Source organism: Heloderma suspectum, chromosome 6 (genome assembly GCF_057233095.1).
Source record: "Heloderma suspectum isolate Gila_16-S chromosome 6, 16-S_ref, whole genome shotgun sequence".
In the NCBI taxonomy this organism is placed as follows: Eukaryota; Metazoa; Chordata; class Lepidosauria; order Squamata; family Helodermatidae; genus Heloderma; species Heloderma suspectum.
Genome location: NC_139463.1, coordinates 104,713,746 through 104,824,565, shown reverse-complemented (window position 1 = coordinate 104,824,565; position 110,820 = coordinate 104,713,746). Strand labels below are relative to the sequence as shown.

Genomic DNA, 110,820 nt, shown 5'->3' with positions numbered 1-110,820 from the left:
GGGCAAGCTCTGCCTGGGTGGCAACAATAGAAGTGTGTTTGAAGACAGACCTGCCTTTTTTTAGTGGGTCAAGGAAAAAGGCCTCTGGGAAGTGCCTGTTGCTTGAGGGACTCCGGAGGTCTGATGTGGGGATCCAGCACTCTGTTGGAATGTTAAAGTGTACCTCCAACTATGTTCAAACTTTATATTTGTAAATAAATAAATATTACAAAATACTGTAAGTCTTCAGTGATTTCCTTCTAATGGAAACCATACTTGGGTTCATCCCTGGAATGTTGCACTGGAGAAGTGCAGAGAGCAGAACAACATTCCTTTAAAATGTTGAAGAAGAAAAAAGGATCTCCCCTGAAAGTTCTCTTTCGAAGAGAACATCAGACGCTGTTAGAAGGCCTGAGAGGGATGAAAGAGGGTGGTGGTGGTGGTGGGGAAGTTGGCAGTTGGAAAACAGTAGGTGAAAGTTGACCTGAGAAACTGCGCTAAATTGTTCTGTGGTGTTGTAAATTTTGTGACAGATTAAACCTCAGACCTGTTTCTGAGGAGGGGGATTGTAGCAGTGAAATGATATGACAGGGAATACTCCTGAGGGAAGCATGAAAAATCATATAAATGGAGAAAAAGGGGAGAGAGCAAAATTACAGAAGACATTTCCGATGAAAACATGTTTAACAAAAGAAGAAAGGGAACAGAATAGGGCACAGGCAGTTAGGAATGGAAGAACATCAATACAGAAGGTTTTTACAGGGTTTAGATAGACCCTTTTTAAAAAGAGGTGGGAAATATTTATCATCAGTCCAGTGCAGCGTAAGAGAAATTGTTTTCATGATCAAAATATTGCAGAATCTGAGAGCAAAGCAGGGACGGGGAGGACACTACTTAGTTCAAGTTAAGACTTCGGGCCTTAACAACAGCTCAATAGATTGCTTATATCCAGGAAGCAGAGAATTATAAATGAAGTGGGGAAATGCCAAAAGCAAAGAAGAAAGGACATCCACGACATGTATGTGTGCAACATATTAACAGCAGAAGAGGGGAATCATTGTAAAACAAATGGGATGTATTAAGAAAATACTAAATATTAAACAAATATCTTTTCGGCATTAGGTCAAGACTTTTCTCTTTTCCCAGGCCTTTGGCAGCATGCGATGGGTTTTAATCGATCCTGGATTCATTTTATGGTTTGGCTGATTGCTCAAAGTTGTGTTTAGATATACGTTATCTCTTTGTATACTGTCTGTTGTATATGTTTTATGTTTTTAAATTTTGCACATTGTATTTTTAATGTTTTTAATCTTTGTAAACCACCCAGAGAGCTTCAGCTATGCAATAGTATAACAATGTAATAAACAAAATAAAAATAAATAAATATTAACTGTTAATACAGCTGGTTAAATTCTAGGGATGTACGAAAATCACACACCTTTTAACGAAATGTGATTCGAGGTGGGGGGGAGGCGCTCCGTCCCTCCCCCCAAAATTCTGGCCGGGGCGGAGGCGCTCCGTCCCTCCCCCCCGAAATTCTGGCCGGGGGGAGGCGCTCTGTCCCTCCCCCCCGAAATTCTGGCCGGGGGGGAGGTGCTCCGTCCCTCCCCCCCCGAATCCTGGCTGTCCAGGTCTGCAAATAGCGCCGGCCGTAGCTGCCGTCGTTTGCGTCCCTGCAGTCAGCCGTGATAGGCTATGTAAATGCGTAGACGCTACGCTATTTGCGTTCCCCTTATTTTCGCCGTCGTCTACGTAAATGTTTACGTAGACTAGACGTGCCAAAATAAGGAACGCAAATGGCGGCGCCCATGGGCGCCGCCATTTGCGTACACACGGTTGTGGTTGTTGTTTTTTACTCAGCCGTGATAGGCTACGTAAATCTTTACGTAGCCTATCACTTTTTTTGTTTTTTTGGTTTTTTTACTGGAAATGGCGGCGGCGGCAGCTGGTTGGAAGACCGGCTGCCGCAGCCGCTGCCACCGGACAGCCGCCGGAGCCACCGCCGGAGCCACCGCCACCAGGAAGATTCGCCCAAGGTAAGTCCCATCCTGGGGGGGGTGGCGGGGGGGTGGCAGACCGTTTTGCCACCGATTTCGGGGGGCCAAATGCGCTGGCATTCGGCCTCCTCGAGATTCGTGGCAAAATTCTCTGACATCCCTATAAATTCTACTGGAAAATCAGCTCTTTAGAGCAGCTACTCTATGTGAATGACCCCAAAGAATTTGTTTTCAGATTGACACAAGCAATCCAGTGAACTTGTGAAGATTCTCTGTGTCTTCCTGTGAATTTTGTATGATTGCCAGTGTCCAGTCAACACGCACTCATCCTAACATATACAACCAATCTCAGCTGGTGCAACAATATCTATATTGGTTCCTTGACTACAAGCCAGACCGAAGCAGTTTTTTAATCTGAAAAGCAACTTTCTGAGCGTAGTGCATTTGCCTATACACAAACATTCATTTTTGGTTCTACATCCTGTGCTTTGCCAAGTCAGCAGAGCCATAAACAGGGTGGGGCCAATGAGCTTGCTGCCCAGGGGTGTTTCTAAGCCTGGATCCAGAGCTCAGCCCCTGAATCTATTTCCTAGAGCCCCAAATGTCCCAATGGTCCCCTTAGTGCAAGTTCAAAGTTTTTTTCTAAGCTTAATTACCGTGTGTGTGCAGGTGATTTTTAGGGGGAGGTTGAAGCCAGCAGGGAAAGGTTAATCCTCCCCTCCTTGCATAGTACAACTGCCCCCCCCAAACCCCTGCCCCCTGGTGTGGAAAGTTTAAAAAAAGAACTTCCATTACTGCTAAAGGAAGAGTGTTTTTCTGCACTGAATTGCCATGTGGGAGGTGATTTTCAGGGAGACTCACAGCTGCAGAGCAAAGTATTTACCCTCTCAAACCTAAAAAAAATCCCCCTATGGGCAATTAAGCTTAGGAAGAAAAACTTCAATTAGCACAAATGGAAGTTGCTTATCTAAGCTCGATTGCATGGGGGGAGAGGAAGGCAGAGAGAGAAGAGGGAACGAACACAAAAGGAAGGGGGAGAGAGAAGTGGGGGAGAAAGAGAAAATGTGTTTATTCTCGTCTTGAAGGGTGAATCTGAGCAAGTCATTCTCCAGGTACCCCAAATATCTTAATTATCCACAGTGTGGGTTAGCCTGTCGTCTGAACCTGGCGAGGTGTACAGTGGAGGCGGCTTCTAAACCACCCCACAACCCCTGCTGCAACCCATGGGTTGTGAAGTGGTTTAGCAGCCACCCCTTCGTGCCACTCCGTTTTCAATGCAGGATCACGATGATCCCTTCGCAGTCACACGAGTGGCATGTGCAGGGCAGGAAAAGAAGCCATGGTGGCTTCCTTTCCCACTGTGATCATCTGAATGCGGCTACTAATTATGGACCTCCACATGTAGAAAGCGAGGACAATGGCAAGGCAGCAGACGGATCTAATAAGCGAATCCCTACTTCCCGTCCTCGCATGCAGAGCTTACACAGAATGCGAATGACTTAAGAGGGCTAGTGTGATGTATCTCCCTTCCCACCATGTGATGATCTCATCAACACCGCTTGTCTTTAACATTTATACAGCACCAGGTACAAACTCTACCTCCCCCTTGAGGTAATATCTTAGAGCGAGTGTGAGTGGAAAGTATACATCAACTTCAACCTTTTATATACTTCTATTTTGATGCTGCCACCACCCTCCTCTTTATGGAGAGAGAAGCTTCAATTCCTTTATGTGTATGGGTGTAGGTTTATAGTACGTGGTTTATTTCTTCTGTAATTTCATTTAAGCTGTTGTTGGTAAAGGATGAGACTGAGAATGGTGTGGTTTGAAAGACCCAGGGAAAAATAAAACTTTATTTACAAGGATTGTGATGTTTCAATACAGCTCAAGTTCCTTACTGTTAAATTGAGGTTTCAGTTTTGTATTATTTCCTTACCTACTCAATCCCTGCTAATTTTAATACTTTAAACTAAAACCAGTATATCTCCCTCCACCTCCCATGGGAATCTAACACCCCCTTCAGGCTAGAGCCCAAATGCCCTGATCCTACCACTCTGTAAGCAAGTCCTTACCGCCTCCCCACAAGAAAACAAAGCAGTTGTTATTTCTTCTCCCTCTCCCAACTGAAAAAGGAACAGCCGATCAGGATATACCATTCAAAACTAAACATTCTAACCCCCTTGCCCCCCCGTCCAACTTAGCATTGCCTTTCAGAGAAATGATATGTCAAAGTTAATCAATCATGCAAAAACATTCAAATACGCAGCTAAACAATAAAATAAAATACCATTTTGTCACATTAATGACTTAACAGGGCTAGTTTCTCACAACCGTCTTAATGAGCACACATAGAGTGTGTACACACATTCAGGCTTTTTTCACACGGAGCTTTTATCCTGCGATTGAGATTGCTTCTTCACGGAAATCTGTGGGCTCTTTACATGACGCCGTGACCCTGCCGTGACCCTCCTGCACTAAATGCCCTTTGTTCCATTTCTAAATAGATTGCAGATAATGAGCTATCAAATTACCCTGGCCCGACCTACATTGCGCCCGCCATCGCAATGAATTCGGTGTCCCATCGGGTTAAATGCTCTCGCATTAAAACGTGATTATTCACACTCACCCATTTTCCCCATTGCAGACAGTGCTTCATCGAATGCGCAAGCTCAGTTCACACTCGAGCGCTGTGCTGTTTTCCTGCTGTTTTCCTGTGCGCGCTTGCCTGATCTCGGATGCTAAGTGGGCTCGGCCACGGTCAGTAGTTGGATGGGACCTGGGAATCAGATTTCCTGAACTGAGCAGGGGGTTGCACTGAGACAAGCGCGTGCACATCCAGCCCTTTTCTTGTTGCTAAGGAAACGGGGGCTGCTGAGTTCAGGAAGCTATGCGATCAGTAGCCGGAATAAGACATGGGGCCGTCGAGAGCTGTGATTGGACAGGAGGGAAATACAAACACCGCTGCATATGGACAGGCGGTGGAGGGGACTACGACTGGATATGGTAGCGAAGGCGGAAAATCAGAGCATATTAAGGGGAAATACCAGGATATTAGGGTGGTGAAAGCGGGAGCACGGAAGTGGGAAATTCCGGTTCCAATGCGAGGCGGCTACTGCGTAGTGTGAAAGGTGGGCGGTGAAACCTCATTGGAAGCGAAAAAAGGCAGTAAGTGTAGATCCAGCCCCTGTTGTGTTCCGCCTCAGTTCCCTCTGTGAAAAGAGTTAAAGCGGCAAGAAGAGGAGTGAGATCAATGAAAGAAAATGGAAGACTCAGATACGGGGAGAAGGAGGGGCAAAGGCGAAGGAGAAAAGGAAGCGGGTGAAAAAAGGGAGTCATCGTGATCCTGCATTGAAAACGGAAGCAGAAAACCCTGTTTTAAGTGCAGGAATTTAGCTTGGTGTAGGGGTGCCCTCAGTGTAACTTGTCAATATGTCTCACAAGTGTGAGACATGGTTGCTGCATGTCCTTTTCCCACCACACAGAAAGTAAGAGCAAGAATTGGGGCCCTTGTGCTGCACATCTGCTTTCAGAAAGGTGGTGTGAGGTCCTGATCCTTCTGCTCTCCCCATCAGTGCATTCCATCCCCACCACTCCCACATTTTCTGAGAATCAAACTGAATGCTACTTTAAAGATGTAGCTAGGCAGTGTTTGTTCGGGTTTTTTTTACTCAAAAGTAAGCTTATGGGACCTCATATGAATCAGGCCTGTAGAATGGTGGGTAGGGGGCTTTAAAACTGGATGCCTTTTTGGTAATAAACATTGGAGTCACGGTAGGCCTGATCCAGATCGGGACTACAGCTGAGGTCAAGGAGGTTTAATATCTTCCACACACCCCTTCCCCCGATGCTTGGATTTCAATCTGTGCAGTAACACACAATCTCCCCTGTACTAGCAGCATTCTAGCTTCAAGGTGAAACTAAGCATGTCTGCCATAGCCAGCAGGTGCCACCACAGGCTTTCGGGGGCAAAGAAACCTTAATAACTTGTGAACTGCTGTTCAGAACGTCACCAAACCACTGAAAGGCACACTTCCTCTACAAGCACGAATAACGCACATCAGCAGCTTTCTCCACAACTTGAAAGAAATTTGTTGTTCAGTCGTGTCCAACTCTTCGTGACCCCATGGAGCATAGCACGCCAGGCCTTCCTGTCCTGCACTCTCTCCCGGAGCGTGCTCAAGTCCATATTCATTGCATCGGTGATGCTATCTAGCCATCTCATCCTCTGCCGTCCCCTTCTCCTTTTGCCCTCAGTCTTTCCCAGCATCAGGGTCTTTTCCAGAGAGTTTTCTCTTCGCATTAGGTGGCCAAAATATTTGAGCTTCAGCTTCACTATCTGTCCTTCCAATGAGCACTCAGGGTTGATTTCCTTTAGGATTGACTGATTGGACCTCCTTGCAGTCCAGGGGACTTGTAAGAGTCTTCTCCAGCACCACAGTTCGAAAGCATCAATTCTTCGGCGCTCAGCCTTCCTTATAGTCCAGCTCTCACAGCCAGATGTTGCTACTGGGAAAACCATAGCTTTGATTAGATGGACCTTTGTTGGCAAGGTGATGTCTCTGCTTCTTACTATGCTGTCTAGGTTTGCCATAGCTTTCCTCCCAAGGAGCAAGCGTCTTTTAATTTCATGGCTACCGTCACCGTCTGCGGTGATCTTGGAGCCCAAGAAAATAAAATCTGTCACTGCTTCCATTTCTTCCCCTTCCATATGCCAGGAAGTGATGGGGCCAGATGCCATGATCTTAGTTTTTTTAATGTTGAGTTTCAAACCAGCTTTTGCACTCTCCTCTTTCACCCTCAACAAGAGGCTCTTTAGATCCTCTTCACTTTCTGCCATTAGGGTGGTATCATCTGCGTATCTGAGGTTGTTGATAATTCTCCCGGCAATCTTAATTCCGATCTGTGATTCATCCAACCCAGCTTTTCTCATGATATACTCTGCATATAAATGAAAGAAATATATATGCCCAATTGCAGCTTGGAGTAGAAAGGACAAATGTGTCAATTTTCAGCACTTTTAGACTTGCTGTACCTATGGCTATTTGTATTGGAACAGTTTGATATTTTGCAAATTGTAGACTCCATCCATTAGATCACGGATACCAAGTTTCAAGTTATTAGCTTAACAACTGCCATTTTTATAAGAAACAGAATTTCGAAGCTTAGAATGGCAGAACCTTTTGTGTGTGACTCTCTTTAACTGAAGGGGCACTCCAGCACCCCTTTAGCACAGATTATTAACTTGGGGAGAGGGCAGATCAAGGCAATCTGTATCTGAAACCATCTCCCATCTTCAGCACATTTGCCAAGGAGCCTTCAAGGAAGTTTTTGGGTTCCATGCCCTTTGCTCTAGTCCGTCAGCCTTTACGGGAATGTTGCAAAGTTCTTATCAGGAGCTGAAAGTTCTCTGTAACGTTAATATTTAACTTGACATAGGATTTACAGCCATTTATCATTTTTATATATGGCTCATACTTCAGGAACTCTGCCCTTTGGAGGTGGAAAAGGGTCTATCTGATGCCATTGGCTGATATAATGCTCCCAGAGCCCGAGCCTTCCTCCAGTCTGTTGCCAGTTCTCTCTCTGTGCCACAGGCCTCCACCCTCTTGGCTTTGGCCTCCAGCCTTCTGCCTTCAGCCAGCCAGCCTCCTAGCCAAGATACTCACTTATCCTTGGGCCTAAGTGACTTACAGGGACAGATGTCTGGTTAATGGAAGCTGAAAGGATGCTCAGTTGATCAACTGGAGAATGCCAGGTAGGATCTACCCCTTAATACCTCAGATATGTATCATATATGTGTACATTACGTTAGCATTCCATTCAGTCTAGGATTGCTGACCATTCATCATCATTGTGGATAGTTCATATTTGGCACTCTGTCCTCATTGCTGGAACACTCAGTATGGGCAGAGTTTGTCCATATGGATGATGTCAGAACTGTGAGGCTGGATCAGTCCTGCCTTCAGTTTCCAAGTGATGTGTTTCTTTTTTAAAGAAGGGGGTCCTGGGGGCAGCAAAAGCAACAGCGCGTGTCTTTTTTAAAGAAGGTCAGTGTGTATTTCTGGGGTGTTGGGAATGCTGCTGTCAGCAGCAAAAAGCAACTATGACATGTCATGGCTATGGTGGGTTGTTTAAACTATGGGTTATTTGTGACCAAGGAAAAGTGTGGGTGCATTGAGGGTACGTTTTAAGCCAGCAAAATTTGGGACATTGCACAGTTCTGTCTTGAAGCTTGCCTTCTTTAAATTTTAGTAATGATTTCTAGTTATGCACATATTTGCATATGTAAATTAGCACATACAAATTTGTGCAGTTTTTTGACCTATGAGCCTGAGCCCTGGACCTTTTAGGTATCTAGAACCACCTCTGCCACACCCAAACGGAAGTTTCACAGCTTCTTAAAACCAGCAACGGGTGTCACCATTTCGCTCCTGTCAATTTCTTCCTGGGGAATGAGAATATCTCTCAACAATTTACAACACCGAGGCAGTTGAGCCTGTGGGGAAAGTGTTATTTGGCCAGCAGGTTTTAGCTTCCTGCATCTATATTAGAAAGCTTAGGTTTCCCTCTTTACCTTGATGAAAATATATTTTTATTGTTCATTATGAACTCTTGATGTCAATGATGCCTTATGATCTTTATCTCAGGATACAGATGCATCAGGACGTCCCCCCCCCTCCCTCCCACCGCCTTTGAGGGCAAGAGGGATAAGCATATCTCTAGGAGAAACCAATTTTATTAGCACTTCAGCTGTCATGGCTTCCTCCAAAGAATCCTGAAAACTGGGTTTCTGCTGGACAGCCTTAGTCTCCCCACAGGACTACCATTCCCAGGATTCCACGGAGAGTGAGAGTCCTCGCTCCGTGTCCCTTTTATTTATACAAGTGAGATGAGCTACCTGAAAGGAGAAAGACACTGGGAGGCTTGAATACACTGCAGTATAAGGAAGCAACACTGAAGAGGGAGCTATACTGTGTGTGTGTGTGTGTGTGTGTGTGTGCGCGTGCGAGAGAGAGAGAGAGAAAGAGAGAGATGGCCATGCCCACTGCTAGTAGGCACCCCCTAGGCTGTTTCCGTCGTGGCAATCTGGCCCTAAAGGCCAAAAAAGGTTTTTGCACCCTTGGTTTAGCCCAGCACCTGTTTCACACATTGGCCAAGCAGACGCTTCCAGGAAGTTCACAAGCAGGGCTTGAGGGCAATAGGCCCAGGCATTGAGTGGCAAAATGCTTCTGAACATGCACATGGGCAGTGTTGATGCAGGCCCATCTGGGCTTGGGCCCCAGTTCTCTTTTCAGCAGTGCCTCAAATCTTTAGAGCTGCCCCAGTTGCCAGATCATCTGTCTTAATACAAACCTGCTTCTTCCCCATGAACAAGTCCAGAGTCCAAAATTGTCCATCAGCCACACTGTCACTCAGCTTTCTCAGAGTGTGCCTGACTCTGCAAAGACCTGCTCAGCCAATTGGGCAATTGTAGGCAGCAAAGCCCTGACAAGAGGAGGAAAAGTCACATTGGCTACTCACATATGAAATAGCGTGCCAGAAGCCTTCCTCATTTGTTGCTCCCTCCAAGCTGGCCCAGGCCCCTTACCTTGGGGAAAACAGAAGTGGGTTTACTTGCAAGAAAGGTTTGAATGAGCAACAACATCTGGGTTCGGGGCAAGGTAATGTATGAGTAATGTATGGCTTGCCCTGGCTTGCCTGAGTGTGTCTGGAGCTCCTTGGCTCTGCAATCATCTTTCCTGAGTGCACCTGCTTTCTGCATGATCTGTGTGGCCAGATTCTGGTGGGTGCATGGTCCTCCTTGGTATGGGGGTGAGAGAAAGGTGAATAGATGTGGAGGAGGACAGGGGCTTCTTGCTCTTTTGTGTTCAACAGCCACAATCCCTTGTGGCACCTTAAAGACACATTTCATTTCATTTATTATATTTCTATACTTTCATTTATTATATTTCTAGACTTTCTAGACCGCCCCATACTGAAGCTCTCTGAGCTGTTCACAAAAATTAAAATCATTAAAATGTATTTTATAAAGTATAAAAACCATTCCCATAAGGACATAAAACTGCATATAAAACAGCTGGTGGGATTGTGGTGGTGGATTTGGATGTCTGAATCTTCTTTGGATCTGGAGTCTGAAGTGGGTTGGACTGGGTCCGAAGCGGGTCAGAGCCAATTCAGAAGCTCAAAATCAGCCACTGAAGTGGGCTGGGGGGGTCAGTGCACAGCCCTAAAATAAAAGTACAGGGCCTCTGATTATCTCAGTTGTATCTAATCACTACTAGTTCAGTGTGAAGCTAGGATCTTACACTTCTATTGGGACATATTTCAATTTAAATTCCTCGTTATGACCTATAAAGCCCTATATGATTGGGTACTGGGCTACCTGAAAGACCTCCTTTTCCCATATGAGCCTGTTCAGGTTTTAAGACCTTTGGGGCAGCCTTGCTCTTACTCCTGCCAGTAGTTGAGGCATGTCTGGTGGAGATACAGGGCTTTCTTGGTGGCTGCTCCCAAACTGTGGAACTCCTAACTGAGTAAGGCTAGGTTGGCTCTCTGTCTGCTATCCTTCTGCTAGCAGGCAATTACATCTTTATTGAGGTAGGCCTTTGGCATGTAAGGTGGTCTGTTGCATAAGGGGAGTTCAAGAGGTGCAGTCTGTTTCTTTGATAGTTTTTTTACGGTGCAATCCTATGGGGATAGTAGGCTGCCTTGGAACTCCAAGGCGACCAATTTTCCAATGCATGGTGGGAGGAGTACAGAATGGATCTTCTCCTCTGTGCTCCAGCTGTCCTGCATTTGTGGCTAGACAGTTGATTTCAACTGTCTAGCCAGGGCACCTCAAAGCAGTAGGTCGGGAGGCCAGATGATGCATAGGAAGCATTGTAACAGCACTCCTGTGGTCTCCTCCCTGCCCTCAGGAATGCCCCCTTTTTGCCTGCTCCATGCTGCTCTTCCAAGCTCAGAGCTGGGGACGAACTGCACTGCCTACAAGGTGGCGGGGGGTAAGGTTTTTGGGAACCGAGCTCAGAGCGCCGGCTTCAAACTCGGTTCCCATAAGCTGAAAAATCCTGTGGCCATCTAGACACTGTCTAGCGGCCATCAGATTGGATCCTTAATTGTGTTCTAATGGATCCATTTTTATGTCATGCTTCAATTAAGATGTTGTTTTAATCCATATTTTATTATTGTTAGCCACCTCGAGAGCCATTTTTGGTAGACTAGTAGGATATAAATAAATAAATAAATAGCCATTTTGTTGCCCATTCACTCTTAGGAGAAATCGTTTTGAGAGCTCTTTCCAGTCAGCTTTTTCACCATCTTAAATAATTTGGTCTCATCCACAAACTCAGCCGCTTCACTGCTCATCCTTGACTCCATATCATCGCCAAACAAATTAAATGACACCAGTCCTTACGATACAGATGTTTCCTGGCCCCTGCTGCCTCCTCCACTCCATTGTCTGTTACCCCTCCCCTCTGTTTCCTGTTCTTTAATCGGCCACTGGTCCATAAAATACCTCTTTCTACTGTTTGTGTGGATGAAGCCTCAGACCATGTAGCGAGCTGTCCCAGGAGTTGTCAGAAGATTAAGACCCCTTTGGGGGTAATACTTTAGGTGGGGTGCCAGATGATGGGATTATTCAGTAATGATGCCTCCTGTTAGAAAGGCAAGTAGCAGAGACAAAGCAAAAGGCAAAACAAAACGAGCATTTACCAGTCCCTCATGCACACAGACTATCTCAGAACAATAAAGAAGGCCACACTTTTCTTCAATAAAAGAAAGGAAAACACTTTTACTCACACATATTCTTGCATATAAAAAGCAGGTACAGCGTAGAGTTTCAGTCCATTTTGTGTTCTATTACAACAGCAGGAGCAAAAGAGCAAATGCATGTGCTCCCAGCAATGGCGGAAGTCGGGGGGGGGGGCGATCACAGGAAAACTCATTGTAGACAATAGAGATGCTAAGGCTAACTAAGGTCAAAATTCCCATGAATTAAGTAACTGCAACACTGCCCCCTTCCAATAACTTGCAGATGAGATTGCGATATTCCCAACACCAGAGAACAGGCCTTCAGAAATATTAGAAGAGTATGCACCTTCTTGGGGGTGCGGGGGGAGAACCTGGCCACAGATAGAAATACAGCTGCTTTACATGAACTTTTCCCCTAGAGCCAGATTGGGACTGTGGCATGTGCGGGAGGAGGCTTTAACTATTTGCTTCCACTGCAGTCCTGATCCATACTGGCTCCTTGCACCTGTTATTTGCAATGGGAAGAAAACATCCATCATTGCCAGTAGGTGATTTCCTCCCATTGAAACATCATGTGCAGGGGAGGGGGGGATTCTGACTGAGGCAGAGGGAAAGGATTAAAGCCCCCACCCCCTATACCAGGGGTAGCAACCTGGTGCCCTCCAGACGTTTTGGACTACAACTCTCAGAAGCCCAGCCATGATGGCCAATGGTCAGGGATTATGGGAACTGTTGCCCAAAACTTTTGGAGGGCTCCAAGTGTCAGGAGCGCCCAAGTGGCCTCTTTCAGTACACTCCAATAGCCAACTCAAGACACAGACAAAAGGATTCTTTTTAAGGCTTTAATCCTTTTACAACTTAATGACTCTTTCAGAAGCTAATCACTAGCGACTCAGCAATGAACAGCAGAGTAGCCTATGCTCCGGGTTAGGTAGTTGGTCCCCGTTTGAAGGAGAATCACTTGAAGACACTGAACTTATGGGCTAGGGAGAGATCCTCCCTCTTTCCCTTGGGTCCACGGGACGCGACTGTTGCTTGTGCGCCAAACGGGCGCTACGCCTCCTTTCCATGCCCTCCATCACTTGTCGCTCCCTGCATCTGCGTCGAACGTCTAGCAAGCCCCCCTCCTGCACTCTCCCACTGCCAGGGTCACTGTCTATCTCAGGAATGCCAGCAGGAGGAATCTCTGCCAGCTGCTGTGCCTGTGAGGGATGAGCAGGCTCCTCTCCCATGGATTGCTGTTCCTCCTCAGAATCAGAACTGCTCTGGGGTTCTATTGGCTCAGTTTCCACCCTGACACCAAGTTCCCTACGCCTGCCCTATGCCATGGTCCTGATCTGGCTCTAAATCTTCTTCACCTATTGGTTCTCTTTATAAAAAGAAAAAAAGAAAACCTCTAATGTCATGTTTTGTTTGGCCCTTAGGTCTGCTCTCTTTCAAATGAACCAATTGTTTGCTTGTCTTCAGCTGTACCACCCCGGAAGCCATGGCTGCTGCGAAGAAACCCTCCGATGTTATGCGGATGGCTAGAGGGAAGTTAGCGGAAACGCTTCTACGAGCCCCAGAAGTGGTCTTGAATGTGTCCAAGTTCCACCAGATCCTCACGCAGGCCGAAGTCTCCTCCCTGTCTCAGATAAAGGACCCACCGCAGCTGGTAGAAAGCCTGATTGACACAGTGCTGGGAAAAGGAGAATCGGTGCACGAGCAATTCCTACAGTGTCTGGAAAACCAAGTCTTCCCGAGCCTGCGGCCCATTGCCGAGTACTTAGAAGGTGGTGGTGAGTGATGCTTTCCGGGGATCGTTGGCCGGGGAGTTTTGTCTGAGGGGAGCGTCGCACAGGGAGCAGCAGCGGCACTGAATTCCCTCCGAGGCTGTTTCTGCACCGGAGCCCTTTAGCGAGGATGGCCCCTGTGAATCACCCCAAAGGAGGGAATGCATCGCCAAAGAGAGGGCAGCAATTGGCATAAAATGTGCATGTGTCAAATTATATGTGTAGATGCAAATGTAGAAATAATTGCTATAATTTAAGCAAAATACAGTCAGTCTCACCATAGCATGGAAAACTGACCAGGGCCCAATCTCCGCAGGTGATTTAGTGTGGAGGGAGGGCACTTCAGGGTCGTTTGCAGCACATCACGTTGAGGCCAATCTGCAGCAACCCTGCAGCTTCCCTTGGGAAAAGGTGTGTTTTGGAAAGTCCTTTCAGTGCGTCTTTCTTCCTTAAAGCGGCTCCCTAGTGGTTCTGCTGCAGTGTGCCCGGTCCCCCCGCATTAAATCCTGGGCATGGTGTTTCTGTGACCTGGCAGTGAGCTGGTCAAGGGGTGAGGCCACCCAGGGCACTTTTGGACCCAAACGTCCTTCCCACGTAGCAGAATGGCCCATTAGTTTCCTTCCTCCGTTCCTAGGCACAAGCCTGTAATGCACTCCTTTCCCAGTCACGCAGTCCCCCGTGTCTCCCCTCCGCAGTCCTTTGCTTTCCCCATTCAGAAGAGTCCCCTGACTGTGTGATTTTCCTGCGTATGTGTGGGGAAGGAGGAGGCTTAGTTTGGGGCCGGGGCAGCCCAGGCAGCCGCCGCCTCTGGCTCCAGAGCTCTTGCAGAGGGAGGCAATTCCAGGCCAGCCCTTTGCCTCCGTGCAGGACCTGGGCGCCTCCTGCCTGCCTGCCCGTCGTCTGTCCCGGGGCTTCAGTATTGCTGCTTCAGTCGGTGGGCGCGAGGGGGGTGCATGGAGAGGGGCGCTTCTGTAATTCAAACTTATTTTCAAATATACAAGTGGGGGAGAGGTGTTGGGTGAACTCGTGGACATTTTTCACCTCTCCCATGAAACTTCCCTGAGCAGGGGAGCATGCAGAGGGGCGGGAGCAAACCTCCCTCGTCGGCTGAGCAGCATCTATGGGGTTGATGATGTTCACGTCTACTAGTGGGACTCCGCCCACCCCACCGCAAAGTCCGGCGGATTAAAGTGCAGTTTGACCTCTGAAATGTGGGCTGTTTGGTACGGTATACTCCGCTTTTCTTGCTTGGTGTGCCCCTGATGGACCAAAGATGATTTCATAAAAACCCAGATAATACCCCAACATGTGTGTTTTAATTCACTCATGGGAGTCTTAGTGAAACAATACAAAAGTTAATAAAGAGGTTTTTCTATGTTTGTACCTGCCAAACTGGTGGGATCCAGATGTTCCCATTATTCTTTCCCTCCTTGATGCAACTGGGGTGTGTGTGTGTGTGAAAAAACTACAGAAAGGCAAGGAAGACTCGAGCTTGGGAATGGCATCCCTTGGGAAGTGCTGTACTTTTAGGCAAACATGTGCTCACACACAAAAAAGACAGAGGGACAATCCCAGGCATAAAGACCTGGGTCCCCAGCCACCAAGTGTAGTTTGACCCTAAGGAGGTTCGCACCAGAATGCTGAATTTAACTTAATTTTTCACACACACACACAAACTTGCATCAATGGAAGCTTTCCTTCCCAATGCAAATAGCAGGTGTGTTTGCCCCTGCCTGGAATCTGGATCAGGGTTGCAATGGGGTCAAAGGGTTAAAGCCCCCCAATTGTTCCACCAGCATCCCAATCTGGATCAGGTGACCTGTGACTGCTGTTTACTTTAAAGATCACACAAATGGCATCACCCCAAGTTTGGCACACACACACACGAAATCCAAATTAAATGGGTTGGTTGCAATCACATTTAAATTGGACCTATGTTGTATGGTGGTTTTTAAACAAAGATGTCTGGGGTGGGAAAAACAAACAGATCAGTAAACAAACTAGGAGAAACACAGTATTTGAAAACTGAGGTCTTGAGGCCAGAATATGGGCTATTTTACATAATTTTCTTCTAGATGTAGCATTTGGACTCCACTGTTGCAAACGACACACAGCCCTCGTTATTATTAGGGTACAACCAAGTTTGTTTAACTAAGGAAACCTGTTTATCTGTGCTCACATTTTAGCAACAGAGTCATCTTCCTCTGCCAAGACTGAGAGCACGACAAACATACCTAGACAACCACCACCTGGAGATCTGTCCCTTTTAGGGGACACAAAAGAGGATCCAGAGGAAGACCTTTCATCAGGAACATCCACCATAGGGTAATTTCTGTGCTTAAATGGGGCTTCTTCCTCAGTTATCTTTCTTGGCGCTATGTTAGAATCATAGAGTTGGAGGGCTCTTGGGGGGCCATCTAGTCTAAGTGCTTTCCTACACAAGACATAGATATCATGCTTGTCATTCCCTACTCACGGTTGTTTATGGGTTCTTTAGACAATATTGTGACCCTGCAGTTTCGCTTCTGTGTCTAAAGAGCACTTTCCGCAAGTTATTTTAGAGCAAGGAAAGTTCCACATTTAATTGTAAAAGTGGAAGAAAATGTTTGTTTTACTTGTGTATTTGCACTATTCTCCTATACCACAGTGCCACCTAGAAGTAATGTAGTGGAAAAGCAGGAAAGGAATGTCTCTTTGTGTAGTGCTTGGATCTCAATTCTGCGATGAAACCGAAAGTAGATACAGCAGATTAACAGCCTCATATAGAAAAGCTCGAAACAAGAAATCCAGTTCCTTGTTGCTTTAAAGGTCTGTCAAGTGTAGAGTTTAGACCGCCTATCCAATAGGGGGCAGTGCAGCAACCCATAGTGACGCAATAAGCACTGGAATGCAGGTTTGTGCAGGGGGACAATAATGGCAGTAAGGCAGAAATTAGAAGGAAAGATGTGCAAGAAAGCATGTTATGTGTATTCCTGAGGTTATTTGATGGAGTGGAATGGCTTTACTATAAGTGTGGGCTTCCAGGTTATCTTTAGTGGACTAGTAATTGTTTCCAACACATGTTTAAGCTTTGGAATGTATTTGAATATACCAGCGGCTATAGACATTCAGATCATGTGACCCCAGGATCCTTTCTGACTCCACGCAGCCTTCTCCAACCTGATGGCCTCCAGATGTTTTGAACTAGAATTCCCATCAGCCCCAGCTAGCATAGCCATTGGTCAGGGATGATGGGACTTTTAGTCCAAAACTTCTGGAAGGCACCATGGTGGGGAAGGCGCCTCTATAGTTGGTTAATAAAAGATGGCTGGTTGCTATAATATTGCAGGATGAATGCCATTATCATTATAGCTGGCCCTGGTGTACCATAGTAGCTAAAATGCAGAGTTGTGAATGAGGAAGTCTCTCCCCAGTTCAAATCTCACCTTTTCATTAATGCACAAGGAGGTTTGGGGCATATACACAGTAGTGATATAATAGTACTGACCTATCTTACAGGGTTGTTGTAAGGATGATTGCGATAATAGCTGCAGAAGGTCTTGGAAACTCAGAAAATGCTATGGAATTGCCGAGTATCCACACTGTACTGCACTTGTGACAGTGACGCCTCGGACACTGCTTGAGCTGGTCTGGCGGCACCAGATGTTCCACTTACTGAGGGAGCAAAGCTGTCAGCCACAAAAAGGTCACAGTCCATAAGAACATAAGAAGAGCCATGCTGGATCAGACTAAAGGCCCATCCAGTCCAGCATTCCGTTCAGACAGTGGCCAACCAGCTGTTGACCAGGAACCCACACAAGGAGGACACGAGTGCGACACCACTCCCCTGCCCGTGTTCCCCAGCAACTGGGGCACACAGGCATCCTGCCTCTGATACTGGAAAGTGGTCGTACTTTATCTGTCCTGAATCTCCACCAATCAGCTTCATGGGATGTCCCCAAGTTCTAGTAACATGAGAGAGGGAGAAAAATGTCTCCCTGTCCACATTCTCCACAGCATACATAATTTTATTTATTTATATATATATATATATATATATATATATATACACATATATATATTTAAAGCACTTATATCCCACCTAACAATACGATAATATTGTTAGGATTTAGGGCGGCGTACAGATAAAATCAATTTAGACAGTATAAAACAATAAATAATTTAAACAGCTAAAAACATATTAAACCATTAAGCAAGCTAATACCAATTTGAAATCTAAAAGAATGAATCAGTTAAAACAGCGTGCTACTTTAGGGAATGCATTTAGCCCTCAAAGATTTTGATTAAAAGCCATGTTTTAATTTGGTGCCGAAATGAAACCAATGTCTGCATCAATCGGGCCTCCAAGGGGAGGGCATTCCACATTCGGGGTGCCACAGCAGAAAAGGCCTTCTCCCACGTCCCACCATACTGTATGTCTTGCACTAGTGGAACACAGAGGAGGGCTCCTCCAACAGATCTCAATCCTTTGGCAGGCATATATAGGGGGAGGCACTCCCTCAAATATCAAGGTCCCAAGCCATTTAGGGCTTTAAATGTCATCACTAGCACCTTGAATTCCGACTGGAGGCCTATCAGCAGCCAGTGCAATTCCTTTAGTTTTGTACATCTCTATCATGTCCCCCCTTACCCTCCTTTTTTCCAAGCTAAATAAGCCCTGGTTTTGTAACCTTCCCTCATAGGAGAGATGATCCAGCCCCTTGTTCATCTTAGTTGCCCTTTTCTGCACTTTTAACAGGTCTACAATATCTTTAAGCATGGTGACCAGAACTGTACACAGTATTCCAGGTGTGGTCACGCCATAGATTTGTATAAAGGCAATATGATACTGGCAGTTTTATTCTCAATTCCTTTTCTAATTATGCCTAATATGAAGTTTATCTTTCTTACAGCAGCTGCACACTGGGCTGACATTTTCATCAAGCTGTCCACCACAACCACAAGATCTCTTTCTTGGTTGGTCACCACTAGCTCAGATCCCATCAGGTTATACTTGAAGGTGGGAGTTTTTGCCCCAACTTGCATCACTTTACAATTGCTCACATTTAATGACATTTGGATGCCCATCCAACCAGTTTGGAGAGATCCCTTCGGAGCTCCTCACAATTCCTTTTTGTTTTAACCAACCCTAAATAATTTGGTGTTATTGACAAGTTTGGCCACTTCACTGCTCACTACTAATTCCAGATAATTTACAAACAAGTTGAAAAGCATTGGTCCCAATACAGATCCCTGTGGGACCCCAGTTCTAGGGATGTACGAAAGTCACTTACCTTTTCGCAGCTTGGACTCGTGGTGGTGGGGAGGCGCTCCGTCGCTCCCCCCGGAATCCTCCCTGGGCCAGCTCTGCTCCGCGTCGGCTCCGCGGAGCCGCCGGTCAGGGCCATCCGCAGCCAGAGTTCCGGCCGTGGACGGGCTGCTGCAGATGCAAATGGCGGCCACCATAGTGGCCGCCATTTGCATCCTGCGAAGCTGCTGTGATAGGCTACGTAAGTATTTACGTAGCCTATCACGGCAAGCCAAAACAAAAAAACAAAAAGAAACAGCGTACGCAAATGGCAGCGGCTACGGCGGCCGTCATTTGCGTTCCCTATTTTTAGCCGTTTTATTACAGCGAATAAAAGGGGAACGCAAATAGCATAGTGGGTGCTATTGGCGTTCCTTTTTTTTCGCTGTAATAGCCTACGTAAATATTTACGTAGGCTAAAACGGAGGGGGGGGGAAGGAACGCAATTGGCGCCCACTACGCTATTTGCGTTCCCTTTTTTTCACCGTAAATATTTACGTAGGCTAAAACGGCTAAAAATAGGGAACGCAAATGGCGGCCACCGTAGCCGTTGCCATTTGCGTATGCTTTTTTTGTTTTTTTTGGCTTGCTGTGATAGGCTACATAAATACTTACATAGCCTATCACGGCTATGATGAAGAAGTGAATGAAGGGCGGCCGCCATTCGCAAGTCAGCGCAGACGGCAGCAGGTAAGTGCTCCGTTTTGCACGCCTTTCGTGGGTTGGGGGGGCAGGGGCTTCGTTCCACCACAGATTTTGGGGGTGCTAGTGCATGCTAGTGGGTCTGAAGGGCAGCATGTAGGGTGGTCTTTTTGTAACTAGTCTAACAGTGCAATCCCATGCGTGCCTACACAGAAACATGTCTCATTGAGTTCAATGGGGCTTACTCTGAGGTAAGTGAGTATCAGATTGCAGCCTCAAGGATTCCGTGTGTGGGTTGTATGTTATGTATGAGTTGCTAAACTCATAAAGTTGAATAAGGCCCATGATTGGACACAGATAGAAGGATATGAAGACACTAACTTTCCCCCCCTCCTATTTATATTTACGAAAACTTCCAAGAAATAAAGTTATAATACACAATCCGTTCACTAGTGAACTTATTCAAATATGGCATGATTATATGAAATTTTTAGCTCCTCCCATGTCCCCACTATGTCCCATTTTGGAACACCCCAACTTTAATTTTCAAGATATATATGCACAATACAAATTATGGAAAGAAATTGGGATTTATAGACTTAGAGATTTATTCATAAGAGGAAAACCAATTTCAAAAATACGATCAAAAGATAAAACTGCCCAAATAAGAATTAGTTAGTTCCAATGAATGCAAATTAATACATTTGCAATGCACTTTTATAAAATGTCAGGTTCTTTAAGAGCACTTGATATTTGAAAACTACTGAAGAGGTTAGTACACAAAAAGGATTCATCTCAGTCATATATATAAGGCTATTGTTGAGGTTGCATAGGGTAATTACATGGGTGTCAAGATGACTTGGGAAACAAATCTAAATATTAGTATATCAGAAGAGTCATGGGCAAGAATATGGTCTTTGCAGCCCTATGTATCAGCCACGTCTAAAGAAATGGTATTAAAAACAGTCCATAGATGGCATTTGTGCCCCACAAAGTTACATAAAATCAATAGTGAGTTATCGGACATGCGTTGGGGAAACTATGGCTCAACAGGATCATTTGAACAGATGTGGATCTTCTATCTGAAGGTCAGACAGTTCTGCCATGAAGTAAGAGAGTGGCTGAGTAATATAACAGGAGAAACACTAATTCTAAATGAAACTTTATTACCAGTCTCTTCTCATTGTTTACTGGGGGGGGGGGGCAGGTGGTGTTATGAAGAATTGTTGGAGAAGCTTGTAGGAGTTTGCAAGAAATGAGATTGCTAGAACATGGAAAAATGCCCAAGGACTTTAATTCCGGGGATACCTTGATAGAATATGGTCGGTTGTGAAATTTAATTTTTGTGAACAGAGAGCTTTGGCTGTTGGGTGGTATAGAAATGAAATAAATATAATAAAATAAAATAAAATAAAACAAGTATGCTGGCAGAGAAATTGACTAGCCATTTTGGTGTGGCTAGAGGAGAAATAAAGCAAGATAATTTTGTAGCAAGTTGGCACCCAATCTTAATGGTTTTCCTAGAACTGAATGTTGAAGATGGACCCCCAACTAATCAATTGGATTTTTGGTGTAGTAGATTCAAATCTGGCATAGAAACGGATCAATTAACAATAGATACAATATTTTAATTGTATTATTTACAGGTGTATTGACAATGTATGTATGTAGCGGTATTTGACATATTGTTATAAGTATTTCTTAGCTTTTGGGATTGAGAGGGAGGGATTGATGTACTTGTTATTGTTGGAAAATGTAAATAAATGTTTTTAAAAAAAAAGAAAAAAGAAAGAAAAAAACAGAAAAAATTACAGACACACCACTATTGGGCAATGAACACACACAACACTTGAATAGGGCAGTGAATTATCTCCTGATGCCAAGTGATCAGAAAAACGGCCTGGCTTCTCTTGTGCCTCTGAACCCTACTTACCTATTTCTGCTCTAACTGGAGTCTTGTCAGATCTTGAGACCTCTCATTCAGTAGGGGGAGTGCAGGAATATTTTCTAAAATTCAATAACCAAAAGACCCTTTCAGTTTAAAATATTGTGTTAAGGGTTTTCCATGTTAAGCTCCAAAATGCTGGAAAATTAGAGCTGTTAAGGGCTGTACCCTTAACATATGTGTTATCTGGGCAATATGCATATGATATGGTATCCTATGCTGGGGTTAGTTTTAGCTTCACCACTACCTTGGACCTGAATGGCTATCAGTGGCAGACTGGTAGGCATAAGTTCCTGATTTGTCTGATCACTGGAATAGACACATGGAGTCTGTGAAACTGAAGCGGTCATATAACGGAAGCTACTATTCCACGTTACAAGCCCCCACTGGCTCATGAAATCTCTAGTCCTCCCATCCAGTAGGGGGAGCTGCAGCAATCTTTTCTAAAATATGGAAGAATGGAACACAGGTTAGCAGCACTGGCACAGTGAAGGAGAGTGAGAGCTTGGTCTTTGACTGGAGTTGGGCTACAGCCAGGAGCAAAGAAGGATGTATAAAGAAGTGGGAGGAATGGGATTGCAGGTTGAAGATAATGATTTTATGGTAAAGGTAAGCTCCTAAACATTTGGATTGTGTATCTTTGAATATGCCACAAATTCATTTGAGTATGTAGCGTTTACACTTGGGCGCAGATAAGTACAGCTGATAATTGCAGGACTTGCATAGAATGTTCCAGTACAGGAGTGTAACAAAAATTCTATTTAAGAAATTCTATTTATTCTATTTAAGGTTTCTAGACAATTGCAAGACCAAGCAGGTTATGTTTATAGAAGCTTATAATTAGAGCTCATCCTTTGTGGGTGGAAGGTGCCAAGTTCAATCCCAGCATCTTTAGTTAAATGATCTTGGGTTGCAGGTATGAAGAAGGCCTCTGCCTTGGTTCTGGAAAATCAGTTATCATTTAGGTTCATCTTGAATACCTTTGAGGCCTGGGATCCACCTTTAGCCTCAACATGAATGATGGGACACACACACACACACACACACACGCATGCACGCATGTATTTCCCTTCTCCTTTCCCCACTTTTTCATTATATTTTTCCAGAAAAGAATGGGGTGGGGTGATGGACATGGCTGGGAGTTGCTCATGTGACTCACATTGGGCTAGGGCTGGATCCAGTTGGGGATGCTGACCCACACATTCAACACCAGTGGAGTAGGCAGTACAGCATTAATGGACTGTTAGCTTGATTCAGGATAGAACGGTTTCTTATATCCTAACTAGCTATTAATTTTCTCCCCCAACTCCCCTAAAAAAATCTGCTACAGGTCATTGGATTCAGTGATGTCTGCTGGTGATATTATATGCAAGCAAAGAAAACGGTTAATTGGAATCCTTGAGAAGGACCTAGAGGATGTCTTAGATGACTTAGTCTCCCAGACTGTCATCACTGAGGAAGAACATGAGGCTTTGGACAAAGCAGAGGAGGATTCCAAGACGAAAAGCCGAAAACTGCTGATCGTGATACAGAAAAAGGGGGAAAGGGCCTGTTGCCAGTTCCTGGAACGGTTAGAAATGGCATGTCCAGGTTCAAGACAAGTTCTGCGATATTCAACACATGGTGAGTCTTGGCATTCTTCCTAAGCCTCAAGGACAGTTAACATAACCCTTATTCTTTCCCACAGTGACCTTACTGATCCTATGGAAGCTTTCAGCCACTTCTGCCTCTGATACTGGAGGTAGCATAGAGCCATCAGGACTAGTAGCCATTGGTAGCCTTCTCCTCCAGGACATACATTTCTCTTACATTGCTTAAATTTTCAGAAAAAAATGAAGGCTCTGAAAACTGTTGAAATTCAATTTTATTTTATTTTTTGCATGCCGGAAGAGCAGTAGATTATATGTGTGCATGTTCATGAGTGTGCACGTGTGCACACACATACTTCCAGGGGATAGTAACCCAAAAAGAGTTAATTATGGCTGTGAAACTGTCCTATTTCACTAGTATTGTGTCCATTTACTATAGGTTGGATCAAGACTAAGCCATCCTGCTAACTTCACATTCAATGCTATGTTAGTAGTTAACTTTATGAAACAATGCACTTTTCATAACATTATGGAACAATGCATTTTTGGAAATGGAAAATGTTCAGTGAAAAAATATAGCAGTGGAAAATTTTCCAGCCCATATCACTGCTTCAACCCTCATCCCCCTCCTTCAGGCCAGAACCACCAGTGGTTCCGGAAAGGATGAATTTCCTTAAGGAAGGAATCAACTGTGTGTGGGTTAGTTTGCATCCCACCATCCCAGGGATGAGGTTCTTCATCCTATTTTACCCAAAACTGTGTTCCCTAAATATCTATTATGGGCACAGTTCTCACTGATAAGCAATAAATCTGAATGTATGGGATAGTTTACACTGGCCGGATCTACCTGGGGGATTTACTCCAGTGCTAGTGTGCCTCACACAGGGGCATGACACATGATGTAACCCCCAATCTGCATCAATCCTAGGTTGTCATGCCGTAAAAACTCCATTTTCACAATGATGTTTTGTGATAGATTTTCCCTTTCACACAGCTGGCCATGCTTCCTGGAGATGATGGGAGTTGTAGTCAAATGAATCCAGAGCATGCCAGGTTGGACAAGGCTGCTCTATATCTATGCCATTCATTGCTGGGAATCACTATCTCTTGAGATAGTTCTCCTGCTCCATCAACCATATCCCAAAGAAAGGTTTCATGAAATGTTTTAGTAAGATAATGATTTAGGCTGCAATCATATAGCCAATTTCCTGGGAGTAACCCCCACTGAACTCAATGGGACTTACTTTTGAGTAGATGTGTATAGGATTATGCTGCTGAGATCCTGTTTTATCTTAATATACCCATGTTATGTAATTAGATTCCTGTGCAGTTCCATCTCTGGACTCATGAGCCTTGTCATAAGATGGCTCCTTCCATAAAATGATTGAAGCCCGATTCCAACTCCTGTAAACAGACCAGTGATGGCTACCAATCATCACGCTGTCGTACAGAGAATTCAGGCATTCTAACCGTGACTGCAATTCAACTTCCACCACATCCCCACATTAACAAATGACTTTCTGAACTTGCATTTGAAGTCGTGCAGATGACTTCTTTCACCACTTCCTTATATTTTCCTCCCTAAAACATTTGCTTCCAGGAGAGAAAAAGAAGAGCCCAAGTGTACTGGAGGAGGCAAAAGAAGATCTTTCTAAAGGTACTTCCTTTCGTAACCACGGGGCCAGAGATTTGGTCGTGTCACTAGTATCTTTAAAATACGACCTTGTTCTCCTTTCCTTGTTGTTTCCCAAGAAGTGGGTTAGGCAGGAAGGGACAATTTGGGCTTCCCTAAGTGGAGGAAGATCCCAAGGGCAGTATGTGCCCAATCTACATGGGTGATTTAGTGCAGAGTGAGAGCATATTGTTCATGAAACATGACGTTAGCACCACCCTGCAGCTTCCCCCTGAAAATGGTGCATTTTCTGAAAGTCGTTTTATTGCATCTTTTTTCCTAAAATGCAGCTCCCACATGGTTCCACTGAAGTGTGCCCCATTCCCCCAAATTAAATCCTGCATGCTGGGCATGCCTAGGAGTCTGGCTGTGACATGGCTGTGACCTGGTTGGGGTCACCACTAGTGCTCCCCTTTCCTTCTCCTGTGTTTATTTCTACTGTGCACTATATCACAGTAGCGCTATTTCTCAACAGTGCTGTTTCACTATGACACTACTCTGTAGTGGTGTGCGTTGGATATAGGGCAGTACTCCGCTGCTGTCTATTTTTACTTTATACTATGCAGCACACAGCTTCATTTGAAGCTTCAAATCTTCACATTTTCGAATCTTCGAAGATCATGCTTGAATTAGAAAAAAAAAACAACATCGCGGAGAAGCCACAATTTTCCAATGATAACGCCTTAATTTAAAAAAAAATCCCAGAGACATCCCAGGTCTCTGGCAGGGAGTCCCACCCATGGCTCCAGTCAACAGGGGGTACAGTGAAAAGGTCTTTGAGTTAAAGAGGTACTTCTTTGAATTCATAAGGGACCATTCAGTTGTGAGGGCTTCCAAGGACATCCCTGAGTTCACTGAGTGGGTGAAGAGTCTGTAGAATGCCGTAAAACATGAGAACTTCATCTTCAGCTTTCGGAACAGCCTCACAGCAGAAGCACATAATCACCTTTCCATGAAATATTCCGAATGGGACTGGGCTTTCCGCCGAGAGATGCATGTCTGGGTATCTGAGCAGGAAGCTGAAATACAAAATGTTTCTCCTGAGAGACTTGATCGCTTGCAAAATGAGCTTCAACAAAAACTATTGGTTGGAGAAGAAACAGTATTGCAGAGTTTGAAGCACTACTTTGAAAGTGGAGCAGCAAATCTGCATCTGGTAGAAAGGTACAGAGAAGTTTTTGTCAGGAGTGCGAACAGCCTTAAGAAAGAACTTGAACATTATTCTTCTACCAAATGTAAGGAAGCCATTCATATTAAAAAGGGTCGGCACAAGATTGATACTCTCTAGGCGGAATATTTGAAAATAATTGGAAGAAAGGTTGATGGGCTTCTTGAAGAATGTAAGAAGAAAGAGTGCAGATTAGAAGATAAAGAATTGAAAAGAGAATTTGAAAGGATGTGAAGAGAAACATTGTCAGAAATATCACTCCATCGCTTAGAAAAACGTGAAATAGATGGAGAGGTGCAGTCATACCTGAGAAAGGATTTGAGCCATCGAGGAAGACGAGTCATCATGGAAGTAGGAGAAAGAAAAGATCCCAAAAGCTACAGGATAAACACCTTCCACATGAAAGATGAGTATATACACCCACCTGTATCACAAAGTCTGATAGAAAGATTCTCTAAAAAGGAATATATGTATAAAGCAGAAGAACTTGTTACATCCTTAACGGACAAATGCATGTTTTACACTCGCCAAAAAGTCAATTCCAAAGGAGATTATGATGAAACCTATTGTGGGGAACTTTTGCGTATGATCAACGAGACACTTCAAGAAGCTGAAAGCCTTCATACAACAGCATGTTTTGAAGTGGAACTAAAGCTTCACATTTTGAGGGAAGCAGCTCACATGTTTCAGCAGATGCACAAAGAATTCATTAAGGAAAATGATCCCCATGTTCGCCTGGAGAAACTGAAACCTCAGTTTTTCTCCACATTCAGAGATCTTTATCAGGAAAAAGATGCCCAGCTAAAGATGGCTAAGGATTTTTGTGATCAGTGTCTCCATCCTGCCCTAGTAGATTATATTTACATGAGACTTGGGATAGAAATAGTGGACGACATTCTCAACAGTGCCCAGTCCAGGACATATGTGAGTCGGAGCTTCTTCCAGTTTACCATCCAGAAGGAGTTGTTGGAAGACTGGAATTTTGATAATTATGTAAAATACATGACAACCTATGAAGAGTTTGTGAAGAGCTGGATCAGGAGACAAATATGTGATCGCTATACAAAAAGTGAGGATCTGAAGAATATGGAGTAAGGCATTATCTCTGCTGTGCTAAAGAAAATTAGAGAAACACTGCAAAACATGAAGCATAAAGATGTTGAAACGATATCTGAACATTTGGACAATTTTTGCAGAGAAATGCAGAAAGAGCTGGTAATTTCTAAAGACAGTTTATTGGGGATACGGTTTAAGAATGCATCCAATCCTAGCCAGTTTTCTACTTTCGTTGAGAACTTCCTTCCACATTTGCATAAGCAAATACTATCTGAGTTTGATGCTCTGGATTTTGAAGTGACAGATGGGAAGAAACACAAGTGCTTCATTGTTCCCTTTGCTCTTCTGATGTGGCTTCCATCCTGCATTTCAAAATTGATGACAACAAACAGGAATGGCATCCGTACAAGGATTACCGTGCCTGCTACCCTGACTGGAGCATCCAGCCTGATCCCAGTATCGATGCTTCTGATTATTGGAATTTTGTTTTTAAAGAGTTCAATCATGATTTTGCCAGACAATATAATGCTAAGCCAGTGATCTGCCAGAAGCCTGGGAAAATATAACTAAAGAAAAGGCATTAGAGTCCCTGAAGGAAACTTATAAAATGAAGTACGTCTGTGTGCCTTGAACAAGGGCAGTAAATGCTTGAAGTTTCAAACGCAGTTAGCATTCATGGAATGCATGCAGTCGTATATGTCTTTTTTAATGAAAACCCCAGTTGTTATCCATGTTTACTTAACATAATATGGTTCCATTTTATGGCAGAGTTGTATGTTGGGTATAACAAGACAATGAAGCCTTTATACAGTGAAAATGATTTGTATTAGATTAGTGGTATAATAATCAATTATAATGTTCACTCCCGGTTGTCTGGAACTATTTAACCCCCTGGCAAATGTGCTCTGAGAAAAAAGTGAATGGGGAAAAAATGAACACCATCCACATTGCTGCCTTGGTAAGGTAGCTGCAGGACCTGGGTGCTTGAAGGGGGGAATATGGACCTTCCTTCTCCAAAGTGAAAATTAAATATTCCAGAACATATATGCCCCTTTCTTGGATAACTCAGGGGGAAAATCTCTTGAAATTGATTCCTTTGAAGGGCCCCTAATCATTCAAAAATGTTGATTTGCATAGAGGTCCATTTGCTCCATCTCAGTCCCTGTCTGGATGTTTCAAATTTTGCTGTGCCTGCAAGCAGCTGAGGTCAGAACCATTTATTGTAACATTTTCAAACACTGAGCAGTATATCCCCTTCCCCATCCACTTCAACTGAATGTGAATCCCTTCTTCTTTTCCTTCTCTTTCTCTCTGTCTCTGCTCTAAAGTTCTTCCTTTTCTCCCTGCATCATATTTCAAGCTGCTGCTTAAAGTTTGGATTTCAAAAGCAGCTTGTGAAAGGTGTACTCAGAATAGGGTTCTTTGCATTGTAGCCCCTTTTTTTCTCCCTTATTTTTTATCACTATCTCGTTTATAAAGAAAAGAATGATTGATGACCAAAGTGGTGTACTGTTGAGTCTTGGGACTTCTGTACATGAGGCTTTTATCCTGTGATCGAGTTTGATTACTCACAGACGTTTGTGGGTCCATTACATGACACCATCAACTTTCAGGGCCTCTCCACAGCTTCATTTGTAACAGGGTAATGAGCTATTTTAAAAGGGTGATTTGAATCTGAATGTGTGATTATGGAGTTGTGCCATGTTGTTGTTGTTCAGTCGTTCAGTCGTGTCCGACTCTTCGTGACCCCATGGACCATAGCACGCCAGGCCTTCCTGTCCTGCACTCTCTCCTGGAGCGTGCTCAAGTCCATATTCATTGCATCCGTGATGCTATCTAGCCATCTCATCCTCTGCCGTCCCCTTCTTCTTTTGCCCTCAGTCTTTCCCAGCATCAGGGTCTTTTCCAGTGACGTTTCTCTTCGCATTAGGTGGCCAAAATATTTGAGCTTCAGCTTCAGTATCTGTCCTTCCAATGAGCACTCAGGGTTGATTTCCTTTAGGATTGACTGATTTGACCTCCTTGCAGTCCAGGGGACTCGTAAGAGTCTTCTCCAGCACCACAGTTCGAAAGCATCAATTCTTCGGCGCTCAGCCTTCCTTATAGTCCAGCTCTCACAGCCATATGTTACTACTGGGAAAACCATAGCTTTGATTAGACGGACCTTTGTTGGCAAGGTGATGTCTCTGCTTCTTACTATGCTGTCTAGGTTTGCCATAGCTTTCCTCCCAAGGAGCAAGCGTCTTTTAATTTCATGGCTACCGTCACCATCTGCGGTGATCTTGGAGCCCAAGAAAATAAAATCTGTCACTGCTTCCATTTCTTCCCCTTCCATATGCCAGGAAGTGATGGGGCCAGATGCCATGATCTTAGTTTTTTTAATGTTGAGTTTCAAACCAGCTTTTGCACTCTCCTCTTTCACCCTCAACAAGAGGCTCTTTAGATCCTCTTCGCTTTCTGCCATTAGGGTGGTATCATCTGCGTATCTGAGGCTGTTGATAATTCTCCCGGCAATCTTAATTCCGACCTGTGATTCATCCAACCTGGCATTTCTCATGATGTACTCTGCATATAAGTTAAATAAGCATGGCGACAATATGCAGCCTTGTCGTACTCCTTTCCCAATTTTGAACCAATCGGTTGTTCCATGTCTGGTTCTTACTGTTGCTTCTTGACCCTCGTACAGGTTTCTCAGGAGACAGGTAAGGTGGTCTGGTACCCCCATCTCTTTCAGAATTTGCCAGAGTTTGTTGCAATCCACACAATCAAAGGCTTTAGTGTAGTCAATGAAGCAGAAGTAGATGTTTCTCTGGAATTCTCTTGCTTTCTCCATGATCCAGTGAAAGTTTTGAGTAGGATTTTGAGCATCAGCTTGCTGGCATGTGAAATGAGTGCAATTGTACGGTAGTTTGAACACTCTTCGGCGTTGCCCTTCTTTGGAATTGGAATGTAAACTGACCTTTTCCAGTCTTGTGGCCACTGTTGAGTGTTCCAAATTTGTTGGCATATTGAGGGCAGCACTTTAACAGCATCGTCTTTTAGGATTTTAAATAGCTCAGCTGGAATACTGTCATCTCCGGTAGCTTTGTTGTTACTAATGCTTCCTAAGGCCCACTTGACTTCACTCTCTAGGATTTCCGGCTCAAGTTCAGTGAGCGCACTATCATGGCTATCAGGGACATTCAGATCTTTCCTGTATAGTTCTTCTGTGTATTCTTGCCACCTCTTCTGAATCTCATCTGCTTCTGTTAGGTCCCTGCCTTCTTTGTCCTTTATCATGCCCGTCTTTGCACAAAACGTTCCCTTGAGATCTCCGATTTTCTTGAAGAGATCTCTAGTCTTTCCCATTCTGTTGTTTTCTTCGATTTCTTTGCATTGTTCATTTAAGAAGGCCTTCTTGTCTCTCCTTGCTATTCTCTGGAACTCTGCATTCAGTTGGATATATCTTCCCCTTTCTCCGTTGCTTTTCACTTCCCTTCTTTCCTCAGCTACTTGTAAAGCCTCATCAGACAGCCACTTTGCTTTCTTGCATTTCTTTTTCTTTGGGATGGATTTAGTTGCTGCCTCCTGAACAATGTTACAGACCTCCGTCCATAGTTCCTCAGACACTCTGTCTTTCAGGTCTAATCCCTGAAATCTATTCATCACCTCCACTGTATATTCATCAGGGATATGATTTAGGTCATACCTGAATGGTTTAGTGGTTTTCCCTACATTCTTCAATTTAAGCTGAAATTTTGCAACAAGAAGCTCATGATCTGAGCCACAGTCAGCTCCAGGTCTTGTTTTTACTGACTGTATAGAGCTTCTCCATCTTTGGCTGCAAAGGACATAATCAATCTGATTTCGATATTGACCATCTGGTGATGTCCATGTGTACAGTCACCTCTTGTGCTGCTGGAAAAGAGTGTTTGCTATGATCAGCATGTTCTCTTGGCAAAACTCTATTAGCCTTTGTCCTGCTTCATTTTGTACACCAAGGCCATGCCTGCCTGTTATCCCGGTGATTTCTTGACTTCCTACTTTAGCATTCCAATCCCCTATGATAAAGAGGACATCTTTTTTTGGTGTTAGTTCTAAAAGGTGTTGTAGGTCTTCATAGAACCGATCAACCTCAGCTTCTTCGGCATCAGTGGTTGGGGCATAGACTTGAATTACTGTGATGTTGAATGGTTTGCCTTGGATTCGTACTGAGATCATTCTATCGTTTTTAAGATTGTACCCTAGTACTGCTTTTCCCACCCTTTTGTTGACTATGAGTGCTGCTCCATTTCTTCTAAGGGATTCTTGCCTACAGTAGTAGATATGATGGTCACCTGAATTAAATTCGCCCATGCCTGTCCATTTTAGTTCGCTGATTCCCAAGATGTCGATGTTCAGTCTTGCCATCTCATGTTTGACCACCTCCAGCTTACCTTGATTCATTGATCTGACATTCCAGGTTCCTAAACAATATTGTTCTTTACAGCATCGGATTTTCTTTTCACCACCAGACACATCCACAGCCGAGTGTCCTTTCGGCTTTGGCCCAGCCGCTTCACTCTTTCTGGCGCTACTTGGAAATACCCTCTGCTCTTCCCCAGTAGTATATTGGACACCTTACGACCTGAGGGGCTCATCTTCCGGCGTCATCTCTTTTAGCCTTGTGATACGTTCCATGGGGTTTTCTTGGCAAGAATACTGGAGTGGGTTGCCATTTCCTTCTCCAGTGGACCACATTTTGTCAGAACTCTCTGCCATGACCTGTCCGTCTTGAGTGGCCCTGCACGGCATAGCTTATGGCTTCACTGAGTTACGCAAGCCCCTTCGCCACAACAAGGCAGTGATCCATGAAGGGGAGTTGTGCCATACCAGTAGCTATACCACAGTGCCATCTCCCAAATGCTTTTCCTGTGTGTGCCCGTCACGTAATCAGATAGCCCTGGCCACTCCCCACATTCCTTGCCACTGCACTGAGGCCCTTCAGCCTTGATTCCTCCCAGGTCAGTGTGCAGCCCAGTGGCACCCGCCTGGAGCGCTAGATCCACTGTGGGCTGCAGCCCAGACAGACGGGCTCTGCTCTGATATGGGGCCAAGTGTTCACATGGTCCCAAACTACAGCTGTGTAGTTTTATGGGAAAGGAAGTGAGAGGTCCAAATTCCCGGAAGTACCTGGAGGGATTTGGAGCTTTTGGGTAGCAACATTTTATGCTCTCTCCTCCCTGGCTTTCCCTCACTAGGGCAGGGGTACAGAAGTGGTTCAAGGCAAGGGCGGAATTGCCCCCCACCAGGACCTCCATGGGCCAGATGATTTAGGCATTGCCACGGCCACCAACGTCATTGTCCCACTCCATTTTCCCTTTCCCCATGCCGAGAGGCACAGAGCATGGAGAAGGGAACTCAGCCAGCTCCGGGGGGAGAGCTCCTCCCAGTGAAGGCCAAGTCGGGCGCCTCCGTGGCCTCTGGCTGTCCCCTCTCTGAAAAGATCCCTCTGCTGGCCCTGACAGGAGCAGCTCCTCCCAGCACTGGCTGAGCTGGGCGCCAGCTTTGCGCACCTCTTCCTGTCCCCATCAGGGGCAGCGAGAGATGGAAGGAGGACTTGGCCAGTGCTGGGAGGAGAGGATGCTCTTCCCAGCACAGGTCAAGTCCCTGGTTTTGTGTGGAATCCCCATGAGGGTGGCACACGCCACGGGAGGCCAAGTGGCCGGGACTGGAAAGAGTCCTTCCGAGCGCCAGCCGAGCCCCCCGCCAATCTCCCATCTGAGACTGAGGATAACAGCAGGGATTCCGGGGGCGGGGGTGTGTGCAGGCCAAGCCCTGTCCTCTGGAGGAATGCAAGGAGGCTCTGTGGGCTGGACTGGGGAGCCCAGTGGACCAGGCTAGGTCCACAGGTCAAGGGTTCTGCACCCCTACAGGAGGGGGACAGAAATATGATACTTGGGGGTCTATAAAATCTTGTGGCTTCAAAGGGTGTATGGGATGTTGCTTGGACAACAGCCTCATGAGAGAAGAATTTCATTGCCTAGGTGCCATGGAAGGAACATCTTTGAATAAAGGAAGCATAAGTTTCTACACCATGGGAATAGATGCTTCTCAGATACCTTCCCTTAAAAACTGTTTCCAGATACTTTTTAAAACCCACCTTCTCTCTACATCTCTGTGACTCATATGCTGCAAAACCCTTAAGTCTATTATAAGTGCAGAGTTCTGCAATCCTGAAACAAACACACACACACACCCCCACACACACCCCGTGGATAAATACACGATATCTTGTCCCAGTGACTCATCACAAAGAGGAAGTTGGGTAGGGCTGCCATGAACTTTAACTGTTTTCTCATGGGAGGCCTATTTCCACATTTGGGTATTTCAGTGATGGGAGTTTACTGGAAGTGTGCATCTGTTTCAGGGTTCACTTCTGCCTGCCTTGCGGTACTACTGTGCCTCTCCTGTTGCAGATTCTGGGTGGGGTGGAGTGGGGTGGGGGTGAGATAACTTCCCTTTGACCCACATTCTCTGGGATCGGGGCATTGGTGCATCCAGATTATTTGGACCAGATCAAATCCTCTGGAAGTGTGAAGAACACTTTTCTTTATGTGTTCAGGTCACCCAAAATCTTTGTTACAATGTTGAGTATCTGGGAAAAAGAGGCTTCCTCCAGCTCTCTCCTTTCCCTACCCCTGCTGCCATGATTTGGCTGAAATAAGCCCTAATTAGAAAGATGTTTTCCCTGCACCTTATATCTATCAATGACTTCATTTAAGAGGCAGGACATTTTTCTTTTCAGAAATGTTGTTTATTAAAAATGTGTTTACTGGAACTCCAGTGATCTCATACCGATGTACACTTCTCACATGCCCAAAGTCTGCTTTCTTAATTTCACTTTTCCCAGTTTGAAGCGCTCCAGAAAAAATAGGAATCATAATTTGGAGAAATGTGGGCCTTGGATTGCAGCAGTTTTTAAAAAAGAAAGCGTTGCCAAAATGATTTTGTTGCAAATCACCAGCCAGTTTTGGAGAACTAATCTTGAGACCTTGGTGGCCCAGCTTTCCCTCAGCTTGAATGGGACTCTCAGTGGTTTATCCCCCAAACCCTTCTTGCCTGTCTCCTTAATAGTACACTTCAAGCCCCAGGCCATGCAGTCGGGGAGTGAAACGGGGTCACTCAAAGACAAGGCAGGGCTTCTGTGTAAGGCAGGGGGGGGGGAATCCCCAGGGATGTAGAATATTATTGTTGTGGGATGTAGAATGATGCGGGTGTGCGGGGAGGCGTTGGACAACAGAGAGTTACGGGAGCCAGAATGACACCACATTGTCCTTAATAATGGCAAAGTCTCCAGGCACACTTTCTATCAGGAATGGCCTAGGGGAGATAGGAGATGGCTTACCCTGATTCTTCTCCTCCAGCCAGAGGGAGGGGGCAAGCTTCATCTGGGTGGCAACAATAGAATTGTGTTGAAAGACAGACCTGCCATTTTTAGTGGATCAAAGAAAGGCTTCTGGGAAGTGCCTTTTGCTTGAGGGACTCTGGAGATCTGATGTGAGGATCTGGCTTTCTGTTGGAATGTTAAAGTGTACCTCCAACTATGTTCAAGCTTTATATTTGTAAATAAAGAAATATTACAAAATCCTTTTAAGTCTTCAATGAGTTGCTTCCAAAGGAAACCAAACTTGGGTTTGTCCCTGGCCTGGAAGGTCTTACTGGAGAAGTGCAGAGAGCAGAACAACATTCCTTTAAAATGTTGAAGAATAAAAAAGGATCTGCCTTGAAAGTTCTCCCTTTTGAAGAGATCATCAGACACTGTTAGAAGGCCTGAGAGTGATGAAAGTGGGTGTTGGTGGTGTTGGTGGTGAAGTTGGCAGTTGGAAGACAGTGACAGTTGACCTCAGAAACTGCGCTAAAGTGTTCTGTGGTGTTGTAGATTTTGTGACAGACCAAACCTCAGACCAGTTTCTGAGGAGGGGGGATGTAGCGGTGAAATGATATGGCAGGCAGTACTCCAGAGGGAAGCATGAAAAATCATATAAATGGAGAAAAAGGGGAGTGAGAAAATTTACAAAAGACATTTCTGATGAAAATATGTTTAAGGAAAGAAGAAAGGGAGTAGAATAAGGCACAGACAGAACTGTAATGATATCAATATAGAGGTTTTTTACAGGGTATAAATATATCCTTTTTAAAAAAAAGGTGGGAAATTTTATTATCAGTCCAGTGTAGCGTAAGTGAAATTGTTTTCATGATCAAAATATTGCGGAATCTGAGAGCAAAGGAAGGGGAAGACAACACATTATTTACTTCAAGTTAATACACCAGGCCTTAATAACAGCCCAATAGATTGCTTATAACCAGGAAGCAGAATTATAAATGAAGTGGGGAAATGCCAAAAGCAAAGAAGAAAGGACATCCATGACATGCACGTGTGCAGATATTAACAGTAGAAGACGGGAAGCACCATAAAACAAATGGGATGTATTAAGGAAAAACTAAACATTAAACAAACAAATAAGGAAAAGAGAAGAACAAAGAAAAAAGAACAGATGTGTATCCATTCAGGTGAAAGAAACAAGAATGTAGAAAACAGCATTGTGATAGTAGTAAGGGAAAGAAAAACCTTCAATCACATTTCAAGTTAAGACACCAGACTTTAATATTAGTCCAAAGCAGAGTGACATAAAGATGTGTGGAAAATATAAAACTAAAGGTGGGAGGGGAACATTTCTTTTTAAAAAGTGAAGGGAAAAAAAATCAAAACTGGTATCATACAGACCGTAAAAACAGATAGGAACTTTGTATAGTCAACTGAGGGGGTTAAAATTGCTTATCTAGAAATCAGAATTATGAATCACAGCTCGGAATTAAGATTGCCGGGAGAAGGGGATGGCAGAGGATGAGATGGCTAGATAGCATCACCGATGCAATGAATATGGACTTGAGCTGAGCACACTCTGGGAGAGAGCGAAGGACAGAAAGGCCTGGCGTGCTGTGGTCCATGGGGTCATGAAGAGTCGGACACGACTGAACGACTGAACAACAACAACAACAACAACAGAAATTAGAATTATAAAAAGGCAGGAAAATGCCAGAAACAAATGAGAGGACATCGATGACATGGATGTGTACATATATTACCAAACAGAATACAGGAAAGAGGGTAAAAGGAAATGGGTTTATTACAGAAACAAAAAATAATGAAATAAAAATGCAAAGGGCTATTTTTTCATTGAGCCGAAATAAGAAGCAAAGCAAGTGTAGAAAACAATGGTGTGTTGGAATGTATTGATAATGTTCTTGGAGCACGTTTGTAGAAGCTAAAAAACAAACCCAGAACTCCAGTGTACTGAAGAAGGCTCTGTCAAGTGTTTGGAGGTTTGGATGTGACATCCTGTCTGCCTATTTTCAGAGCAGGGAAAGCTGCTATGGAGCCTTTATGGAATTTCCTTGAAATGAAACCCCAAAGAAATGCAAATCAAGGCCTTGGCCAATATTCAAATTAGGCTACAGTCCTGGTCCCCTTGGACACATTAGGGCTTACTTCTGAGTAAACATGCATAGGATTGTTGTTGTTGTTGTTGTTCAGTCGTTCAGTCGTGTCCGACTCTTCGTGACCCCATGGACCATAGCACGCCAGGCCTTCCTGTCCTGCGCTCTCTCCCGGAGCGTGCTCAAGTTCATATTCATTGCATCCGTGATGCTATCTAGCCATCTCATCCTCTGCCGTCCCCTTCTCCTTTTGCCTTCAGTCTTTCCCAGCATCAGGGTCTTTTCCAGGGAGTTTTCTCTTCGCATTAGGTGGCCAAAATATTGGAGCTTCACCTTCATTATCTGTCCTTCCAATGAGCACTCAGGGTTGATTTCCTTTAGGATGGACTGATTTAACCTCCTTGCAGTCCAGGGGACTCGTAGGAGTCTTCTCCAGCACCACAGTTCGAAAGCATCAATTCTTCAGCGCTCAGCCTTCCTTATAGTCCAGCTCTCACAGCCATACATTACTACTGGGAAAACCATAGCTTTGATTAGACGGACCTTTGTCGGCAAGGTGATGTCTCTGCTTCTTACTATGCTGTCTAGGTTGGCCATAGCTTTCCTCCCAAGGAGCAAGCGTCTTTTAATTTCATGGCTACAGTCACCGTCTGTGGTGATCTTGGAGCCCAAGAAAGTAAAATCTGTCACTGCTTCCATTTCTTCCCCTTCTATATGCCAGGAAGTGATGGGGCCAGATGCCATGATCTTCGTTTTTTTAATGTTGAGTTTCAAACCAGCTTTTGCACTCTCCTCTTTCACCCTCAACAAGAGGCTCTTTAGATCCTCTTCGCTTTCTGCCATTAGGGTGGTATCGTCTGCATATCGGAGGTTATTGATAATTCTCCCAGCAATCTTAATTCCGACCTCTGATTCATCCAACCCGGCATTTCTCATGATGTACTCTGCATATAAGTTAAATAAGCAGGGTGACAATATGCAGCCTTGTCGTACTCCTTTCCCAATTTTGAACCACTCGGTTGTTCCATGTCTGGTTCTTACTGTTGCTTCTTGACCCTCGTACAGGTTTCTCAGGAGACAGGTAAGGTGGTCTGGTACTCCCATCTCTTTCAGAATTTGCCACAGTTTGTTGTGATCCACACAATCAAAGGCTTTAGCGTAGTCAATGAAGCAGAAATAGACGTTTTTCTGGAATTCTCTTGCTTTCTCCATGATGCAGCGAATGTTGGCGATTTGATCTCTAGTTCCTCTGCCTCTTCTAAACCCAGCTTGTACTTCCGGTAGTTCTCGGTTCGCATACTGCTGTACAATACGTCAAACATGCTATTGCTAAACAAACATTCTTGGGATCTGCCCTAAACAAAGAAGTGAGGAAATGCTGAAATCAGAGAGCAGTCTGAGGAGAAGTACAGTTTTCTTTTGCCTGTCAGCATGCAGGACAGGAATTTCTTAACTGTGTGCTGCTAATTTGTAAAGTAAGAAATGGAAGCACCTGACAAAGTTGGTCTGCTAAAAACCTTGGAAAAGCTGAATGTAGGTGAGCTCAGGGCAGTCAAGGATCAACTGAGTGTAATCCAACTGAAGGAGAGCTACAAACACATCCCATTGGAGAGGCTGAGAAATGCAGATCACAAGGAACTTGCTGGCCTTCTCGTGGATTATTATGGGGTGGACTATGGCATGGAGGTTACAATGGAAGGGCTCCAGACTATCCAGTGGCAAGGAGTAGCAAAGAGACTTATGGATTCTCAGGGAGTTGGTAAGGAATGATTGAAACTAAACTTCCAGTGTTGCCTGTAAATAAATGAGATGCCCTTTCATATTCAGACCTGGTTCACCCGACTTGACAACCCATGGTGGGTTGTCACCTTTGTTTGTTTCAGGGTGGCTTGTTGTGAAGTCCAAACCCAGTATGGTTTCCTCAGTGTGGTTTTTTAACACACACAAGCCACCCTAAGAGCCCATGGCTTATTTTGGGGTTGTTCAAGGTGGCTTGTTTTCAGAGTGTCTTGTTGTGATGTGCGAACCCGACAGAGTGGCTTATGCACAGTTCGTTGGAAAGGGCTACAAAGTCACCTGGCTCCTCATGATGTCCTGAGTGCTGCCTCCTGCCTCCATTCTCCCTCCTCCCTCACCATCTGCCCCTCCTCCAATACATCAATAAGAAATGACACTTCTCAATTTACTCCTCCACTTTGACACCTCCCTAGACAGAGGCACCTTCTCCCCCTGTACTTCTGGGGAGAGTTGCACAAATATAACATTGTGATTTTTTCACCTTTGGGGAGATATGTGCAAATTTAATGTCACTTTTAAAAAAAACTTCTGGGAACATTTGCGCAAATTTGCTAAAGCACAGTAGTTACTGCAAATTTGCTAAAGCAGAGTTCTTACTGCAAAGTTGTGCAAATCTCCACCAAAAAATTAAGTTAAATTTGCAAATCTCCCCAAAGGTGACCCCCCCATTCCACTAATGAGCGCATTCACGCTCATTAGTGGAGTAGCAGCGTAAGCTGCTGAGGTTGTGCCACAAAGGCTCATGGGATATGTGCTGGGAGCGGGTGGGAGGACTACGTGGAAAACAAGCCACAGCAAGCCACAGGGTGCCTCCTCATCTGTCAGGAGTAACGTTGGTTAGCAATCAAAAAAACCAAGGCACTGTAGCTTATTTTCAGTGTGGCTTATTGCACTGGGCAAACCTGCCCTCAGTGTGTCACTTCTGCTGTTTCCCCTGTTGCGATTCTGTATGTAGCAATGTTCTCAGGAATTGGTTCCTAAAATGTCCCTCTTTTCCCCAACTTCTGAGTTGTTTTCCTGCATTGTTTACTTTGCAAAGTATTCCTTATCTGCAGTTACTTAATAGTTCTGCCTAAATTATGTTATATGATCTAGCTTTCCCTTTCTCCTACTCATTGCTTGTAGCATATTAGAGGATGCTGTGGGTTAAATCTGTAGGGGCATTCATGCATGGATGCGTGATGGGTTCTGTTTTAAGGAAGAAAGATAGATTTGGGGAAGTGGGACACGAGGCAAAGTTCTGTCCTCAGTGCAAAATGAGAGAATGGGGATAGGAATGTGCCTAGATCCCCTTGTACTGCCATGGCAGTCATTATATAATATGAAATTATTATACAGCAGCAACTTTCCTGAAGTTTAGCAAGTCTGGGTGTGGGCGCTGTCTAGATGGAACACCACCCGGGAACACTGCCTTGAGTGACCTGGAAAAAAGCAGGGTAGAAATGTAATCAAACAATGGGCCAGTTCGGATGACACGGCAGCCTATTGTGGGCTAATTTACCTGCAAGGGTCTGCAGTGTGTGCTGTCCGCCATTATGAATATGGCTTGTTGTGTCATCTGCACCCGGGTGGCAGGGGTTATTTGAGGGTTAAACAACTCATGCATAAATAAGTCTTGCCAGGAAGATCTGATGAAGGAGATGTTAATGAAAGTGTTCATTTCCCATTCCTGACAGAGGAAGAAGATGATGAGTAATTCTAACCTCTTGCTTTACAGAGACACACTTTGTGGAGCAAAACCAGGATGAGCTGATAGGACATGCCTCTCAAGTCCCTGAAGTCTTGAACAGGCTGGTTGGTGTTGCACTGAATCCTGAGCAATATGAAGATATAATATCTGAGCCCACAGATGTTTTGAGAATGTGGAAGCTATATGAGTTGGTTCCAAGCTGGAACAAGAAATGCAAAGACCATCTATACCGGGTGCTACAGGAAACAAATGGACTCCTAATTGCAGAACTGGAGGGTAAATCAATATGCTGATTGGAAATAAGATCTCAAAAACTCATGGATTAAAATAATGGCTTCCTGCTTATCTCACCCATCTGTCTACCCCAATCATTTGACATTCTTGGTTTTGGGCTATCCAGCCCTAATGCAGAGAGCTTGTGTCCTGAGAACTACCACATGTGCTCAGCTAGCAGCATGCAGCCACCTGGCATTTGTACATATTACAGTTGCTGTGAGGAAGAATGCCAATTGGGAGGGAAAGACCTGTGATTCCTGTAACCTTCCTTATGTGCTTATGTTCCTTGTACACACTCTCCAGAATTATAGAACTGTACCACAGGGAAGTGGTTCTTGCATTGTTCTGTGTGTGTGTGTATGTGGCTGGGTTCACCCAACATGCTAACCCACACTCAGTGGTTGAGTGTGGGTTGTTGTTGAACTATGGGTTATCGTGTTGTCTGACCACAATGCATTTTCCACAGGGTGGTATGTTAACCATACAGTGTGGCTTATTTTTCTTGAACAAGCCCCTTGAGAACCCATGATTTGTTTTTAGGTTGTTCAAGATGGTTAACAAGCCACACTCTGTGTGTGTGTGTGTGTGTGAGTGCATGCGCGTGCGCGCGCATGAGAGCTACAGAGAGAGAGGTGGTTTACAGGAGCAGGCCCTATTTAAAGAAAAATTGTGACTGCTTTAAATGTAGTAAATAATCATAACAAAATAACCACCACGCAGGAAAATTGGTAATTTTTAACCAGCCTCTCAATTGTTAGCCTAATCATTGTGAGCATTTGCATTACAATCTGCCCTTGTAAGAAATGGAAGAGAGTTCCTCCTTCTGTGAAAGGTTTCTCACTCATTGACAATGGCCCCTAGCTAATCAACCTGGATTCTCCAGGCAAAAGCAGTTAACTGACCTCACGCTATATGTTGCACAGGTATATTCTGGCCTTTGCACAAAAGGAATATACACACAAATCTAGAAGTATTCTATTATTTCTCATTTTTCAGGGAGACATTTTGTTGAGAGACATGCATCAGAGCTGATAGGACGAGTCTCTGGGATGGACATTATCCTGCAGCAACTCCTGCATTGCACTTTAGATCCTGAGCAATATGAGGCCATCATGACTGAGAACACAGACCGGCAGAAAATGGAGAAGCTGTATGAGCTAATACCAACCTGGAATAGACAGCGCAAGAATCGGCTCTACGAGGCCCTGAAGTCGACAAACAGAAATCTTATATTAGAGCTCGAGGGTAAAGAAATGGAAGGCCATGCAAGGTTTATGGCGTGTCGCCTTGGATGCAAGGATTATGTCAGGACAGGGAAAGTTTGGGGGCAGGCCTTTCTCATAGCATCACCTTTCAGAGTGGATGTTTGCAAATGAACAGATTTCTCCCCACTGGCCTCCACTTCAGACAGAGGTGTCAGACTGGCTCCTGCCAAGTTAGGATGGGGCAAAGCCCTGAGAATGAGGCAAGCTATGAGCAGGGGATGAGGTTATGGTGAGCCAGGTCTGTGGCAAGGAACTTTATGAAGCGGAATTCCCTTGTTGCTCAGACCAGAAAGCAAGCCTGACCGGGAGCTTTGATTGTGTTCAAGCCTTGTGACATGAATCACTGTTAAAGCATGTTGCTGTTCAAGCATCTTCTTCGCTGGCCAGCCGATTTCCTCCTTTGGCTAGAGTTTTGGTGATGGGTATCTCTCAGGACCACTGTGGGCTTTAGTCCTGACAAGAGTAGGTTTTAGTGGCATTCAGTCTGGCCCTTAGTGTGAAAATGGTCTCTTACTCTCCCTTTATGGAGGGACCATAGCCCAGTGGTAGACTATGCAGCAGGTCCCAGGTTATCTCCAGGTAGGGCTAGGAAAGAATCCTGCCAGAAACCCTGGAGAGATACTGCCAGTCAGTGTTAACAATATTGAGCTAGAGGGACCAAGAATCTGACTCGGTATAAGGCTGCTCCCTATGTTTCTTTCCCACATGTGTGCATAACACATCCTGAATGTCCCTGAGCGCTACATTCTGCACATTAGCAACCACATCCCTAATTTCTTTCTCATCAGAGGGACATCTTGTTGAGAAGCACAAAGAAGAGTTAATTCGCCGAGTCTCTGGGGCTCGGCATATCCTGAATGCGCTGAAGGACACTGTGCTGGATCCTTATGAGTATGAGAGAACCATGGCTGCAGGCACAGACAGGCAGAAAATGAGGTTGCTGTATGAGCTGGTGCCAAGCTGGGGCAAGAAGCGCAAGGACAGGCTGTACCAGGCACTTATGGAAACCAATGCACACCTCCTCAAAGAAATCGAAGGTAAATCAGTGCTAACAGAATACCTATCCACTGTAGCTCTAGAGATTGATCGTACCCTGGGTTTGTCCCCAAAGAGAAGGTGCTTCACTCCTTTTAACATCTGGGCCTTTCTCCATTCCCATGGTTTGGGGATTGGACAAAAGCTTTTCAGCAGCCTCTGCAGTGCTCAGAAATGTACCCAGTACATACGTGGAAACATTTTAAAAAAACCCACTTTTGAAAAGTAACGTTTGCTCTTTGCATACATTGGAAAGGAGACGATGTAGTTTTGAAAAGGAGTGAGGCAGAAGGACTCACAAGGGGCTTCTAAAGAAGAACAACAGATCTAGGCCTTATAGATTCCCAACTAAAGAAGGGGAATGGTTGCTCAACTCAAAGGTAGACAGCAATGAGTATCTCTCCTTAAGAGTCGTGGATTGGGGTTAAGACTGAGACAAGCTCCTATATAGAGATTTCCACAATTCTTAGTTTGTAGTTCTGGTTCAGTGATATGTATCCACATCTCATGGGAACATCTAACAGCAACTTTTAAAAACATTCTTCCTAGGAGGACATTTTGTGGAACGGCACCAGCAGGAGCTGATCCAGCAAGTCTCTGGGATGGACATTATATTGTTTCGTCTACTTGGCTTTGCCCTGAAGTATGATGCGTATCTCAGCATTATGGCTGAAGAGACAGATGTGAGGAAGATGAAGAAGCTATTTGAGGTGGTGCCAGGCTGGGATGGAACAATGAAAGACCAGCTCTACCGGGAACTTATTCAAACAAATGGGCCTCTTGTTATAGCCCTTGAAGGTAAATGAACAGTGTAGGAAAATACACAAATTCTTGCACCTCTGTATAGATACCATTGGCATTTACCATGGTGTTACTTGGTTAAGCCAGTTGTGAGGGTAGTTACAGCTGATAATACCTTTCCCTACTCACCTGCTCTTGATGTGTGATCAAATCCTCCTTACTATTTTCAGGATGATGACCAAGCTGCCCTGGAGTGAGAGACAGCTCCCCTCAGGGTACTCTGATCATCTGTAAGGGTCAGGGGAACACTATTCAATTATGAGGAGAGTTTTACCACACACCAGGTGTAGATGTGTGGCAAAATGATCGTCTAGGATCTCTGCAGGCCTGCATGCTCACCTCCTCATCCCCGCCTGTCTGGCCAAGCTCCTCTCCATGGGTCAGGAAGTTGTTCTTGTTCTTCTCCCTGTCAGGGTTGCCTGGATTCTTAATGAAGGTTCTTAGCGAGCCTTACTCAGCAGTACCAACAAATGTTCAGAGCAGGTACAACTTTGTGCGACTTACATTAAAGATTATTTTACCTCTTTGGATCCATCCTAAGTTGGTCGCACACAGGTCCCATTAAAATCAGTGTGGAAAGGCAGTCATGATGACAAACTTATAAGTCCCATGGATTTCAGTTGAGTGGGAACTAACTGCTACTAATTTAAATTGGATCCAATCCACTATCTTCAGATTTGTTCCAGATATAGACAAGTTTTTTAAAAATGGCTTGCGGTCTGGGTCTTTCTGCATGACCAAGAAAAATGCCGTCCTATTGCACTTGCCTTAGCATTATACGATCAAATCTTATTTTAAAAGGCAGTGATGGTATTCCTAATTTTCACATGATGGAGTGATGGGGGTGCGTGGATATTCTCGCTGTAGAGCTGTTGTGTTCATTATGTTTTTAAAAACAGGGGGAGATGTGTACTTCATTAGTGCTTGGGGAGCGGGGGGCAGGTACACAGCTTGGAAATAGTTAACAAACTCCAGAAATACATTTAAAGGAAAGTTTGCAAGTGGAAGAGCATTGCTCCAGGGAGAAAGGGAAGTCTTTCTGGTGGCCACCCGTTTTCTGCTTTTAATGGTGGTACAGTTCAATCTCAAAATAATTTTAGATTAAGTTTTAAAAGTTTAGAGGACGGTGAAAGCACTGGCAGGGGTTGTACAAGTTGTCATTAGTGGCTGCACAAGCACTATGCAATGGGCGCTAAAGATACTGCAGAAACCACATTTCACACTGCATTACAAAATTGCAGTGAAGCATTAGCTGGGGTGGGAGTGGTGGAAATCATATTTTTCCAGAAACTAAAGATGCAGTTTGAACCCTGGAAAATGCGATCACTTTCTTTTGTTGCTGTCTTGTGGTGGGGTGGGGGGTGGGGATAACTTTCTGTATAATACATGAACAACAATGGCTCTGTTATTTTTGAGGTGTGAGTGTGCTAATGAAGTGAACATTAAGCAGATGTTGGATTTCAGGCCTCCTTGCAGCTGGATGAACCTGCTGCTACTAGGTAGAGATAGGGCAGATTCAAGGATATATCCTATGAAGAACTGAAGTGTGAGCAAAGTCCTGTGTTCCATTTTGATATCCAGCTTGGTGGATATCATCTTTCTTCATTTTGTAATGCAAGATACCCTTCATTCTGTCTCCCACAGGTGCAACTGAACCAGGAAAACCTGTGGCCTTTCCTTGTGATGGTGAGTGATAGATAAATTGTCCCTTGAACTGAGCTAAACAACTGAGTGTTTTGGTCAACAGAATACCATAGCTTCTGAGGTGTTAGGTCTGCTTCACACATAATAATTTCTTGCAAGGAAAATACTTGGGAAACTGCATGAGACCCAATGTCTTATGATTATAGATGTGTGTATTATGCTGCATTTTGTTATGAGTCTGAACCCTACTTCTGAGTAGGACTTGGCCAAACCTTGTTTTCTCTTTAGCAATTCCCTGAGCTCAACTTTCCCAATCTGTAACTGGGTTACAAGGGACTCCTGAAAGCTAATTCAGACAAGCCCCAAACCCATAATGTACAATGGTCACACAATGAGAATCTATATGTGAGTATTATATTGTTTCCTATGTTGAAGTGCTTTTCAAACAGAGGTGGCCGTGTCCTGTTTCAAGGTGTGGTAGTTGCTCAAGTGGCAGGTTTGGGGTGCCATTTAGGGTAGGGCAAGATCCACCAGGAACCAGTCTTATAAAAATCCTGTTGAAATTAATGGGAGCTGAGCAAGGGCATATTTGGACCTGCTTCCTTGTAGGAAATATATAATGTGGGGAGAGATTCTTGTCCTCCTTATTATTTATTAAATTATTTATTTATAAATTAAATTTCTAAATTGCCCATCTAGCCGGTCACCCGGCCACTCTGAGCGATGTACAGCAGTACAAACAGTCTAAAACAGTAAAATTAAACATTAAAACATCATATTTCTAAAAATACCCTAACCCACCCCAAATGCCTGCCTGAACAATCAAGTTTTCAATGCATGGCAGAAGCTCATTAAAGAGGGGGCATGGCGGAGTTCCCTAGGGAGGGAGCTCCACAGAGTGGGGGCCACCACAGAAAAGGCCCTCTCCCTCGTCCCCACCAGTCTAGCTGTCCTGGCTGATGGGACAGAGAGAATGCCATCCGAGGCTGATCTTGTTGAGCGGCCTGTCTGGTGTTGCTGGAGGCGTTCCTTGAGATAGGCTGGGCCAGAACCGTATAGGGTTTTAAAGGTCAAAACCAACATCCTGAATTTGGCCCAGAAAACCAAATTTGGTAGCCAATGCAACTCCTTCAGCACCGGAGTGATGTGATCACTCTGGTGGCTGCCTTTAATCAGGTGAGCCACCGCGTTCTGCACCAGCTGCAGCTTCCGAGCCGTCTTCAAGGGTAACCACATGCAGAGCACATTACAGTATTCTAGATGAGAGGAGACCCGGGCACGTACTACTGATGGGAGCAGATGGTCAGGAAGGTAAGGCTGCAGCTGCCGTATCAGATGGAGTTGGTACAGCGCTGTCTTGCTCACAGCTGACATCTGAGCCTCCATGGACAGCTGGGAGTCTAAAATGACCCCCAGGCTGTGGACCTGATCTTTCAAGGGTAGCCGTACCCCATTCAACACCAGGTCAACATCCCCCAACCTCCTTGTGTCTCCCACCAAAAGTACCTCGGTCTTGTCAGGGTTCAGCTTCAGCTCATTCCTCCCCATCCAGCCACTTGCCATCTCCAGACATTTGGACAGGGATTCTATGGCCAACCTTGGTGGAGATTTGAACGAGAGGTAGAGCTGTGTGTCATCTGCATATTGATGACACCGCACCCCAAACCTCCTGATGATAGCCCCCAGCAGCTTCACATAGATTTTAAATAGCATCAGGGAGAGGATGGACCCTGTGGCACCCCACAAGTGAGTGGCCACGGGTCTGAAATCTTCTCTCCCAGTGCTACCTTCTGGTACCTGCTGGAGAGGAATGACTGGAACCATCATAATACGGTGTCTCCAATGCTCAACCCCTCCAGGTGGTCCAGGAGGATACCGTGGTCAACAGTATCAAAAGCCTCTGAGAGGTCGAGGACAAGGAAGGAGCATTCACCCCTATCCAAAGCCCTCCTCATGTCATCCACCAAGGCAACCAAGGCCATTTCTGTCCCATGCCCAGGCCTGAAGCCCAATTGAAATGGATCTAGAGAATCGGCTTCTTCCAAGTGTGCCTTCAACTGCATTGCCTCCACCCGCTCAATTATCTTGCCCCAAAATGGCAGATTCAAGACTGGGTGAAAATTGTTCAAGACTTGAGGATCCAAGGAGGGCTTCTTTAAGAGTGGTCTTATCACTGCTTCCCTGAGGGCTGATGGCATCACTCCCTCCTCCAGGGAGGCGTTCACCACCTCCTTGATCCCCTCACCCAATCTCTTTCTGCAGCTCATAATGAGCCAAGATGGGCAAGGATCAAGTAAGCAAGTGGTTACTTGATCCTTGCCCATGGAAGCACCTTGTCCACTTCATCAGAAAGAAGAAGCTGAAACTGACCCCACAAGCCTGTGATTTGCCACAGGCCGCCTCTCGCTCGCTAACTGTATCCACGGCACACAGAATAACACTCCTGATCCAATCAATTTTATCTGCAAAGTGCCTTGCCAAAACCTCACAGGAGACCTTAGAATGCTCCAGCAGTTCTGGAGCCACTGGACCAAGCAGGCTCTGGACCACTTGGAACAGCCTCCTGGGACGGCACTCTGTGGACGCGATAGAGGCAGCATAATATTCCTTTTTTGCTGCCTTCATCGTGATTAGGGATGTACGAAAGTCACTTACCGTTTCGCGGATCTGCTTCGCAGTGGAGGGGGAGGTGCTCTGTCCCTCCCCCCGGAATCCTCAATGGGCGGGGGAGGCGCTCCGTCCCTCCACCCGGAGTCCTGCCCGGCTGGCTCCGCTCTGCAGGGATTCCGCGGAGCCACCAGCTGGCTCCGCCCACAGCTGGACATCCGGCTGCTGGGCAGCAGGGACGCAAATGGCGGCAGCTGTAGCCGCCGCCGTTTGCGTCCCTGTACTTAACCGTGATAGGCTACTTAAATATTTACGTAGCCTATCACGGCAAAGTAAAAAAAAAAGTGTATGCAAATGGCGGTGGCTATGGCGGCCGCCATTTGCATTTGCTATTTTTCGCCGTTCTAGCCTACGTAAATATTTACGTAGTGAACAGTGAATAGTAAATAGTGAACGCAAATGGCGGCCGCTGTAGCCACCGCCATTTGCATACGCTGCGCCCAGCTGCGGCCGGCCAGGAGACCAGCCGCCCCCGCCCCCCGCCGCCCTGCCGCCCCCCCACTGCCGCTGCTGCCCCCGCTGCCGCCGTGCCGCCACCACTGTTGCACCGCCGTGCCACCCCCGCCGCCGCCCCTGCCAGTTATCTCCTCCCGTTGCCCAAGAAGGCAGGGATCACATGACTTGCGATCTCAAAGGAATACTGTGTCCTCAAGCTCTGCCTCCAGTTTCCTTCCCTGCCATCACCCGAAACAGGCCTTTGGTGTCTGGGCCTCATCCTTCTAGAACCTACTCCATATTATTGCTCCTTATTTTTACTGTTCTTCCACAGTGTTTTCTTCCTTTGATAATCTTCCTTTAAAAAAGTTTCTTTAAAAATGTGACATCTTTTCTTTCCTCATCTTTGCTCTCCTACCTTACGGGCCCAGTAGGAATGGATTCTCCATTGTTCATTCAATATAAGAAGAAAAAGCGCCCAGTTCTTGCCATCCCCATCTCACCAAAAGCCTTAATATCAAGCTTGTGCATTCAGGGGAAGCATGCAAAGTCAATGCCTCCATTTGATCTGGCAGAGAGGTTTCTATCTATCTATCTATCTATCTATCATCTATCTATCTATCTATCTATCTATCTATCTATCTATCTATCTATTTCTACACTGCCCATTAGCCAAAGCTCTCTTGTCCTTGCCTCCAATGAGTGGGTCGGGCTCACTCAGCAGCAGTGAGTCACCAGTGGCCGCAGAGCTTGACCGTCATGGTAGCTCCCCAGGGTGCATTTCAGAAGGCACCTATGTTTGGCATGTCAGCTGTTCCCTCCAGGACAGAGAAGGTTTGCTATTCCGTGCAGAGGTGGCCATTTGGGGGGATCGTTGTGAGGCAGCCAGGGCAATGGGCAGTTGAAAGTTGCGTGCCAAAAAGACATGTCCTTTACTGTTTTGTTCCGAAGTGGCCATGTTTTTTGCAACTCTACTGCTTCTCCACCATTTTGTCTGTACTGGAAATTTAAAAGCTCCAGGAACTTTTAATTAATGAATGAGACTTTCAAATGCTTCACTTTGGCTCAACTGTGCTCTCGATTAGCAGAAAGGGTACTGTGGAATTTGGTATCTTCAGACATTGTATCAGTTGGTCTATTTTAGGGATGTACGAAAGTCACTTACCTGTGACGAAATTTTATTCGTGGTGGGGAGGAGGCGCTCCGTCCCTCCCCCCCCGAAATTCTGGCCGGGGGGGAGGCGCCCGGTCCCTCCTCCCCGAAATTCTGGCCGGGGGTGAGGCGCCCTGTCCCTCCCGCCACGATTCCCGGCCGGCCGGGAACGCAAATGGCGGCTGCCGTAGCCGCCACCGTTTGCGTCCCTGCAGTCAGCCGTGATAGGCTATGTAAATGTTTACATAGACTACACGTGCCAAAATAAGGAATGCAAATGGTGGCGCCCATGGGTGCCGCCATTTGCATACGCGTGGTGTTTTTTTTTTTCACTCAGCCGTGATAGGCTACGTAAACATTTACGTAGCCTATCACGGTATTTTTTAAAAATCTAGCCGTGATAGGCTATGTAAATCTTTACATAGCCTATCATGTTTTGTTTTGTTTTTTTTAACTGGAAATGGCAGCAGTGGCAGCCGGTCGGAAGACCGGCCGCCGGAGCCACCGCCGCACCGCCGCCAGAGCCGCCGCCGCCGCCAGGGACATTCGCACAAGGTAAGTCCCGCCCCGGGGGGGGGCGGGGGGGCAGACTGTTTCACCACCAATTTCGGGGGGCCGAATGCGCTGGCATTCAGCCTCCCCGAGATTTGCGGCAAAATTCTCTGACATCCCTAGTCTATTTTGACTTTAGTCCAGGGTGTTAACCTCTTTCAGCCCAAGGGATGAATTCCATTTCGGAGAAGCTCTCAGGAGCCGCATATCAGTGGTAGGTGGGGCTGAACTGAAGGCACAACAGGAGAGGGCCAGAATTCCCCCAAGGCTGGCATATTTTAGCTTATAGCTCCTACTGCCAATAATTAGATTTTAGGACAAGCATTTCAGCATTTCAGAATGGGATTAAAACTGCACAAAACCAGGAAACTGCGAAATGGTTGATAGTTGGGGAAGGGGTCATCTGAGGAAGCCTGGATGGCTGGATTGGGACCGCAGAAGAATTTGGCCCCCAAGCCTGAAGTTCTGTACCCCTGCATTATAGGCTTTAACGTCCATGAACTAGTGTCTATTTTTCTACCATCTCTTCTTAGAGGAACATTTTATTGAGAAGCACCAGGAGGAACTGATTCAACGTGTCATTGGGGTGGATATTCTTTTAGTTACCCTGCGGTGGAATAAAATAATAACACGTGAACAAACGTCTGAGGTGAAAGGTCCTGACCAACAGCGGATGCGGAAACTGTATGAACTGGTGCCAAGCTGGAGAACAGGAGACAAAGATCAGATGAAACGGATCTTAATGAAAACAAACAGGCGGCTTATTGCACAGCTTGCAGGTAAATATATCGAGGTGGGCCATTAATGTGGTGCTACAATCCAAGGTAGCTGCATCCTCAGCTTACGCAGTAGGGAAAATAAGCACCAGACATGGTAATCACCCATCATCTGTCACTGTGGGATCAGGGCACTCAATTTCAAGTGCCCTTACAACACTGGCTGTCATACAAAGAAGACATGGGAGGTGTTGCTGCACCCATTTATGGGATAGTGGTCACACATGCCTGCCTCTTTTGAACCCCAAAGGAGGGCAGGCAGGCATCCTCTCTTAGATGTGTGTTTGAACCAAGATAAAAGCAAGGCAAGAAAAATTTGTAACTAACTATTTGGTGCCTTTTCATGACACACCCAGAATAATCTGCTCAAGGCAGCTGCCTCACTCTGCCTAATGGTCAGTTTTGCACCATGCACAGCTGAAGCTGTGAGGAATAAGGAGGGACTGATATGAAATCTGTTCTGGAGCTCTCCATCACCCCTCCTATTTTTGTTGCACAGCAGGTTTCACCCAGCATTTGGCTCAAAGTTGTGGCTGGCCGTTACCAGGGAGCAGTGCCTTCATAACACTCAGATGTTCCTGACTGCCAAGAACATTCCTTGAAATTAATTTTTACCACATATTTCTGATCTCTTGGATTTCCCCTTAATCATGCCTTAATGGCTGCTACATCCAACTGTGGTACTTACTAAAATGACAGTGGGAAAACCTCCAGGGACCACAGGTTTATCTGAGGGCCACGTTAAACCTGACATTAATTTTGTGTATGTTTTTCCTCCTTTAAATAGCTGCCTCAGGAGGCCCTGATTTTTGCCGGGTCTGTGTTATGTGTGGAGGTGGGGTATTTTTTAGCCTTTTCTTTATAGTTCTGACACCCCCACCCCCACCCAAGCTGCTGTTAGCCCCAGGAGGGAAGCCTCCATTGACACTAAAGGAAGCTTCTTTTTTACTGAGGCCACAGTGAGAAGGAAATGGTTCATGCCCTCTCCCCATACACCACCGTCCCAAAGAAATCCCCCCCACCGCGCAGCTATTGAAATGCAGTGTGTGTGTGTGTGCGCGCACGCGCATATTTAGCCTGGCCCCTACCGTGCCAAAGTCTGCAGAGCAGTTTCTAGCCCTCCATAGAAAAAGGACCCCCTGTAAAATTCCAGTTCTTCCCAAAGCTCCCCTGTCCCGGTTTTGCAGGTAAGCTGGTATGGCAAAGTGATTTAAGAGCATGAGGTATGGTCTGACTGGCCAAAATCTTTCAGCCTCAGCTAAAGATCTTTTATGTGGCTTAAATAATACTAACTTATCCTGTAAACTGTTAAGTAAGGGTATGTGAAGCAGCTGCAGCAACTAGGGATCATGCTATATAAATTGATATGATTATTATTATACAAAGACCCATAGTTTCTCATAGAATATTGCTTCTTTTCATTTTGAATAGAAAATTGGGCAGCTCCCTGTGTCACGTATTTCTCGGAATTCTCTCCCTGATTGTCTCACCCCACCCCACCCCCTTCACGTGAGCATACAAAACCTGTGATCAGATCACACTTTTCACATCTTTCTCTTCCCAGGAGGGCATTTTGTAGACAGACATCGGGAGGAATTGATTGCACGGGTTAAGGAGTTCCCACTGAAGAGGCTTCGTGGTCTTACCCTGAATGAGGAGCAATACAAGACTCTCACTAACTGCGCAACAGAAAAGACAAAAATGGAAGCTCTGTTCCAGTTAGAGCAGGACTGGGACAGGCAGCAGAAAGACCAGCTGTATCGAGTGCTGGTAGAAACCAACAGACACACCATTGAAATACTTGAGGGTAAATTCAGAAGCAAACTTCCCCGTTAAGGAATTTTACTGCAGCTTATCACAAACTACCCTGATTTGCACATAATGGCAATTCATGGGTTATTTACTCCACGAATTGCTGAAATCTAGTGGGAGTGAGTGAACATGAATTGCTGAAATCTAGAGGGAGTGAGCTCGCTCACGCTGCCCTAGCGTGCTTGTTGCTTCCACTTTCAGTCAACAATCTATGATTGCCCCATTTGTAGGTTGCTATCGTGATATCTGAACCTGGACACTAGGTGTTAAGCAACAACAAACCATGGGTTAACTCTGGGTTGTTTAACCCCTAAATAACCCAGAGTGTCCAGGTTCAGATATCACAGTAGCAGCCTACAATCATAGGTTGCTAATTGAAAGCAGAAGTGATGAGCGCACTGGAGATAGTGTACTTGCTTGCTCCTGCTTGTGCCTGACAACCCATGGGTAAAACAACCTGGGGGTTGTTGTGACATGAAAACTGGTCCACTCTTTTGAATTGAACACACAAAACTACCTTATGCTGAATCAGACAACTGGTTCCTCCAGTTCAGTATTATGTATTCTGACAATATGACTGGCAGTAGTTTTCTGCTGAATTTCAGGCAGAGAGGGTCTTTGCTAGGGATGTACGAAAGTCACCTACCTTTTCGCAGATGTGATTTGCGGTGGGTCCCTCCCCCCGGAATCCTCAATGGGCGGGGAGGGGATCCGGTCCTCCCCCCGGAATCCTGCCTGGCTGGCTCTGTGGAGCAGCCGGCCAGGGCCGTCCGCAGCTGGAGTTCCGGCCGCGGACGGGCTGCTGCGGACGCAAATGACGGTCGCCATAGCGGCCGCCATTTGCGTCCAGCCAGGCTGCCATGATAGGCTATGTAAGTATTTACGTAGCCTATCACGGCAGGCCAAAAAACCCCCCCAGCATACGCAAATGGTGGCAGCTACAGCGGCCGCCATTTGCGTTTCCTGTTTTTCGCCGTTTTATCCTACGTAAATATTTATGTAGGCTATTACGGTGAAAAAAAAGGGGAACACAAATAGCGCAGTGGGCGCCATTTGCGTTCCTTTTTTTTCGCTGTAATAGCTTACGTAAATATTTACGTAGGCTAAAACGGTGGGGGGGGGAAAGGAACGCAAATGGCGCCCACTACGCTATTTGCATTCCCCTTTTTTTTCACTGTAATAGCCTATGTAAATATTTACGTAGGATAAAACGGCGAAAAATAGGGAACGCAAATGGTGGCCGCCGTAGCCGCTGCCATTTGTGTGCGCTGTTTGTTTGTGGTTTTTTTGCTTGCTGTGATAGGCTACATAAATACTTATGTAGCCTATCACAGCAAACAGCAGGTGCAAATGGCGGTCGCGGCAGCCGGTCGAAAGACCAGCTGGAGCCGCTGCTGGAGCCGCCGCCGGCAGAACATCTGCCCAAGGTAAGCTTCGTCCCGGGGGGGATCCGCGGGGGGTGGGAGGCCATTCTGCCACGGGTTTCGGGGGGCCGAATGCCAGTGCATTCGGCCTCACTGAAATCCATGGCGGAATTCTCCGCCATCCCTAGTCTTTGCTAGCTCTGCTACTTGAGAACCATTTAGTTGGAAATGTCAGGTATTGAACCTGGGACATTTGGCATGGAAAGCTCACGCTCTGCCACTAAACTACAGCATTGGTTATTAGGTGGTATAGAAATCTAATAAATAAACAAACGAACAAAGGCCCTATCCCAGTTATATAATGTCCCCATCGCTCTATTAGATGGATACAAAAGATGTTTTATTGGTATTGGAAATGGGAGAACCGTTTTGCTACTTTTGAAGCACATCCTGTCTTTTTGCACCATCAGTTATTGTTCAGCAAATGCACATTTATTTTTCATCTTTTGAGAGTAGAGTAGGTTTTGCCTTTCTGTGGGGATATCACTGTCCCTGCTTTCAAACTAGGGTATTTTTTACCTGGGAAAATGCCATTTTTACTCCAGAGAACACATTCATTGCTGCCGTGATTTCTCTGTAGAACATTTATTTATTAATTTAATATAATTTTTTATAGTGCCCAATAGCCAAAGATCTCTGATTGGTTCTCAAAAATTAAAACCATAAAGTACAACATAAAACATTATAAAATATGAAAGCTTGAAACTACAATATAAAAGTACAACCAGAATGAAACCTAGCACAATGCAGAAATTTAAAATACAGATTTAAAACAGCAGAGCTAAAAGACTAGAGTGCTAAAATGCTGGGAAAATAAAAAGGTCCACCTGGCGCCGAAAGGAGTACAACATAGTTGCCAGGTGAGCCTCTCCAGGGAACTCATTCCACAGCTGGGGTGCGACAGCAGAAAAGGCTCTCTTCCTGGTAGCCATCCGCCTCTCTTCCTTTGCCAGGGGCTACTGGAGAAGGACCCCTGAAGATATTTATTTATTTATTTATTTATTCATTCATTTCATTTCATTTCATTTCTATACCGCTAGGGATGTACGAAAGTCACTTACCTTTAACAAAATTTGATTCGCGGTGGGGGGGAGGTGCTCCGTCCCTCCTCCCGAAATTCTGGCGGGGGGGAGTCACTCCGTCCCTCCCCCACGAAATTCTGGCCGGGGGGGAGGCGCTCCGTCCCTCCCTCCCGAAATTCTGGCCGGGGGGGAGGCGCTCCGTCCCTCCACCCCCGAATCCTGGCCAGCTGGGCCGCAAATAGCGGCAGCCGTAGCCGCCACCGTTTGCATCCCTGCAGTCAGCCGTGATAGGCTACGTAAATGTTTACATAGCCTATCACGGCTGAGTAAAAAAAAAAGCGCGTATGCAAATGGCGGCGCCCATGGACGCTGCCATTTGCGTTCCTTATTTTGGCACGTCTAGTCTACGTAAACATTTACGTAGACTACAGCGAAAATAAGGGGAACGCAAATAGCGTAAATGTTTACGTAGACTAGACGTGCCAAAATAAGGAACGCAAATGGTGGCGCCCATGGGCGCCGCCATTTGCGTACACGCGGTTTGTTGGTTTGTTTTTTACTCAGCCGTGATAGGCTATGTAAACATTTACGTAGCCTATCACGGTATTTTTTAAAAATCTAGCCGTGATAGTAGCCTGTCACGTTTTTTGTGTTTTTTTTTACTGGAAATGGCAGTGGCGGCAGCTGGTTGAAGACTGGCCGCTGCAGCCGCCGCTGCCGAACCGCTGCCGAACCGCCGCCGGAGCCACCGCCGCCAGGAGGATTTGCCCAAGGTAAGTCCCGTCCTGGGGGGGGGGCGGGGGGGCAGACCATTTCGCCACCAGTTTCGGGGGGCCGAATGCGCTGGCATTTGGCCTCCCCAAGATTCGTGGCGAAATTCTCTGACATCCCTATATACCGCCCAATAGCCGAAGCTCTCTGGGTGGTTCACAAGCTGATCTTCAGGTCCATGCAGGTAAATATAGGAGGAGGCGATCCTTCAGATAACCTGGCCCCAAGCCATGTAGGGCTCTGAATGTTAATACCAGCACTTTGAATCGGGCCTGGACGTGGTGCGGGTGTGGGTGCGGCGGGTGCAGCGGGACAGCGGCGGCGGAGAGTGCGGCGGCAGCAGATGCAGCAGGACAGCGGCGGCGGAGAGTGCGGCGGCAGCAGGTGCGGCGGGTGCGGCGGCGGCGGCTGGTCTCCTGGCCGGGCGCGGCCGGGTGCAGTGTAGACAAATGGTGGCAGCTATGACAGCCGCCATTTGCGTTCACTATTTTTCGCCATTCTAGCCTACATAAATACTTACATAGGCTAGAACGGTGAAAAATAGTGAATGCAAATATTGGCCGCCGTAGCTGCCGCCATTTGCATACGCGTTTTTTTTTACTTTGCCGTGATAGGCTATGTAAATATTTACGTAGCCTATCATGGTTAAGTACAGGGACGCAAACGGCAGCAGCTACGGCCACCGCCATTTGTGTCCCTGCTGCCCAGCGGCTGGATGTCCGGCTGCGGGTGGAGCCGGTTGGCAGCTCCACAGAATTGCTGTGGAGTGGAGCCAGCTGGGCAGGACTCCGGGGGGAGGGACGGAGTACCTCCCCCCCATTGAGGATTCCGTGGGGAGGGACAGAGCACCTCCCCCCCCACCACGAAGCAGATCCGCAAAACGGTGACTTTCGTACATCCCTACTCCCAGAGATGTGAGCCGGGGTGGGGCTCCCCCTCCAGCTGTGCCTCTAAAGTCTGAGAGAGTTCCTCTCCCACGAATGGTTTCTCCTCCTCAGAATCAGAGCTGCCCTGGGACTCTATGGGCTCAGATGCAACCCTGACATCAGCATCCTATACAGGCCAGGAAGAGCAGCGGAGGTGATCTTTGCCTCCTTGTCTTCCCGCCATAAATTTTTTGCTAGACGGGCTTTTTTTGCCCATCTAACTGGGGCGCTTCGGAGGGGGAAGGAAAGAGGCTGGAGAGACTTCAGGATAACTCATCCTGGCCTCTCCAGTTTCCTCCCTTCACCACCCACCAAGACGCACCTCTTCTCCCTTCTCCAAGGTTGAGTTCCTGACCTCAGAGAGCAGCCAGCATAGTTCTTTCCACACCAGCTGCAAGGGGGAGGGGGGGTCATCGCTCCAATTCCCCCCTCTGAGGTCAGAGCACTGTTTGCCAGAGCATGGCACACATATGTGCTATTTTATGGAATTGTTATATTTAAGTATGTATTTATTTCAGATTAACTCTGACATTATTAGAGTTCCTCTGCTTTTTTTTCTTTTCTGGAACAACTCAGCCTGAGACAATCTGAGGGCTCAGAAAAATGTCCCCATCCACTTCTGTCAGCCCTTTCATTTCCAAACGCTGGACCTGCCAGTTCCCACAACGCACTCCTCCATTTCCTTACCTTACCTTCACATCGCAGTGGGAGCAACAGTGGAGGTGCATGAAGGGGGGAGTGAGGGTTCTCCCCTTCTCTCTTCCCTCCATTGCCCTGACATGGCTGGGTAACAGTGTGCTGGATGCCAATGCCAGGGGATCATGGAAGATGTAGTTCTCCAGAGGGTTGCTGCAATTGCTGAGCCAGCGTTCAGTTCACAGTTCACATCTGGCATTTCATTTCTGAAGCACCTGGCTCCATCCTGCAGCTGAGGGGCAAGCTGTGACCTCTCTTCAATATTATGTCTGTCTTTGCCCCTGGTAGCTTCGCTTAGTGGAGCTCTACCTTGAAGCGTTCCAAGCACATTTTGCTTTTGTTTCCAGTAACGTGTTTCACTTTCTAGCTAAAGAGCACTGGGGACTAGCTCCCATGAATTCTAAAATGAATAATGCAGGGACTGATGTGGTGATGTGTTTTTTGTTAGAGGAACATTTTATTGAAAAGCACCAGGAAGAACTGATTCATCGGGTCTCCAGTGTTGATGCTATCTTACGCCGGCTCCAAGAACAATGTTTGCCGATCATGGAGGGCTCAGACCAGCAGAAAATGGAACAGTTATACACATTGGTGCCAAAGTGGGACAGGAAACAGAAGGACCATCTATACAGAGTGCTGAAGAAAACAAATGGACCCCTTGTTGCAGAACTTGAGGGTAAATGGATGGCATCAGAAAAATCACCTCTCTTGAATTAGAATATTGATTTGGGAACTGACAGACTCCTTACTAACCCATGGGGGCGAGGCCAAGTCATACCTGAGTTTAAACTGTGAATCACAAGGACAGAACGAGAACTCATCTAGAGGTCCCCCTGTTAGTAGCAGTGCTGGGACAGGCACCAGCAGGGCTGTAGCCAGGGCAGGGCCTGTGGGTACATCACCCCACCTGGAGTGCTGTTTCACCCCACCTGGGATTTGGGGGTGGGGGAACTGGATTTTTAATTTGTGACCACCTAACAGCCTCCATTTAAAGAGTGGGAACATTTTTGGTTAAAAAAAATCTATGGAAGTTGGTGCTTCCTGCAAGGTGGCAGTAGGGCTCCAAATTCCCCCCCCCCGACCTGCACAGCTCTGCTCACTCATGATTTCCCGTGGTTTGGGAATTAGGATAACAATCACCCTTATGTGATCTAGGGATCTCAGGGTGGTGGTGGTGGTGGTGGTGGAGGGCAAAGCCTTTCCTATCCTTCCGTGATCGCCACTGAGAGTACCGTTTCTCCACCACTGCTAGTAGTGGGAAAACAGTGATCTCAGAAGCCAGGAGGTAGCATTTTTGTGTGGGTGGGATCCTGCTGGCTTCAGGGGCTGCCCAGGAAGTGGCCAAGGGCCACAGGTTGTGCACCTCTGTACTATGAGTAAGTGAGGGCCACGATAGGTTAAGGTCCCATTACAGTCACTCTGGCCCTGTTTTTTTTTAAATATAACTTTGCTTGAGCCTGCTGAAAAAAGCATAGACCAAGCCTGAAACGAAATCTGAGAATTCCGGTTTGCTCAGCAGGGCTACATGATGTGTCTATTGTGACTGTTCGGTAATTATGGTGCAAGTTCATGGAAACATGAGTGAGTTGCATTAGGTTAACTTTAGAACACATGTTTTGAACAAGTGTTCATCTTTGGCTCAGTTTTGTTGCATTGAGCACTGATCAGTAGTCACCTCTTCTGTTGTATTTTATGGTTTAATTTTTTTCTGTGTATAGAAACGTCATAATAAATAAAAAAAAATAAAATAAATACCCTTCATTATGGAGCAGAAGTCAGATGCAGATTTGCATCTGAGAGGACTGTTGTGCTGAGTCTGTTGGGTTTATAAACATATCATTCCTGGATTTTAGCAAAGCAAACTTCTTATGCATTGGCTGGCACCTGAAAAGGTTCTCTCCCTTGTTTATTTTATTTATTTATTGAATTTCAGAGTCACCCGGCCACTCTGGGCGATGTACAGCAATACAACAGTTTAAAAACAATAAAATTACACATTAAAACATCATTTTCTAAAATTTCCCTAGCCCACCCCAAATGTCTGCCTGAACAACCATGTTTTCAATGCATGGCGGAAGCTCATTAAAGAGGGGGCACGGTGGAGTTCCCTAGGGAGGGAGTTCCACAGAGTGGGGGCCACCACAGAGAAGGCCCTCTCCTTTGTCCTCACCAGCCTAGCTGTCCTGGCTGACGGGACAGAGAGAAGGCCATCCGAGGCTGATCTTGTTGAATGGCCTGTCTGGTGTTGCTGGAGGCGCTCCTTGAGATAGGCTGGGCCGGAACCATATAGGGTTTTAAAGGTCAAAAACAACACCTTGAATTTGACCCAGAAAACAACTGGTAGCCAGTGCAACTCCTTCGGCCAGTAGTGGCCACCCAGCTTGCCTCATTGGTTGGGGACACCTGGGAGAGGCCTTCAGACGATGACCTTAGTTTCCGGGTAGGTAGATATGGGAGGAGATGCTTCTCCACAGAGAACCAGGGCTGGCCCTACCCTGCAGCAGGCTGAAAGGGGCTCCTTAAGGCAGTTGAATTCAGGCGGATGGAAGAACGCAGGAATTGGTGTCTGAATGGTGCAGTGAGACTTTTTGAAGTGTGCGCCCCAACAATAGGGGCAGCCGGTGCCAGGTGGTGCTCCATTTCAGGGTGCAAAGTGTCTTGGGCCAGCGCTGCAAGGGACCAGCCTGTGTTCCTGTGAAAGCAGAAACCTGCCAGTCCAGACCCATGTTTCTATAACATCTCTTCTTTCTCAGAGGGGCACTTCGTCGAGAGGCAGAAGGAGACTTTAATCCAACGAGTAACTGGGATCAAAAAGATTCTGCGACTACTGCTGCAAGTTACAATCCATCATGTTTTGTATTTGACCATCTTAAGGAGCCACACAGACAGGGAAAGAATGGAGACCCTCTACACAGTGGTGCCCGACTGGAATGGAGACTGGAAAGATTACCTCTACCAGGCACTAAGACGAACAAATGAACCCCTGATCAAAGAGCTTGAGGGTAGGTCAGTGGACCTGAACTCCCCTCCGTGCCTGACTCACTGAGTTATTTGTTCAGTTACAAAACAGCCACATAGAGTGGGAGTTTGGGATGCTTGGCTGCAAAAGATAACTTACACCGTTAACAGAAATTCACAAGATTTCAGTCTTATGACACACACAAACCCCCCAGATAAATTCACCAGTCCACATGTGGAACAGAAAGAAATATATTGAGATTGCAAAAGTTCATCAAAATGTTCTCTTATCTGAAGTTGTTGCTTAACCCTGGCTAACATTTGGGCTGGCTAGTATTGGGGCTAATTTAACTATACTAGCAAAATCTGTAGAACACATGACGGTGTAACTCTTTGGTTGCCGGTGATACAAATATGCTCATGGTGATGACAAGACACACAATTTCTCCAAGACTCAGAAAATAGGATTTTAAACTCTAGGTAAACCATGGGAAGTTCTATAACCATTTACTAGTGAGCTTTTCTTATTTCTTCTTTTGAGATAGGAAAGAAAAGCTGTAAAGAGGGCTTGATTCCTGATCCCCTTGCAGAGGATAAATGCTATTTGTGTGAGAAAGAGAAGGTAAGGAGCTTTGTTCCCTTGCTTGGATCTCAGTTCAGAAATGTAACATTGTGCTAGAAAAAGATTGTCACCAGAGATTTTGGTTTGTTTGTTTTCCATTGAGAAAAGGGGAGTGTGGCCTATTAGGTTAAAGCAGAGATGAGAGAGACACTAGTCATGATTAATGATCTGTCTAGTGATCTGCCTTCAGGTGGTAGAGCGGGACATGACCCAACGCTTTAAAATAGCATTTTAAAATAAAGCTCCCTTTAAAATAGGGAGCTAGCATCACCGTGTTTTATTCAAACAACCACATCTGCTCCTGGTCTCTTTCTGCACCCAATTCAAGGGCCTGGCTTTAAACTTTAAAGCCCTAAATGGCTTGGATTTGAGTACCCTAAGGATCGCCTTCTACCACAAGAATGTGGTCAAGTTTAAAGATCTTTCTCCTTCTTCAGGTTTCCCTGGGAGGTTTGGAAATGAGGTGGGTGGTAATCAGGGATAAGCCCTTTGGTTTTTGCTATGGAATGATTTATCTGAGGGAGACTTGCCTGGCACCAATGTGATGGCTTTCCAGGACCAGGTGAAGACCTTTCTTCATATTTGCCCAGGCTTTTAAGAATCTTTAAAATATTCTTTTAAATCTTTGGCTATTTTAAATCTCCATTTTAATTTGGTGAATGCTATCATCCTGCTATTGTTGTTTATATATTATTCTATTGGTTTTCAGTGCGTACTATGTTTTATTTTATTTTCCTTGTGAATGTTCTGAGAGTTCCCTGGGGCATCTCTACACCAGCCAAAAATCCTGCATTTCAAACAGGGCTTTCTGCTTCCATTTTAAATGCATGATCACGACAACTCCCTTTTTCACCTGCTTCCTTTCCCCGCTCCCTTTCTCCCCTCCTTCTCCCTGTATCTGAGTCTTCCATTATCTTTCATTGATCTCGCTCCTCTTCTTGCCGCTTTAACTCTTTTCATGGAGGAAACTGAAGTGGAACACAATGGGGTAATTTGATAGATCATTATCTGCAATGTATTTAAAAATGGAACAAAGGGCATTTAGTGCGGGAGATGCCCTGGAGGGTCACGGTGTCATGTAAAGAGCCCGCAAACTTCTGTGAAGGAGCAATCTCAATCGCAGGATAAAAGCTCCATCTGAAGAAAGCCATGGACTGAAAAGTGGGATATTATATTTGTGAAATGTGTATCTAATAAATAATATTTTCTCTGAAGCTCTTCTCTTTTTCACCCTCCACTTCTTTTATATGGGTGAGAAAAAATAGCTGGGTCCTCCAGTTGGAGGCTAGTGTGGCATTTCGTTAGTCATTATGTTTACATGTATTGAAAATATAACTGCACTTTTCCTCTGTGTCAGATCTACGAAGGTATCTGATTCCGGAACCAAACTGCATAAACCCAACTCCCAAGGACTGCTTTAATACAATCTTCTCTTTTCCAGGATTTTCCAGAGGTAGAACCAGAACTTGTTCCGGATACTAATGGGGAGCTGAAGTCATACAAGTAAGGATCCACAGTAACTACCATGTGGTTGTTTGGTGACTCCCTTTCTTTGAGCTCAAAGCTTAGCAACAGCGGACCCTAACTTTGCCCTCAACCTCTACCAGATACATTGGTTTAAGTGCACTTTATTCTGAAAAGCTGTTACATCTTAAAAGGCACCTGTCAGCTTGAAAACTAGGCCAGCTTTGAGTGCCACTTTACTGATGCAACTTGAGAACACCTGTGCTTTAATATGTATGAAAATGTCACATAAGATGCAATCCAGCCAAATGTAATAGCTGTAACAGCTCCAAATCAGGTACCTACTAACACAGCAGAATTATTTGAACCCAGGCACTCCTTAATTCCAGCCTAAAGAAGAGTAAGGAACAGCAAGTTTCACAGCATCATCACACTTGAACACATTACATATATAATGCAATAACGTTGGAAGTCAATGCCAAGAATACTACCTGCTCTCCCATGTCAAGAAACACTTCAAGCCTAGGTTGTATATGCTAGCTTTTGTCCTAGCAGCTCAAATGCTCAAGGGAACACATTAACACACCCATGCACACACATCCTGCAGCTTGGGACTGTCAAGATGACCCCAGGGGTTCTCTTCTTACTCCCTGAAGACCTGAAAAAAAGACAGTTGATAGCCAGTAACGTTTTGGTGCTATGTCTCAATGGGATCTAGGATGGACCAAGCAGGCAAAGGTGATGGGCTGAGATGACTCATCTTTTTTCCATCCACTAGACAAGATGAGGGGCAAATGAGGTCTGTATATGGACCAGGGTATTAGTCTATACTAGAACTGGGTCTAAACACGATGCAGAGTGGACTTTGCTCACTGCAGGAAGTTGCATGGCACTATGGTTTCCCCTAGAAATCTGATGGGGGAACAGAGATCTCTTTGGGTGCTAATATTGTGAACCATCATCTTGTGCTCAGCCTGTAAACGTCTGTAAATAAACTTTATATCACAAACACGCCATAGGTTTCCAGTTACCTCCTGCTAAGAAACAACCCTGGGTAAGCACTGGATCCCCTGAAACCTCCCACCACTCAGAAGTGGGGTGTATGTGCAAAATGCCTATAATGAGACCTGTAACCTGGAGACTGTCTAGAAACTCTGTGCATTTCTTGCTGGAACTTCCTCCAAAGATCCTGCCTGTTAGGCTGACCAACCCTCCAGCTTGTCCAATCAAAACTGAAATCTCCTGACTTTTGTTTGAAATTACCCTGGTACATATCAAGCAAACTTTGGCTGGAATTGAAAGAAACTTTCCAATGCATGTAATATGCAGAGAACCATTCCCCTTGTGTTCACTGTGTGTTAGTAAAACTGGGAATGTGCCTATCTGAGACACTAATTTTGGTTATTTTCCCCTCTTCTCTTTCTGTGAATGCAGAATTCACTTCCCCAAGGCAGGCAACTTCCTTTGCTCTGTAAGCAAACTCAAGTTTGAGATGAGGGCAGCTGGGACTGTCAAATACTCATTCACCTCCTGGGATCAGCACCTGAGCGAGGCTGAGATGCAGGAATGGATGGTGGCTGGTCCACTGTTTGACATCCAAGCAGATGCTGCAGGGTTGGTGGCAGCTGTGCATCTCCCTCTTTTTATTTGTCTCAAAGGTCAGTCAATTCTGCTTCAGTGGTGGAGGTTATGAAGGAATCCTCTCACTTGCTTCAGCGGCAGGGCTATGCAAATGGCTTTGTGCTTGGTCCCCTTCCGCCTGCCCTGTTCTCTGTGACACAAGGGTATTTAGAATCATAGAATAGTAGGGTTGGAAGGGGCCTACAAGACCATGGAGTTCAACCCCCTGCTCAGTGCAGGAATCCAAGTCAGAGCATCCCCGACAAGTGGCTGTCCAGCCTCGTCTTGAATGCCTCCAGTGTGGGAGAGCCCACCACCTCCCTAGGTCATTGGTTCCATTGTCATATTGCTCTAGCAGTCAGGAAGTTTCTCCTGATGTTCAGCCAGAATCTGGCTTCCTGTAACTTGAGCCCATGATTCTGTGTCCTGCCCTCTGGGATGATGGAGAAGAGATCTTGGCCTTCTTCTTTGTGACCTTTCAAGTACTTGAAGAGTGCTATCATATCATAGAACAGCAGACTGAGTTAGAAACCCAAGAGTCAAGAGTCCCTGACCCTCTCCCCTCATTAAACCGCGACTGTGCCTCTGGGGGAAAGTCCTGAGTCAGATCATGGCGTATCCCTATCTCACTTGCCGATCTTCCCTTTCCTAGACACAAGGATAGACCCAGAGCAATTCTGCTCCTTGCCACCCTTGAGTGGCTAGTAACAAAGTTATATTTTCAAGGTAGATGCTAACCTTTGGCTTCTTATAATGTATTTGCAGAGGGGAAAATAGACATCTCTCAGATTAAAATTGCACATTTTGATGATGCGGGGATGACCCTGGAGGAGCCATTGCAAATGAGTCCATTTCATGTTGTGTGGAAGAATCCTATGTTTTCTCTGCTGGGCGTGCTATGTAAATGCATCTACAAAACATTTACGTTCTTCCCTATCCATTCTGTGGTGCAGCTTTATCGGACAAGTAGGACCACAATCTTTCATCTCTATGTAATTCCTAATGACTCCTCCTTGATTCAGGTAAGTGAGAACTGACAGGAGCTGATGAAACTACAGAACGAGTCAGCATCCTCTGCAGGGCAACAGAATGCAGGCTGGGGCAGGTGGCTGTTGGGGGGCAACAGCTAGAAGCCTTTCAGGGAGAGTCCATATTACAGTGAATGGGCAGAATCCAACGGGGCACTTATGCACACGCACACACACCTGCTGATTCTCTTATGCCCCACCAATTCCATTATGCAAGTAGCCCTCACTGCTTCCGGGGCAACCCGAAATGAGTGGAAGGAGGCATAGGGGAGCTCCGCCAACCTGCCTCCTTCCAGAAACAAGTGTTGCTGCTCTTTGGGGGGCTTCCCTTAGGAAGTGCTAAATTTCCCTTGCATAAGTGGTGGGTCCCACTTGTGCAATGGAATTTGCGGGACCCTTTGCTTGTGGAAGGGAATAGTTGGGGCGGAAAGGAATCAGTGAGGGCATAAGCACCCAGTTGAATACTGCTCAGCGTCTGACATGTGGCAAATGCTGACACTTGCATGTGAATTTTACGGATGTTGAGAAATATATATTTCCCAACTTTTCAGACATGCACTGTTGTATGTTGACGGTCTCTCAAGTGAGATTGTCAACATTAGGGATCTACGGACTGAGTAAAATGCACTTTGTCTGTGTTTCATGGATTGTCAGGTCAGGTGCCTTTTGTTCTGTCATCCGCTCACAGATGGATGCAATTTCTTTTCGTCATGTGGAAAAATACGCAAATAATTACATAAGAGGTTTCGTAACAATTTACACAATTTACCTTAGTACATAACATTTAGTGTATTGTCCCTCATTCCATTCAACTTTTCCTCAGGAGAAACGTATGTATTTTCCTATAAATAAATGTGTGTAAATTTCAGGAAAGTAAAAAAGAAAAAGAAAATCCACAGACTGCGCGGCCTGAGGGGGGTCACTCCACAGCAGATTCTGCAGGTCGGATTCTTAGAAATCTGAGCTCATTTTAGTTAGTCTTGAATTTCTCCAGCATCCCTAGTCAACACTGATGTTTGTATCACTTGAGTTGTTAGACATTCACTGCATGTTTGTTGCCTGATGAGATGCAGATCCCTGCAGGTTATTCTTTGGTTTATCTGCAACCTGGACTGAACACAGGAAAATCATTGCCATAAAGTTAAATGTGTGCAGTTATCCTATCCAACTGCTGCAGAAACCCAAGGAGACCATTGGAACATATGATACTGCTCTGAACTTGCCACCATTTGTGGAAGGGAGAACAAAGGCCTTGTGGAAGAGCCTTCTGTCCAGTGTTCCTCTGCATAAGAGGATCCAGGTTGCCTGACTTCACAGCTGGATTCAGAAAGAAACAAAATAATTTGCTTCATGTAGTTTTTCGCATATTCGCTTTAGCCAAAAATGCCCCCTTTTCCCTAAACAGGCCATCAAAGATGAGGAGGAGAAGCACCATTCAATGCTGGTGCGGAAACGCCCGCAAACAGATGAACCTTTGTACTTTGGCTCTCACTATGTTGTATCCAGCTCAGCAGATCTGAAGATAAACCCAAAGGTTAGTTGTTGCACCATCTCAGATATGTATATGCCCTGTCAGAATGAATTGTTTTTGTAACCCTCTTCTTTTGACTGTCCTTTCAGTCATCCAGATCTGACAAGAAATAATGCAGAGTTTGTGGGTTCATTGCTCTGTATAGCTCTTTGCCCGTGACGAACGAAATAAATTATACGAAAGAGGGAGATCTATACGCATTTGATTAGTTTAGACTACAGCTGCAACATTTAGGCTGCAAGCCTATGCGCGCTTCCCTGGGAGTAAGTCCCACTGAACACAGTGGGACTTTTTAAGTAAAAACAAACAAACAAATGAAACCATGTATTAAGATTGTACCACATGTTGATTAGTTTGTTAGGTTAATAGACTACAAAGCTTTTTAGCCATTACAAAAGTGGCTCTGATAAATCAAGTACTTTAGTTTCATATTAATATTTTTTTAAAAAAAAATCTAAGGTGGCACGTGCTGTCTTAGAAGAAGCATTTCTCTACTTTACATAGGAGGGATGCCTCTTCTAAGATGGTGCCTCCTACATATGGGTGTATCATTTAAAAACAAAGAAATTATACTTTTTTCTTTAGAACAGTTGTTTTATTCATATTTAAATAATGCAGATTACATTGATCTAAACTCTGAAAATTAATTGATTCATAGCCTAACCTTTGCCATGTTGAAGTAAGTCTCATTTAATTCAGTGGGAGTTACTTTAATACTTTCAAGTAAATGTATTGATTTGGGGTCTATGAAAAGAAACTACAAAATGAGGACTGGCATAAGACCCAACTCTAATCTGCAAAGTCACTCTCAGGCCTTCCTCTATCCATGTGATCCTAGGACATGGCTACAAATCTCCATTTTCTAAGAAAGGGTTGAGTAGTGTCCCAAATAAGGGCAAGTCTCTCAGCTATAAACTACCACTACAGTTTAGTATGTTTAACAAACCAAATGTATACGGATTTCAGAATTCACCTTCTCTTGGTACAGAATTCCTTTTGCCCAGTACATCATGTCATGTGATTTACCAAAACAATTGAAAATTTCAAGTGTGTCAAGGATGGTCTCTAGATAAACGATCTGTCAGATATCAGTGGAGTTAGGCTCAAAGCTGTCAGGTTTTGGGACCCGGGGTTGTGATCTGTTCATCCAGGTGAGCCAAATTCAGTTGCATGACCCAAAATAGGCAGGAGTTGAGTTGCTGGACAGGAAACAAGGACTGGAAGGGCCAGAGGCAGATGCAAATTCAAGCAAAAGTCAAGAACCAGAGCAACGAACAGGGCCCAGAGAGGTCAGAGGCAGGTCAAAGGTCCAAGGGAGCAGAAACTTAGACAGAGTCCTCATACTGGAGAAAAGCTGCTTAGAGACATAGGAGCAAACGCTGAGGCTGGGGCTTTATAGGGATCGGTGGGTGGGGATTGGCCATTAGAGTCAGCTGATGTTCAAATAGGCTGCTAGTCATCTAGATGGAGCTCCAACTTCTGGGCTTGCAGAAGCAACAGTGTGCCAGTGGTACAGGAGGTAAAGCACTGGAGGCTCACTGCTGGGAGTCCCAGTTTGAGATCCAACCTGGTCCCTTACCGTGGCACGGCTTGGGACCTGGGTACCTGAAGGATTGCCTTCTCCTTCAGCGGCAGGATGCCTGACACCTACTCTGATGTGTTTTCAGCACCAGGGCAAGATTTATTTCCACAGGCATATTGACTTTTATCTGTGCTGCTTTATGCTACATTTATCTGCTGGTCTGTTTCTTTTTAAATCATTGTCGTCTTATGATGCATTTCACTTTGTATTGTTTTATTTTGTAAGCTGCCTTGAAAATATTGTTATTGAAGGGCAGCATAAAACCAGCTCTTCAAATAAAGAAATATATGTTCATGGATGCTTCTTTGACTCAGAGTCATCTCCTCTAAATGGCATCCTACTTCTTCACCAGGAACTGGCATTTTCCTACCAGAATCCAGGACAGCTGCAGTCCTTTGTGGAAGTCTATGTTGGAAATTTAGGGAGAGTAGAACTCAGCTTGAAAAAGAAGGAAAACCTTCGCTCTGTCTGGGATGCTTGGCTGGAACCAGGTATATACTCTGGGATGGAGTACTTTTTATGGGTAGGTGAATGCAGCCTTGCAAATTAGATCACAAAAACTACTGCCCCTCTTCCAGTTTACAAAAGCTTTCTTGTTTGGTCACCTGGATGTGAATTTTACTCAGCACAGGTGAGCTGGGATTGCAAGCCTTGATGTAAACCCCATACATATGGACTACACTTAAACACACTGCCTGGCTTCTGGGTTGACTTGGAGATTCCATTTTACATTGCCTAAAGGGAAAATTAGCTCACAAAATATTATTATTATTATTATTATCCCCCACACAAAATAAAACCTGAGTTAGAAAGAACATAAATGTCTGGTTTTGCTTCTCCCTTTTGTTTGGGTGTGGTGGGAGAAGCAGGAAGACACACGCTACTGCCCAGGCATAGCTCAAGTCTTAGATTTCTCCACTATTTCCGGTAAGCAATTGCCTCTTTTACCTTGCAGAAGCGGAAAGGAGTCCTATCTCCGGACAGTGTAATTGTAACTCTTATCCCTGCTATACTCAGCAAGCAGCTGCTGCCCTAGACAAAACGCACATTCATTACCCCAGGAGTCAATAACTGGTACTATTTCCCACACTGTTTCCACATGAGCAAAGAAAGGGAAATTAATTCTATCCTGAGGAGCACTAGGTAAAGAATTATGACAAACCATTGTAGTGCCTGCCCAAACCCATGTAGTTGCAGCAGTATGAAAAAAAGAAATGGCTGCATGCAGAACATATGTTTCAGTAGACAGGCATTTTTTTAATGTGAGATTGCCTCCATGTAAGGTACAAAGTGGCATTTACAGAAGCACCATTTTAGGTTTCAGGTTGGGGAAGAGGATTCACAGAACATAGCTTGGATACATTCAAGATGAATGTACAAATAAAGCAGTGTACTTTAAGAACGTTTGTTGTGATATTTCTAAAATACAGAGGTATTAGATGAAGGTATGTACATATTTTTTCTGGCAACTGATATTTAGAGTACATGATTACCTTTCCCAGAAGGGCCATGGCAGCAGAGTCTTAGGAGAAAAAAGGTTCAACTCATTTTTATTTTGTTTCTGTCCTAGAGGAAGTGCTGCTGATTCAGAAAGAGCACCATACTCCTGTCCCAGAAATTGAAGAAGAAAGAGGTACTGAAAAGCCATCACTGGGACCCTGTTTCTTAGCACAAATCCACTATACTATACAAGAGGGGTAAAATCTCAGAGTCCAACAGTCCTCAATCCTATTCCTTATTCTAATGCATTAGACTATATTCTAGATTTCCAGAACTGGGACTTTGTGTAATTTGTAATAGTGACTTAAGATGTGGAAATTTTAACCAGATTTACCAAAATCCCAGACATTACTAATCAAGATTATAGGAGACGAATAGGATTCCTAAATGGTCTGTCTGATCATAGGAACAGTTGTTACTTCTTCAGTAGGATTTTGAGTTAGTGCAAGTGGGGACAATCCAAGCGGGAACCCCCTGCACACACACCCTGCCCAAATACTTTTATTAAGAAAATTCACTATCTGCCACATTTTCTGGGTAGACATTACACTGCTCATAGGAGCAGATGGCTTGTGCAAGTTGTTTTATTCTGGAAGTTAGCCACCAGTGTATCGCTGAAACCAATACCATAGGATACAAAGTGTGCATGGACACCATGGGCAGCATTGATGCCTCCCTGAAAAACTGTAGTATTACATACCTCACACAAGTCTTTAAGGGTCCACAAGTGGAAAACTGTCATATTCAAACATCTGAGCCAAAAAAAAACCCCTCATAATGCACATGTCATCTGGAGACCCCCTATAGTTTGTCATCCATGAGCAAGGACAGTGGGGGAAGCAACCAAGACCATGTCTTGCCAGCTGCAAGCCACATTTCTTTTTTTCTTTTTTTCATTAGCACCACCTGTCAAAGTGACAAAGACTGTCCATGACCACCTAGTGAACAGCCTAGATGACTTGGGAGATGATGACCTGAAGAAGTTCAAGTGCAAACTCAATGAATTCCCAGTGAAGGAGGGCTTTGAAAATATCCCCAAAGGGCGGCTGCAGAAAGCAGATACCTTGGACCTCAGTGATCTGCTGCTCAGCTTCTACGATGAGGATTATGCTGTGGAATTGACTATCAAGGTGCTGGAAGCCATCAACCTCAAGCGCCAGGCAAACAAGCTCTCTACTTTCACCAGGATTGGTAAGGAAAGGGGCCTTCCAACACCTGGGGTCTGTCTACATGGGACATTTTCTCCAGTGGTGTTGTGGCTTAAAGTCGTTAGGGACTCATGATGTTGTGGCCACTCTGCAGCCACCCTGGAGTTTCCCTGTGGGGAAGCCGCATTTTTGCAGAGTACTTTTGCTCTGTTATTTTTCTTTAATCGGCTCCCCTGAAGTTCAGCTGCTGTGATCCTATCCTTCCTCTTTAAATTCAGTATGATTGGGGCATTCCTAGGGGTGTGTCGTTCACCTGGCCATGCCCTCGGTAACCTAGGTAATTCGAATAATTTTTTTGCCAGTGGAAGTAACTAGCCCCCATGATTGTGTACTTCCCTGATGTTTGTGTTACTTAGCTTCTGTGATATTGTGTGAAATACCTCTCCTATTGTTGTGTGAAGTCATGTCTCTGCTGTTGTGTGAAGTTGCTTCTCTGATGTCGCGTAACGTCACTTCTTTGTGATGCTTGCAGTAAGGGCTTAAGGGCATAAGCCCTTATGCATATAAGGGCTTAATTGCAGTAGCCATGGTCTCAGGATCATGGGACCAGAGAAGCCTGTCATTGTGGGCAGGTAGAAGTGGCCAGAGAAGGAGAAAGGGGGCTTGGAAGCTATAACTCCACGACAGTTTGCTGGAATGGGGCAAAATTGGGGTGGTGGGATGCTCTCATGGGGAGCCTTCAGATGCTGCACTGGATTATTGGGGATTCTGGCTTCTTCATGGAAAAGTGAGCATTTTCCTCCCACACCCATTTTCCCCTATTCTCCTCATTCCTTTGGCATTAAACAAATCCGCATAAGGGCTATATCACAGTAGCAATATACCATTGTCTCAGGATCATTGTGAGCAGGGAGAAGTGGCCAGAGAAGGAGAAAGGGGGGTTGGAGCTAGAACTTCCTGACTGTTTGCTGGAATGGGGCTTATTTGCACTGAGTATGTAGCCTGCCTTTTTAGCACTGTTTCTAGCCTTCAGAATTGTGAATTAGTTACTCCCCATTCATAATAATGTTGTAGTGGGAGAAGCCTGGACAGGGGCGGGACACAAGCTTCCCTTATTGGTTGAATAGCCCCTGCTGGGTTGATGACATTCAGTTTATTCCCCCAACCAAACCCAGAAGTATGTTCCTTTCAAATGCTGCATGACCCGTGAAAAGCAGATTTCTAAGGTTCGGTACACTTAGCTTTTCTTGCTTGATGGACCAAAGATGATTCCATGAAAATCTGGATAATACTCCAACCGCTTCTCATTCCGTTGTTGTGAAGTATTGATGGGTAATCTTGCTTTTAATCTGTCTACAGCACTAAGGGCACAATCCTATGCATGTTTAGACAGAAAAAAGTCCTACAACTCCCAGCATGCCATGTTGGCTGGGGCATGCTGGGAGTTGTAGGACTTTTTTCTGTCTAAACATGCATAGGATTGCACCCTAAGTACATTTTAGGTGCTTTGTAAATTATGAATAAAAGTAATAATAATCCACCAGCATGAATTCTCTTCTTCAGGACATGCTTTATATGTGGTTGTTCACTAGGAACACCATATCGATTTAGCACCAGAGTTTCACTGGAATCACCAGCATCAGAAGCTGAATCTGCTGTGAGGTGCTTGTCCAACTTTGTTATAAAGATCTGTGAACTGTACATTCGTTGTTGTTTTTTCTTTACAGGTTTTGCTGGTAAATGCACCAGACCTTACCAAAGTCTTCCTGCGACAAAAGGTACAACTGTCTTTCCGTTAACCCTCACTTCTTCTGCCCACTCTGCTTCAATGTTTTCAGCATGGTGGCTGGCACAATTCTGCTGGCACACCATCACCGTCACGTTGCTGTGGGAAAGGAACACCTTGGAATTCTCATAACTTCACTGTGCAGAGTGGAGGGCAGGGAAGCTAGATGGGGTTTTGCGGACCATGCACAGACTTTCCATTCCTCAGACTGCAGGGAGGGGCAGAAAATGGATGAGGACTGGATTCAAGAGAAAATTCTGATGCAGAAAAGGAGTGGAAGGAAGAGCCTCTTGCTGGTTCCTGAAATGTTTAGAAATGCATGTCCATGTTCAAATCTGTTCCTGTAATGTTAAATTTGTGGCATGTCTGTTTTAACATTTTTCCTAAGTCTCCAGGACAGTAAGCCTAACTCCCTTGTGGGGTAAAGGAACTCCTGTGAGGGATCCTCATTCTTGGCTTATTTCTGGGTGCCAAAACCCATAGAAACAGGTGTTTTTATCTCCTCAGTCAAGGGAATGCCTTCACCAATACTTACAGCCAAAAATGTGACTGGATGGTTCTGCTCAGTGTGTGAAATTCATCCTTCCCTTTCTACCGCTACTTCTTTGGCCTTGTTGCCCTCTTGGCTCACAGTCTCCCAGCCTCCAGAGCTACCTTGCCTCCTCACTCCATTCCTACCACCCTCTAGTTACATTATATCCGTTCACATACTGAAAAGTAACGGTGCTAAGTGACCAGTGTATATAAGGTATTCATTTCTTTCCTTGCTCCAATGCTTATTTCATTATTCATGGAGCACTTTTAAAGTGCATGCTGCTTTACAAGCTTTACCTCTGGATATATTTGCATTAGTTAATTTTCCCCTGCCTCCCCCACCCGTACATCATCTCAAGCATTTGGCCACTTTATACAGAAATGAGCAGCACAGTGTTTCCTGGATTGTACCACTTCAAGTCCAAGTAAGCACTGAATGTTTCCCCCACAGAAAAAAGCAACCATCTTGCATGTAGACAACTTGCATGTCACGGAGAAGGTCTCCATCGTGTCATCTTCCTGACATGCCAACTTTCTTCCAAGTGAGGTTTTTGTTAGACAGTATTCAAACCTGCAACACCTTCACCCACCTACCCCTCACCCAGTACCAGGTGACAGTACAACCTTTCTTACAAATTCAGTGAAACTAGATTATTGTTTATCCAGAGCTAGGGTGAGAATTCTCCTCAAATCAATGCTTTACGTCCAAGTCATGCAAGGACCTGCTAACTTCTCTCTAATCAAAATCAGTCTCCAACGTTCTCTCATGACAGAGTGATAATGAAACAGAAACCAGGATGGAATTATGTGGATAGAAGTGGGTTTGATTCTTAATGAATGATGTTATGAAGAGCAAGGAGTAGCAGTACTTCCATACTAGCCAGAGTTTCTCCAGAATTGACACAATTTGCTTGCAAAGTATTACACTCTTATGTTTTCCCCATTATCCTCCCATTCCACCCCCACCTCCAAACGTTTGTTTTTGGCAATTTTGGCTTCAAACTGGAACGCAACCCAGAGACTCGCCTTCCACTGTTGTTTTGCTTGTCTTCTATGGAAGAGTGTTCAATGACAAGGCTGGTGATGGTGACTTTCTCCATACTTCTGCTTCCATTTTGCATTATCTGCCTGAATTTTTTGCCCTTAGCTGTCCTGCAAAGTGGCTCCTCCAACCATTCTGCAGTGGCAAGGAATCTTATTATTTGTCTGCAGAAGTACAGTAGAGAGAAAAGGTCATTTTTATTAACTTATTAAAGCACAATTGCAAAATAAGGCACAACATGCCTTTGCTCATATCTTTGTAGGTTAGGAAAAAAATCCCATGGGGTGAGGACTGAGGATATTGCCTACATTTAATGCAGGGGTGTTGAACCTCCTTCAGACCGAGGGCCCAATTCTATTTTGGAAAAGCTTTTGGGGGCCTCATTCCAGTAGTGAGAGGGCCAAAGGCAAAAGGAGCAGGGCCCAAAATACCAGGATATTTAATTTAGGCCATAACTGCCAGTAACTAAGCCTTAGGAGAGGCTTTTCAACATTTTAGAAGGGGGGGAAACTGCACAAAAGCTGGGAAACCACCAAACAGTGGTTGGGGGAATGGGGTAGGGCAAAAGGAAGCAGGGTATGGCAATTTGGGAAACCCTGCTGGCGGGCTGGATTTAGGGGTGGACGAAAGTCCCTTACCTGTCCTCAAAGGACGTTCGCGGTGGGGGGGAGGCGCTTCGCTGCTCCCCCCGCGAAGTTCAGGCCGGGGGGGGAGGCTTCCCGCCTCGGCCTGGCCGAAATTCAGGCCAGGGGGGAGGCTTCCCGCCTCGGCCCGGCCAAAATTCAGGCCAGGGAGGAGGCTTCCCGCCTCGCCCGGCCGCGAACATGAAAGTTAAAAAAAAAAAAAAACGCCCCCTGATAGGCTACGTGACGATTCACGTAGCCTATCACGGCTAGATCTGCAAAGTCAGCCGTGATAGGCTACGTCAATCGTCACGTAGCCTATCACAGGTGACTTAAAAAAAAAAAAAAAAAAGCTCCCCCATAGGGAGCCGCCATTCGCATTCCTTATTTAGTCGCTGTAGTCTACGTAAATGTTTACGTAGACTACGGCGACCAAATAAGGAACGGGAATGGCGGCTCCCTATGGGGGCCGCCATTATCCGTACGCGTTTTTTTTGTTTTTTTTTAAAGTCACCCGTGATAGGCTACGTGACGATTGACGTAGCCTATCACGGCTGACTTTGCAAATCTAGCCATGATAGGCTACGTGAATCGTCACGTAGCCTATCAGGGGGCTTTTTTTTTTTTCTTTGATTGCAATGGCGGCGGTGGCAGCCAGTCGAAAGACCGGCTGCCGCTCCCGCCCCGCTCGAACACCCGCCGAACCGCCGGCCAGACCCGCCACCGGGAGGGACATTCGGTGAAGGTAAGTCCCGTCCCGGGGGGGGGTGCGGGGTGCGGGGGGGGTTCGGAGGATTTCTCCCTGAAACTTGTTCGGGGGGCCGAACACGTTGGCGCTCGGCCCCCCGAAGTTTCGGGGAGAAATTCTCCGCCAACCCTAGCTGGATTGGAATCCCAGACAGGCTAGATTTGGTCCCTGAGCCCGAGGTTCTGCACCCCTGCTGTATAGAGGTAATGAGTGGTCGGGGAAAGGGGGTGGGACCAGGGAAAGGGCTGTGGCCCTCTGGGGATGAGGACATCCTCCTCCAGACCCTCTCCTGTTCTTTGCAACCATTTTAGCAGGGTGGGGGAGGTGTTTCTATCAGGGAAAGTCTGGTATATCTGGGAATGGAGGTATGAAACCTTAGTGTATTTGTGCAATTCTGCTATACTGCAGCACACCTATAGGTTATGTAATGGAACATATAGAAAGGCAGAGAAGGAAAACACTCGGAAGAAAAACATGTGCAGAGGATCCAATCTTAATCCCACAAAGAATCCAGGAGCAGAGACCTCGGTAAAGTGGTGGGTTAAAAGCCTTGCTTAGAAAAACCCTAAGGGTCAAAGTGCAGCTGACAAGACATTATATGCCATGTTTCTCTATTTGCCGAAATTGTGGGTGGAGTCATTCCTTTCTTTTTAATGTGACCTCAGTCCTAGTGCCATCCAACTGAAAAGAGGTGTCAAATAGTTTGACTCCAAAACAATCCATGGAGGAGTGTTAAGTGAAGAAGATATCTTCCAGTCATTGGTACGAGGATAACAGATAAGGCTTATGATATAAACCAAGATCTGGGAAATTAAATCCTCCCTCCCTTATTGGGAACTGCATCCTCTTAAGCAAAAACCAAGGAGGAGAACCATCACCCCTAAATAAGTTTCTCAAAGGCTGCATAGAATTTTTGAAAATACATTTGGGAAATATACAGAGGAATATTATGCAATGCACAAATTACCCATGGTAAGACATTCATCTGAAGTATATTAACTTTGCCTGAAATACCTAAATTAAGTGATGCCCATTTTTCCAAATCCAGAAATATTTTTGCTAGCAATCCACTTAAATTCATTTTAATCCTTTGAAAAATATGCGTAGGCACTTATATTCCAAGATTCATTATGACTTCTGGACATCAGTGGAATTGCCATTTAGTAACTCATTGGGTAACTTAATGGTACCTACTGGCATTAATTTAGATTTTGACCAATTAATACTACAGCCTGAAAGTGTACCAAACATTTCAATTAGACTTATTAATTTTGGCATAGAAGAGTCTAACCTCCTGATAAAAAACAAGTCATCTGCATATAAAGCCGTTTTGTATTCTATGTGCTCTTGCACAAACCCATGAATTTCTCTGCTCTGCCTAGTTGTCCGCACCAAGGGTTCTAGACACAAATCAAATATCAAGGGAGAAAGAGGGAACCCCTGGCTTGTACTGCTCTGTAGACAAAATAATAATAATAATAATAATAATAATAATAATAATAATAATAATAATAATAATAAAAAAAAAACTTGAAAGAATTGAAGGGCAAAGCAGAGCTCCCTGTTACAGAAAAACTTGTCCACCACCTGTACACAGCCTTTATGCCATTTAACCCTATGAAGAGAAAGAAATGCTGCACTTGGAGACCCAGTTGTGGAGAAAGCAAAACCTGTTTCCATGATGCCGCATGGAGGCATGGGCCTTCCTGACAGGGATCTCCTGCAAAGAGATGTTCATTAAGGAAATACTTTAGAGTGATACTTGTTCTAATGTTAAAGTTGCCCAGAATTGATTCCTTTAAAAAACGAAAGAAAAAGACCCAGGCTGTGTTTCCAGCAGTGATTTACTCCAACCTGGCTGCACAGTGAGGTCTTTGTGTTTCCACTTCAGCCCCAGTGCTGCATTTTATCGCTGAAAAACCGCTTCTTCTGAGACTGCTTATAGTCCGACTTTTCCAGGTTACTGCAGCTCCATTACTGAACTGTTTCCACAATTGCACTGGGTCCGATATCATAGTCCTGCCCATGGGGCATGTAGCCCGGCCTTTGTGGCTGTGTCACTCTCAGTGACCCAAACCTTTCCCTCCCTGTTTTCTGGAAGTTTCATTGCAGTTTTGGAGCAGGATGCTGAGGGACCAACTTTTAAAACATCACTGAAAATAAGCACTAGAACTCAGCCCATGACCCCAGTCAGGGGGTGTTTTCTTCCATTGTGCTGAATGAGACTTGCCCTCTTTATGACCACAGAAATGACTGAGAAGCCCCTCAATTGACATGGCACATATCAAAGCCCCTCAATTCTTGATGCAATTAAGCGTGATCTCGAGCCTTCAGTCCATTGCCTTAGGACGTAACTCATTCACATAGCTTCCATATAGAGATCCTGTGCGTTAAATTGGGGGCTGGTTTCAGTCTCTTTCCCACAACTAACCCATTAGTGTCTACTCAGAGGTAATCCCCATTGCAGTGGATGAGGCTGAGATTCCCCCTCAATTGAAATGGCACACATTAAAGCCCAATTGCTTAAATGGGTTTAAGCGACCAAGCGAGGCTGCAATGAATTGCCTTAGGAAAAAAGTACTTCTCAGCTTCATTACAGCTATCCTGTGGGTTACAATGGGGGCTGGATTCTGTCTTCGTGTTTACTGCTCTCTTTCCCACAACAAACCCATTAGTGTGTCCTCAGAAGTAATTCCCATAGTGCTGAATGAGGCTTGCTTTTGAATGCCTACATCAGAATTTACAGAGATTCCCCATCAATTGAAATGGCACACTTCTAAGCCCTATTCCTGAAATGCAATTAAGCGCGATCTCGAGGCTTTGGTCTATTGCCTTAGGACATAACTCCTTCACAGCTTCCATATCGAGATCCTGTGCATTAAAATGGGGGCTGGTTTCACTCTGTTTCCCACAACAAACCTATTACTGTCTCCTCAGAAGTAACTCCCCTTTTCGTCAGTGAGGTCCTCTGGGTTAAAATGGGGGTGAGTTTCCCTCTTTGTGTTCTCCCCCCATCTTTCCCAGCACAAGCATATGTATGTCTACTCAGAAGGAACTCCCATTGTGCTCAATGAGGCTTGCTCCTGAAATGCAGGTGCATCTGGACTTTCAGGGGAAAGGAGAAGCGGGGGGGGGGGAGCCTCTCTTCACAGCAAAGCTGATTCCTTTTTAAAAATCCCATACTCCTCCATTAGCTTCTCCTTTGGTTGTCCTGGAAACACAGCCAAAGAAGCGGGAACAATGAAGCTGTGTGAAGGACAGGGGGAGATGATCCTGGAGGGAGCAGGCAGGCAGAGATGAAAAGATGCACACATAAGCACCCATTTCAGGGGCAACGAGGAAGGTTTAAAGCGAGGGAGGGGGATGCTCCAGATACAGCGCTTTGATTTTTTGCCACTTCATTAATGCACAATTGCGCTTTAAATCCCCATTTCGGGGGCTGTGTTTCCCCCAGCAATTTACTCCAACCTGCCTGCACCGTGGGGTCTCTGTGTTTCCATGATGTCATGGCCATTCAGCCCCAGTGTTGCATTTTATCGCTGAAAACCCGCTTCTTCTGAGGCTGCTTATAGCCCAACTTTTCCCAGTTACGGCAGCTCCATTACTGACCTGTTTCCACAATCTCACTGGGTCCGCTATCATAGTCCTGCCTGTGGGGCGTGTAGCCCGGCCTTTGTGGCTGTGTCACTCTGACTTCAGTGAACCAACCCTTCCCCTCCCTGTTTTCTGGAAGTTTCATTGCAGTTTTGGAGCAGGATGCTGAGGGACCAACTTTTAAAACATCATTGAAAATAAGCACTAGAACTCAGCCCATGACCCCAGTCAATGGGTGTTTTCTCCCATTGTGCTGAATGAGACTTGCCCTCTCAATGACCACAGAAATGACAGAGAAGCCCCTCAATTGACACAGCACAAAATCAAAGCCCTCAATTCTTGAAATGCGATTAAGCGTGATCTCGAGGCTAGGGATGTACAAATCCCTTACCTTGCTTTCCGCTGGGGGTCCGCCGGGGGGGGGGGAGGCGATCCATTCCTCTCCCCCGGAATCTTTCCAGGCTGGCTCTGCTTCGAACCTGTGGAGCCGGCCGCCAGCTCCGCCGGGCTGGAGAAAATTGATACGGCCAGCAGCCATTGCTGTGCCGTATCTCTGTGTGTCAGTCCCCCAGATGCAAATGGCATAGTGGGCACAATTTGCAGCCGTAAAGCTGGTCGATTAGCCTAAATGCAGCCATTTACATTATATTAGCATTTAGGCTAATCGACCAGTTTTACAGCCGCAAATGGCGTCTGCTACGCCATTTGTGTCCCTCTTTTTGGCCGTGATAGGCTACGCAAATATTTGCGTAGCCTATCGCGTGAACAGGGACGGAAACAGCGTCCAGTATGCACAATAAAATTTGCATCTGGAAGCACCCTAATGTCTCATGCAGATATTGACTAGGACTAGATCAGCTTAGCTTTGGACATGAAAATATAGTTATATGACTTTAGGGTTTAGGGGCCCTTACAGCCCAATGTCTCTAATTACAAAGAGATTCAGGATCCCTTCTAGACCTATGGGGCTGTTCACATGATCACTGCAGCCAAGCTGGCAGCCATGCTGATTATTCAACCCTCGCTGGGGAGACTGCCATGATTTGCTGTGTCATCTGAACCCGGGCGGCATGGCTTGTTGGAGGGGGAAACAACCCTCCAATAACTCTACAATAGGCCATGGGTTATCCCCTTCCAACAAGCCATGACACCTGTGTTTGGATGACATAACAAACCACAGCTGGGGCTTGAACAGGCAACCTGATGCATGCAGGCCCAGGGTTCATTGTAACTAAAACAAGCCCCAGTGGGCTGCAGTGATCTTACAAATCAGGTCATAAAGTCTTGATTCTAAGATTTCAGTAAGGGGAGCTATCAGTATATGCCTGCAGGCAGCACCTCTCAAAGACCTCACAATTGACAGCTGATGGCCAGTAAAGTTCAGTTGATGTGTTTTAATGGGAGCTAGGATGGGCCAAGAAGGCATAGGGTGGAGATGATGACCCATTTTTCTTCCACTCCTAGACTATTCTGGAAGGGGGCTTACCTTTCTCTTCCCCCTCTCTAAGGAATATGCTAATTGAGTCTAGGGTGAGAACAACAGAAGCAAGCTAAGCCTGTGTGTGTAACAGTCACACACAATACGTACCATAAGACATACTGATGGCCACCAATCTGGATGGCTTTAAAAGGGGGTTAGACAAATTCATGGAGGAGAAGGCTATCAATGGGTACTAGTCATGATGGCTATATGCTACCTCCAGAATCAGAGGCAGTATGCCTATATACACCCGTTGCTGGGGAACATGGGTGGGAGGGTGCTGTTGCACTCGTGTCCTGCTTGTGGGTTTCCCATTGACAGCTGGTCAGCCACTATGTGAACAGAATGCTGTATGAGATGGACCCTTGGTCTGATCCAGCACGGCTCTTCTTTTGTTCTTATGCTGTGGAACTAGATCTCACAATGCATCCGAGAGTAGATTTCTCTGTGGGAAATCCTATGGCACTGTGGGCTCCCCTAGATAACTCATGGGGAGCAGGGATCCGTTGGAACCATCATCTTACACTCAGCCTGTATCTAGGTGTAATGTTTGAATTGTCATATTATGCTCAGCCTGTGTCTATGTGTAAATAAATCTTGTATGTCAGAAACTCAGTAAGTCCTCAGTGACCTCCTAAGGAAACTGAACTCTGGAACCCCCAAAATCTCCCACCAGGGGGGGCATCTGCGTAACAGTATAACAGGAGCTTTCCTCCCATTTCCTTTGATCCCGCTTAGTTGAATAACTTTTAAAGACTGTCCTTTTTTCTTCTAACTTAAATACCAGTTAATAGGTGTGTCACTTTCCTCAAATTTCGGATGGCTTTTCTCTCCATTCACAACATTCCAGAGAGGCCTCTGTAATAAAGGAACCTTCTTTTAACAATCAGCTTCCATAAAGAGACATTCAGTGATGAGTGTTTTGAATGGAGGAGGCTGTCAGAATCAGGGAGAGAACTGAGAGTTAGCTTAAGGCTGGAAGCATCTTACGGTGCAGGATGCCTCCCTCTCGGGCTTTGATGTAGGGTAGCGGAGCTGCTGCCTGCTGGAGGGCACATCTGGCTTGCCTCCAACCATATTTTACTTGAATATTTGTAAATAAACCAAATACTACAAACACACCACAACCAGTAACTGATGCTCTCTGCTGCAAAAGAAGCCAGACTCAAGACAGCACTGTGCTGCCCATGGGAATTTTCACTGCCAGGCAAGTAGGGAATGTGTAGCAATATGTATATAATCTCCATAACATTTGTACACTTCACCATTTAAAAGTTCATGATGTTTGTTGTAGTGCTGGGCTGTATGTTTTGGAGGGGGGGGGTGCCCCCAAAGATTGTATTAATCTTCAGATGGTAGGCAAATTCTAAGAACTTTCGGGGGGGGGGGTTCCTACCTTTATAAATGCATTGGGCAAGGGTTTGGGTTTTTTATAAGAAAAAGAAGCCTTCAAGTGGTGGATTGGCTTACCCTCAGCAGCCTGGCAGCATTCCTGGAACAGAATGCCCCACAGCAGCAATGGGGCAAGTGGATACAGCATTGGAGCAGAAAAATCAAGCAAAATATAGACAAATATTAATTTGTGTATTTTGACTGTACAACCTGGGTTCCCTAGTTGCCAACTATCTTTTCTTTTTTGTTTTGTTTTTGCATGATATGGACACTTTAGTTGCTGCATGCCTCCTAAGAGATACAAAGCAACTGTACTGAATCCAAATCATGTGGACTTTTATCTTAGATTTGGCAATATAATTAGTGAAGAGTCCATAACTGCAGATCTTATTTTGCTTTAAATGCAGCAAGCCTTACTTAGTGAAATTGTCTATTGGACCACCCCGCTCATTGATCTGTTACATTGGGAAAGTCACTTTACCCATGTATTTGCTGAGCTCTGCAGCTATGGGTACCCCCTTCCCAGCTGCCATGATTCTTAATGTGCAATGCATGAGGCGCAAAGGCTGCAAGAGCATGAGTGATGGGAGAGGAAAGGAGATGAGGCAGGGGCTCAGAAGTTAGTTGGAAGGACTCAGAGGGGCTAATGATATCTGCAGGGTCCCAATATGTGGTCCCAATATCAAAATAATGGTTTTCTTGTATATCTTTTTCTATAGAGACAAGACAAGCAATGGAGGATTTTCTGTGCAAACTAAGTTTAGAGACTCATAAAAACAACAAAGTCTCCCTGCGAGAAGTCCTGGAAATCAGCTCAGGAAGTCTAAAGGAAGCCACCCCTCAGAAACTAGAAGACTTACCTTGGCATTTTCTCAGGAAGATCCTTTCTCTGAATGCAACAGCCAGGAGCACGAGCCTTGAGCAGCGAGAGCTGGATATTCAAGAACTGAGACAAAAAGAGGAGGAAAAGCTGTTCAGTGAGAACATTTTCTTCATCAGTGAGAATGAGAGCGTTTCTGTGAACCCCCTGGATGTCCTTTGTGCTGTTCTGCTTTCCTCAGATGGTTTCCTCCAGCAGGAGATCCTCTCCAAAATGGCCCTGTGCCAGTTTGCCCTGCCTTTGCTTCTGCCTCCCTTAGAGACCCCCAAGTGCACCCTCATGCTCTGGGCCATGAGGGACATTGTGAAAAAATGGAGGCCTCATTCCCTGGTAGAAAACAGGGGCTACAGAGAGGAGAGCCTGGTGCTTATATCCATGCCAACTATTGCTTTTGTGCGGATGGGGAACTTGAGACTTTCCAAGTCCAATGTCCTCAATGTGCTCCTCAGCCCCTCCCAGCAGCACCATGATTTCTTCATCCACCAAGACATGGAATGCGGCAACATCTCTCGAGAAATTGCAGATGGGCTGGTAGAGATGGCCTGGTATTTCCCAGGAGGGCAGGAGAGCTCGGATCTGTTCCCAGAGCCAGTTGCGATTGCAAATCTCCGTGGAGATGTTGAGTCACACTGGATGCAGTTTAGCTTTTTAACACAGGTCTCCTCAGCTGTGTTTATACTTGCTGACTATATTGGTGAGAAAGAATATACTCTCTTGTCATTGCTGAAGGAGTCGTCAACTCAGTACTACTTCATCCTGGAATGTGATGGTAAAAAACAGAAAGAAATGTTGGCTTTCTTAAATAAATTGGCACCAGTGCTCAAATTCAACAGTTCACACATACTACTAAAAGCTGCCACAAGAAATAAAGCAGAATTGGTGGGAAAGCTACGATCTACTGTTGGAAGGGTAAGCAACACTTCTTGCAAGAGAATGTGTATAGAGGAGATGGCTGTTGTGGCCCGTGACTGCACAATTCAGGTGGATGAGAACTGCCCAAAATGTCAAAATGCTTTCCAGTGTGCTCAACAAATCACACAAAATATAAAAGATGTAATAGTTTACAAGAAAGTAATGCTAAAACTCCAAGGTGATCTCTGGACAAATATGACAAAAGTGGAGAAAGAACTGTGCAGAATGGAAAGACAAGGGAACACGCCTCCCGAAAAATACAGATCTGAACTGAAATGCAAACAATTGGAAATACGTAAAGAGCAGAATAAACATGGTCTCACTATTGATATGATTAAATTCATTGATGGCATCAAACATTCGAAGTTCGATGAGAAGCACTACTTCTTAAAATGGATGATGTACAACCTGGATCACATTGCTAGGGAGAATTTTTCTAGGTTACGGAAAGAGTACAAAGAAAAATGCAAGACCTTAGGTGACAGTGGCCAGAATATCACAGATGTTGACCGACAGATATCTTGTTCTTCCTTGGGAGTGGAACATTTCATCCGTGAATTGGGGCAGTTTTATGAGGCAGAATACTCAATGATTAAAGAGGGGCAAATAAAAAGAATGTTTATCCATTTCCCAAGCATTGCAGCTGACTTGATGCTGGAGGGGTTTCCTCTGGAGCTGATTGATGGAGATGCTTCCAACATCCCCATGCAGTGGATAACTGATGTTCTAATTGAACTCAGTAAAAAGCTAAGGGGCCAGTCCAAAGTGATGGTGATAACTGTGTTAGGGATGCAAAGCACTGGGAAATCCACCCTTCTTAATACCATGTTTGGGCTGCAGTTTCCAGTGAGCAGTGGCCGATGTACACGAGGTGCCTTCATGACACTCCTTCATGTTAGAGAGCACTTGACTCAGGAGCTTGGCTGTGATTTCATCCTGGTGATAGACACAGAAGGCTTGAAAGCCTCTGAGCTGGCCAAATTGGAAGACAGCTATCAGCATGACAATGAGTTGGCCACCCTAGTGATTGGGCTGAGCGACATCACAATAGTGAACATGGCCATGGAGAATGCCACTGAAATGAAGAACATCCTGCAAATTGTGACCCATGCCTTCCTCAGGATGGACAAGATCAGGCAAAAACCCAACTGCCAATTTGTCCACCAGAATGTCAGTGATGTCTCAGCACAAGACCAAAATATGAGGGACAGGAAGCACCTTTTGGAACAGCTCAATGAAATGGTCCAGGCTGCAGCAAAAATGGAAAAAATTGACAGAAATATCAAGTTTTCAGACATCATGGACTATGACCCAGAAATGCACAACTGGTATGTGCCCGGCCTGTGGCAAGGAGTCCCTCCTATGGCTCCAGTTAACAGAGGGTACAGTGAAAAGGTATTTGAGTTAAAGAAGTACCTGTTTGAATTCATAAGGAGTCGCTCACATAAAAGGCCTCCCAAGGACATCCTTCAGTTTATTGAATGGGTGAAGAGTCTGTGGAATGCTGTGAAACATGAGAACTTCATCTTCAGCTTCCAGAACAATCTCATAATAGAAGCTTATAACCACCTATCAATTAAATATTCTGAATGGGACTGGAGTTTCCGGAGGGAGATGCACCTCTGGGTATCTGAGCAGGAAACTCTGATTCAAAATATTTCTCTTGATAAATTTGATGTCGGCAATTTGAAATGTCAACTTCAAAAGAAGCTATCATATGGAGAAAAGAGGATTCTGCAGAGTTTGAAGCAGTATTTTGAAAGCGGAGCAGCAAATCTGCATCTGGTAGAAAAGTACACAGAAGATTTTGTTAGGAGTGCTAACAGCCTCAAGCATGAACTTGAAAATTATTCACTTAACAAATTGCAGGATGCCATTCTAATTAAAAACGGCCAACATAAAATTGGCACTGTTCAAGCTGGATTCTTGAAAATAGTTAAAGGCAAAATTGACAGTCTTCTTGAAGAATGTAGGAAGAAAAAGTGCAGATTGGAAAATGAAGAACTTGAAACAGAGTTTGATAGAATATGGAGAGAAACATTGTCCGAAATACCACTTCACAGCTTAGGGAAATGCAAAATATATTCAGATATTGAATTACATCTAAGAAAGCAGCTGTCCTCTTTCGGGAGCTTAGTCAATGAAAAATTAGAAGCAGCAAAAGGTTTGTTAAACTACAGGATAAACACCTTCCAAATGAGAAATAATTATATAAATTTACCATACTTTGACCATATGAAGGAGCACATTTTAATAAAAAATGAGCAGTTGAATAATGTAAAAGTACTTGCTAAATGCTTGATGTCCAAATGCAATTCATATATTGATGAAAAGGTCAATTCAAAAGGAGATTATGATGAAACGTATTGTGTTGAACTTTTGCATATCATCAATGAGAAGCTTCAGCAAAGTGATGTTCAAAAACTTCATACAACACCTTGCTTTGAAGTGGACCTGAACCTTCACATTTTGGGAGAAGCAGCTAATGCATTCCAGAAGATGCATGAAGATTTCATAAAGGAAAATGATCCCCAGGTACATCTGGAGAAATGGAAGTATAACTACCTCTCTATTTTCAAAGATCTTTATCTGGAAAAAGATGCCCAAGAAATCACAGCTAAGGATTTCTGTAACCAGTGTCTTCAGCCTGCCCTGATGGAATATGTCAACAATAGACTTGGGATAGAAATAGTCGACAACATTCTCAACAGTGCAGAATCCATTGGATATGCCAGTCGAACTTTCTTCCAGTTTACTGTCCTGAAAGACTTATTGGAAGAGCAGGATTTCAGCCAATATGTGAAATACATTGAGGCCTATGAAGAGTTTGTCAAGAACTGGATCGGTAGAAAAGTGTTGGATTGCTATACAAAAAATAAGGCTCTGAATAACCTGGAGAAAAAGATTCTTTCTACAATACTAAAAACAGTTAGGGAGACACTGGAAATCCTGGAACATAAAGGGACAAAGACAATCTTGGAATTTGTAGACCAATTTTGTGGAGAAATGCAGAAGTATTTGGTCATGTCAAAGGACAGCCTCCTGGGCTTACAGTTTGAGAAGATGTCCAGTGTTGGCCAGTTTTCTGCTTGTGTAAAAAACTTACTTCCTGATTTGCAAAAACAAATGCTATCTGAGTTTGATGTTCTGGATATTGAATTCAAGCTCTCCTGTCTGTCCGTGAAGCCCCAGGATGTGATCTTCAAGCGGGTGTTTGGCTGTGGGAAGCAATGTCCCTTCTGCAAAGCCCCCTGTGAAGCTGGAGGGAGCGCTCATACGGAGCATTTCGCAGCAGTCCATCTACCTCAAGGGCTGAGAGGATACAAAAATACTGAAACAGGAACGCTTTTATATGACATGTGTTCTTCTGTGGCTTCCAAACTCCCTTTCCAATGTATAGATGCCAATTGGGAAAGGCATCTATATAAGGACTACCGTGACCATTATCCAGACTGGCGCATTCAACCAGATCCTAGTATCAGTGCTTCCGATTACTGGAAATTCGTTTTTAAAGAATTCAGTCATGATTTTGCCAGACACTACCATGCTAAGTTGCCAGATCTTCCATATGACTGGGGAAATATAACAAAAGAACAGGCACTGGAGAGTTTGAAAGGTAACTATAATATGACGTAAGCATCATAACCATAAAGGAATCTTCCTTAAAGAACAGTAAACACAAAGCTTGATATTCATGAAACACACACCAGAGAGAGAGAGAGAGAGAGAGAGAAAATTTCTCTTATGAAAATCTCACACCTGGCAAACATAATGTAACTCCACATGTTATGACAAGGTTACAACTTAGCAAAGCAAGTAATCTTTTTTTTGGAGGGGGGATATGCCTTGCACCCAATTAGCGGTAACAGCCCACAGCCAAAATACTCATTCCCAATTCTCTGGAATTACTTAAATCTCTGTCAATTGCAGATTTTAGACAAAATTGGATGAGTAAAATGAAACTCCTTCTACACTGCTGCAAGATTATGGTGCTTTGGGAAGATAGAGGGAGAACATGGACCTTCCTCTTCCATAGGAATTACACTGAACATTTGGATAATGCTGATTTGCACACAGGGCCCAGTTTTCATCATCACGCCCCATCAGGATGTTTCGAGTTCTAGTGTGCTTTTCAAGCAGCTAGGTTTTAACTGTTTATAAGGTAACATTTTGCTGTGTTACTGTATGCTGTATTGCAGCATGCTTTTATTATTTTCTATGGTTTATGTAATATTGTTTCTTACAACTTTGTTATCTACCCTGGAAACATACATTTATGTTGAAGATATCAGATATTAATTATGCAAATCAATAAATAATATTTTCAGGTGGTCTGATGACTTGTATCTCCCACCATCTTCATGACAATGCATGTATTTTTACATTGATATCCTGCCTTTTCCCCTTCTTGCAAGGAACCAAACAAGCTTACATGGTCCACTTCCTCCTCTCCATGTTACCGTCACAACAACCCTGTGAGGAAGGGTAGGCTGAGAGTCAGTGACTGGCCCAAAATCACCCAGTGAGCTTCATGGCTGAGTAGAGACTAGAACTTGGGTCTCTAGTCCAACACTACACCACACTGGCTCTCCTCTCCACATATTCCCCTCCTCTCTCTTTGTCTTTCCTTTTCTCTCTCAATCTCACCCTGTGAGGCCCAGCCCTACCATTAGGCAAAGTGAGATGGTCACCTTAGACAGCAGATGCTAGGAGCTGTCCCCAAACACTCTCAGTCTGAAGTGCTCTGTGGCCTCTTCCATCCCAAACGGAGGCACAACACCCCGTCTGAGTGAAGCCATGCTGACTGGCACTGCTAGGCACTGGGTGTATGTATGTGTGTCTGTCCACTCCATTCCACTGAGGAGTGCTGCCCCACAACATCGGAGGGGGGGCAGTTATATAACTGTGTCCTAGGCCTACTAATCTCCTGTGGGTTTGAACTGTATGGACTGCAAAGCTATGTGCTGGTTAGTGAAGTCTCCCCCTCGTGGCCGATGATGTTACTGTAGGCTTAAACTACATGGGCACATTTAAGTTAATTAAAATTAATTAATTAATTAAAAATAGAAAATAATCCCAAGGTACACACCCCTAGTGTCCCCTTTTCATGTATGCCAAGTTTCAGGTGTCTAGGTTTCATGGTCTTGGTGGTATGGTGCTGATAGATGGACAGACAGACAGGCAGACACATCCTGTTTTATTATAGATACAACTGCTTACAATTAAAATGTTACTAAATTCAATAATTAATACATAGATGTATAATCTACTCATCCTTCACTCAAAGCATCTCACACTACATTAAAGCAACAATGATATCTAAAAAAAATCAGGGGGGGTAAAACCCGCCAGTAAACAGCAGAATTAAATAGCTGAATCATTTGGACTGCAGTCCCAAATGTCTTTCTACTGAGAAATGTCATATAACCCTACAAGAGGTGTGCTTTGATGAAGCGCATTCAGGAGGCTATACTACAACTGCAGTGCTACTATCAAAAAGGCCCTGCTCCTAGCTGAGGCTACTCTGACCTCTCACGATGATGGAAAAGGGAAGAGGCAATACGATAGCATCTAACTCCCAAAGGGTAAGAGATTCAAGGTGCAATCCTATGCATATTAGACGGAAGAAAAGTCCTACAACTTTTTGTTGGCTGCCTGGGGCATGCTGGTAGTTATAGGACCTTTTCCTGTCTAAACGTGCATAGGATTGTGTCATTAAAGGTTAACAGCAGGACTTTGAATTGGGCCTGGAAGCCCAAGGAGGTGGGCAGGAGATTTGTGCAGCAGGTGAAACTTCTAAGATTTTGAGGGGCAGGCCCACTGACAGGTTACAAAGACATGAGTAGCAAGACATATCTTTTCTAAAAAGTCATGCAAATGCCATAACAGTTTTCACAGATAGAGAGCGCTATTTAATTAGCTTATTTTTAAACTGATGCTGAACAAAGTGCTTCTTTCTGGATTCAGCTGGTTATTCCCATTAGAGACAAATACCTTTCATAGTGTCTTGACTGGATCAACTATTGTGGAGAAACTGAAGCAGTGAATTGTGATGAGCAAACCTTCTGATGACAAGCTCCAGATTCTACCAGGGGCCTGTCTTCAAGGGTGATTTGCTGTGGATTGGGACCTTTTGGAGATCCTTTGCAGCACATGACATCATGGCCAGTCCTCAGCCACCCTGGAGGTAGACCTTGTTGCTCAAGCAAGGCTCAGCTGGAAAAGGAAGCCCAGGAAGAGCCAATGACCAGCCCAGGTGGATGGAGCCATGTGAAAAGTGGAAGGTTCTTCCCTGAGAGGCTGCAGTTACAGAACTTATCATGGTCAGTAGTGTTCAGCAGTTCCTGGCAGAGTCTAAGGCCAGCCTCCCGAAGCTGAGGAGTGGCTTCACAAGTACCTCTTTCATGGCAGCGGAGGTCACCTCGCTCTCTCAAGCTAGCACCATGCCAACCCAGACAAATGCATCCTCCCGCCTAGATGTTATCAGGCAAGATGGGCATGAGTCAAGCATACAAGGCTCCCAACATCTCCAAGTGCCCTGTGTATTTCACTTACAGTAGCAAATTCATCCAAATAAATGCAACTCATTTCTGAAGTATTGTATTATTCCTACTTCGGGCATTATATTTAAGACTTCTTCCAATCACTCCTGTGGGTAGAAGCTGGATCAAAACTGCTTTTTATCTCACACAAACTTCAACTACAGTACCTTTGACAAGAATTCTCCAAACACGCTTTCATTTTTAGCTTCACGTCTTTGCTCTTCCAAGCTAAACTTTAAGTGAAAGACACAAATGTCTTATTACATAAGCAGTTGAAAGCAGCGGTGTGGGGAGAGAAAAGCGAATAATGTGCTTCATACTGAAGTAACGCATACAGTCATCTGAAGGATCCCTCCCATAAGACCATTAAGTCCAGGGTCTAAAATTACCTGGTTGCACCACTGTGGTGGGCGATAAGCAGAAATTCAGCATGTGCAGCTTTTTCCACCATGGGGATGCAGAGATGGGGAAAGCAACAGGGTTATGACACTTAAAAGACAGCTTTTATCCAAGTGGTGGCAATCACAATGCAATGAGCACATTATACTTGCAGTAGGTTTTCTGGCATACTTTCTACCCTTGCCTGCTAGCAATATCTCACAAGAATTTGTGCAGGTTCTCTGCAGACCTTACACTTTGTATTGTTCAAGCATGGTTGTCAATTACCTGCCTTCAAAAACACACAGGAAATCTCTGAGCAGGTTGTCAACGTTTTTTTTCAGTTAAGTAAAATGAATAAATAACAGCAGTATTTTCACTTAGTACATACATTAACTTCATACTCCGCACAAGAGCAGTAAACTGCAGGACATGAAGCTGACCTGTAGACCATAATTTTATATGCTCCTGTATATAAAATTACAATAATGTGTAGTTCTGAATCCCCCCACCCCCCCAGTCATCCACTGCAGGGTCTGTTGAGCTCAAGAAGGCAGGTTAGTAGAAAACCACACAACAACATGGCCGTCTGGCGGTTGCAGTTGTAAAGACAGATCTTCCATGTGCAGCTCCTCCATCCCGTGCTGGAATCAAAGTGGAGGCTTAGGAGCCAGGTGAAAGGTAGTGAAGTGCTTGCCAGGACAAATCAGAGAAACAATCAGGAAGTGGCAGCTGCTGGCTCTGCTCTCAGGCCCCAGTTCATGATGCACCCCAAACTCATCCCCCTAGCTCAGCCCAAGCACCAGAGTTTAGAAATCAAAGGTGGACAATCCCGCCTCCTCCAACAGAGGGTTCCGAAAATGCAGAGGAGCTGGCCGAAAGAAAACAGCATGTTCAGACTACCTGCAGGCCATGACTTAATGCAGCTGTATCTCATTTGAGATGTTTCCTACATGGATGTAGCACAAATGCCAGAGGTTCGAGGAGGAGGCTGTGAGAGACAGTAAACTCATACAGCCATCAGCCAGACTAGTAGCTGTGTGTTGCAGCAAAAATGTGTCTTGTAATGTCATAAAGAGTAATAAATTCCAGAGCAAACTTAGCAGTCATGGGATAAATGAGGGGTCCTCTTATGGATGGGTAGCTGGACAAAGAACAGAAATCAGAGAGCAGGAATAAAAGGTCAATTCTCTAATGGAGAGCTGTACACAGTGGGGTCCCACAAGGATCAGTATTGAGACTAGGGATGGGCGGAAAACTTACCTTCCGTTCTGTTTTCTGCTGAGGGGGGGAGGCGATCCGTTCCTCCCCCCCAGAATCCTCCTGAGTGGCTCCGCTCTGGGAGGATTCTGCGGAGCCGCACACTGGCTCTGTACTGCTGGCGATACGGTAATGGCGGCCACCATTACCATATCGCTGGGAGGCACACAGCCTATCACGGGGAAAAACACAGACGCAAACGGCATAGTGGACGCCACTGGCGGCCGTAAAGCCCTTAGTTTAACCTAATTGCACCTGTTTACGGCTGCATTTAGGTTAAACTAAGTGCTTTACGGCCACCAGTGGCGTCCATTGCGCCATTTGCGGCTGTGTATCTCCCAGTGGAATGGTAATGGCGGCCACCATTACCGTATCGCCAGCGGTACGAAGCCGGTGTGCTGTTCTGCCTGAAATCCTCCTGGAGCGGAGGTAAGTGATCCCTTCCGCTGCGGATTCCGGACTCATTTGAGTCCGTGGCGGAACTCTTTAACTACCCTAATTGAGACTGGTGCTTTTTAACTTGGACCCTGTCTCCATGACAACAGAAGGAGAAGTGAAGGGCGGCCTTGATTTTTTCAAGGAATCAGCTTTGGTGCACTTTGGTCCGCGCAGGGCTCCACAAGCGAGTGCACCGCTCCAGTATAAGTCATTTAACAGAACGTACTTCTGGGTGGGGGGATTGAAGTAAATGTCAACAGACTGGCAGGGGCTGCTCAACCAATAAGAACCCCCCCCCCATCCAGGCTCTCATTTTTCCTTCCCCTGATACTCCTGTCAAGTGATGGATGGAAGCTTAGCCTCATTGACCACAATGCGAGTTACTTCTGAGGAGACCCCCCGGCTAGGCCCAAGTCTGCCAATTGTTTTTTATTTACCCCCTCTAAAACCACTATCTGATTTTGTCACTATCACGCGATAGCGCTAATGCGCGATAGTGACATAGTGAGAGATGGGGGCATAACTGCTGCTAGACAAATGCGTGATAGTGACCTATATGACGCTAATGACCTAGTGACATTAAAAACCCCTTTGTAGATTTTTTTTTAACTTCGTCCTTTCTGGATGGGTGATTTCTTTCATGTCTCTATGCCTCTATCATACATTAGCTCTATCACACAAGTGCTCTATAGCTCTATTGCACAATTGCGCGATAGTACGAAAGTTAAAAAAAAAATCACACCCAGAAAGTGGTTGTCAGTGTCACTAGGTCATTATCATGCATTTGTCCAGCAATAGCTATGCCTCCGAAAAGTGGCATAGTGAGGTAGTGAGACAGAGGATATAGGTATTGCTGGACAAATGTGAGATAGTGAGATGGGGGAAGGTGTAGGTACTGTCAACAAAAGTGCTATTTCGGTTTAACACTTTAATTTTTTTTTAAGTGGTTAGAGGCTGCCTGGAGCACACCTATACTTTGTGGGGATGGCCACCAGAGTTTAGTGGTAGGCAAGGTGAAATAATGCCATGACATAGAGCAGAACTCTGATGGCCAGCCCTGAAATGGCAGAAAGAGTGGGGAAACACAGGTGGGGAAAACATTGGGAAAACACCCCTTAACTGGGAAGTGAAAAACATACCCCTGGGCAGGGCTATCATGCCAGAGTAAATGCGGAGGGTGGTGCACACCAAAACAGAAGCGCAGACAATTAAATAAATTAATTAAGGTAAACAATTGGACTAAAAGTAGTCTCAGAAGAACTGGTTTTTCGGCGCGAAACTCCAGAGTGGCTGCGAGATAGCCACAACATCATGTATCCCTGATGACATCCAAACACAGCCAGCTCAGAGTAAGTCGCTGGTGGAGACACCCCCTTGTTAATAAATTATCCCAAATTAGGAGTGCGTGGTGAAATGGCCATGTTTGCTGATGATTAGGGATGGTGGAGAATTCCGCCACAGATTCCAGTTCTATAGAATCCGGCCCCCCAGAATCCGTGGCGGAACAGCCTCCTGCCCCCCGCCCCCCCCCCCGCGGAATCCCCTGGGACGGCACTCACCTGGGGCAGATGCGGCGGCGGCTTCACAGTGCCGTTTTGCAGATCTGCTTTGCGGTGGGGGGGAGGCGCTCTGTCCCTCCCCCTGGAATCCTCAACGGGGGGGAGGTTCTCCATCCCTCCCCCCCGGAGTCCTACCCGGCCGGCTCCACTCTGCGGCAATTCCGTGGAGCCGCCGGCCGGCTCCACCCGTAGCCTGACATCTAGCCGCTGGGCAGCAGGGGTGCAAATGGCGGCGGCCGTAGCCACCACCATTTGCATCCCTGTACTTAACCAGATAGGCTACGTAAATATTTACGTAGCCTATCATGGCAAAGTAAAAAAAAACGCGTACGCAAATGGCGGTGGCTACGGCGGCTGCCATTTGCGTTCGCTATTTTTCACCGTTCTCAGTATTAAGAGAATGGGCATTAAAATTGCAAATGCAGTTCAAAGGGAGCAAGTGTAAAGTGATACTTGCTGCTGATAGAATCTGAACAAATCTATGGGGCAACCACACTTGGAGTACTGTGTGCAGTTCTGGTCACCACATCTCAAAAAAGTTATTGTAGGGTTGGAAAAGGGCAACCAAAATGATCAAGGTGCTGGAGCAACTCCCGTACAAGGAAAGGACTATTTAGCTTGGAGAAAAGACACGTAAGGGAAGACATGATAGAAGTGTGCGAAATTATGCATGGTTTGGAGAAAGTGGATAGGGATATGTTTTTCTCTGTCTCTCATAATACTAGAACATGGGACCACCCCATGAAGCTGAATGGTGAGAGATCCAGGACAGATAAAATGAAGTACTTCTTAACACAGCACATAGTTAAGCTTTGGGGTTTATTGCCACAAGATGGAGTAATGGCCAGCTATTTGGATGGCTTTAAAAAGGGATTAGACAAATTCATGGAGGATAAGGCTATCAGTGGCTTCTAGTCTTGATGCCTATATACCTCCAGTATCAGAAGCGGTACGCCTTTGCACACCAGTTGCTGGGGAGAACCTGTGGGAGGGTGCTACATTCATGTTCTACTTGTGGGCTTCCCACAGGCAGCTGGTTGGCCACTGTTTAAACAGGATGCTGGATTATATAGGTTTCTGGTCTGATCCAAAATGGCTCTGCTATGTTCTTAAACTTATCATGGCATGAGCTTTTGTGCACTAGAGTCCAATTCATCAGATAAAAATTGTGCTATCTCCAGTTGGCAGGTGGGTATGGGGGGGGAGTAGTGGGATAGACATCTTTATATCAAATAAATAAATAAATAAATAAGCAAGCAAGCAAGCACCACCAACCTATACAAGAGCAATAATGAGTGAAAACATAATTATCTTAGCATGGCTAAGTCTGCAATCATATGCCCACTCTCCTGGGGTAAGCCCCATTGAACTCTAAGTAGTAATTACCTCTAAGTTGACAAGCATAGGATTGCACTGTTAGAAAATTAACAGGTCGTGGAACAAGAAAGCAGTCTCTGTTCTGACCCAAATGAATGGAATCAAACTTTGTTATTAGCTCTAGTTCAGCTATTTCGCTCTGGAGTCTCCCTTTGAACGTCTTATGTTGGGAAACAGCAACTTTTAGGTTAACAGCAGGAGTGTCTATGGAGATTGAAATGCACTCTTACTGGATCTTCCAAATGTAGCCCTTTCTGATGTCAGATTTGTGTCCATATATTCTTTAGTGTAGGAGCTGTCTCTGAGAGCTTTTACTCTGGTTCTACTCTGCCCCAAGTCGATCGTGTCAGATGACGCATGCCCCTCTGCCTAGCTAGCATGGCGTTTCTTGCCCTAAATCCTGTTTTTTCCCCAAACTCATTTTGTGATGGACTTTCCCATCACAGCGGCTTCAGTGCAGTTTGGGAGTCTGTATGGCCACAGCTGGTTCTGCAGCGGGCTAGTGGAAGCGGTGCTGAAGGATGGAAGGGAAAGTTGTGGGAGGTGGGGTTGCGGGGAGAGCAGAAGGCTAAACATGTCTACCCAGAAATAACTCATGGCTTTCAATTGTACTTTGCCAAGTACAGGAGCAGAGGGGTTGGGAGAATTCCTTTGCCTGTTGTTTGAGCATGGGAGTGGGTGGGGAGTCAGCCCTTTTTTGTTAAAACTGCTCACCACCAGGACCAGAGCAGCATCTGCTATTATTACTACTACTAGTAGTAGTAGTAGTAGTACTGCTGCTACTCTCAGTCATTCACTGCCAGGACCATAGCAGCGGCTGCAATTATTATTAGCAGTAGTAGTATGAAGGATCGGTGCTTCATAAACATCTCTCTCTCTCTCTCTCTCGTTCTTTCTCTCTTCCTTCGCATCCCTCAGTCTGCCACATCAACAGGGGGCAAGGAGAGGAAAGGAGACGCAAGAGCAGCAGTGGGTCTGCTATTATTATTATTATTATTAATACTGCTGCTGCTCAGTCATTCACAATATCACTTTTCCGGAGGAGCATTGTTGGGCACCTTTGTGTTATTTCACCTCAGCTTAGGGGCGCTGCCGTCACCACGAGGAGAGGGGCACGAGGGCGGATGTTTACATGTCTACTCAGAAGTAACTCCTCCACTGCACTTCATGAGCACACAAGCAAGGACGGGGGAGCCTCATAATTCAAAGCCCTGCAGCTATGAAGATGCCCAGCTAAGAAAGAGTGGATGCCTGTCGATTTGAAGCTGTGTAGCTAAGAAAGGGTGGAGGCCAAGGCAGATGTTTTTCATGAACATGTACTCAGAAGCACTTCATTGAGACCACTTGGGCAGGGAGGGAAGCCTGTTGACTGGGCAGCTAATATACACCGCAGACAAGGTGCTAGTGCTATCCCTCCTCACCAGCTCTTTGCTCTTTGCTCTGTGTTCTCAGCGTCTCTTGCGCTCCCACTCATTCTGCTCAGTCTCCCAGCTCTGGTGGCTGCCTGCCTGCCCACCTCCCAAATACGTGAGTGTATGTGGGGTTTGTCATGAATGTCTAGTCGTAAGCAAGTCCTCCATTGCACTGGTTGAACACGTAGGGAGGAGGGGAGGGGGAGCAAGCCTGCGCTCATTGGCTGCCCCACCCCTACGCAATCGATGACGTTTATTTCTACTCACAGGACTCCGCCCTCCGCACCCCATCCCGAGTTAATGCGGCTTCAGTTCCTGTTTGGCCTGCCCCATACAGAGGGGGGACCACACCTCATATGGGAGCACACCTCATACAGAGCTGCAATGGTCTTTCACTCATTCGCTAAAGCACTATGGGGCTTTCTCGCTAAAGCTTAATTGCGCATTCTCCCCATAGACATTACTGGCATATAGGCTTCAATGTGTTCCCAATACTGCAACTCTGAAAATGCGCAAATTCGGAAACGCACAAAAGTGCAAAGGGATTTTTTTTTAAAAGGAACAGAGGCAACTGTTGAATAGGGGAAAATGGGGGGAATAGGTGAAAAACATGCTCACTTTTCACCCCATCCCAGCAAATTGTCAGGGAGCTTCCAGGACACAGAAAACTCCTGCAAAAAACAGAGCGATGGCAGTGATCTGAACCACTGTTGGATTCTGCACAGTTCTGTAGGTGCCCAAAATAACCCATGGTGCCTGATAGATGACATGATAACCCACGGTGGGTTAAATAACCCCTACTGCAGACCATGGGTTATCAGATTGGGCTATTTTGGGCAAATAAGCCATTGTGGGTTTTAAAAATTCCAGACAGATGATATGATAACCCACATCACGGGTTATCATGTCATCCAAACCCAGTCTCTGTGTGAGTTCTGCAGCCCAACCCTATGCATATAGACCCAGAAATAAATCTTACAACATGCCAGAGGCGGAGGGGAGGACGCACAGGATATCCCAATGAGGATTGAGCATCCTCAGTGAGCACGGAACACTGACTCACTGTTGGTGAGGAAAAACAGAAAACCAAGGTAGGAGAAATGGAACGGAGTGTCACAGAGGAGGGCGTGGCTGGCTGGCTGGCACAATAACAGGAAGGTTTCACACATTTTGCTGTAGGTCCCACTTGTCACTTTACCGATACGAAGATTGCTTACACAGGGAACTCAAGCTCACTATGTGGGGTTGGAGGGGTAAAGTTGCTTCCTTACCAGTTGTTTCAGGAAAAGCCAAAGGGAAGCAGTTATTTATCCAAAACAATGTTTGCCAAGAAACAAAATTTGCAAAGAAATAAGACTTTCATTTTTGCTTTTATGCCCTCTGCTCTTCTTAAGTCAGCCCTTACAGGAAAGGCACAAACCTTTTGTTAGCAGGCCTGGAAAGTTTCCCCTGCTGCTGCTCCAGCTGGGAACAGAAGGTAAGTTCCATTCCTTACTACCTGAAATATAAAATATATGCATCTTTATATTAACTGTGGCCAGATGCAAGAGAGAACAAGGCCCCTGAACTCCTGAACAGTTGTGCAGAAGAGGGAACATTGGCAGCTGAAGCTTTGTTGTTGTTGTTCAGTCGTTCAGTCGTGTCCAACTCTTCGTGACCCCATGGACCATAGCATGCCAGGCCTTCCTGTCCTGCGCTCTCTCCTGGAGTGTGCTCAAGTCCATATTCATTGCATCGGTGATGCTATCTAGCCACCTCATCCTCTGCCGTCCCCTTCTCCTTTTGCCTTCAATCTTTCCCAGCATCAGGGTCTTTTCCAGGGAGTTTTCTCTTTGCATTAGGTGACCAACATATTTGAGCTTCAGCTCCAGTATCTGTCCTTCCAATGAGCAGTCAGGGTTGATTTCCTTTAGGATTGGCTGATTTGACCTCCTTGCAGTCAAGGGGACTCGTAAGAGTCTTCTCCAGCACCACAGTTCAAAAGCATCGATTCTTCGGCGCTCAGCCTTCCTTATAGTCCAGCTCTCACAGCCATATGTTGCTACTGGGAAAACCATAGCTTTGATTATACGAACCTTTGTCAGCAAGGTGATGTCTCTGCTTCTTACTATGCTGTCTAGGTTGGCCATAGCTTTCCTCCCAAGGAGCAAGCGTCTTTTAATTTCATGGCTACAGTCACCGTCTGCGGTGATCTTGGAGCCCAAGAAAATAAAATCTGTCACTGCTTCCATTTCTTCCCCTTCTATATGCCAGGAAGTGATGGGGCCAGATGCCATGATTTTAGTTTTTTTAATGTTGAGTTTCAAACCAGCTTTTGCACTCTCCACTTTCACCCTCAACAAGAGGCTCTTTAGATCCTCTTCGCTTTCTGCCATTAGGGTGGTATCGTCTGCATATCGGAGGTTGTTGATAATTCTCCCGGCAATCTTAATTCCGAGCTGTGATTCACCCAACCCGGCGTTTCTCATTATGTACTCTGCATATAAATTAAATAAGCAGGGCAACATTATACAGCCTTGTCGTACTCCTTTCCCAATTTTGAACCAATCGGTTGTTCCATGTCCGGTTCTTACTGTTGCTTCTTGACCCTCGTACAGGTTTCTCAGGAGACAGGTAAGGTGGTCTGGTACTCCCATCTCTTTCAGAATTTGCCACAGTTTGTTGTGATCCACACAATCAAAGGCTTTAGCATAGCCAATGAAGCAGAAATAGACGTTTTTCTGGAATTCTCTTGCTTTCTCCATGATCCAGCGAATGTTGGCGATTTGATCTCTAGTTCCTCTGCCTCTTCGAAACCCAGCTTGTACTTCCGGTAGTTCTCGGTTCGCATACTGCTCAAGCCTAGCTTGTAGGATTTTGAGCATAACCTGCTGGCATGTGAAATGAGCGCAATTGTGCGGTAGTTTGAACACTCTTTGGCGTTGCCCTTCTTTGGAACTGGAATGTAAACTGACCTTTTCCAGTCTTGTGGCCATTGTTGAGTGTTCCAAATTTGTTGGCATATTGAGGGCAGCACTTTAACAGCATCATCTTTAGGATTTTAAATAGCTCAGCTGGAATACTGTCATCTCCGCTAGCTTTGTTGTTAATAATGCTTCCTAAGGCCCACTTGACTTCACTCTCGAGGATGTCCGGCTCAAGTTCAGTGACCGCACTATCATGGCTATCAGGGACATTCAGATCTTTCCTGTATAGTTCTTCTGTGTATTCTTTCCACCTCGTCTTAATCTCATCTGCTTTTGTTAGGTCCCTGCCTTCTTTGTCCTTTATCATGCCTGTCTTTGCACAAAACGTTCCCTTGAGATCTCCAATTTTCTTGAAGAGATCTCTAGTCTTTCCCATTCTATTGTTTTCTTTGATTTCTTTGCATTGTTCATTTAAGAAGGCCTTCTTGTCTCTCCTTGCTAATTCTCTGGAAATCTGCATTCAGTTGGGTATATCTTCCCCTTTCTGCCTTGCTTTTCGCTTCCCTTCTTTCCTCAACTACTTGTAAAGCCTCATCAGACAGCCACTTTGCTTTCTTTCATTTCTTTTTCTTTGGGATGGATTTCGTTGCTGCCTCCTGAACAATGTTACGGACCTCCGTCCATAGTTCCTCAGGCACTCTTTCTATCAGGTCTAATCCCGTAAATCTATTTGTCACCTCCACTGTATATTCATAAGAGATATGATTTAGGTCTTACCTGAATGGTTTAGTGGTTTTCCCTACGTTCTTCAATTTAAGCCAAAATGTTGCGATAAGGAGCCCATGATCTGAGCCTAGGGATGGCGGAGAATTTCCCCCCGAAGTTGGTTGGGAAATTCTCCGCCGGCCCCCCGCCCCCCCCGGGACGGGACATACCTTCGGCGAATGTCCCTCTCGGCGGCAGGTCCCGGCAGCAGTTCGGTGGCAGTTTGTCACGGGCAGGGGCCGCGGCCGGTCTCCCGACCAGCTGCCGCTGCCGCCATTGCAAAAAAAAAAAAAACTAAAGTAAAAAAAAAACAACACCCCTGATAGGCTATGTAACGATTTACGTAGCCTATCACGGCTAGATTTCCAAAGTCAGCCGTGATAGGCTACGTAAATCGTCACGTAGCCTATCACGGGTGACTTTGGGAAAAAAAAAAGCGCGTATGCAAATGGAACATTTGTGCTCCTTATTTTGGCACGTCTAGTCTACGTAAAGATTTACATAGACTATGGCGAAAATAAGGGCCTTATTTTCGCCGTAGTCTACGTAAATCTTTACGTAGACTAGACGTGCCAAAATAAGGAACACAAATGTTCCATTTGCGTACGCGCTTTTTTTTTTCCAAAGTCACCCGTGATAGGCTACGTGACGATTTACGTAGCCTATCACGGCTGACTTTGGAAATCTAGCCGTGATAGGCTATGTAAATTGTCACGTAGCCTATCACGGGGTCTTTTTTTTTTTTTTACTTTTTGTTTCGCGGCCGAGGAGGCGGGGTGCTTCTCCCCGGCCTGAATTTCGGCCAGGCGAGGCGGGGCGCCTCCCCCCCGGCCTGAATTTCGGCCGGGCGAGGTGGGACGCCTCCCCCCCCTCGCCTGAACTTCGGGGGGAGAAGCGAAGCGCCTCCCCCCCACCGCGAAGCCAAGCTGCGAAAAGGTAAGTGACTTTCGTACATCCCTATCTGAGCCACAGTCAGTTCCAGGTCTTGTTTTTACTGACTGTATAGAGCTTCTCCATCTTTGGCTGCAAAGGACATAATCAATCTGATTTCGATATTGACCATCTGGTTATGTCCATGTGTAGAGTCACCTCTTGTGCTGTTGGAAAAGAGTGTTTGCTATGATCAGCGTGTTCTCTTGGCAAAACTCTATTAGCCTTTGTCCTGCTTCATTTTGTACACCAAGGCCATGCTTGCCTGTTATCCCGGTTATTTCTTGACTTCCTACTTTAGCATTCCAATCCCCTATGATGAAGAGGACATCTTTTTTTGGTCCTTTTCATCATCTAGAAGGTGTTGTAGGTCTTCATAGAACCGATCAACCTCAGCTTCTTCGGCATCAGTGGTTGGGGCATAGACTTGAATTACTGTGATGTTGAATGGTTTGCCTTGGATTCGTACTGAGATCATTCTATCGTTTTTGAGATTGTACCCCAGTACTGCTTTTCCCACCCTTTTGTTGACTATGAGTGCTACACCATTTCTTCTAAGGAATTCTTGCCCACAGTAGTAGATATAATGGTCACCTGAATTAAATTCGCCCATGCTTGTCCATTTTAGTTCGCTGATTCCCAAGGTGTCGATGTTTAATCTTGCCATCTCATGTTTGACCACCTCCAGCTTACCTTGATTCATTGATCTGACATTCCAGGTTCCTAAACAATATTATTCTTTACAGCATCGGACTTTCTTTTCACCACCAGACACATCCACAGCTGAGTGTCCTTTCGGCTTTGGCCCAGCCGCTTCACTCTTTCTGGCGCTACTTGGAAATTCCCTCTGCTCTTCCCCAGTAGTATATTGGACACCTTCCGACGTGAGGGGCTCATCTTCCAGTGTCATATCTTTTTAGCATTGTGATACGTTCCATGGAGTTTTCTTGGCAGTGGAGTGGGTTGCCATTTCCTTCTCCAGTGGACCACATTTTGTCAGAACTCTCCACCATGACCTGTCCATCTTGGGTGGCCCTGCATGGCATAGCTTATGGCTTCACTGAGTTACACAAGCCCCTTCGCCACAGCAACGCAGTGATCCATGAAGGGGAGCTGAAGCTTGCCATCATGCAAGCCGCACCTGCTGAAATGTTCTTTTCTACACAACTATTCAAAGTGCAAGAGCCCATCCCTCTTTTACATCTGGCCATCCTGTTTATGTTGGATTTCTTACAATTCTCAGCCATTCATAACTTTTATAGAGCCTTCATATTTTAGGAACTCTGCCCTCCGTATATGCAACGCTCTAAGGGTAGCCATGAAATTAAAAGACGCTTGGTCCTTGGGAGGAAAGCTATGGCAAACCTAGACAGCATAGTAAGAAGCAGAGACATCACCTTGCCAACAAAGGTCCGTCTAATCAAAGCTATGGTTTTCCCAGTAGTAATGTATGGCTGTGAGAGCTGGACTATAAGGAAGGCTGAGCGCCGAAGAATCGATGCTTTCGAACTGTGGTGCTGGAGAAGACTCTTACAAGTCCCCTGGACTGCAAGGAGGTCAAATCAGTCCATACTAAAGGAAATCAACCCTGAGTGCTCATTGGAAGGACAGATACTGAAGCTGAAGCTGAAATATTTTGGCCACCTAATGCGAAGAGAAAACTCTCTGGAAAAGACCCTGATGCTGGGAAAGACTGAAGGCAAAAGGAGAAGGGGACGGCAGAGGATGAGATAGCTAGATAGCATCACCGATGCAATGAATATGAACTTGAGCACACTCTGGGAGAGAGCGCAGGACAGGAAGGCCTGGCATGCTATGGTCCATGGGGTCACGAAGAGTTAGACACGACTGAACGACTGAACAACAACAACAACAAAGGGACAGAATTTGTCCATAGTTTTGATGAAGCCAGAATTGTGAATTTGTATCAGTGCTGATGCCTTCTGTACTAATAGGATTATTTTTCCTGAAAAGGAGAGCGAAGTAGCAAAAAGCAACATTAAGGGCGCAATCCTATGCACATTTAGACAGAAAAAAAGTCTTACAACTCCCAACATTCCCTAGCCAGCATGGTTGGCTGGGGAATGCTGGGAGCTGCAGGCCTTTCTTCTGTCTAAACATGCATAGGATTGCACTCTTAGATATGATCTCACTGAAGTCCCATTGATTTCAATGCATCTACTCTAAGTATGACTAAGTGTGGATCCGACCTACTACATAGGCCTTTGACAGCAACAAAACAAGGCCTCAAGCGTACTCAGATACATTATTGTCTCACAGAGACCACACAAAGTAAGGGTATCTTAAGCAAAAAACCTGCATCTTACCATGGCTTTCTGCTTTCCGTTTCTTTGCAGGATAAAGCTCGGTTCTTTCCACAGCCAGGTTTCCTTAAATGCATAACGCTACCTGCCATTTATACGGCTAACTGGAGCCCGGCAGGATGTTATTGGATGCCAGCAGCGTTGTCTACCCACAGTCCACCTCCTCTGGGGTAGCCCCTTGCCCTTCTTGGCATTAACTTTTCCATTTCAACTTCCTTGCCGCCTCTTTTCACTTCTGCTGCCGCTGATCCCTGCTTTTACATAGAATCCATAGTACTTTTGCAACTTTGGAAGTCTGCTGCACCCCTCCACGCCCCTGCTCCCAAAGCAAGCAATTACCCTTTTCTCCTGCTCCTGTTGAAAATCGCTGAAAGGGGTCTCCCCACCCCCATGTGCGCAAGCACGTACTGTCACAATAAAAACAAGCACGAATGTTTTTTTGGCCTGTGTATACACTGGGAGAGGGGATTGAGTGGAAAGGGGCTGTTGCAACCCCCCTCCCTGCTGCCCCCGAGGCATGGAGCTGAGCACAGTTTGGCTCCATTTCGCTCCTGTCCCTCATTCACTGCTATGCTGTAGTAGACAGATAGATAAATGTTATTGCTTGAGTCCAAAGACCACTGCAAAACAAGAGCAGGATATGAATCATTAAACAATAAAAGACTTACATAATATGACCAAAAATCACAGGTTTAAAATCAACGCCTACAGCATAGGGAAAAAAATGTTACCATTACAAACTGGGGTAAAAATTAAAATCTTGCCAGAATACAGTTTTATACAATAAAATCGTGGGCTTACTATGGGCTTGACAGCAAGAAGGTCAGGTGAAAAGAGAAACTTTTCCCTGCACCTTGCAGCCTTGATTGCAAATTCTGCAACTCTTTGAACAACAACTGATTTTCAGATTGTCAAAGAAAATCCAATTTCTGTGATATACTCCAATATTTCATGTTCTTTAGGAAAGCATCTAGATAGTTATCTCTAATATCAGAGTATAACCTACACTCAAGCAGGTAGTGGGCCAAATCCTCCAATGCTAGCTCTCCACAAACACACCATCTCTTCTGAGCTGGAATACCATAATATCTCCCCCATTTCATCATTGTGTCCATTTGTTCAAAACGTGGTCTAGTAAAAGCTGTCCAATGTTCCATTTTCATGGGAAATGTCAGATATTTTTCAAGTTGGTGCTGTTGTTTTGCCCTGGCTAGACATTTTGTGGTGGCTGAGGTTGTGAGGGCAGTTAAGTCAGTTTGTGCTGCTATGCTGAAAACTCTTTGAATATATTTCTTCTGGCAATTTCTCTTGGATTTAATACTTGGACAGAGAAGCCAAAATTTAGGAGCAATTTTGATAGTTTTTAACTACCAGAAATTTCCCAAACTGGATATCCTCTGTTCCTCCATACAGATTTGAGGCAACCTATCTTCCAATTGGTTGTTTATTCTACACCAGAAATGAACTATCCTGGTATAGTATAATCCAGATATCTTTTGCATACCCAACTCAGCTCTAATTGAGTAGGCTGGGGAAGATTATCAGAGCCCTAAAATTATACGCAAGAAGAGACTTTGAATATTTTCAATTTTTGAAAGATCTGTAAAACCCCAAATTTCTGCACCATAAATTAGCATTGGTATCACCTTTGCTTTAAGAATATTTATAACTGGATATAATGAACCAGGGTATCTATAAATAAATAGCCTGTTTAACGATTGTATGTAAGCAATTGATTTCACTTTATTTTTCTATATTTGTAAGACCCAAGATCCTGAGGCCAAAAAAAATAAACCAAGATAGCAGTAAGATTTTACTTGTTCTATCTCTTTAGAGTTCATGCGCCATTTATGTATTTTTTTTTATTTTTTATTTGTTTTTACCAAAAACTACAACTTTTGATTTGTCATTATTAATGAGTAAGCCATTGTCTACACAATATGAGCTGAACTGTTTTCAAAGTCTTCTTAGACCTACTTAAGATGTTGAGAGTAATATGTCGTCTGCATACAAAATAATATTTAAGGTTCTATTTGAGTTTGGGGGCATATGGTACTCCTTGCTTATGAAGGTATGCTATGATATCATTAATATAAGAATTAAAAAGAAAAGGCACTAAAATACAGCCTTGGCATATGCCTTTTTGTGTTGGGAACTGATCTCTAAGGGCAGAACTTATTCCTACATGAACTTTCAGGAATATATCAGAATGGAGTTCTTTTATTAAAAATAAACATCTATGATCAATATTTGTATGACAGCTTTCCCCAGAGATGACTCCTATTTATGGAGTCAAAAGCTGCACTTAAATCAATAAAAGCGGTCAAAGGCTGGCTCCCTGTTGCAGAGTTCTTAGTTATCAGGCGGTGCAGAACAAAACAATAATCCATAATAGATTGTTCTTTCCTAAAGCCAGCCTGCTCTTCCACAAGGATGAGGTTTTCTTCGGCCCAGTCGTCAAGTTTGTGCAGGAGATACCTAGCTGATATTTTAGCTGGAATGTCAATCAGGCGTATAGGCCTTTTCTATTTGGATCTTGTCTATTTCCTTTCTGATATATTGGAACAATTATACTTAGATTCCAACCGTTTGGAATCAGGCCTATATTGTTTTTATGTGCAAATAGCCCTGCCAGTAATGGGGCCCACTAATCTATATCGCTTTTAAGCAGTTCAGGAGGTTAAGAAACAAAAAGCCTCACCTAATATCCATTAGCAGGTTTATTCTGGTAACATTTGAGGTGACCGGGCACACAATATTCATTGGGTAATCATTGGCCACAACTGGTGTCTCTGGGGACCCTAACTCCACGTCCTCCAGAAATCTCGTATCAAGCCAAGTGACCCGATCTGAGGTCACTAGAAACTATGGAATCACAGAATTTATGGTTAGAGCTGGAGGGTCAGAGACATTCCCCAAACGTCTCAGATCAAATTTATGCACTAGTGGGTTTATTTCTGCTATTCTCGTGCAGTTCATGGGACCCCTTTTTACTTTAAAGGATTGCTGTTCGACACTGGATCTTCCTTTCACATTATTGTCTCAGTGTAAAGCATCATTATCTCACCCATCCTCTTGTGCACCTTCTATGTCTTTAGATCTACCTCTCTCTAGTTGCATGTTAATCAGATGTTCTCTTAAGGTATCAAGTCTCGTCACTATTTCATTTTATACATCTCGAGGCAATGTGCAAAATGAGTCTAATAATGCCTTCTCCGCATTGTTGTAAAATTCTTTTCCCTTGGCAGACACTCCCCACTTTTCAGAGGCCCCGACAGGGTCTATTCACTTCTGCTTGTGTAAAGCTGGGTTTTGTAGAGAGAGAGGTTTTCTTTGATTTTTTTTGAACAGCTGGGCTCCCCAGCTGAGCATCTTTCCTAGACTAAATTAGGATATTTCCCTATAGCTTGAGGGGGAGCGTGATTCTCAAAGGATCTTGAAACTGGAATGCCATATCTACTGAGTACTAGGGATGTTAGAGAATTCCGCCACGGGCTCCCGGAGTCCGTGGCGGAATGGAGCAATCCCCCCCCCTGTGAAATTGTCCCGGGACGGACCCTACCTGGTGTCGGCCATCCAGTCCGTCTGCTGCCCCTGGTCTGCGGCCGCAAATGGCTGCCCTGGTCTGCGGCTGCCATTTGCATCCCTGCGTTAGCTGTGATAGGCTACGTAAGTATTTACGTAGCCTATCACGGCAAAGAGCAGGGACGTAAATAGCGGCCGCTATTCCATTTGCGTCCCTGCCTTTTGCCATGATAGGCTATATAAATATATACTTGGTTAATGCAGGGATGCAAATGGCGGCCACTACGGCGGCCACCATTTGCAGCTGCAGCCCGGCAGCAGATGGAAGTCCAGCTGCAGGCGGGCCCAGCCAGTGGCTCTGCGGATTCGCCACGGAGCGGAGCCGGCTGCGGAGGATTCCTGGATGAGGGACGGATCGCCTCCCCCACCCTCGCGGATGCCCAGGACCGGAACAGGGGAAGTAATTTGTTCACCCCTACTGAGTACTTCCCTCCTGTTGAATAACAGTCTGGCTAAATCCTGGTCACCAAATGTGACCACCGCTTGTGCACAGATATGATTGCAATGTAAGTATTCCACATAAATAATATATGCAAGAGAAAAAAGAGCCGGAAGGGCCATGTCCAAGATTTAGAGAAGGTGTAATTTGTGCTCCCATTGAGATAAAAGACCCTTGGGTTTAGGATAGTTGGGCAAAACCAGCTTTTGATGGATCAGTACTAAGTTCCAGCTACCAACCTTCCCTGGCTTCTTCAGGCACCTCTTCATTTCCTGTGGAACTGGTAAGTCCGTCAACTCCTCTTCCTGAAGCTGGTCTGGGATAACATGGGATCTGTAAAATAGGGCCCATTATATTTTCAGAAGGCAGTTTAACACTGTCACTTTTCTTTATCTTATCCTCAGGTTCCCCTTTAAACTTCAATTCAGTTTTCTGTGCAGTATTTTTGTCTAAAAGTTTTAAAAGATTATTGAAGTTCATTTTTTATAGGAGACACCTTTATAATTTTGATGTTTTTGCTCTTCTTTGTTTTGGTTCCACCCTTTGTCTTGGCCACTTCCTTTTTATTTGATGCAGTGACAGTGTTTGTTTGTAGCCTGCATTTGCTGGATTTCCTTCCTCGGCTCTCTTCACACCTGAGTTTTTTAGCAGGATCGTTCTTCTTTAATATCTGGTTTTCACCAGAGCTTTAAACGATGGCACTGCTCTCCTGCTGCTATCTCACAACTTCCCTTCCTTCTTCCCATGTTATCTGAAAACGGGGAAATCTCAGCATTTTCTGTGCTTGCAATTGAAATTTTCATTTCCCCCCCATACATTTCCCCTTTAGCGCTTTGTCCCACTTTGTGTGGGCGTGTGCTAGGGGGTGTTGCTGGGCGGTGTTGACTAACATTGTCATGACAACAAATTGGTGGGAAGGGGGGCAGGTCACTGACCACGCTTCCAGTGACTGTTTCTGCCTCTCTCCCATTCCACTACAGGCTCCGAGATCCCCTTGAACACAGCAATGCTTATTCTGAGTAAACTCATTGGCTGTAAAGCTTTCCTTTCCTGGGAGTAAGTGCCATTGACATCTGTGTGGCTTGCTTCTGAATAGGCATGCATAGGACTGCATTGTACATCTACTTAGAGTAGCAGTCTTAAGGTCTTCCATCCCCTTCAATGCATGTACTTGGAACCTCCCCCTCCCACTGACTTCACTGGCTTCTTCTTCTCCCTTTTGCTCACCAGATTGATGGGCTTTTCTCCTCCCAGGGTGGATAGGGAGTCTCCCTTCTCAGCCATGCAAGAGAAAGGTTTGACAGTTAGGAGGATTTCAGTGGGTATTAAAAGTGCCTTTTCTCCTCTCCTGAATAAATTCATCATGCAGAGCTTGGAATGGTCATTTTTAATAGTTTCCTTTTGGGGTGTGAAGTTCTTTTAGATAAGGCAGTAATGCTGAGGTGGTTCCATTGTACTTCCTCCCACCTAGCCAGCCACTATCTCTTCTCCTAGCCCACCTTGCAGGGTCATTGGGAAGCCAGAATAAGGGGGAAGAGCAACAACAGCATGGGGGGGGGGGAGAAAACCAGCCACTATCTCTTCTCCTAGCTCACCTTGCAGGGTTGTTGGGAAGCCAAAATAAGGGGGAAGAGCAACAACAGCTTCTGACTTCCCTCCTGCTGCAGAGGAGTGGAGGGATGGTGCAGAGCCATCAATCATGGTACAGGAACCAATGATCAGGGGAGGGGAGGGGGTATGGAGCCAGCATCCCCCTTCTGTCCTGATTGTTCCGTGCAGTTCGATCCAGCCATGAAAAGATATAATGCGGAGGGACACGCTATGAGAGATGCCTGTATACAGGGCCATTGTAAATTCCGGAAAGGATCTGGAATCAAAAGGAGCAGTTTGTAGTGGGATAAAATGCCAGGTGTGAAGAGAGCCCTAGGCTGTTCTCTCTGTTCTCTCTGGGAACTCTCTGTTCCCTAGGTCAGCCTTTTTTAGCACTTCAACCAATGTTGTTAAAAGTTCGTTGCATTGGGTAGATAGGATTTAATGTGCTCGATAAACCATCTCTCAGTTGGTAATCTGTCCCCATCAACTGACTCATTCTGGCTCGCATCTCCTTCGTTAGTTGGTCTTCCAATGCTACACGCCAGCTCAGACATTTGTCTTAGCATCAAATCATTTAACTGTTCATTTAACTGTTCATTTGACTGTTTGGCCTTTTCAGTTGCCTTTATTTGCTCCTTTATCATCCTGGTCTCAGCGTAAGCCAACTCCAAAGCAAGATTATTGAGGGCTAAATCCTCTATAGCAACCTGGGAGGCACCCTTAAGATGGCACCCTTAAGATTGGGATGTAAAAACTCACCCCTGCTTGGTTTCTCCAGACGCCCGCCGCGACGCTGTTCTCGCTCGCCCCCCGCTCGTGCCCACTCATGCTCTCCAGGACTCACTGCGAACCCATCCGGTGAGCACCCGCCATTTTCCCGCCTTTGCTTTTTACATAAAACAGGAAGTTTAAAAAATGCACATATTTAAATATGCGTACTTTGGAGCTGGGAAAGCTAAATAAGCACAATATTTGAGGTATAATCCTGCCTTTACCTTACAGGACTATGTAATCCTCTTCCTCTTGGTCTGGAGTCTGGACCGATGCAGAGACACTCACCTGTGTGAGGGGCACATTATCCCAAGAGTGGCGCAAGATCTCTCATGCATACTGTGTGGGGGGAATCTATTCCATTCTAAGTCCTAGTTATGCAAGGCCCAAAATGTGTCCTTTTAAAATAATGTGTTTTTCCTTCTCCAGCTCTGCTGGGTTGGAAGCCATGGCTTTTGGAGAAGACCCCTCCAATCTTATTCAGGAGGCAAGAAGGAAGCTAACAGAAGCTCTTCTTCAAATGATCTTGCATGCAGCAGACTCACCTGCCCCTCACACAGGACGAGTTCTTCTCCCTGAGCGAAGTAAAGGATCCACAAGAATTAGTGGAAAGCCTGATTGACACAGTGCTGGGGAAAGGAAAAGTGAAGCATGAGCTACTCCTACACTGCCTGGAAAACCTGAAGCATATATTCCCAAGCTTGAGGCCCATTTCCGAATATTTAGAAGATGGTGAGTGACCCTTTCTAATATTCTTGGAGTGTGGGATTTCTTTTTCTGAGGACTGGGTTCACACATGCAGCAACAGCACTGGATTCTCTCTGTATATGTCCTTGGCTTCATTTGTGCCCATGACCATACGGAGATAGTTGTGTGTGGCTGTTACTGTCCCATGTGTCCACTGACCCTTATATCAAATTATATTTTATACTCTCTGGGTTTTTGACAAACACCTATCTTTTAATAGGACAGCAGTGCTGTTTCTCACCGCCTCTCAGATTACTCTGTGGAGAAGAATTGCATTTGGGCCCCGTCTT

The 110,820-nt window shown here is 45.2% G+C and overlaps 2 protein-coding genes and 1 pseudogene across 3 annotated transcripts; all 3 read left to right on the top strand.

Moving 5' to 3' along the window:
* The first annotated feature begins 13,153 nt into the window (after window positions 1-13,153).
* Window positions 13,154-25,269, top strand: LOC146342254 (uncharacterized). Its single transcript, XM_084806004.1, has 4 exons — window positions 13,154-13,507; window positions 15,688-15,826; window positions 22,706-22,998; window positions 24,565-25,269. The coding sequence occupies exons 1-4, from the start codon at window positions 13,216-13,218 to the stop codon at window positions 24,801-24,803; spliced, it is 963 nt and encodes a 320-aa protein (XP_084662130.1). The 5' UTR covers window positions 13,154-13,215; the 3' UTR covers window positions 24,804-25,269.
* Window positions 25,270-26,149: 880 nt separating this feature from the next.
* LOC146342253 (interferon-induced very large GTPase 1-like) lies at window positions 26,150-32,274 on the top strand (annotated as a pseudogene).
* A 5,429-nt stretch (window positions 32,275-37,703) lies between these two features.
* On the top strand, window positions 37,704-87,864 carry LOC146342252 (interferon-induced very large GTPase 1-like). Of its 2 annotated transcripts, XM_084805995.1 has the most exons (20): window positions 37,704-38,078; window positions 39,834-40,082; window positions 41,079-41,327; window positions 42,136-42,384; window positions 42,932-43,180; window positions 44,828-44,869; window positions 50,167-50,412; window positions 51,974-52,216; window positions 57,509-57,736; window positions 59,814-60,062; window positions 60,564-60,640; window positions 62,082-62,143; window positions 63,539-63,762; window positions 64,490-64,746; window positions 66,158-66,286; window positions 68,218-68,356; window positions 69,436-69,498; window positions 70,266-70,556; window positions 72,241-72,291; window positions 82,432-87,864. In XM_084805995.1, the coding sequence occupies exons 1-20, from the start codon at window positions 37,802-37,804 to the stop codon at window positions 87,138-87,140; spliced, it is 8,283 nt and encodes a 2,760-aa protein (XP_084662121.1). In that variant the 5' UTR covers window positions 37,704-37,801; the 3' UTR covers window positions 87,141-87,864. The 2 variants fall into 2 exon arrangements, with proteins under 2 accessions (XP_084662121.1, XP_084662122.1); XM_084805996.1 differs by lacking the exons at window positions 37,704-38,078; window positions 39,834-40,082; window positions 41,079-41,327; window positions 42,136-42,384 and adding an exon at window positions 49,549-49,636 and having other exon boundaries at window positions 43,136-43,180.
* Window positions 87,865-110,820: the final 22,956 nt, after the last annotated feature.

Bases quoted from the DNA above. Each gene is read 5' to 3' on its own strand.
- LOC146342254 (XM_084806004.1), top strand. From the start codon at position 13,216: ATGGCTGCTGCGAAGAAACCCTCCGATGTTATGCGGATGGCTAGAGGG. The intron at 13,508-15,687 runs GTGAGTGATGCT...CTCACATTTTAG, and splicing joins CGAGTACTTAGAAGGTGGTG to CAACAGAGTCATCTTCCTCT. The intron at 15,827-22,705 runs GTAATTTCTGTG...AATCTGCTACAG, and splicing joins TCAGGAACATCCACCATAGG to GTCATTGGATTCAGTGATGT.
- LOC146342252 (XM_084805995.1), top strand. From the start codon at position 37,802: ATGGAAGCACCTGACAAAGTTGGTCTGCTAAAAACCTTGGAAAAGCTG. The intron at 38,079-39,833 runs GTAAGGAATGAT...CTTGCTTTACAG, and splicing joins TATGGATTCTCAGGGAGTTG to AGACACACTTTGTGGAGCAA. The intron at 43,181-44,827 runs GTAAATGAACAG...TGTCTCCCACAG, and splicing joins TCTTGTTATAGCCCTTGAAG to GTGCAACTGAACCAGGAAAA.